Consider the following 121,896-nt stretch of genomic DNA (forward strand, 5'->3'; position numbering starts at 1 on the left):
GCCAGGCAGTTTCTCGATGTCGCTAATCAGTGGGGGATAGCTGACAAAATCAGCACTATTGGAACAGACAGAGCTCCTAATATGATGGCAGCAGGTAGGATACTGCCATTCGAGCATTTGCCCTGTGTTGCGCATGTTGTACAGAGAGCTATTGTAATGCCACTTCGGGAAGGTGGTGGTTTTGATGGTGCACTGGCCAAGTGTTGTAAAGTTGTCGGACATTTCAAACACAGTCCGGCCAACTCGGATGAGCTAAATGTCCTGCAAGCCTCCCTTGGACAAGTTCAGGAGTCACTCGTGCAAGATGTTCCAACACGGTGGAATTCCACCCTTGAGATGATCAAGCGTGTGAGGTGCAGCACTGCACACAACGCTCTCAGCAGAAGCACAATCTGTCCCTCCCAACAAATGCTGAATATGAGAAGTTGGCAAATCTAGAGAAACTGCTGGAGCCATGCAGGTATGGTCTACAAAGATAGTGTGTTAATGAATTGGCATACAAGTTCTTTTGAAGGTCACTTTAAGAAGTGACCTCTATTTAAGAAACATGTGCCCTTAAATGTAAATTGATTGAAACTTTATGAATCATAAGTGAATCAGTCATGAATTATTTATTGGTCTCTCTCTCTCTTTCTCTCTCTCTCTCTCGGGTTTCCGTTTGTGTGCGAGTGTGAGTGTGCATGGAGAGCTAGCGTCTCTTTTTTGTTTGATAATTACATGGTTGTGGGAATCTTGTATTTTCTATCTACACGCATGTAAAAGGTAAGAAATCATTTATTGATTATTTTTTTCTAGATACGTTAAGAATTTAATGACAGTGGTATTGACTGAAAATTTCGCGGGCAAATGGCGTCCGTAGTGATGCCGCCGCTGTCCATTGGACACGGGGTTTGGTTTATTACGTAACCCGGGGTTACAATGGAAGAGGCTTTGCTTGCGGTAGGTGAACAGGTTGGTTATGATAACATAGCTTATGCATCTAGAATGAATAAAGCTACTGTTGTTTTTTGAAAGAAGAGGCTTTTGTCTACACTCTGATTGAGAATGGGGTGTTCATCAATAATATGTTAGTTCAAGTATCACCGTTATCGGTGCCTTCAACTAGAGTGGTTATTTCAGGAGTTCCACCGTTTATTCCAAATGAATTGATTGAACAGGAATTGCGTAGGTTTGGTAAATTTGCAAGTGGTATTAAAACGGTTGGATGTAAAGATGCTCGTTTAAAACATGTAATCTCGCTAAGGAGGCAAGTGTTCATGTTTTTGGAATCTCAGACACAGTCATTGGATGTTTCTTTTAAGATCAAGCACGGAGGGGTATATTATACGGTGTATGCCAGCTCGGGGACTATGAAGTGTTTTGACTGCGGAGATGTGGGGCATAAACGTCTTTTTTGTCCCCATAGGGAGCAAGTAGAGCGTGTGGAAAGATCTGATGAAAAAATGATTGAAGGAGATAGAGAAGATGATGTAGCATTAGGCAGTAGTTGTACTACACAGAACGAACAGGCATCTAATATGGCTAATGAGTTGGAAGTTCACAACGCTAGCAGTGAAAATAATGTTGTTGAACATTCAGAGCAGATGACTTTGGTGGATGATAAGGTGAGCACAAAAAGTGCTGAAAAAAAAAGGAGCAAGAAGGAATGTTACTGATGATGTAGGTGAAGTTGTGCCAGACATGCAGGAGACTGTGGTTGTTAACGAAAGGAAAGACATATAAAACAATGCCGATCGATATTCGAAATAATGCAGAAAGTGATGCAGATGATTTGGAACAGATTGAGTCAGGTGGAGAAGGGTCTGAAGGGGTAGGTAGGTCGAGAGAGCTTTATTTATTAGAGGAGATTGATAATTTCCTTGATGAAACTTTTGGACAGTCTGTGAAGGTTGAAGATTACTTTGATGACATAAAAAAATTCATCAGGTCGGTTGCGTTTTTACAAAAAACTGTTAGTCTTGATTTGCTAGATGATAAGAAACGTTTCAGATTGAGAAAACATGTTACGAATTTAAACAAAGTCTCAAATTTAAATAGAACTCGAAAATGTAAAAGGGTCCTTGCAAAATATAAGTGATGTCTGTCTTTAGCGTGTCACATGGTTGGATATACTTTTGTTTCTGTCTGTTCCTTTCTCTTATAATATTGATGGGTAGTTCGAGAATTGGCTCTTTAAATATTAATGGAGGGAGGGATAAGCAGAAAAGAGAAATGGTAAAGCAAATAGTAAATATTAATAAACTTGATGTAATATTTCTTCAGGAGACACATAGCACTGCGAAAGATGAAGTTGAATGGGGTATAAATTGGGGAGGTCAAGTATTTTTAAGTCTTGGGAGTAATGTTAGTGGAGGTGTGGCTGTGCTTTTCACTAAAAGTTTAAAAGTAAATATTTTGAATTGTCTTACAATTGTTAATGGTCGAGGTTTAATGGTTAAAGCTGAAATAGAAGGTTTAAGTTATTTGTTTATTAATGTTTATTCATCTAATATGGGGACTGAAAGAGTGGAATTTTTAAAAGTATCAAAGAAAGTTTAGAGCAACGTGTTTGTGACTACATGATTTTAGGTGGAGATTGGAATTGCACTGTCGATTTTAATAATGATAGACTTAGTGAAGAGCCTCATTTACAATCTAGTAAAAGCTTAAAAAAATTATTGTTTCAGTTTGATTTAGAAGATGCATGGAGAATTAAATTTCCTAAAGACAAGCAGTATACATGGGTGAAGGTAGTAAATGGGAAGGTGAGTGCAGCTAGGCTTGACAGATTTTATGTGTCACAAGGGCTTAAACATAAACTAATTGATAGCTCTATTAGACCAGTGGGCTTTACAGATCATCATCTTGTTACTGTGACTTTTTTGTTAAAGCAAGAAGTTAAAAGATCTCAGTGGCATTTTAATAATAAGTTACTTAAAGATGATTTTTTTTGTGAAGGTTTTAAGATTGTTTGGGATAAATGGAAAGAAAGAAAGAAAGAAAGAGTGCTTTTAAATCTTTAAATCAGTTGTGGGAGATTGGGAAAGCTCAAATTAGAGTTTTTTGCCAACAGTATACCTCTTTTTCATCAGTTTTGTTAAAACAAGCTATAGAAGTGGTTGAAGTGGAAATAACAAGAATTGAAAACAAGTTTTTAAATGATGAAGAGACTGGGCACAATAATGAAGAGCTGCACACAAAAAGACTGGAGTTAAGCTCTCTGTTACAGGAAAGAGTGAAAGGAGCTCTTGTGAGGTCACGATATATGCAACTAAAAGATATGGATGCTTCAAGTACTTTCTTCTTCAATTTGGAGAAAAAGTCAGCGAGAGATCAGTATATGACATGTCTTAAATGTCCAGATGGATCTTTAACAACAGATGGTGAGAAGATGAGAAGTTGTGCCATAGACTTTTATACCAAGCTATATGAAAAAGACAAATGCAATGAGCAGTGCGTTCTGGAACTTTTAGAAGATCTCCCTCAACTTACTACTACAGAACAAGTTGAACGGGATACAGAATTGAGTTATGAAGAACTTACTCTTGCTGTTAATCAGCTGGTTTCTGGACGTGCCCCGGGAATAGATGGATTGTCTATTGACTTTTTAAACATTTTCAGGAGTACATCGGACCTGAATTGTATGAGGTTTTAAAGAGCTCTTATGAAGAAAATGCACTACCTTCCTCATGCAGAAAAGCTATTTTGACATTGTTGCCTAAAAAAGGAGATTTAACCGAAGTAAAGAATTGGAGACCTGTTGCTCTGTTATGTACAGATTATAAAGTGCTTTCAAAGGCCTTGTCTAATAGGTTAAAACCCTTTATAGGTTTAACTGTACACATGGACTAAACTTATTGTATCCCAGATCGGACTATAACAGATAACATGTTTTTAATGAGAGATGTGATGGATGTATGTAAAGTTTATAATCAGAGGGTTGGAATTTTATCATTAGATCAGGAGAAAGCCTTTGATAGGATAGATCATGAATTTTTGTTTTCTGTTCTTAAGGCTTTCGGTTTTGGAGAGAAGTTTACAACATGGCTGAGTCTTCTTTATAATAATGCTTCTTGTATGGTTAAGATAGGAGGGGGCATTAGTCGGCCTATAACAATAAGAAGGGTAATAAGACAAGGCTGTCCTATTTCTGGACAACTTTATTCTTTATGTATTGAACCTCTTCTATGTTATGTAAGACAGCATTTGGCTGGTTTTAGTTTATCATCTTCTGTAAATGAATCACCTTTAGATGTTTCTGCTTATGCTGACGACATTAATATATTTATCACAAATGACAATGATGGATTTGAAACTGTTAAAGCTTTAAATGTGTATGAAAAAGCCTCTTCATCAAAGGTTAATTGGGATAAAAGTGAAGCTTTAATAATAGGTCAATGGAGAGAGGAAAATATTCCAAAGTTACCAAGTGGGTTGAAGTGGGGGAAAATGGAATTAAAATCTTGGGGGTTTTTCTAGGCACAGAACAATTTCAAGAAAAAAATTGGGAAGGGATAATGGAGAAGGTATCTGTGAAATTTGCCAAATGGAAATGGTTGATCCCTCAGATGTCATATCGTGGACGGGTTTTAGTGGCAAACAATTTGGTTGCTTCTATGCTTTGGCATAAAGTTATGGTTTTAAATCCACCTAAGTGGTTGATTGAAAAGGTGCAGAAAGAAATTTTGGATTTTTTTGGTCAGGGTATCATTGGATTAGAGCTGCTGTACTCTATATTCCTCTCTGTGAGGGAGGTCAAGGTCTTGTTGACTTAACTTCTAGAATAGCAGCTTTTAGATTAAAAACTGCACAAAGATTTTTATATGGAAATGGTTTGAGATGGCATGAAACTGCGAAATTGCTTTTACAGAAGGCAGGAAAGTTGGGGTATGATAAACAACTTTTTTTGCTGAACCCTGAAAAGGTACATATTTAAGATCTAACATTTATGATTCAGTATTGCAGGCGTGGCAAGTTTTAAAAGTGTCAAGAGATCCTACATTTTTTTCAGGAATGTGTGTCTTTGAGGAGCCACTTTTTTATAATGATTTCTTGAGTGTAAATTCTTTAAATTCTGATAGTATTCGTGTGGCATTGAGAGAGGCAAGCTGTACAAAGTTGGGCCATTTACTAAAAGCTATGCAGTCTTCTATAACTGTTCTGAGCCAATTGGTGAAAATAAGATCAGAAAGACTAATGAAAAGAGTTGTTGTAGAAGTGTATGAATCCTTTACAAACTCAATAAGGGATTTTATTAAGGATAATGATCTGATTAATCAGTGGGAAGATGGATGTGAATATGTTTTTCCGGTTTTAGATATTTCGGAGACTGTGAAAGATTGGACTTTTTCAGAAAATGATTTTCTGTTACATGTGGATGTGTCTTTTGTTTCTTTTGAAGAGTTGGGCAAGAAAGAAGCATACATGATATCAGTGAAAGTAATTCATAGTAAATATCTTAAGAGGATGAAGGAATCAAAATGGTATGGTCTATTTAGTCAGGAAATTTCTGTAAAAGGAAGATGGAGATCTTTGTATAAAATGCCAATAGATAAACGGACGGGGGATCTTCAGTGGAGAATAATTCACGGGGCTATAGCGACTAATAAACATGTTGCACATTTTAATCCCAATCAAGAAATAGAATGCTTTTTTTGTAATCAGACAGAAACATTGATGCATTTGTTCTGTGGATGTAATAGATTGAAAGTGTTATTTGATCTTTTGGAACTTTGGGTCATGAAATGGGGAGAATGTTTTTCATTTCCTTTGTTCATTTTTGGTCCGAAATATTCTGTCAAGAAAAAACAAAAACATGTTTTGTTGAACTTTGTTTTTGGAGTGGCTGAACTGTCTATATGGATTTCAAGGAAAAACAAAATTCAGAAAAATGGATCAAAAGATGTTTTTAAAGTTTATATGGGAATGTTAGAAGCTCGACTAAAAATTGAGGATGCATTTTATAAATTAACAAATCATTTTAAATCTTTTGTGGATAAATGGTCTGTTGAAAGTGTTCTGTGTATTGTGGAGAGTGATGGAGAGTTGGTTTTGTCTTTTTAATGTTTTGAATACTGTTTAAAGTTTGAGGATGTTGAAAAAGTGTTAACTTTTTTTGGAATAAAAGTATGTTATCTCTCTCTCTCTCTCTCTCTCTCTCTCTCTCTTTCTCAGACAAACATGCTCTTTCACTCACGCACACATACAGTTCATGGTCACAAAAGTACACATGTACATGCTCTCTCTCTCTCTCTCACTCACACACACACACACACACACACACACACACAGTCTTATACACAATCACACACACACACCTGTACACACTCTCACTCACACACTCACTCTTGTACATGCTCTCTCTCACACACAGTCTTACACATGCTCTCTCTCTTACACACATATACATGCTCTCACACACATATTGTACAAACACACACACACACACACACTTGACCACACAATCACTCACATACTCTTGTACATGCTCTCTCATACACACAGACATTCTTTCTCTCATAGACACACACGTACATGCTCTATCTCTCTCTCTATCTCTCTCACACACACAAGCATGTGATCTCTCTCACACACAGTCTTATACATGCTCTACCTCCTAGATAAACATGTACATGCTCTCACTCACACACATATTGTACACAAACTTGTTGCATACACACACACACACACACACTTGCACACTCTCACTCACACACATATTGTACACACACTTGTTGCGTACACACTCTCACTAACACACTCACTCTTGTACATGCTCTCTCACACACACCTACATTCTATCTCTCTGTCTCAAATGTACTGTTTTCACACACAGATGTGCCAGTGTTAATGATACTTCTTTCTATAATTTTACGTGCTCATTAGGCTTAGGATAGGTGGTTGCATTGTGATTATTTGGTCATGAAGGTATTAATTGTTTTAAATAGTTTTTCAGCTAATAATGTTCGTGATGTCATACATCGCTACAAAAGGCTTTTGAAGCTGACAAGACGTGGAGCAACCATGACCAGAGCATTCCAGAGAGAAGGTGTTTCTCAAAATGCAGTGGCCCAGCTCGCTCCAGCTGCAGAGCTGTACTTTGCTAACAGGGAGCAATTTAACAGCATCAGCTTCACACCAGGAAAATGAACAGAGTTCGCTCAAAAGTGTAGAGAGCTCATTGTTGGAGATGTTCACATAAAAGTCCTATCAATGAAAAGGAAGGGTTCACTTTTGCCTTTTGCCTCACTATTTGCTATGTCGCTTATTGTTAAGGCCATGTTTATTGTATGTTTCTTTGTTCAATAATGTTTCTGTTTACTGTTAAAATGTAGAAGCAAAAAAGTAGAGCACAATAAGCTCAGCTTATAATGCCAAAAATATATATTATATTGAGATCAGATGCAAAAACCTTTAAATGCAATCTAAATTCATTAAATTTCTTTCCCTTTTTTAATCCTGGGTCGCCACAGCAGAATGAACTGCCAACTTATTCAGCACATGTTTTACACAGCAGATGCCCTTTCAGCTGCAACCCATTACTGGGAAACATCCATACACACTCATTCTCACTACGGACAATTTGAGCTTACTCATTTCACCTGTACCACATGTCTTTGGACTTGTGGGGGAAACTGGAGCACTCAAAGGAAGCCCACACCAACATGGTATGCCACAGAAATGCCACCTGACCCAGCCGAGGTTCAAACCATCAACCTTCTTGCTGTGAGGCAAACGTGTTACCCACTGCGCCACCATGTCACCTCGTCATCTAAATTGTATTTCTAAAATTAGTTATTTTTCAGCCGACTATGTTAAAGACAATTAAAAAATCAATTCTTTGCCACAAAATAGTTAAATTACTGAACTGAGCCTGAAAAAATTATAAATTTTAGAAAAAAAAATTATATAGCGGCTGCATGGTGGTGCAGTGGGTAGCACGTTCGCCTCACAGGAAGAAGGTCACTGGTTTGAGCCTCGGCTGGGTCAGTTGGTGTTTCTGTGTGGAGTTTGCATGTTCTCCCGGTGTTCGCGTTGGTTTCCTCTGGGTGCTCTGGTTCCCCCCACAAGTCCAAAAACATGTGGTAGAGGTGAATTGGGTTGGCTAAATTGTCCTTAGTTCATGTGTGTGAATGATTGTGTATGGATGTTTCCCAGTGATGGGTTGCAGCTGTAAGGGCATCCGTTGCATAAAAACATATGCTGGATAAGTTGGCGGTTCATTCCGGTGTGGATGTAACAACAATTGTTCTTAATGTTGTATATAGTAATAAACACGTACATACACTTGTCAATTTGTATATTTGCACTCACTACTTCCTATTTTTTTTTTTTTTAAATATACTTATCATCTGTTTTTTGTCCTGTCTCTGTAATTCTGTTGCACTGTAGAAGCTCTGTCACGAAAACAAATTCCTCGTATGTGTGAACATACCTGGCAATAAAGCTCTTTCTAATTGTCCTGAACCAAATGTTTTCTTCAGCTTAATTACCTGGGCTGTTAATTTTTTTATTTTATTTTTGTTTTGACAGCAATAAATTAAAAGCAGTTGTTTTTGTCTTCAAATACTTCAGTGTCACTACTACCTGTCTGTTGACTATCTGCTGAACATTTACAGACTAGTAGCCATGCTGTCTGTGATGTTGGCTCTTTACTGTCATTCAACAGCATTTCTTAGGTTTTCACTTCATTTTGATGGGCCCAGTGTGACAACAGATGAGCTGATAAATGTACCTTAAAGGGCACCTATGGTAAAAAATCTACTTTTCAAGCTGTTTGGACAGACATATGTGCATGTATGGTGTGTAGACCATCATATTGGGGTGATATAAGCACACCCAGTGCTTTTTTTTTTCAATTTAACAACATAAAAACGGTGGACCAATTGGAGCAGTTTTCAAACCGACCGCAACTTTACGTAGGAGTGCGGTCCCCCCGCCCACCAATATTAATTGACAGGCACGTCATCATATCCTCAGTTTGTTAATTCACGTCCGCCATTTTCAGCGTGAGTCTAAGCGATATAATTAAAGTAAGACGCTAGCTCTATTTTTAGATGCAAGGCTCATTGGGCTCAACACAAGAGCAATATTCTCCACATTATCGCTCTAATCGGAATTATTGGTTGTATCTTTAGGTAGGTTTGCAAACATGTGTACTTCTCATTGAGTCTACCTTATACTTCAGTCGTTTGCATTTCTCGCGATCCCAGAAGCTCCCTGTGATCTTAACTAGCATGCGTTTTAGAATTCTAAACATATGTTTCTATCAGGGTACACTCAAGTCGACGGCTGGGCGCCTCCGACCGCTGCAGACTTGAATTGCCGTTGTGTGTACCCTGATAGAAACCTATGTTTAGAATTTAAAAATGCGTGGCGCGATGATTCGGGACGCTTTATGTTTCTGCCGCTCCACAGAGAGTGTCTGGTGTGCCGTGTCACGGCTTCGAGCCGCGCATCCAGTGCCTCAGTAAAAGTTAATTCAGTGTGCGTGGTTATTAGTTCCTGTGTACAAGCTCGGCACTTGAAACTAGCACACAGTTGGCTGTAAAACTGTACAAAGACACATATGATTTTGTACTCTCTGCTTGGTCTGTGTCCGAGTCGTACATGTACGACTGATTGCTGAACCTCTCACTCCTGCTCCTTCTCTGTCTGCCTGTCAGACTCTGTTGCAAACGCAGAGCTCATGGCCGCGCCCCTTGTTATGTTGGCGGGAAGCCGAAACTAATTTACATGTGAAGCAACACACCCATAAATCAGCGAACTGTGGACACGCCCTCAACATGACTCTTTTTAACACATTATAATAAAAAAATCTGAATTGTGTTTTAAACTGAACCTAAACTGGCACACTCATAAATCATAAAAAAAGAGGTAAACTATGTGCCCTTTAAAGTAAAATAACTGTCTACTGAAAGTTAGGTTAAATGCAACAAATAGTTAATTGAACACTCTTAGATTGTACCTAACCCTAATTTTATATTTGATTAAAGTTCATGTCTCGCGTAGCTACTTATAGGCATCTGAATGTTTACTCAAAGTCTATTCATAAGCTGGATAATAAATACATGCAGACAATAACAACAAACATCTTGGTGGTCAATGTTCTGAAAACTTGTTGAGGATTTGTTGCATATCTACTAATACATTGTTGAACATCTAGAACCTAATTTGGTAACACGTAACTTACCAAGTTTATTAAATGTTGAGGATTTGTTGCATATCTACTGATACACTGTTGAACATCTAGAACCTAAATGTTGAGGATTTGTTGCATATGTACTAATAAACTGTTGAACATCTGTTGAAGATTTGTTGCATATCTACTGATACACTGTTGAACATCTAGAACCTAAATTGGTAACACTTATCTTACCGAAAGTTTAATAAATGTTTACATGCTGTAGACATTGTATTGATTGCCTAAGAACATTTAAAGACAATCTACAGATACTATCCAGATGAAAGTAAACAGATAAGAACTTAAAAAGTAACTTACGGTCAGCAGACTATTTAAAGGGGGACCATCAAAATAAAGTGTTACCCGGCTCCTTTTCGTTGGCATCTTGCTGAAGGCATAAAAAAAATCGATGACAAATGATTGGCGAAATGGCCCAGTGGCCAAGGGATAAGGCATCAACCTCCGGGGCTTGGGATTGTTGGTTCAAGTCCCATCTGGGTTGTCTTTGAAGGTCTCACTTCAATTTGGGAGCAATGTTTGGTGGATGAAACACGGTAGCTGTGAAAACCTTCTTGAGATGTGTTTGCATGTCATTAACTTCCTGCATTGCCATGCATATTGCCTGTTATGACTAAAAGGGTACCTAACGCGAAAGGCCATTTTGAATCCTGCATGGTGCCTACAGAGAAGAGACTGTGTACAAAGACAAAAATGGTGCTTACATATAAAGCTGGTGGGTTGTTCAAGATCCATAAACAACTTCCTGAGCCATACATCAGATTTGACAAAGGTTAGTGTTGACCCAGTGGCCTAATGGATAAGGCATCAGCCTTTGAAGTTGGCGATTGTGGGTTGAAGTCTTATCTGGGTTGGTTTATATTTAAGTTGTGTGAAACAATTCCGACTGGTCTTCTCAAAACTTAGGCTTGATGATCTGAGGACAATAGTTAGCTTCGAATTCTCAGACTTGCTGCACACTTCAAATAAGATTCATCCAATCTTGCTTGAATCTCACTGTCACGTTACAAACCTAAATGGTTCCGCTAAGCTTTGGTAATGGAGATCTTGACTTCAAGTACCCCGTGGCTTTCAACTAATGCTTTCAAGCAATGCTTGTGCCGTGGCCACCTCAGGCCATTTATGCCCCAACTGTGCAGCGTTCAATGTTGCCCACATTCAGCAGAAAAAGTCAACGGGCTGCCACTATGTGTAGTCGTGGCCGAGAGGTTAAGGCGATGGGCTTGAAATCCATTGGAGTCTCCCCGTGCAGGTTCGAACCCTGCCGACTACAGAACAGCCAGCTGCTTTTGCTGGGTTCAAGTCCCTGTTCGGGCGAAGGCCTGTCTGTTTGTCAGAGACCTCGTTGTTCTTTTCATATCACTTGGTGGCTGTCCATTGTGGTGTGGCCTGCGAGAGCACGTTGCTCTGAATTCAGATCATCAGCTTGTGTGAAAAGAGTGCCCATGAAGTTAGCTGAGTGTGTTAGATTAGAGAGCTATGCTGTCCCTGCTTCCCAGAGATTGTACGGAAAAGTTGCACAAGAGCTAGTGCACCTTCCTCTACCCCTGTTGACCCTGTGCTTGGTCGCCACCTCAGCAGGAGAGAGAAAGCAGACGCCTGTAGTCGTGGCCGAGTGGTTAAGGCGATGGTCTAGAAATCCATTGGGGTTTTCCTGCGCAGGTTTGAATCCTGCCGACTACGTTGTTTTGCAAGTCCACTTATGTTGTTGTTCTCTTTTCTTTCAAGCCTTCTATACGTAATTGCAATTCTCCTCTGCATCTCACAAACAAGCCCCTGTCACTTAGTGACCAGGCAGCTGTGGGTGAGCGACAGTGGTTTGCCGCGACCGTACACTGATCCATACTCTGTGTTGTGGCCAGAGAAATCCCAGTTTGAATCCCGGTCACAAACCAGTGTCCCTTAGTGTCCAGGCAGCTGCAGAGCTTATCGGTGAGCGAGCGGTGTGCCGTGATCGTATAGTGGTCAGTACTCTGCGTTGTGGCTGCAGCAACCCTGGTTCGAATCCAGGTCACCACAGTGTGTTCCTGTTAACTGCGAGCAATGCTTGTGCCGCCTTTTACAACCTCAGGCCATTTATGCCCCTACTGTGCTGCGTTCAATGTTGCCCACATTCAGCAGAAAAAGTCAACGGGCTGTCGCTATGCGTAGTCGTGGCCGAGAGGTTAAGGCGATGGACTTGAAATCCATTGGGGTCTCCCCGCGCAGGTTCGAACCCTGCCGACTACGGAACAGCCAGCTGCTTTTGCTTTTTCTCTTTGTGAGAGGAACTGTGGCTTTTGCGACGTTTGGTTGCGGGCCTGCGTGTTTAATCCCATATTGAATAATTCAAGTCCAGCGACTAGTCGCAATTTAGCTTTTTTTTGTAGTCCCTACACTCTGATGTTGCCTAGAGAAACGTTCAATAAATCGACAGCAACATCTTGTACGGCTCATCAAGATTGGGATTTGATAGTTTTTTTTCCAAGTCGCCCAGTCTTTTTTGGCTGTCCCTTTGTGGCACATTTTCCCCACTCCATCTGCTTCTGGGGAGTTGCTTTATGCACAGCTCTTTTCAAGACTGATGCTAGCACAGTTCCAAAAGGCCCAGGCGAAATGTGCTTTTGGCCATGCTTTTGGACCATGGCTTTGGTAACACCTAATGACTTCAAGGTCTTTCACGGTGCAGCTCAGCAGTGGCATGGCACAGCTCTGAAACGCCGTTTCCTGGAGGACGACTGCATCTGTTTTTTTTAAGAGGACGCAGGTCTGTGCTGTGATGAGAAAGTGTTGTCAGCCGGCAAGGGGCTTGCAGAGGGCCAACTCCGCAAACAGGTGCTTCCGCAGACAGGAGCCCGGATAGCTCAGTCGGTAGAGCATCAGACTTTTAATCTGAGGGTCCAGGGTTCAAGTCCCTGTTTGGGCGAAGGCCTGTCTGTTTGTCAGAGACCTTGTTGTTCTTTTCATATCACTTGGTGGCTGTCCATTGTGGTGTGGCCTGCGAGAGCACGTTGCTCTGAATTCAGATCATCAGCTTGTGTAAAAAGAGTGCCCATGAAGTTAGCTGAGTGTGTTAGATTAGAGAGCTATGCTGTCCCTGCTTCCCAGAGATTGTACGGAAAAGTTGCACAAGAGCTAGTGCACCTTCCTCTACCCCTGTTGACCCTGTGCTTGGTCGCCACCTCAGCAGGAGAGAGAAAGCAGACGCCTGTAGTCGTGGCCGAGTGGTTAAGGCGATGGACTAGAAATCCATTGGGGTTTCCCCGCGCAGGTTCGAATCCTGCCGACTACGTTGTTTTGCACGTCCACTTATGTTGTTGTTCTCTTTTCTTTCAAGCCTTCTATACGTAATTGCAATTCTCCTCTGCATCTCACAAACAAGCCCCTGTCACTTAGTGACCAGGCAGCTGTGGGTGAGCGACAGTGGTTTGCCGCGACCGTACAGTGATCCGTACTCTGTGTTGTGGCCAGAGAAATCCCAGTTTGAATCCCGGTCACAAACCAGTGTCCCTTAGTGTCCAGGCAGCTGCAGAGCTTATCGGTGAGCGAGCGGTGTGCCGTGATCGTATAGTGGTCAGTACTCTGCGTTGTGGCCGCAGCAACCCCGGTTCGAATCCAGGTCACCACAGCGTGTTCCTGTTAACTGCGAGCAATGCTTGTGCCGCTTTTTACAACCTCAGGCCATTTATGCCCCAACTGTGCTGCGTTCAATGTTGCCCACATTCAGCAGAAAAAGTCAATGGGCTGCTGCCATGCGTAGTCGTGGCCGAGAGGTTAAGGCGATGGACTTGAAATCCATTGGGGTCTCCCCGCGCAGGTTCGAACCCTGCCGACTACGGAACAGCCAGCTGCTTTTGCTTTTTCTCTTTGTGAGAGGAACTGTAGCTTTTGCGACGTTTGGTTGCGTGTTTAATCCCATATTGAATAATTCAAGTCCAGCGACTAGTCGCAATTTAGCTTTTTTTTGTAGTCCCTACACTCTGATGTTGCCTAGAGAAACGTTCAATAAATCGACAGCAACATCTTGTACGGCTCATCAAGATTGGGATTTGATAGTTTTTTTCCAAGTCGCCCAGTCCTTTTTGGCTGTCCCTTTGTGGCACATTTTCCCCACTCCATCTGCTTCTGGAGAGTTGCTTTATGCACAGCTCTTTTCAAGACTGATGCTAGCACAGTTCCAAAAGGCCCAGGCGAAATGTGCTTTTGGCCATACTTTTGGACCATGGCTTTGGTAACAACTAATGACTTCAAGGTCTTTCACGGTGCAGCTCAGCAGTGGCATGGCACAGCTCTGAAACGCCGTTTCCTGGAGCACGACTGCATCTGTTTTTTTTAAGAGGACGCAGGTCTGTGCTGTGATGAGAAAGTGTTGTCTGGAGGTTATTGATTTGTCCAAAAATAATTACTTATACATTGTTTCATTTTTACTTAAAGAAAAGTATACACTACTTATGTGAATCTGGGAGAAGAGAATTGTGGGTAATCTGGTAAAGGGGGCGGAGTCACAACGCTGAACGGCAGAGAAAAGGGTTGAGATTGGGATGTATTTATTGGGCTGTACAGGGATTGGGGTAAGGTAATGAAGAATGCAAGGGCACTGAAACCATATTTTGACAGAAATCCAAGGTCAGCTATGCTGCCGTTTTTAGACTCAGGCATTCTGTCTAGTTTCTCTCCAACAAAACCAGAAGAAACTTGTTGCAGTTAATGTTGAACAATAAAGCCTGGTTTATACTTCTGTGTCAAGTGATCAGCGTGATCCACGGCGCAAGCCTTGCGCGTAGCCGTGCAACTTATACTTCTGCGCACTGTTTCTGTTGCTCTTCAATACACTTCCGAAACGCTAACTGGCAGTAGGTTTTTATGTTTCCCTGTGTTGAGTTTCTTCGCTGGTGTTTTGTTTTTTTCTAAACGCTTCCTTAATGTGCAAGTGGCTCAAATTCGCTCATTTTGAGGCAGGGACCAGTGGACGTGCAACAACTTAAATGAAAAGGTTAACACAAAACAACAGTCTCCATCCGGAGCTCCTTCATGGGACTCCACACTTGTAAACACCCGCTGCTTCACGCTCGAGCGGCTCTCACCTCCGCCCACACTCGTCAGCGCTACCAAGCCGACCAATCTTAGAGCTTGCACTTGCGCTGTGCTTACACGTGACGAGGTGGCCGAATGCTTAGGTTAGTATGTTGTACTCTGCAAGTTCTGGTTTAAATCCCATCCTCATAGTTTCACTGTTTTGAGAGAGGCAACTGCTTCTGTCTAAGGTTTCTTACTTGCACCTCTCAGCGTCTTAAAGGATGTTTATGGCAAAACTGTATGTAATATTTAGCGAAAATAGCTGCAAAAACATACGTATTTGCCATAGTCCAGCCTCCATTAGGAGAGCACCTATGTGCGCGGCGAGGTGGCTGAGTGGTTAAGGCGATGGACTGCTAATCCGTCGTGCTTTGCATGTGTGAGTCGAATTCCAGCCTGGTCATTCGTTTAAGAGAGCCTGGTGTTTACGTGGAAGGTAACTTACATGCACCCTCTTCGTGCTTCGAAGCATGTTATGGCAAAATTGAGTGTCATCTTACCGAAAACAGTTGCAAAAACATACATGACCACATATGTGCCCCAGTCCAGCCTCCATCAGCAAAGTGGCAGCATATGTGACGAGGTGGCCGAGTGGTTAAGGCCATGGACTGCTAATCCATTGTGCTCTGCACGCGTGGGTTCGAATCCCATCCTCGTCGCTCAAATGCACTGGCATTTGAGAGATCCCGGTGATTCAGTGGATGGTGTATTACTCGCACCCTCTTAGCGTTTTGAAGGATGTTGCTGCAAAATTTAATGTCATCTGTATCGAAAGTAGCTGCAAATACATACATATATGCCAAAGTCCAGCCCCCATCAGGAAAGCAGCTACATGCATGACGAGGTGGCCGAGTGGTTAAGGCGATGGACTGCTAATCCATTGTGCTCTGCACGCATGGGTTCGAATCCCATCCTCGTCGTTCATTTTATGAGAGCCCGGTGCTTCCGGGAAGTTATCTTACTCACACCATCTTCGTGCTTCGAAGCATGTTATGGCAAAATTGAAAGTCATCTTACCGAACATAATTGCAGAAACATACAGAATTGCAGAAACAAATATGTGCCGCAGTCCAGCCTCCATCAAAGAAGTAGGCGCATACGTGATGAGGAGGCCGAGTAGTTAGGGTGATGCACTTCTAATCCATTGTGCACTGCCTGTGTGGGTTTGAATCCCATCCTCGTTGACCATTTGCTATGGTGTTTGAGAGAGCCCCGTGCTTCCGTGGAAGGTGTTTTACTCGCACCCTCTTAGCGTTTTGAAGGATGTTATGGTAGAAGTTAATCCAGCCTCCAGCAGGGATGGACCGCTAATCCACTGTGCTCTGCCTGTGTGGGTTCGAATCCCACTCTCGTCATTCAATTGCTTTAGTATTTTAGAGAGCCTGGTGCTTCCATGGAAGGTTTCTTACACGCACTCTGAAGAATGTTATGGTACAGGTTAATCCAGCCTGTAGCATGTTTAGGAGCTCAACGAAAGTTGCAACATGTTAAAGAAACAGGAGCACAGCTATCCTTTTCAACAGAACATTAAGCCTACTAAGAGGCTGACAAAAATTGCCAGGGCTGACTGTATTACAAGTCATCCCAGCGAGGTATTGGGTAAAGTTTTCAACCAGCAATGATCACGCCTCGGATAGACCTCATAGGCTACGATATTGCCTCTGCGAAAGAATAGCTATAACAGCTACGAACTCTTCTGTGTACCAATCTGGACATGCAACGACAAGTTGGCATCAAACTTTAAACTGCCAGCAATCAGCCCTCTGGCACCAATGAGTGCATGCTGTGTCTGCAGAACAGGTTATTGATTTGTCCAAAAATAATTACTTATACATTGTTTCATTTTTACTTAAAGAAAAGTATACACTACTTATGTGAATCTGGGAGAAGAGAATTGTGGGTAATCTGGTAAAGGGGGCGGAGTCACAACGCTGAACGGCAGAGAAAAGGGTTGAGATTGGGATGTATTTATTGGGCTGTACAGGGATTGGGGTAAGGTAATGAAGAATGCAAGGGCACTGAAACCATATTTTGACAGAAATCCAAGGTCAGCTATGCTGCCGTTTTTAGACTCAGGCATTCTGTCTAGTTTCTCTCCAACAAAACCAGAAGAAACTTGTTGCAGTTAATGTTGAACAATAAAGCCTGGTTTATACTTCTGTGTCAAGTGATCAGCGTGAACCACGGCGCAAGCCTTGCGCGTAGCCGTGCAACTTATACTTCTGCGCACTGTTTCTGTTGCTCTTCAATACACTTCCGAAACGCTAACTGGCAGTAGGTTTTTATGTTTCTCTGTGTTGAGTTTCTTCGCTGGTGTTTTGTTTTTTTCTAAACGCTTCCTTAATGTGCAAGTGGCTCAAATTCGCTCATTTTGAGGCAGGGACCAGTGGACGTGCAACAACTTTAATGAAAAGGTTAACACAAAACAACAGTCTCCATCCGGAGCTCCTTCATGGGACTCCACACTTGTAAACACCCGCTGCTTCACGCTCGAGCGGCTCTCACCTCCGCCCACACTCGTCAGCGCTACCAAGCCGACCAATCTCAGAGCTTGCACTTGCGCTGTGCTTACACGTGACGAGGTGGCCGAATGCTTAGGTTAGTATGTTGTACTCTGCAAGTTCTGGTTTAAATCCCATCCTCATAGTTTCACTGTTTTGAGAGAGGCAACTGCTTCTGTCTAAGGTTTCTTACTTGCACCTCTCAGCGTCTTAAAGGATGTTTATGGCAAAACTGTATGTAATATTTAGCGAAAATAGCTGCAAAAACATACGTATTTGCCATAGTCCAGCCTCCATTAGGAGAGCACCTATGTGCGCGGCGAGATGGCTGAGTGGTTAAGGCGATGGACTGCTAATCCGTCGTGCTTTGCATGTGTGAGTCGAATTCCAGCCTGGTCATTCGTTTAAGAGAGCCTGGTGTTTACGTGGAAGGTAACTTACATGCACCCTCTTCGTGCTTCGAAGCATGTTATGGCAAAATTGAGTGTCATCTTACCGAAAACAGTTGCAAAAACATACATGACCACATATGTGCCCCAGTCCAGCCTCCATCAGCAAAGTGGCAGCATATGTGACGAGGTGGCCGAGTGGTTAAGGCGATGGACTGCTAATCCATTGTGCTCTGCACGCGTGGGTTCGAATCCCATCCTCGTCGCTCAAATGCACTGGCATTTGAGAGATCCCGGTGATTCAGTGGAAGGTGTATTACTCGCACCCTCTTAGCGTTTTGAAGGATGTTGCTGCAAAATTTAATGTCATCTGTATCGAAAGTAGCTGCAAATACATACATATATGCCAAAGTCCAGCCCCCATCAGGAAAGCGGCTACATGCATGACGAGGTGGCCGAGTGGTTAAGGCGATGGACTGCTAATCCATTGTGCTCTGCACGCATGGGTTCGAATCCCATCCTCGTCGTTCATTTTATGAGAGCCCGGTGCTTCCGTGAAGTTATCTTACTCACACCATCTTCGTGCTTCGAAGCATGTTATGGCAAAATTGAAAGTCATCTTACCGAACATAATTGCAGAAACATACAGAATTGCAGAAACAAATATGTGCCGCAGTCCAGCCTCCATCAAAGAAGTAGGCGCATACGTGATGAGGTAGCCGAGTAGTTAGGGTGATGCACTTCTAATCCATTGTGCACTGCCTGTGTGGGTTTGAATCCCATCCTCGTTGACCATTTGCTATGGTGTTTGAGAGAGCCCCGTGCTTCCGTGGAAGGTGTTTTACTCGCACCCTCTTAGCGTTTTGAAGGATGTTATGGTAGAAGTTAATCCAGCCTCCAGCAGGGATGGACCGCTAATCCACTGTGCTCTGCCTGTGTGGGTTCGAATCCCACTCTCGTCGTTCAATTGCTTTAGTATTTTAGAGAGCCTGGTGCTTCCATGGAAGGTTTCTTACACGCACTCTGAAGAATGTTATGGTACAGGTTAATCCAGCCTGCAGCATGTTTAGGAGCTCAACGAAAGTTGCAACATGTTAAAGAAACATGAGCACAGCTATCCTTTTCAACAGAACATTAAGCCTACTAAGAGGCTGACAAAAATTGCCAGAGCTGACTGTATTTCAAGTCATCCCAGCGAGGTATTGGGTAAAGTTTTCAACCAGCAATGATCACGCCTCGGATAGACCTCATAGGCTACGATATTGCCTCTGCGAAAGAATAGCTATAACAGCTACGAACTCTTCTGTGTACCAATCTGGACATGCAACGACAAGGTGGCATCAAACTTTAAACTGCCAGCAATCAGCCCTCTGGCACCAATGAGTGCATGCTGTGTCTGCAGAACAGGTTATTGATTTGTCCAAAAATAATTACTTATACATTGTTTCATTTTTACTTAAAGAAAAGTATACACTACTTATGTGAATCTGGGAGAAGAGAATTGTGGGTAATCTGGTAAAGGGGGCGGAGTCACAACGCTGAACGGCAGAGAAAAGGGTTGAGATTGGGATGTATTTATTGGGCTGTACAGGGATTGGGGTAAGGTAATGAAGAATGCAAGGGCACTGAAACCATATTTTGACAGAAATCCAAGGTCAGCTATGCTGCCGTTTTTAGACTCAGGCATTCTGTCTAGTTTCTCTCCAACAAAACCAGAAGAAACTTGTTGCAGTTAATGTTGAACAATAAAGCCTGGTTTATACTTCTGTGTCAAGTGATCAGCGTGATCCACGGCGCAAGCCTTGCGCGTAGCCGTGCAACTTATACTTCTGCGCACTGTTTCTGTTGCTCTTCAATACACTTCCGAAACGCTAACTGGCAGTAGGTTTTTATGTTTCTCTGTGTTGAGTTTCTTCGCTGGTGTTTTGTTTTTTTCTGAACGCTTCCTTAATGTGCAAGTGGCTCAAATTCGCTCATTTTGAGGCAGGGACCAGTGGACGTGCAACAACTTTAATGAAAAGGTTAACACAAAACAACAGTCTCCATCCGGAGCTCCTTCATGGGACTCCACACTTGTAAACACCCGCTGCTTCACGCTCGAGCGGCTCTCACCTCCGCCCACACTCGTCAGCGCTACCAAGCCGACCAATCTCAGAGCTTGCACTTGCGCTGTGCTTACACGTGACGAGGTGGCCGAATGCTTAGGTTAGTATGTTGTACTCTGCAAGTTCTGGTTTAAATCCCATCCTCATAGTTTCACTGTTTTGAGAGAGGCAACTGCTTCTGTCTAAGGTTTCTTACTTGCACCTCTCAGCGTCTTAAAGGATGTTTATGGCAAAACTGTATGTAATATTTAGCGAAAATAGCTGCAAAAACATACGTATTTGCCATAGTCCAGCCTCCATTAGGAGAGCACCTATGTGCGCGGCGAGGTGGCTGAGTGGTCAAGGCGATGAACTGCTAATCCGTCGTGCTTTGCATGTGTGAGTCGAATTCCAGCCTGGTCATTCGTTTAAGATAGCCTGGTGTTTACGTGGAAGGTAACTTACATGCACCCTCTTCGTGCTTCGAAGCATGTTATGGCAAAATTGAGTGTCATCTTACCGAAAACAGTTGCAAAAACATACATGACCACATATGTGCCCCAGTCCAGCCTCCATCAGGAAAGTGGCAGCATATGTGGCCGAGTGGTTAAGGCGATGGACTGCTAATCCATTGTGCTCTGCACGCGTGGGTTCGAATCCCATCCTCGTCGCTCAAATGCACTGGCATTTGAGAGATCCCGGCGATTCAGTGGAAGGTGTATTACTCGCACCCTCTTAGCGTTTTGAAGGATGTTGCTGCAAAATTTAATGTCATCTGTATCGAAAGTAGCTGCAAATACATACATATATGCCAAAGTCCAGCCCCCATCAGGAAAGCGGCTACATGCATGTTGAGGTGGCCGAGTGGTTAAGGTGATGGACTGCTAATCCATTGTGCTCTGCACGCATGGGTTCGAATCCCATCCTCGTCGTTCATTTTATGAGAGCCCGGTGCTTCCGGGAAGTTATCTTACTCACACCATCTTCGTGCTTCGAAGCATGTTATGGCAAAATTGAAAGTCATCTTACCGAACATAATTGCAGAAACATACAGAATTGCAGAAACAAATATGTGCCGCAGTCCAGCCTCCATCAAAGAAGTAGGCGCATACGTGATGAGGAGGCCGAGTAGTTAGGGTGATGCACTTCTAATCCATTGTGCACTGCCTGTGTGGGTTTGAATCCCATCCTCGTTGACCATTTGCTATGGTGTTTGAGAGAGCCCCGTGCTTCCGTGGAAGGTGTTTTACTCGCACCCTCTTAGCGTTTTGAAGGATGTTATGGTAGAAGTTAATCCAGCCTCCAGCAGGGATGGACCGCTAATCCACTGTGCTCTGCCTGTGTGGGTTCGAATCCCACTCTCGTCGTTCAATTGCTTTAGTATTTTAGAGAGCCTGGTGCTTCCATGGAAGGTTTCTTACACGCACTCTGAAGAATGTTATGGTACAGGTTAATCCAGCCTGCAGCATGTTTAGGAGCTCAACAAAAATTGCAACATGTTAAAGAAACAGGAGCACAGGTATCCTTTTCAACAGAACATTAAGCCTACTAAGAGGCTGACAAAAATTGCCAGAGCTGACTGTATTACAAGTCATCCCAGCGAGGTATTGGGTAAAGTTTTCAACCAGCAATGATCACGCCTCGGATAGACCTCATAGGCTACGATATTGCCTCTGCGAAAGAATAGCTATAACAGCTACGAACTCTTCTGTGTACCAATCTGGACATGCAACGACAAGGTGGCATCAAACTTTAAACTGCCAGCAATCAGCCCTCTGGCACCAATGAGTGCATGCTGTGTCTGCAGAACAGGTTATTGATTTGTCCAAAAATAATTACTTATACATTGTTTCATTTTTACTTAAAGAAAAGTATACACTACTTATGTGAATCTGGGAGAAGAGAATTGTGGGTAATCTGGTAAAGGGGGCGGAGTCACAACGCTGAACGGCAGAGAAAAGGGTTGAGATTGGGATGTATTTATTGGGCTGTACAGGGATTGGGGTAAGGTAATGAAGAATGCAAGGGCACTGAAACCATATTTTGACAGAAATCCAAGGTCAGCTATGCTGCCGTTTTTAGACTCAGGCATTCTGTCTAGTTTCTCTCCAACAAAACCAGAAGAAACTTGTTGCAGTTAATGTTGAACAATAAAGCCTGGTTTATACTTCTGTGTCAAGTGATCAGCGTGATCCACGGCGCAAGCCTTGCGCGTAGCCGTGCAACTTATACTTCTGCGCACTGTTTCTGTTGCTCTTCAATACACTTCCGAAACGCTAACTGGCAGTAGGTTTTTATGTTTCCCTGTGTTGAGTTTCTTCGCTGGTGTTTTGTTTTTTTCTAAACGCTTCCTTAATGTGCAAGTGGCTCAAATTCGCTCATTTTGAGGCAGGGACCAGTGGACGTGCAACAACTTTAATGAAAAGGTTAACACAAAACAACAGTCTCCATCCGGAGCTCCTTCATGGGACTCCACACTTGTAAACACCCGCTGCTTCACGCTCGAGCGGCTCTCACCTCCGCCCACACTCGTCAGCGCTACCAAGCCGACCAATCTCAGAGCTTGCACTTGCGCTGTGCTTACACGTGACGAGGTGGCCGAATGCTTAGGTTAGTATGTTGTACTCTGCAAGTTCTGGTTTAAATCCCATCCTCATAGTTTCACTGTTTTGAGAGAGGCAACTGCTTCTGTCTAAGGTTTCTTACTTGCACCTCTCAGCGTCTTAAAGGATGTTTATGGCAAAACTGTATGTAATATTTAGCGAAAATAGCTGCAAAAACATACGTATTTGCCATAGTCCAGCCTCCATTAGGAGAGCACCTATGTGCGCGGCGAGGTGGCTGAGTGGTTAAGGCGATGGACTGCTAATCCGTCGTGCTTTGCATGTGTGAGTCGAATTCCAGCCTGGTCATTCGTTTAAGAGAGCCTGGTGTTTACGTGGAAGGTAACTTACATGCACCCTCTTCGTGCTTCGAAGCATGTTATGGCAAAATTGAGTGTCATCTTACCGAAAACAGTTGCAAAAACATACATGACCACATATGTGCCCCAGTCCAGCCTCCATCAGCAAAGTGGCAGCATATGTGACGAGGTGGCCGAGTGGTTAAGGCGATGGACTGCTAATCCATTGTGCTCTGCACGCGTGGGTTCGAATCCCATCCTCGTCGCTCAAATGCACTGGTATTTGAGAGATCCCGGTGATTCAGTGGAAGGTGTATTACTCACACCCTCTGAGCGTTTTGAAGGATGTTGCTGCAAAATTTAATGTCATCTGTATCGAAAGTAGCTGCAAATACATACATATATGCCAAAGTCCAGCCCCCATCAGGAAAGTGGCTACATGCATGACGAGGTGGCCGAGTGGTTAAGGCGATGGACTGCTAATCCATTGTGCTCTGCACGCATGGGTTCGAATCCCATCCTCGTCGTTCATTTTATGAGAGCCCGGTGCTTCCGGGAAGTTATCTTACTCACACCATCTTTGTGCTTCGAAGCATGTTATGGCAAAATTGAAAGTCATCTTACCGAACATAATTGCAGAAACATACAGAATTGCAGAAACAAATATGTGCCGCAGTCCAGCCTCCATCAAAGAAGTAGGCGCATACGTGATGAGGTAGCCGAGTAGTTAGGGTGATGCACTTCTAATCCATTGTGCACTGCCTGTGTGGGTTTGAATCCCATCCTCGTTGACCATTTGCTATGGTGTTTGAGAGAGCCCCGTGCTTCCGTGGAAGGTGTTTTACTCGCACCCTCTTAGCGTTTTGAAGGATGTTATGGTAGAAGTTAATCCAGCCTCCAGCAGGGATGGACCGCTAATCCACTGTGCTCTGCCTGTGTGGGTTCGAATCCCACTCTCGTCGTTCAATTGCTTTAGTATTTTAGAGAGCCTGGTGCTTCCATGGAAGGTTTCTTACACGCACTCTGAAGAATGTTATGGTACAGGTTAATCCAGCCTGCAGCATGTTTAGGAGCTCAACGAAAGTTGCAACATGTTAAAGAAACATGAGCACAGCTATCCTTTTCAACAGAACATTAAGCCTACTAAGAGGCTGACAAAAATTGCCAGAGCTGACTGTATTTCAAGTCATCCCAGCGAGGTATTGGGTAAAGTTTTCAACCAGCAATGATCACGCCTCGGATAGACCTCATAGGCTACGATATTGCCTCTGCGAAAGAATAGCTATAACAGCTACGAACTCTTCTGTGTACCAATCTGGACATGCAACGACAAGGTGGCATCAAACTTTAAACTGCCAGCAATCAGCCCTCTGGCACCAATGAGTGCATGCTGTGTCTGCAGAACAGGTTATTGATTTGTCCAAAAATAATTACTTATACATTGTTTCATTTTTACTTAAAGAAAAGTATACACTACTTATGTGAATCTGGGAGAAGAGAATTGTGGGTAATCTGGTAAAGGGGGCGGAGTCACAACGCTGAACGGCAGAGAAAAGGGTTGAGATTGGGATGTATTTATTGGGCTGTACAGGGATTGGGGTAAGGTAATGAAGAATGCAAGGGCACTGAAACCATATTTTGACAGAAATCCAAGGTCAGCTATGCTGCCGTTTTTAGACTCAGGCATTCTGTCTAGTTTCTCTCCAACAAAACCAGAAGAAACTTGTTGCAGTTAATGTTGAACAATAAAGCCTGGTTTATACTTCTGTGTCAAGTGATCAGCGTGATCCACGGCGCAAGCCTTGCGCGTAGCCGTGCAACTTATACTTCTGCGCACTGTTTCTGTTGCTCTTCAATACACTTCCGAAACGCTAACTGGCAGTAGGTTTTTATGTTTCTCTGTGTTGAGTTTCTTCGCTGGTGTTTTGTTTTTTTCTAAACGCTTCCTTAATGTGCAATTGGCTCAAATTCGCTCATTTTGAGGCAGGGACCAGTGGACGTGCAACAACTTTAATGAAAAGGTTAACACAAAACAACAGTCTCCATCCGGAGCTCCTTCATGGGACTCCACACTTGTAAACACCCGCTGCTTTACGCTCGAGCGGCTCTCACCTCCGCCCACACTCGTCAGCGCTACCAAGCCGACCAATCTCAGAGCTTGCACTTGCGCTGTGCTTACACGTGACGAGGTGGCCGAATGCTTAGGTTAGTATGTTGTACTCTGCAAGTTCTGGTTTAAATCCCATCCTCATAGTTTCACTGTTTTGAGAGAGGCAACTGCTTCTGTCTAAGGTTTCTTACTTGCACCTCTCAGCGTCTTAAAGGATGTTTATGGCAAAACTGTATGTAATATTTAGCGAAAATAGCTGCAAAAACATACGTATTTGCCATAGTCCAGCCTCCATTAGGAGAGCACCTATGTGCGCGGCGAGGTGGCTGAGTGGTCAAGGCGATGGACTGCTAATCCGTCATGCTTTGCATGTGTGAGTCGAATTCCAGCCTGGTCATTCGTTTAAGATAGCCTGGTGTTTACGTGGAAGGTAACTTACATGCACCCTCTTCGTGCTTCGAAGCATGTTATGGCAAAATTGAGTGTCATCTTACCGAAAACAGTTGCAAAAACATACATGACCACATATGTGCCCCAGTCCAGCCTCCATCAGGAAAGTGACAGCATATGTGGCCGAGTGGTTAAGGCGATGGACTGCTAATCCATTGTGCTCTGCACGCGTGGGTTCGAATCCCATCCTCGTCGCTCAAATGCACTGGCATTTGAGAGATCCCGGCGATTCAGTGGAAGGTGTATTACTCGCACCCTCTTAGCGTTTTGAAGGATGTTGCTGCAAAATTTAATGTCATCTGTATCGAAAGTAGCTGCAAATACATACATATATGCCAAAGTCCAGCCCCCATCAGGAAAGCGGCTACATGCATGACGAGGTGGCCGAGTGGTTAAGGCGATGGACTGCTAATCCATTGTGCTCTGCACGCATGGGTTCGAATCCCATCCTCGTCGTTCATTTTATGAGAGCCCGGTGCTTCCGGGAAGTTATCTTACTCACACCATCTTCGTGCTTCGAAGCATGTTATGGCAAAATTGAAAGTCATCTTACCGAACATAATTGCAGAAACATACAGAATTGCAGAAACAAATATGTGCCGCAGTCCAGCCTCCATCAAAGAAGTAGGCGCATACGTGATGAGGAGGCCGAGTAGTTAGGGTGATGCACTTCTAATCCATTGTGCACTGCCTGTGTGGGTTTGAATCCCATCCTCGTTGACCATTTGCTATGGTGTTTGAGAGAGCCCCGTGCTTCCGTGGAAGGTGTTTTACTCGCACCCTCTTAGCGTTTTGAAGGATGTTATGGTAGAAGTTAATCCAGCCTCCAGCAGGGATGGACCGCTAATCCACTGTGCTCTGCCTGTGTGGGTTCGAATCCCACTCTCGTCGTTCAATTGCTTTAGTATTTTAGAGAGCCTGGTGCTTCCATGGAAGGTTTCTTACACGCACTCTGAAGAATGTTATGGTACAGGTTAATCCAGCCTGTAGCATGTTTAGGAGCTCAACGAAAGTTGCAACATGTTAAAAAACAGGAGCACAGCTATCCTTTTCAACAGAATATTAAGCCTACTAAGAGGCTGACAAAAATTGCCAGAGCTGACTGTATTACAAGTCATCCCAGCGAGGTATTGAGTAAAGTTTTCAACCAGCAATGATCACGCCTCGGATAGACCTCATAGGCTACGATATTGCCTCTGCGAAAGAATAGCTATAACAGCTACGAACTCTTCTGTGTACCAATCTGGACATGCAACGACAAGGTGGCATCAAACTTTAAACTGCCAGCAATCAGCCCTCTGGCACCAATGAGTGCATGCTGTGTCTGCAGAACAGGTTATTGATTTGTCCAAAAATAATTACTTATACATTGTTTCATTTTTACTTAAAGAAAAGTATACACTACTTATGTGAATCTGGGAGAAGAGAGTTGTGGGTAATCTGGTAAAGGGGGCGGAGTCACAACGCTGAACGGCAGAGAAAAGGGTTGAGATTGGGATGTATTTATTGGGCTGTACAGGGATTGGGGTAAGGTAATGAAGAATGCAAGGGCACTGAAACCATATTTTGACAGAAATCCAAGGTCAGCTATGCTGCCGTTTTTAGACTCAGGCATTCTGTCTAGTTTCTCTCCAACAAAACCAGAAGAAACTTGTTGCAGTTAATGTTGAACAATAAAGCCTGGTTTATACTTCTGTGTCAAGTGATCAGCGTGATCCACGGCGCAAGCCTTGCGCGTAGCCGTGCAACTTATACTTCTGCGCACTGTTTCTGTTGCTCTTCAATACACTTCCGAAACGCTAACTGGCAGTAGGTGTTTATGTTTCTCTGTGTTGAGTTTCTTCGCTGGTGTTTTGTTTTTTTCTGAACGCTTCCTTAATGTGCAAGTGGCTCAAATTCGCTCATTTTGAGGCAGGAACCAGTGGACGTGCAACAACTTTAATGAAAAGGTTAACACAAAACAATCACTTCATGGGACTCCACACTTGTAAACACCTGCTGCTTCACGCTCGAGCGGCTCTCACCTCCGCCCACACTCGTCAGCGCTACCAAGCCGACCAATCTCAGAGCTTGCGCTATGCGTACGCGTTACATTTTTTGAGAGGTGCGCGTCAATGTCGCCCACGGCCACAGCGAAGTGCTATGCAACCACGTGTAGGCTGCGCCGTAGCATACGCGTGCGCTTGACGCAGAGGTACAAATCAGCCTTAACTCTGGGGCACTGATCAAAGCTACTGATAAAGCTCCTTATGACAACCTTTATCTTCATCTTTTCTGTAAGAACATCCATTCGAGTCCCAAAAGTTAACCCTTTCTCTAGCACAACGCTGTGCTTACACAGCAAATGTTGAAGTGTTAATTTCACTCTCAAAGTGTGAAAATTAACACTTCTTTAGTGTTTATATAGGTCCACACTGAATTGAGTTAAATTTACACTTGAAAAAGAGTACATTTTTTTACACTTGCATAGTGTTAAAAAAGCACTGCTAGTGTTAACTTTAACTCTGTGTTTTCCACTCCCTTTCCCTATTTGCATAAAGTAAATGTTAAAACTACACTCACAGCGTTAATAGCTTAACACTAAGAGTGTTCTTCTTAACACTAATAATATAGTGCTCATACATACCTAGGTTGATATTTAAATGTATTTTTAGTTATATAGATTGTTCACTGCATTACAGGACAGTTTGCATTGATCATTTAAAAAAAATTGTCAGAACAGTGTACCAGTTTAAACTTTTATTTTTAACAATGCATCCTAAACGCACAGTTAAACCAATATAAAATGTACAGCATTTTCAGTGTCAAAAATGGTAAGTGTCTTAATGAGGTGTGCTTGCTTGCCAGCTTTGACAACAGACACACTTTATTGTAAAAGAAACATTTAGTGTAAAAGCTTTGCATGCAGTTCCTTTACCCTGGGTGACTCACTGGTAGGCCACATCGATATTGTAGACCGTAGTTTGGAGAAAGGTAAATATGATGACAAGTGCTTCCTCGTACGTCAAGTTGAACACATAGTCTTTAAAGAGTTCATCAACAGCACTCAAGGAGCTGCACATAGGATGAGATGTTTGTCCATAACCACATAGAAATAGTCGATCCTCCCCTTGATCCTTCCTGATCCTAGTAGATATGGCTGGTGGCCCTTCCTCTCACTGAGATGGCCTTCAATGCTGGTGCAAGACTGCAAAAAACAGCCAAAAACATGTACTTAAATGCAAGAAACCAGTTAGGAAACTTATAATTTTATTAATGAAAACACTAAAAATAACAAAACCACCTTTACCCAAAGTGCAAAAATTAAATGTGTTCATGTCATTCATTGTGTAGTGTGACGGAAAATAATTACAACAAAAATGTTTATATATTTTTTTTATAAACCCTCAGTTTATCCAAGATGTAATGTACATTCTTCAACAGCATTCAACTAAATGTATTGACTTTTTAAAAAGTTTCAACAGGTACATTTTACAGCATCGCATTATGGTTACCAACCTTAAAGAGCCCATATTATACATGAAATAGGGTCATATGTAGGTTGTAACGGTCTCCAACAACAGTCTAATATGCATGCAAGGTCAAAAAACACTTTCATGGTCTTATAATCTGCATTTATTTTTACCTAATTATCCCAGCGACTCCCATATGAATCGTTCAGCGATTCATTTGTTCCCAACCCCCTCCTCAGCGCGAAGCTAATCTGTGCTGATTGGACCAATAACAGCCTGCTGCGATTGGTCGACAGTGACAGGCTTCAGCGCGAGAGTGAGTGAAATGCCCAGCTGCTAATCAATATAAAAGTAGTCACAGTGCATACACGCTTCATAGTGTAAGGCTTTTTTCACACACAGACACAACCCTCCTCAGAAGAACTGGGGAGATCGACGCGAGTCTCCTAGCCGTCACACACTCTACCTGCTCTTTTTCTCTCTCTCTCACACACACACACGCACGTGCACGCACATTATGCTCCTCAGAAGAACTAGGGAGAGCGACACGCGTCTCCTGTCTCCTAGCCGTCACACACTCGACCTGCTCTTTTTCTCACACACACACAAACACAAACACACACACATCACGCTCCTCCTCAGAACTAGGGAGATCGACACGAGTCTCCTGTCTCCTAGCTTACGATGCCCATAGCAACGACAAACGGCAGTGGAACGCGAGCTCACAAAAGCATTTAACGTTAAATCCGTAAACAAAGCGGAACGCGTCGCGTTTTCAACGTGGCTTACATGTGATAAGAGAATATAAAGAGCAACCGCGTGTACTGTATCAGGTTAACAAGTAACAAAACACAATAAATACATAATTTGCAAGCTAGAGTAAAGGAGGCAACAATTTTAATCGCACTTACTTACACTAGTGAATGAACCTCAACCACTGACTCTTCACAGTTTCATCTTTGGGTAGAGACTGTCAGTATTATCCATCTGAGCACAGCGTAACTTCATTTGACCGGCGGCGTCTGTGTGTGTGTGAATCTCCCGGGTTTGCGCGCGTAACTACTGGCGAGGCTTGTGTTTCGTAGCCGCGTCATCGCGAAACACCTAATGACTCGTTATCAAGACGACTCGTTTGAAGCACTATGAGTCGACTCTTTTATAGATGAATCAATAATTTTAAACACTGTACACTTACAGATTTAAGCCGGATATTTCACTTCACTTAGAGCTGTGTGACACACTACATGGAAGGGCATTTTCAAAAACCCATAATATGGGCTCTTTAAAATAACCCACATTGGTTTATAATAGGTAAGGCAACATTACACACTATGGACCATTTATTAAGCATTAGCAATAGTGAATTTATTATTTGTTAAGCATTAACTCAACCCTAATAGACATTAGTAAGCGGTTTATAAATACAGCTACATATGCTATATTCTTGACTTATAACCACGTGTGTAGTGTGCCTAATGATTGTGTTTTCATACTTTCTTAATAATTCATTTTACATTACTAATATCAGTATTGCATTATTAACAAACAAGTTATTTAAAAATAGCTTTTTTAGATCATTCAAAATGCATAATTATATGATTAATAAACTAATTTGTATGTTAATAATTGCTTTATTAACTCAACTTCATCCAGTTTTGTGACCTTCTAAAGTTAATAAAACACTTATTAACATACAAAATAACTATTACTATATGACTAAGTAATAAGATATGTAAATGTAAATTAAAAAAACAAATGTCTTAATCTTGATCTTAAAACAAACACCAACTATTCTTAAGTAACTGGTTTGTAGATAATGCAATACGTCATTTAGGCAAGGCAAGGCAAGTTTATTTATATAGCACATTTCATACACAGTGGCAATTCAAAGTGCTTTACATAAACAGGAATAAAAGAAACAATTATAAGAGAAATAAAAACAAACATAAAAATGGTAAGAATAAAAATAAAATAAAATAAAAGCTGATAAAATGTGTTATAAAAGAATGAAAAAGAAGAGAAAAACATAGTAGTTCGATCTGTCGGACGTAGCACAGTGCTCATTCAGTAAAGGCACAGCTAAACAGATGTGTTTTCAGTCTTGATTTGAATGTGCCTAATGTTGGAGCACATCTGATCATTTCTGGAAGCTGATTCCAGCAACGAGGGGCGTAGTAGCTGAAAGCCGATTCACCCTGCTTTGACTGAACTCTTGGGATTTCTAATCTATTTGATCCTAAAGATCTGAGTGATCTGTTAGGTTTGTATTCAGTGAGCATATCTATAATGTATTGAGGTCCTAGGCCATTTAGTGATTTATAGACCAGTAATAATACTTTAAAATCTATTCTAAATGTGACTGGGAGCCAGTGTAAAGACCTGAGGACAGGTGTGATGTGCTCTGATTTCCTGGTTCTGGTCAGAATTCTGGCCGCAGCATTCTGGATGAGCTGCAACTGACTGACTGTCTTTTTGGGAAGGCCAGTGAGGAGGCCATTACAGTAATCCACCCTGCTGCTGATAAAAGCATGAACAAGTTTCTCTAAGTCTTCACTGGAAACAAAGCATCTAACTCTTGCAATGTTTTTGAGATGATAGTATGCTGATTTACTAACTGCTTTGATATGACTATTGAAACTCAGATCTGACTCCAGAGTCACACCAAGATTCTTGACCTTATTTTTTGTTGTTTGACCCTTAGAGCCAAGGTACGCATTCACCTTGAGAACCTCATCTCTGTTCCCAAACGCAATGACTTCAGTTTTCTCTTTGTTTAACTGAAGAAAGTTTTGGCACATCCAATTGTTAATTTCATCAATGCATTGGCAGAGGGTGTCAATGGGGCTGTAGTCATTAGGCAGTAAGGCTAGGTAGATCTGAGTGTCATCAGCATAGCTGTGGCAGGAGATTTGGTTCTTTCTCATTATTTGGCTCAGAGGGAGCATATAAAGGTTGAACAGGAGTGGTGCCAGAATCGAGCCTTGTGGGACTCCACATGTCATGGGTGTCCACCCTGACCTATGGTCACCTATACTGACATAGTATCCTCTCCCTTCAAGGTAAGATCTGAACCATTTGAGGACCGTCCCAGACAGCCCAACCCAGTTTTCCAGCCTATCCAGAAGTATGCTGTGATCGACAGTGTCAAATGCGGCACTGAGATCAAGCAGTACCAGCACTGTTAGTTTGCCTGAATCTGTATTTAGGCGGATGTCATTGATTATCTTTATAAGGGCGCTCTCTGTACTGTGATGTGGTCTGAAACCAGATTGAAAATTGTCCAAACACCTCTTGTAGTTTAGGAACTTGTTAACCTGGTTAAAAACAACTTTTTCAATGATTTTGCCAATGAAAGGGAGATTTGAGATGGGCCTGTAATTGCTCAATATGGTGTTATCCAGGTTGCTCTTCTTCAAGAGGGGTTTAACAACTGCAGTTTTAAGTGAGTTAGGAAAAATCCCAGAGAGAAGTGAAGCATTTACCACTTTTAGAAGATCCATTTCTAAGCAGGTAAATACCGTTTTAAAGAATGATGTGGGGAGCGTGTCGAGACTGCAGGTTGATGTTTTCATAATTTGCACGATCTCTTCTAAGATTTTACCATTAATTGCCATGAAATCGGACATAATGTCTGATTTCTTAAGTTGTGGTTGAGCTAGTCTGACGTCGACACAATTTGGCTGATTGGATGAGCTGATTGCCTTTCTGATATTATTGATCTTGTCAGTAAAGAAATGAGCAAACTCATTACATTTGCTTTCAGAGAGTAGCTCACTGGGAATCCGACTGGGGGGGGTTGTGAGTTTCTCTATCGTTGCAAAGAGTTTACGAGCATTGTTTACATTGCTGTTTACATTTAGTATAAAAACAATCATTATGCACATTATACATGCTGTATTGATAAACTGCTTACTAACATCCATTAACATAGAGTTAATGCTTAACAATTTATGAATTCATTATTTGCTAATGCTTAATAATACTTAATAAATTAATAATAGTGGGGTTATTAATACATTTACATCATAAATCAATTAACTTCATTTTTTTGTTGTTGTTTTTTAATGTCCATGATTTTTTCTGTAATGTAGCGTCCAGCCTTTACAAATCTGGCCTGCAGCTCTGGCTCCTCCACATTCCCTTTCACCAGCCATTCCTTGAAGCAGGCTAAAACAGACATGTACAGATAAGCAGTGATGTTACTGTCCTACAAGAACAAAGACACATTTATTACTTCATAGCTCAGTACTTGGCATTTTACAATAAACTTGTGGCTTCTGCTACCTTTCAGTGTGTGTAGTTTCTGTGGGGTTAAAGGCCTCTTTGTAGTTTTAGTGGTGGGGCATTCCTTCCCTGTGAGACTTCTCTCCGCCAGAGTCTTCGTGCCCCAGAATGCCACAGCCAATTCTTTCACAAATAAAGAATCCCTGGTGTTTTTTTTTGATTGCTGTCCAGGTGTCACTGCGGATTTGGATGTCTCCAAGTTTCACCAATTGAATCTGACAGAATTAGTATAATAAAAAAAAAAAAAATAAAATTGTACATATGCACATAAAAGTCTGTGCAGTAGGGGATTATAATATTAATACATGTGCAAAGATGATGAGTGAAATGTTGTACCTCATCTTCTTTTCTGGGTAGTGATGGCTGCTCACAGTCAGCCTCTGCAACTATATAAAAAATTATGTAAATATACTTGAAATACATATAACTTTCAGATATCTTTGAGTAACATTTTTGTTGCACATACTTTGTAAGGTGCTTTTTGGTTTTTGTTGCTGAGGGTCTGTGTAAATTAGAAAAGGAAATCCATCACAAATGACAGTAGATGTAAAACACAGAAAACTAAATATTCTTTGTAAACCCTCAACAGTTACAGCAGAAACACACTTAAGAAGCATCATGATCAGATGCTCAAACCATGGGTTCTGTCTGGCAGGAACCAGGTATTTTTTGAACAGGCTTGGGTAATGATGTACACTGCAAGGTAATGTTATGGAGATGTTGGCTTTGCTTATCTCAGTCTTTGTTTATTGAAGTGAAGTGAAGTATGGTTGAAATTGGTCCTCTGCATTTGACCCATCCAAGTGCACAGACACGAGTGAGCAGTGAGAACATGCAGTGTGGGCAGCTTTTGCTTCTAGGGCCCGAGGGGGTGGTGCCAATTAGGGGTTCGGTGCCTTGCTCAGGGGCACCTCAGCTGGGCATCAAAGATGGAGAGATTCATTCACTCCCCCATCTTCATTTCCTGTTGGGACAGAGAATTTTACCAGCAACCTTTGGATCCAACTTAGAAACCATTATGCCACAGTTGCGTCAATGAAGAACCTGAACAGAAACAAAGGCTACGTTTACACTGCCAGGCTTAGTGCTCAAATCTGATTTTTATCTCAGATCTGATTTTTTTTTTGCATGGCTGTTCACAGATCATGGTCCTAAATTGACCCGTACGCGCAAAAGTACGGACAGCGCTTAATGTCTAATTATACACACGTGATACTGGATGAAGTAAGCACGTTGTCAGATCATGCTTATATAATTATTGCCCTTTTCACAGACAACCGTGGTGTCTTTCATAAATTGTAATGATTGTTCTGCTACTACTAATGTGTATTTTGGCATTTGAAATCTAAAATAAGTCACTTGTGATCAGAGCCAGACTTAAGTAAAAGTACAAGTACACTATCAAGAAGTGACTTGAGTAGAAGTTGAAGTGCTCTTTAAGCACCATACTTAAGTGGAAGTACTAAAGTATTCAACATTTTCTGTACTTAAGTATTGCAAGTAGTTTATTTCAAAATGTACTACTCAAGTACTGAAAGTAAAAGTACAAGTATTGTGTAATGTAGTTATTACAGAAAGCAGTCAAAAGACATCATATTGTTTTGTTTATTTTAAATATCTTTTTTGGGGCACGTGATTAAGCAGAACGAAAAGAAACATGACTTACAATACTGTTTTTCTCTCACGCTTGAACCACAGATCTGACAGATTATAACAGCTTTAACACACACCTTTCAAAGTTGTCACAAAAACACTCTGTAATCCACTAAAACGCTATTGAAACCCATTTTCGGAGCGCAAATTACCGGTTGTAAACGCTGTAAACGGAAGTTCTAAACATTTTACCGGAAGACGCTGGTCGCTATGGCGCCCTCCATGCAGCAGCCAAGAAAAAGGTCTATAATTGTATCGAGTAGGGGTGTGAATTTACACTGGTTTTACGGTTTAGTTTGGCTACAATTATCATGCCATCGATTCAGTTCCATTCGATATCTAAACATTGATGATGATTTCCATACATAATTAGATTTTTTCTTCACAACACAAGAATTTTTTTAATTAAAATCTATAAATATATTAATATTTAGATATTATCCCTTTAACTGCCTGCTCGACCAAATGGTTGACCATATTTTGACCATATCTTATTGAGAGGAGTACCTGACTTAACTAAACCTGATTGAGCCATCTCTACCACTTGGTTGAAGTATGTTATGCCAAAAAAATCCACTAGTTGTCTCTAACTCAATCAAAAGCACTCGTCACAACATTGCTTCTACATTAAAATCAAAAACAAGGAAATCAGTCCTGACATCATGTCAACTGTTTTTGGTAAAAATTTGCAAGGTAAGCATATTAATTTTTGACATATTACCCTCTAAGAGCCCTAACTTTACAAAGTTATGTTACTTGGTGCCATGAAAAATATTCAGTGTGTTTGTATTAATGTTTCAAAAACATGCTCGACCAAATGGTTGATTTGTCACTTTATAGTAAAGGTAGAAAAGCAAAACTAATGATTTCATATCATGCATTTCTGCAGTCTGAATGGACTGTTTGCTGAGAAATATCAACTTTTGATCATTCACAGAATAAATATGACACAGCTTGTTATTTATTCATGAATATAGATCATTTCTTAAGTATATACATTTTTCGACACTTTTAGGATATTTTTGGAGTAAATATAATGAATATTTAGAACTTATGTGTGGAAATCACAACTTTCAAAGATGATTACCTCTTAAATGGCAAATACTTGTGTACCAGCATTAGCACAATTGTAAGAAATTGATATTTGACTGTTTGTTTGTAGATATTTGATGGATGTCAATAGTTTCTATAGTACAAGAACTCACATCGTCAGACCCTTTTACCAGAAAATCCCTTCACTCATGAGATAATTCAGCATGTTTACTCACATGCATACTCTCTCTCTCTCTCTCCCACACACACACGCGCACACACCTAAATGTTCACTCTCTCCCTACACTCTCACACACAGTTCTCTCTATCTCTCTCTCTCACACACACACTACAGACTATTTAGCCTACCTAATTCACCTGTACCACATGTCTTTGGGGAAAACCGAAGCACCCGGAGAAAACCCACGCAAACGCAGGGAGAACATGCAAGCTCCACAAAGAAACACCAACTGACCAAGCCAAGGCTCAAACCAGCAACCCAGCGAACTTCTTGCTGTGAGGTGACAGCACTACCTACTGCGCCACTGCGTCCCTTGTTTCATCAGCATTTTAATTTAATATATTTATAATGTGATGTATATTGTTTACTGAATTGTTTATTATATTGTAATTTTACATGTTCATATTAAAATCATTATACTTTAATATATAGGTCTTCAAAAAAAAACATCTAATACTATAGTGATCTAAAAAATAATTATTGACAGAATCAAAAATATCCACGTTTACGTGTCTACGTTTGTTTTGTCTGATTTTGTCTAGTTTTGTCTGATTTTGTTTAGTTTTGTCCGATTTTGTCTACTTTTGTATAGTTTTGTTTAGTTTTGTCTAATTTCGTTTTGTCTGATTTTGTCTACTTTTGTCTAGTTTTTTTGTCTGATTTGTCTAGTTTTGTTTAGTTTTGTCACATTTTGTTTAGTTTTGTCTGATTTTGTCTATTTTTGTTTAGTTTTGTTTTGTCTAGGTTTGTTTAGTTTTGTACGATTTTGTCTACTTTTGTCTAGTTTTGTTTAGTTTTGTCTAATTTCTTTTTGTCTGATTTGTCTACTTTTGTCTAGTTTTGTCAGATTTTGTCTATATTTGTCTAGTTTTGTTTTGTCTAGTTTTGTTGGTCTGATTTTGTCTACTTTTGTCTAGTTTTGTTTTGTCAGATTTTGTCTAGATTTGTTTTGTCTGATTTTGTCTACTTTTGTCTAGTTTAGTTTTGTCTGATTTTGTCTAATTTTGTCTTTTTGTTTAGTTTTGTCTGATTTTGTCTATTTTTGTTTAGTTTTGTCTAGTTTTGTCAGATTTTGTCTACTTTTGTCTAGTTTTGTCTAATTTTGGTTTGTCTGATTTTGTCTACTTTTGTCTGATTTTGTCTACTTTTGTCTAGTTTTGTTTAGTTTTGTCTAATTTCGTTTTGTCTGATATTGTTTACTTTTGTTTTGTCAGATTTTGTTTACTTTTATTTTGTCTGATTTTGTCTAGATGCATTTTGTCTGATTTTGTCTACTTTTTTCTAGTTTTGTTTTGTCGGATTTTATCTACTTTTGTTCTGTCTGATTTTGTCTACTTTTGTCTAGTTTTGTTTAGTTTTGTCTCATTTTGTTTAGTTTTGTCTGATTTTGTCTATTTTTGTTTAGTTTTGTCCGATTTTGTCAACTTTTGTATAGTTTTGTTTAGTTTTGTCTAATTTCGTTTTGTCTGATTTTGTCTACTTTTGTCTAGTTTTGTTTAGTTTTGTTTGTCTGATTTTGTCTACTTTTGTCAGATTTTGTTTACTTCTATTTTGTCTGATTTCGTCTAGATGCATTTTGTCTGATTTTGTCTACTTTTTTCTAGTTTTTTGTCTGATTTTGTCTACTTTTGTCTAGTTTTGTTTAGTTTTATCACATTTTGTTTAGTTTTGTCTGATTTTGTCTATTTTTGTTTAGTTTTGTCTAGTTTTGTTTTGTCTAGGTTTGTTTAGTTTTGTCCGATTTTGTCTACTTTTATCTAGTTTTATTTAGTTTTGTCTAATTTCTTTTTGTCTGATTTTGTCTACTTTTTTCTAGTTTTGTCAGATTTTGTCTATATTTGTCTACTTTTGTTTTGTCTAGTTTTGTTTGTCTGATTTTTTCTACTTTTGTCTAGTTTTGTTTTGTCAGATTTTGTCTAGATTTGTTTTGTCTGATTTTGTCTACTTTTGTCTAGTTTAGTTTTGTCTGATTTTGTCTAGTTTTGTTTAGTTTTGTCTCATTTTGTTTAGTTTTGTCTCATTTTGTTTAGTTTTGCCTGATTTTGTCTATTTTTGTTTAGTTTTGTCTAGTTTTGTCAGATTTTGTCTACTTTTGTTTAATTTTGTTTTGTCTGATTTCGTCTACTTTTGTCTGATTTTGTCTACTTTTGTCTAGTTTTGTTTTGTCTAGTTTTGTTTGTCTGACTTTGTCTACTTTTGTCTAGTTTTATTTGTCTGATTTTGTCTACTTTTGTCTACTTTTGTTTTGTCAGATTTTGTTTACTTTAATTTTGTCTGATTTTGTCTATATGCATTTTGTCTGATTTTGTCTACTTTTTTCTAGTTTTGTTTTGTCTGATTTCATCTACTTTTGTTTTGTCTGATTTTGTCTACTTTTGTTTAGTTTTGTCTCATTTTGTTTAGTTTGTCTGATTTTGTCTATTTTTGTTTAGTTTTGTCTAGTTTTGTTTTGTCTAGGTTTGTTTAGTTTTGTCCAATCTTGTCTACTTTTGTCTAGTTTTGTCAGATTTTGTCTATATTTGTCTAGTTTTGTTTTGTCTAGTTTTGTTTTGTCAGATTTTGTCTACTTTTGTTTTGTCTGATTTTGTCTAGATTCGTTTTGTCTGATTTTGTCTACTTTAGTTTAATTTTGTCTGATCTTGTCTAGTTTTGTCTCATTTTGTTTAGTTTTGTCCGATTTTGTCTACTTTTGTTTAGTTTTGTCTAATTTCGTTTTGTCTGATTTTATCTACTTTTGTCTACTTTTGTTTTGTCTAGTTTTGTTTGTCTGATTTTGTCTAGTTTTGTCTAGTTTAGTTTTGTCTGATTTTGTCTATTTTTGTTTAGTTTTGTCTAGGTTTGTTTAGTTTTGTCCGATTTTGTTTACTTTTGTCTAGTTTTGTTTAGTTTTGTCTAATTTCTTTTTGTCTGATTTTGTCTACTTTTGTCTAGTTCTGTCAGATTTTGTCTATATTTGTCTAGTTTTGTTTTGTCTAGTTTTGTTTGTCTGATTTTGTCTGCTTTTGTCTAGTTTTGTTTTGTCAGATTTTGTCTACTTTTGTTTTGTCTGATTTTGTCTAGATTCGTTTTGTCTAATTTTGTCTGATTTTGTCTAGTTTTGTTTAGTTTTGTCTCATTTTGTTTAGTTTTGTCCGATTTTGTCTACTTTTGTTTAGTTTGTCTAATTTCGTTTTGTCTGATTTTATCTACTTTTGTCTGATTTTGTCTACTTTGTCTAGTTTTGTTTTGTCTAGTTTTGTTTGTCTGATTTTGTCTACTTTTGTCTAGTTTTGTTTGTCTGATTTTGTCTACTTTTGTTTTGTCAGATTTTGTTTACTTTTATTTTGTCTGATTTTGTCTAGATACATTTTGTCTAATTTTGTCTACTTTTGTTTTGTCTGATTTTGTCTAGATTTGTTTAGTTTTGTCTCATTTTGTTTAGTTTTGTCTGATTTTGTCTATTTTTGTTTAGTTTTGTCTAGTTTTGTCTAGGTTTGTTTAGTTTTGCCCGATTTTGTCTACTTTTGTCTAGTTTTGTTTAGTTTTGTCTAATTTCTTTTTGTCTGATTTTGTCTATTTTTGTCTAGTTTTGTTTTGTTAGATTTTGTCTACTTTTGTTTTGTCTGATTTTGTCTACTTTTGTCTAGTTTTGTTTTGTCAGATTTTGTCTACTTTTGTTTTGTCTGATTTTGTCTAGATTCGTTTTGTCTGATTTTGTCTACTTTTTTCTAGTTTTTTTGTCTGATTTTGTCTACTTTTGTCTAGTTTTGTTTAGTTTTGTCACATTTTGTTTAGTTTTGTCTGACTTTGTCTATTTTTGTTTAGTTTTGTCTAGTTTTGTTTTGTCTAGGTTTGTTTAGTTTTGTCCGATTTTGTCTAGTTTTGTCTATTTTCTTTTTGTCTGATTTTGTCTACTTTTGTCTAGTTTTGTCAGATTTTGTCTATATTTGTCTAGTTTTGTTTTGTCTAGTTTTGTTGGTCTGATTTTGTCTACTTTTGTCTAGTTTTGTTTTGTCAGATTTTGTCTAGATTCGTTTTGTCTGATTTTGTCTACTTTTGTCTAGTTTAGTTTTGTCTGATTTTGTCTAATTTTGTCTTTTTGTTTAGTTTTGTCTAGTTTTTTCCGATTTTGTCTACTTTTGTCTAGTTTTGTCTAATTTTGTTTTGTCTGATTTTGTCTACTTTTGTCTACTTTTGTCTACTTTTGTCTAGTTTTGTTTAGTTTTGTCTAATTTCGTTTTGTCTGATTTTGTCTACTTTTGTTTTGTCAGATTTTGTTTACTTTTATTTTGTCTGATTTTGTCTAGATGCATTTTGTCTGATTTTGTCTACTTTTTTCTAGTTTTGTTTTGTCGGATTTTATCTACTTTTGTTTTGTCTGATTTTGTCTACTTTTGTCTAGTTTTGTTTAGTTTTGTCTCATTTTGTTTAGTTTTGTCTGATTTTGTCTATTTTTGTATAGTTTTGTTTAGTTTTGTCTAATTTCGTTTTGTCTGATTTTGTCTACTTTTGTCTAGTTTTGTTTAGTTTTGTTTGTCTGATTTTGTCTACTTTTGTCAGATTTTGTTTACTTCTATTTTGTCTGATTTCGTCTAGATGCATTTTGTCTGATTTTGTCTACTTTTTTCTAGTTTTTTTGTCTGATTTTGTCTACTTTTTTCTAGTTTTGTCAGATTTTGTCTATATTTGTCTAGTTTTTGTTTTGTCCTAGTTTTGTTGGTCTGGTTTTGTCTACTTTTGTCTAGTTTGTTTTGTCAGATTTTGTCTAGATTTGTTTTGTCTGATTTTGTCTACTTTTGTCTAGTTTAGTTTTGTCTGATTTTGTCTAGTTTTGTCTCATTTTGTTTAGTTTTGTCTCATTTTGTTTAGTTTTGCCTGATTTTGTCTATTTTTGTTTAGTTTTGTCTAGTTTTGTCAGATTTTGTCTACTTTTGTCTAGTTTTGTTTAATTTTGTTTTGTCTGATTTCGTCTACTTTTGTCTGATTTTGTCTACTTTTGTCTAGTTTTGTTTTGTCTAGTTTTGTTTGTCTGACTTTGTCTACTTTTGTCTAGTTTTATTTGTCTGATTTTGTCTACTTTTGTTTTGTCAGATTTTGTTTACTTTAATTTTGTCTGATTTTGTCTAGATGCATTTTGTCTGATTTTGTCTACTTTTTTCTAGTTTTGTTTTGTCTGATTTCATCTACTTTTGTCTACTTTTGTTTTGTCTGATTTTGTCTACTTTTGTTTAGTTTTGTCTCATTTTGTTTAGTTTGTCAGATTTTGTCTATTTTTGTTTAGTTTTGTCTAGTTTTGTTTTGTCTAGGTTTGTTTAGTTTTGTCCAATTTTGTCTAGTTTTGTTTAGTTTTGTCTGATTTTGTCTACTTTTGTCAGATTTTGTCTATATTTGTCTAGTTTTGTTTTGTCTAGTTTTGTTTGTCTGATTTTGTCTGCTTTTGTCTAGTTTTGTTTTGTCAGATTTTGTCTACTTTTGTTTTGTCTGATTTTGTCTAGATTCGTTTTGTCTGATTTTGTCTACTTTAGTTTAATTTTGTCTGATCTTGTCTAGTTTTGTCTCATTTTGTTTAGTTTTGTCCGATTTTGTCTACTTTTGTTTAGTTTTGTCTAATTTCGTTTTGTCTGATTTTATCTACTTTTGTCAGATTTTGTCTACTTTTGTTTTGTCTAGTTTTGTTTGTCTGATTTTGTCTACTTTTGTCTAGTTTTGTTTTGTCAGATTTTGTTTACTTTTATTTTGTCTGATTTTGTCTATATACATTTTGTCTAATTTTGTCTACTTTTGTTTTGTCTGATTTTGTCTAGTTTTGTTTAGTTTTGTCTGATTTTGTCTATTTTTGTTTAGTTTTGTCTAGTTTTGTTTAGTTTTGTCTAATTTCTTTTTGTCTGATTTTGTCTACTTTTGTCTAGTTTTGTCAGATTTTGTCTATATTCGTCTAGTCTTGTTTTGTCTAGTTTTGTTGGTCTGATTTTGTCTACTTTTGTCTAGTTTTGTTTTGTCAGATTTTGTCTAGATTCGTTTTGTCTGATTTTTTGTACTTTTGTCTAGTTTAGTTTTGTCTGATTTTGTCTAATTTTGTCTTTTTGTTTAGTTTTGTCTGATTTTGTCTATTTTTGTTTAGTTTTGTCAAATTTTGTTTTGTCTGATTTTGTCTACTTTTGTCTAGTTTTGTTTAGTTTTGTCTAATTTCGTTTTGTCTGATTTTGTCTACTTTTGTCTAGTTTTGTTTGTCTGATTTTGTCTACTTTTGTTTTGTCAGATTTTGTTTACTTTTATTTTGTCTGATTTTGTCTAGATGCATTTCGTCTGGTTTTGTCTACTTTTTTCTAGTTTTGTTTTGTCGGATTTTATCTACTTTTGTTTTGTCTGATTTTGTCTACTTTTGTCTAGTTTTGTTTAGTTTTGTCTCATTTTGTTTAGTTTTGTCTGATTTTGTCTATTTTTGTTTAGTTTTGTCCGATTTTGTCTACTTTTGTATAGTTTTGTTTAGTTTTGTCACATTTTGTTTTGTTTTGTCTGATTTTGTCTATTTTTGTTTAGTTTTGTCTAGTTTTGTTTTGTCTAGTTTTGTCTGATTTTGTCTACTTTTGTCTAGTTTTGTCCGATTTTGTCTACTTTTGTCTAGTTTTGTTTTGTCAGATTTTGTCTAGATTTGTTTTGTCTGATTTTATCTACTTTAGTTTTGTCTGATTTTGTCTAGTTTTGTCTCATTTAGTTTAGTTTTGTCTGATTTTGTCTATTTTTGTTTAATTTTGTTTTGTCTGATTTCGTCTACTTTTGTCTGATTTTGTCTACTTTTGTTTAGTTTTGTCTAGTTTTGTTTTGTCTAGGTTTGTTTAGTTTTGTCCAATTTTGTCTACTTTTGTCTAGTTTTGTTTTGTCTAGTTTAGTTTTGTCTGATTTTGTCTACTTTTGTCTAGTTTTGTTTTGTCTAGTTTTGTTTTGTCTAGTTTTGTTTGGTTTTGTTTCGTTTTGTTTAGTTTTGTCTAGTTTTGTTTAGTTTTGTCAAGTTTTGTTTTGTCTAGGTTTGTTTAGTTATGTCTAGATTTGTCTGATTTTGTCTACTTTTATTTTGTCTGATTTTGTCTACTTTTGTCAACCTTAGCAACCAAATAGCAACACCTTAGCAACCACTTAGCAACACCTTAGCAACTGCCTAGACACCACCTAGCAACACCTTAGCAACCACCTAGCAACCGCTTAGCAACACCTTAGCAACCGCCTAGCAACCACATAGCAACACCTCAGCAACCGCATAGCAACACCTTAGCAACCGCCTAGCAACACCTTAGCAACCACTTAGCAACACCTTAGCAACACCTTAGCAACCATATAGCAACACCTTAGCAACCACCTAGCAACACCATAGCAACCACATAGCAACACCTTAACAACCGCATGGCAACCACCTGGCAACCACTTAGCAACTGCCTAGCAACCACATAGCAACACCTTAGCAACACCTAAGCAACCACATAGCAACACCTTAGCAACCATATAGCAACACCTTAGCAACCGCATAGCAACCACCTAGCAACACCTTAGCAACTGCCTAGCAACCACATAGCAACACCTTAGCAACCACATAGCAACACCTTAGCAACCGCCTAGCAACACCTTAGCAACCACTTAGCAACCACATAGCAACACCTTAGCAACCATATAGCAACACCTTAGCAACCATATAGCAACACCTTAGCAACCACCTAGCAACACCATAGCAACCACATGGCAACACCTTAGCAACCGCATAGCAACACCTTAGCAACCACCTAGCAACACCTTAGCAACCACATAGCAACACCTTAGCAACCACATAGCAACACCTTAGCAACCATATAGCAACACCTTAGCAACCACATAGCAACACCATAGCAACCATATAGCAACACCTTAGCAACCGCATAGCAACCACCTAGCAACCACTTAGCAACACCTTAGCAACCACATAGCAACACCTTAGCAACCATATAGCAACACCTTAGCAACCACTTAGCAACCACCTAGCAACACCTTAGCAACCACATAGCAACACCTTAGCAACCACATAGCAACACCTTAGCAACCATATAACAACACCTTAGCAACCACATAGCAACACCTTAGCAACCATATAGCAACACCTTAGCAACCACATAGCAACACCTTAGCAACCATATAGCAACACCTTAGCAACCACCTAGCAACACCTTAGCAACCACATAGCAACACCTTAGCAACCACATAGCAACCCCTTAGCAACCACCTAGCAACACCTTAGCAACCACCTAGCAACACCTTAGCAACCACTTAGCAACACCTTAGCAACCGCCTAGCAACCACCTAGCAACACCTTAGCAACCGCCTAGCAACACCTTAGCAACCACCTTAGCAACCACCTAGCAACACCTTAGCAACACCTTAGCAACCGCCTAGCAACCACCTAGCAACACCTTAGCAACCGCCTAGCAACACCTTAGCAACCACCTAGCAACACCTTAGCAACCGCATAGCAACCACTTAGCAACACCTTAGCAACCGCCTAGCAACCACATAGCAACACCTTAGCAACCACATAACAACACCTTAGCAACCGCATAGCAACCACCTAGCAACCACTTAGCAACCGCATAGCAACCACCTAGCAACACCATAGCAACCGCATAGCAACCACCTAGCAACCGCCTAGCAACACTTTAGCAACTTCCTAGCAACCACATAGCAACACCTTAGCAACCACATAGCAACACCTTAGCAACCATATAGCAACACCTTAGCAACCGCCTAGCAACACCTTAGCAACCATATAGCAACACCTTAGCAACCACATAGCAACACCTTAGCAACCATATAGCAACACCTTAGCAACCACCTAGCAACACCTTAGCAACCACATAGCAACCACTTAACAACACCTTAGCAACCGCCTAGCAACCACCTAGCAACACCTTATCAACCGCCTAGCAACACTTTAGCAACCACCTAGCAACACCATAGCAACCGCATAGCAACCACCTAGCAACCGCCTAGCAACGCCTTAGCAACTTCCTAGCAACCACATAGCAACACCTTAGCAACCACATAGCAACACCTTAGCAACCATCTAGCAACACCTTAGCAACACCTTAGCAACCGCCTAGCAACCACCTTAGCAACCGCATAGCAACCACCTAGCAACACCTTAGCAACCGCCTCGCAACCACCTAGCAACCACTTAGCAACACCTTAGCAACCGCCTAGCAACCACCTAGCAACACCTTAGCAACCGCCTAGCAACCACCTAGCAACACCTTAGCAACCGCATAGCAACCACCTAGCAACACCTTAGCAACCGCATAGCAACCTCCTAGCAACACCTTAGCATCCGCCTAGCAACCACTTAGCAACACCTTAGCAAAAGCCTAGCAACCACCTAGCAACACCTTGGCATCCACCTAGCAACACCTTATAAACCGCCTAGCAACCACCTAGCAACACCGTAGCAACCACCTAGCAACCGCCTAGCAACACCTTAGCAACCATCTAGCAACACCTTAGCAACCGCATAGCAACCACTTAGCAACACCTTAGCAACCGCCTAGCAACTCCTTAGCAACCACCTAGCAACACCTTAGCAACTGCCTAGCAACCACCTAGCAACCACTTAGCAACCGCCTAGCAACATATATATATATATATATATATATATATATATATATATATATATATATATATATATATACACACACACACACACACACACACACACACACACAATGGTTTCAGTTAAAAATCTGAGGTCATGGCTTACTTTTCATCTGTGACGAAACTTGCTTTCATCAATGTGCGCAATTTTGTGGACATCTTGGACAGAGTTGCACTACTATTTGAGATGCCATCTAACATCATATCCACTTGTCGCATGTGGAGACGTTGTGAAAATCTAAATAATGCAATGTTGTATTACTGTAAAAACACAGAATGGAAAAAAATGTCTGCAGAATACTAGAGGACGGGCTACTAGAGATCACAGAGAATATAAACTTGCCTGTGAATATACTTCATCCAACTGAAAAGGCTTGCATGGGAATGGGAAAATATGGACTTTGTCCTTACACTTTTCCTAATTCGTCCACATGACTTCTTGCACTGCCTGCAAATGAGTAGTACAGTTCTTCATCAAAAATGTATTACCTTTGGCAATGCAAACAAATAAATAATTAAATAAATAAATATACAAATTACAATAATCTCAGTCTCATTTATAGTCATTTTATTTTAACCCTCTACTGCAAGGGTGGTCAAACTCAGTCCTGGAGGGCCGGTGTCCTGCACAGTTTTGCTCCAACACTAATCAAAGACACCTGAACATGCTAATTAGTGTCTTCAAGATCACTAGAAATCTATAAGCAGGTGTGTTTGATTAGTGTTGGAGCTAAACTGTGCAGGACATTGGCCCTCCAGGACTGAGTTTGCCCACCCCTGCTCTACTGTATGGTGTTAACATATGGCAACATGATGTTTATGTTAATTTCCCTGCCACTGTTTCTTTAAGACCAACATTATTATTATTATTATTATTATTATTATTATTATTATTATTATTTGTTGTAAAGAGAAGACCTAAGTGTAGCCAATGATGTGCTTTGGTTAAGTCACATGACATGCAGTGTTTTTCTGTGGCGTGATTTCTGACAGCCTGGCGTTTATTGTGAGTAGTTGCTAAATGCAAATGTAAACGTCAATAAAAACAAAGAATCAAATGATGTCAGATCCACAAAATAACTGAAACATCACCTCCAGTACGTCATGATGACATATTCACAACTCAAATTTATTTGAATCAAATTTAGTTTTTTTCTAAATCCATCAAATGTCTGAGTTACCAAATGGCAACACTGTGCAATACTGGAACGTGCAATATTGCAATGGGTTAGCCAGCTGGCAAGGTCAGCTGTGAACTATTAAGTTGTAACAATAACAACATGAATGCTAGTAATATAATGCTGATTAGTCATGTGTTAATGGCATTTGCATTATGGATAAAATCTAGTTTTAATGGCAATACTACTTTTGAATAGATATGAATACAGGGAACAGTGTATTAGCAAACACCACCATGTTTTATGGTAAGTGAAAGAATAAAAGGACAGAACTGGCTCTTCCTGCAGATGAAAGTGAGGATGAGATGGGTTTTAGTGACCATGAGAATGATGCAGACTGGACATCTGATAGAGACAGTTCAGGTAAGTTAGCTCAGAGGCAGATAAGACAGGTGTAGTATAGTACATAGTAGAACATATAAATATAGTTAGCTAGTAGCATCTGGATATACCAGACTTGTTATTTATTTGTTATAATATAAAAGGGCACCTATGGTAAAAAAATCTACTTTTCAAGCTTTTTGGACAGACATGTGTGCATGTATGGTGTATAGACCTTCATATTGGGGTGATATAAGCACACCCAGTGCTGTTTTTTAATTTAACAACATAAAAAACTGTGGACCAATTGGAGCGGTTTTCAGATCGACAGCAACTTTACGTAGGAGTGCGGTCCCCCCGCCCACCAATATTGATTGACAGGCGCGTCATCATATCCTCAGTTTGTTGATTCACGTCCGCCATTTTCAGCGTGAGTCGAAGCGATATCACTAAAGGAACACCCTAGCTCTATTTTTAGATGCAAGGCTCATTGGGCTCAACACAAGAGCAATATTCTCCACATTATCGCTCTAATCGGAATTATTGGTTGTATCTTTAGGTAGGTTTGCAAACATGTGTACTTCTCATTGAGTCTACCTTATACTTCAGTCGTTTGCATTTCTCGCTATCCCAGAAGCTCCCTGTGATCTTAACCAGCATGCGTTTTAGAATTCTAAACATCGGTTTCTATCAGGGTACACTCGACGGCTGGGCGCCTCGGACCGCTGCAGACTTGAATTGCCGTTGTGTGTACCCTGATAGAAACCTATGTTTAGAATTAAAAAATGCATGGCGCGATGATTCGGGACACTTCATGTTTCTGCCGCGCCACAGAGAGTGTCTGGTGTGCCGTGTCGTGGCTTCGAGCGGCGCATCCGGTGCCTCAGTCAAAGTTAATTCAGTGTGCGTGGTTATTAGTTTCTGTGTACAAGCTCGGCACTTGAAACTAGCACACAGTTGGCTGTAAAACTGTACAAAGACACATATGATTTTGTACTCTCTGCTTGGTCTGTGTTCGAGTCGTACATGTACGACTGATTGCTGAACCTCTCACTCCTGCTCCTTCTCTGTCTGCCTGTCAGACTGTTGCAAACGCAGAGCGGGTGAGCTCATGGCCCCGCCCCTTGTTACGTTGGTGGGAAGCCGAAACTAATTTACATGTGAAGCAACACACCCATAAATCAGCGAACTGTGGACACGCCCCCAACATGACACTTTTTAACACAAGTGTTAAAAAACTGAACCTAAACTGGCACACTCAGAAGAACCATAATATTATTATTAAATCATAAAAAAAGAGGTAAACTATGTGCCCTTTAAAGTAAAATAACTGTCTACTGAAAGTTAGGTTAAATGCAACAAATAGTTAATTGAACACTCTTAGATTGTACCTAACCCTAATTTTATATTTGATTAAAGTTCATGTTAAAATATCTTGCGTTGCTACTTATAGGCATCTGAATGTTTACTCAAAGTCTATTCATAAACAGGATAACAACTACATGCAGACAATAACAACAAACATCTTGGTGGTCAATGTTCTGAAAACTTGTTGAGGATTTGTTGCATATCTACTGATACACTGTTGAACATCTAGAACCTAAATTGGTGACACTTATCTTACCGAAAGTTTAATAAATGTTTACATGCTGTAGACATTGTATTGATTGCCTAAGAACATTTAAAAGACAATCTACAGATACTACCCAGATGAAAGTAAACAGATAAGAACTTGAAAAGTAACTTATGGTCAGCAGACTATCTAAAGGGGGACCATTAAAATAAAGTGTTACCCGGCTCCTTTTCGTTGACATCTTGTTGAAGGCATACAAAAAATCTATGACAAATGATTGGCGAAAAGGCCCAGTGGCGTGGATGAAACACGGTAGCTGTGAAAACCTTCTTGAGATGTGTTTGCATGTCATTAACTTCCTGCATTGCCATGCATATTACCTGTTATGACTAAAAGGGTAACGAGATACCTAACGCGAAAGGCCATTTTGAATCCTGCATGGTGCCTACAGAGAAGAGACTGTGTACAAAGCAAAAAAATGGTGCTTACATATAAAGCTGGTGGGTTGTTCAAGATCCATAAACAAATCTAACAACCGAATCATTGCTCCTCCTTTTTTTGTCTGTATAATTGTACATGTTAGACTGATTTAGATCAGAAGTCCACTAAATGTTCATTAACTAATGTCAAAGCAAAAGCTGCTACAATTAACATAGAAACACCATAGATAGCACAGCTCCGCCTCTTTTTCGATGACAGGTGTAGGGCTCATCCGGGACTTGAACCCGCGACCTCTCGCCCCTTAGCGAGAATCATACCCCTACACCAACGAGCCCTGTAAAAGTAATCTGCAGTGCCACAAAAAATTCTGTGAGACCGATCCACTCTACGCTTTGTTCATGTTGTTTTTGTTCCGTGTGTCAGCAACTCCCTGGAGGCATATTACAGTTCACAGGCAGTAAAAACAGCCCAGTGGCCTATGGGATAGGGCACCAGCCTTCGAAGCTGGGGATTGTGGGTTTTAAATTACCAACTGGGTTGTCTTTGATGCAGTTCCTTTTAAGTTGACTGTGCAAGACAATCCAGTGTTAACTTTAAAAAGCTAGGTTCATACCCTTAGGTCAAAAAGACATGACAGTGGAAAACTCCTCAGAGAAGCTGTTTTGTCATTAGGTGTACACACCAGATCGTCTGAATGCAATATGGCATAGGGATCCTAAAGTACTGTTTTCTGAGTTACAAGAACTTCCTGAGCCATACATCAGATATGTCAAAGTTAGTGTTGACCCAGTGGCCTAATGGATAAGGCATCAGCCTTCGAAGCTGGGGATTGTGGGTTCAAGTCCCATCTGGGTTGTCTTTGTTGGGTGAAACAATTCTGACTGGTCTTCTCAAAACTTAGATGTGATGATCTGAGGACAATAGTTAGCTTCAAATTCTCAGACTTGCTGCACACTTCAAATAAGATTCATCCAAACTTGCTTGAATCTCACCGTCACGTTACAAAGCTAAAAGGTTCTGCTAAGCTTTGGTAATGGAGATCTTGACTTCAAGTACCCCGTGGCTTTCAACTAATGGTCTCATGTTAGGTGGATGATGATGAAATGCAAACAAGAAAATAGCTGCAGAAAGGTTGTGATTGCAAGTTAATGAGAGTGGCCTTGTCTGGAATTTGAAACTCAAGACCAGTCACACCATACGCGACAACCATACCCCAGGACCAATGAGACCCGAATGTGGATGATTGCACAAAGAAAATGTTGGTCCATTAGTTGCACACATCTTATTTGACGGAATGCAAACTGGCATCGAGATCCTAAAGTGCAGTTTTCCATGCGTTGGCATCTTGTTGAAGGCATACAAAAAAAAATCCATGACAAATGATTGGCGAAATGGCCCAGTGGCCTAATGGATAAGGCATCAGCCTCCGGGGCTTGGGATTGTTGGTTCAAGTCCCATCTGGGTTGTCTTTGAAGGTCTCACTTCAATTTGGGAGCAATGTTTGGTGGATGAAACACGGTAGCTGTGAAAACCTTCTTGAGATGTGTTTGCATGTCATTACCTTCCTGCATTGCCATGCATATTACCTGTTATGACTAAAAGGGTATCGAGATACCTAACACGAAAGGCCATTTTGAATCCTGCATGGTGCCTACAGAGAAGAGACTGTGTACAAACACAAAAATGGTGCTTACATATAAAGCTGGTGGGTTGTTCAAGATCCATAAACAAATCTAACAACCGAATCATTGCTGCTCCTTTTTTTGTCTGTATAATTGTACATGTTAGACTGATTTAGATCAGAAGTCCACTAAATGTTCATTAACTAATGTCAAAGCAAAAGCTGCTACAATTAACATAGAAACACCATGGATAGCACAGCTCCGCCTCTTTTTCGATGACAGGTGTAAGGCTCGTCCGGGATTTGAACCCTGGACCTCTCGCACCCAAAGCGAAAATCATACCCCTAGACCAACGAGCACTGTAGAAGCAGTCTGCAGTGCCACAAAAAATTCTGTGAGACCGATCCACTCTACTCTTTGTTCATGTTGTTTTTGTTCCGTGTGTCAGCAACTCCCTGGAGGCATATTACAGTTCACAGGCAGTATAAAACAGCCCAGTGGCCTAATGGATAGGGCACCAGCCTTCGAAGCTGGGGATTGTGGGTTTAAAGTACCAACTGGGTTGTCTTTGATGCAGTTCCTTTTAAGTTGACTGTGCAAGACAATCCAGTGTTACCTTTAAAAAGCTAGGTTCATACCCTTAGGTCAAAAAGACATGACAATGGAAAACTCCTCAGAGGAGCTGTTTTGTCATTAGGTGTACACACCAGATCGTCTGAATGCAATATGGCATAGGAATCCTAAAGTACTGTTTTCTGAGTTACAAGAACTTCCTGAGCCATACATCAGATATGTCAAAGGCTAGTGTTGACCCAGTGGCCTAATGGATAAGGCATCAGCCTTCGAAGCTGGGGATTGTGGGTTCAAGTCCCATCTGGGTTCTCTTTGTTGGGTTAAATTTAAGTTGTTTGAAACAATTCCGACTTGTTTTCTCAAAACTTAGGCGTGATGATCTGAGGACAATAGTTAGCTTCGAATTCTCAGACTTGCTGCACACTTCAAATAAGATTCATCCAATCTTGCTTGAATCTCACTGTCACGTTACAAAGCTAAAAGGTTCTGCTGAGCTTTGGTAATGGAGATCTTGACTTCAAGTACCCCGTGGCTTTCATGGTGCCTACAGAGAAGAGACTGTGTACAAAGATAGCTCAGTTCCACCTCTTTTTCGACGACAGGCGTAGGGCTCGTCCAGGATTTGAACCCGGGACCTCTCGCACCCTAAGCGAGAATCATACCCCTAGACCAACGAGCCCTGTAAAAGCAATCTGCAGTACCACAAAAAATTCTGTGAGACCGATCCACTCTACTCTTTGTTCATGTTGTTTTTGTTACGTGTGTCAGCAACTCCCTGGAGGCATATTACAGTTCACAGGCAATAAAAACAGCCCAGTGGCCTAATGGATAGGGCACCAGCCTTCGAAGCTGGGGATTGTGGGTTTAAAGTACCAACTGGGTTGTCTTTGATGCAGTTCCTTTTAAGTTGACTGTGCAAGACAATCCAGTGTTACCTTTAAAAAGCTAGGTTCATACCCTTAGGTCAAAAAGACATGACAATGGAAAACTCCTCAGAGAAGCTGTTTTGTCATTAGGTGTACACACCAGATCGTCTGAATGCAATATGGCATAGGGATCCTAAAGTACTGTTTTCTGAGTTACAAGAACTTCCTGAGCCATACATCAGATATGTCAAAGGCTAGTGTTGACCCAGTGGCCTAATGGATAAGGCGTCAGCCTTTGAAGCTGGGGATTGTGGGTTCAAGTCCCATCTGGGTTGTCTTTGTTGGGTTAACTTTAAGTTGTTTGAAACAATTCCGACTTGTTTTCTCAAAACTTAGGTGTGATGATCTGAGGACAATAGTTAGCTTCGTGTTCTCAGACTTGCTGCACACTTCAAATAAGATTCATCCAATCTTGATTGAATCTCACTGTCACGTTACAAAGCTAAAAGGTTCTGCTGAGCTTTGGTAATGGAGATCTTGACTTCAAGTACCCCGTGGCTTTCAACTAATGGTCTCATGTTAGGTGGATGATGATGAAATGCAAACAAGAAAATAGCTGCAGAAAGGTTGTGATTGCAAGTTAATGAGAGTGGCCTTGTCTGGAATTTGAAACTCAAGACCAGTCACACCATACGCGACAACCATACCCCAGGACCAATGAGACCCGAATGTGGATGATTGCACAAAGAAAATGTTGGTCCATTAGTTGCACACATCTTATTTGACGGAATGCAAACTGGCATCGAGATCCTAAAGTGCAGTTTTCCATGCGTTGGCATCTTGTTGAAGGCATACAAAAAATCCATGACAAATGATTGGCGAAATGGCCCAGTGGCCTAATGGATAAGGCATCAGCCTCCGGAGCTTGGGATTGTTGGTTCAAGTCCCATCTGGGTTGTCTTTGAAGGTCTCACTTCAATTTGGGAGCAATGTTTGGTGGATGAAACACGGTAGCTGTGAAAACCTTCTTGAGATGTGTTTGCATGTCATTACCTTCCTGCATTGCCATGCATATTACCTGTTATGACTAAAAGGGTAACGAGATACCTAACGCGAAAGGCCATTTTGAATCCTGCATGGTGCCTACAGAGAAGAGACTGTGTACAAAGACAAAAATGGTGCTTACATATAAAGTTGGTGGGTTGTTCAAGATCCATAAACAAATCTAACAATCGAATCATTGCTGCTCCTTTTCTTGTCTGTATAATTGTACATGTTAGACTGATTTAGATCAGAAGTCCACTAAATGTTCATTAACTAATGTCAAAGCAAAAGCTGCTACAATTAACATAGAATCACCATGGATAGCACAGCACTGCTGCTTTTTTTATGACATTCAAAGGGCTCGTCCGGGATTTGAACCCGGGACCTCTCACACCCAAAGCGAGAATCATACCCCTAGACCAACGAGCCCTGTAGAAGCAGTCTGCAGTGCCACAAAAAATTCTGTGAGACCGATCCACTCTACTCTTCGTTCATGTTATTTTTGTTCCGTGTGTCAGCAACTCCCTGGAGGCATATTACCGCTCACAGGCAGTATAAAACAGCCCAGTGGCCTAATGGATAAGGCACCAGCCTTCGAAGCTGGGGATTGTGGGTTTAAAGTACCAACTGGGTTGTCTTTGATACAGTTCCTTTTAAGTTGATTGTGCAAGACAATCCAGTGTTACCTTTAAAAAGCTAGGTTCATACCCTTAGGTCAAAAAGACATGACAATGGAAAACTCCTCAGAGGAGCTGTTTTGTCATTAGGTGTACACTCCAGATCGTCTGAATGCAATATGGCATAGGGATCCTAAAGTACTGTTTTCTGAGTTACAAGAACTTCCTGAGCCATACATCAGATATGACAAAAGCTAGTGTTGACCCAGTGGCCTGATGGATAAGGCATCAGCCTTCGAAGCTGGGGATTGTGGGTTCAAGTCCCATCTGGGTTGTCTTTGTTGGGTTACATTTAAGTTGTGTGAAACAATTCCGACTGGTCTTCTCAAAACTTAGGCGTGATGATCTGAGGATAATAGTTAGCTTCGAATTCTCAGACTTGCTGCACACTTCAAATAAGATTCATCCAATCTTGCTTGAATCTCACTGTCACGTTACAAAGCTAAAAGGTTCTGTTGAGCTTTGGTAATGGAGATCTTGACTTCAAGTACCCCGTGGCTTTCAACTAATGGTCTCATGTTAGGTGGATAATGATGAAATGCAAACAAGAAAATAGCGGCAGAAAGGTTGTGATTGCAAGTTAATGAGAGTGGCCTTGTCTGGAATTTGAAACTCAAGACCAGTCAAACCATACGCGAGAACCATACCCCAGGACCAATGAGACCCGAATGTGGATGATTGCACAAAGAAAATGTTTGTCCATTAGTTTCACACATCTTATTTGACGGAATGCAAACTGGCATCGAGATCCTAAAGTGCAGTTATCTATGCGTTGGCATCTTGTTGAAGGCATACAAAAAATCCATGACAAATGATTGGCGAAATGCCCAGTGGCCTAATGGATAAGGCATCAGCCACCGGGGCTTGGGATTGTTGGTTCAAGTCCCATCTGGGTTGTCTTTGAAGGTCTCACTTCAATTTGGGAGCAATGTTTGGTGGATGAAACACGGTAGCTGTGAAAACCTTCTTGAGATGTGTTTGCATGTCATTACCTTCCTGCATTGCCATGCATATTACCTGGTATGACTAAAAGGGTAACGAGATACCTAACGCGAAAGGCCATTTTGAATCCTGCATGGTGCCTACAGAGAAGAGACTGTGTACAAAGACAAAAATGGTGCTTACATATAAAGCTGGTGGGTTGTTCAAGATCCATAAACAAATCTAACAACCGAATCATTGCTCCTCCTTTTTTTGTCTGTATAATTGTACATGTTAGACTGATTTAGATCAGAAGTCCACTAAATGTTCATTAACTAATGTCAAAGCAAAAGCTGCTACAATTAACATAGAAACACCATGGATAGCACAGCACTGCTGCTTTTTTTATGACATTCACAGGGCTCGTCCGGGATTTGAACCCGGGACCTCTCGCACCCAAAGCGAGAATCATACCCCTAGACCAACGAGCCCTGTAGAAGGAGTCTGCAGTGCCACAAAAAATTCTGTGAGACCGATCCACTCTACTCTTTGTTCATGTTGTTTTTGTTCCGTGTGTCAGCAACTCCCTTGAGGCATATTACAGTTCACAGGCAGTATAAAACAGCCCAGTGGCCTAATGGATAGGGCACCAGCCTTCGAAGCTGGGGATTGTGGGTTTAAAGTACCAACTGGGTTGTCTTTGATGCAGTTCCTTTTAAGTTGACTGTGCAAGACAATCCAGTGTTACCTTTAAAAAGCTAGGTTCATACCCCTAGGTCAAACAGACATGACAATGGAAAACTCCTCAGAGAAGCTGTTTTGTCATTAGGTGTACACACCAGATCGTCTGAATGCAATATGGCATAGGGATCCTAAAGTACTGTTTTCTGAGTTACAAGAACTTCCTGAGCCATACATCAGATATGTCAAAGGCTAGTGTTGACCCAGTGGCCTAATGGATAAGGCATCAGCCTTCGAAGCTGGGGATTGTGGGTTCAAGTCCCATCTGGGTTGTTTTTGTTGTGTTAAATTTAAGTTGTTTGAAACAATTCCGACTTGTTTTCTCAAAACTTAGGCGTGATGATCTGAGGACAATAGTTAGCTTCGAATTCTCAGACTTGCTGCACACTTCAAATAAGATTCATCCAATCTTGCTTGAATCTCATTGTCACGTTACAAAGCTAAAAGGTTCTGCTGAGCTTTGGTAATGGAGATCTTGACTTCAAGTACCCTGTGGCTTTCAACTAATGGTCTCATGTTAGGTGGATGATGATGAAATGCAAACAAGAAAATAGCTGCAGAAAGGTTGTGATTGCAAGTTAATGAGAGTGGCCTTGTCTGGAATTTGAAACTCAAGACCAGTCACACCATACGCGAGAACCATACCCCAGGACCAATGAGACCCGAATGTGGATGATTGCACAAAGAAAATGTTTGTCCATTAGTTGCACACATCTTATTTGACGGAATGCAAACTGGCATCGAGATCCTTAAGTGCAGTTTTCCATGCGTTGGCATCTTGTTGAAGGCATACAAAAAAATCCATGACAAATGATTGGCGAAATGGCCCAGTGGCCTAATGGATAAGGCATCAGCCTCCGGGGCTTTGGATTGTTGGTTCAAGTCCCATCTGGGTTGTCTTTGAAGGTCTCACTTCAATTTGGGAGCAATGTTTGGTGGAAGAAACACGGTAGCTGTGAAAACCTTCTTGAGATGTGTTTGCATGCCATTACCTTCCTGCATTGCCATGCATATTACCTGTTATGACTAAAAGGGTAACGAGATACCTAACGCGAAAGGCCATTTTGAATCCTGCATGGTGCCTACAGAGAAGAGACTGTGTACAAAGACAAAAATGGTGCTTACATATAAAGCTGGTGGGTTGTTCAAGATCCATAAACAAATCTAACAACCGAATCATTGCTCCTCCTTTTTTTGTCTGTATAATTGTACATGTTAGACTGATTTAGATCAGAAGTCCACTAAATGTTCATTAACTAATGTCAAAGCAAAAGCTGCTACAATTAACATAGAAACACCATAGATAGCTCAGTTCCACCTCTTTTTCGATGACAGGCGTAGGGCTCGTCCGGGATTTGAACCAAGGACCTCTCGCACACTAAGCGAGAATCATACCCCTAGACCAACGAGCCCTTTAAAAGCAATCTGCAGTACCACAAAAAATTCTGTGAGACCGATCCACTCTACTCTTTGTTCATGTTGTTTTTGTTACGTGTGTCAGCAACTCCCTGGAGGCATATTACAGTTCACAGGCAATAAAAACAGCCCAGTGGCCTAATGGATAGGGCACCAGCCTTCGAAGCTGGGGATTGTGGGTTTAAAGTACCAACTGGGTTGTCTTTGATGCAGTTCCTTTTAAGTTGACTGTGCAAGACAATCCAGTGTTACCTTTAAAAAGCTAGGTTCATACCCCTAGGTCAAACAGACATGACAATGGAAAACTCCTCAGAGAAGCTGTTTTGTCATTAGGTGTACACACCAGATCGTCTGAATGCAATATGGCATAGGGATCCTAAAGTACTGTTTTCTGAGTTACAAGAACTTCCTGAGCCATACATCAGATATGTCAAAGGTTAGTGTTGACCCAGTGGCCTAATGGATAAGGCACCAGCCTTCGAAGCTGGATATTGTGGGTTCAAGTCCCATCTGGGTTGTCTTTGTTGGGTTAAATTTAAGTTGTTTGAAACAATTGCGACTGGTCTTCTCAAAACTTAGGCGTGATGATCTGAGGACAATAGTTAGCTTCGAATTCTCAGACTTGCTGCACACTTCAAATAAGATTCATCCAATCTTGCTTGAATCTCACTGTCACGTTACAAACCTAAATGGTTCCGCTTAGCTTTGGTAATGAAGATCTTGACTTCAAGTACCCCGTGTCTTTCAAGCAATGCTTGTGCAGCTTTTTACAACCTCAGGCCATTTATGCCCCAACTGTGCTGCGTTCAATGTTGCCCACATTCAGCAGAAAAAGTCAACGAGCTGCCACCATGTGTAGTCGTGGCCGAGAGGTTAAGGCGATGGACTTGAAATCCATTGGGGTCTCCCCGCGCAGGTTCGAACCCTGCCGACTACGGAACAGCCAGCTGCTTTTGCTTTTTCTCTCTGTGAGAGGAACTGTGGCTTTTGCGACGTTTGGTTGCGGGCCTGCGTGTTTAATCCCATATTGAATAATTCAAGTCCAGCGCTAGTCGCAATTTAGCTTTTTTTGTAGTCCCTACACTCTGATGTTGTCTAGAGAAACGTTCAATAAATCGACAGCAACATCTTGTACGGCTCATCAAGATTGGGATTTGATAGTTTTTTTTCCAAGTCGCCCAGTCCTTTTTGGCTGTCCCTTTGTGGCACATTTTCCCCACTCCATCTGCTTCTGGAGAGTTGCTTTATGCACAGCTCTTTTCAAGACTGATGCTAGCACAGTTCCAAAAGGCCCAGGCGAAATGTGCTTTTGGCCATGCTTTTGGACCATGGCTTTGGTAACACCTAATGACTTCAAGGTCTTTCACGGTGCAGCTCAGCAGTGGCATGGCACAGCTCTGAAACGCCGTTTCCTGGAGGATGCCTGCATCTGTTTTTTTTAAGAGGACGCAGGTCTGTGCTGTGATGAGAAAGTGTTGTTAGCCGGCAAGGGGCTTGCAGAGGTCCAACTCCGCAAACAGGTGCCTCAGCAGACAGGAGCCCGCATAGCTCAGTCGGTAGAGCATCAGACTTTTAATCTGATGGTCCAGGGTTCAAGTGTCTGTTCGGGCGAAGGCCTGTCTGTTTGTCAGAGACCACGTTGTTCTTTTCATATCACTTGGTGGCTGTCCATTGTGGTGTGGCCTGCGAGAGCACGTTGCTCTGAATTCAGATCATCAGCTTGTGTGGAAAGAGTGCCCATGAAGTTAGCTGAGTTTGTTAGATTAGAGAGCTATGCTGTCCCTGCTTCCCAGAGATTGTACGGAAAAGTTGCACTAGAGCTAGTGCACCTTCCTCTACCCCTGTTGACCCTGTGCTTGGTTGCCACCTCAGCAGGAGAGAGAAAGCAGACGTCTGTAGTCGTGGCCGAGTGGTTAAGGCGATGGACTAGAAATCCATTGGGGTTTCCCCGCGCAGGTTCGAATCCTGCCGACTACGTTGTTTTGCACGTCCACTTATGTTGTTGTTCTCTTTTCTTTCAAGCCTCCTATACGTAATTGGAATCCTCCTCTGCAACTCACAAACAAGCCCCTGTCACTTAGTGACCAGGCAGCTGTGGGTGAGCGACAGTGGTTTGCCGCGACCGTACAGTCATCCGTACTCTGTGTTGTGGCCAGAGAAATCCCAGATTGAATCTGAGGGTCCAGGGTTCAAGTCCCTGTTCGGGCGAAGGCCTGTCTGTTTGTCAGAGACCTCGTTGTTCTTTTCATATCACTTGGTGGCTGTCCATTGTGGTGTGGCCTGCGAGAGCACGTTGCTCTGAATTCAGATCATCAGCTTGTGTGGAAAGAGTGCCCATGAAGTTAGCTGAGTTTGTTAGATTAGAGAGCTATGCTGTCCCTGCTTCCCAGAGATTGTACGGAAAAGTTGCACTAGAGCTAGTGCACCTTCCTCTACCCCTGTTGACCCTGAGCTTGGTTGCCACCTCAGCAGGAGAGAGAAAGCAGACGTCTGTAGTCGTGGCTGAGTGGTTAAGGCGATGGACTAGAAATCCATTGGGGTTTCCCCGCGCAGGTTCGAATCCTGCCGACTACGTTGTTTTGCACGTCCACTTATGTTGTTGTTCTCTTTTCTTTCAAGCCTCCTATACGTAATTGGAATCCTCCTCTGCAACTCACAAACAAGCCCCTGTCACTTAGTGACCAGGCAGCTGTGGGTGAGCGACAGTGGTTTGCCGCGACCGTACAGTCATCCGTACTCTGTGTTGTGGCCAGAGAAATCCCAGTTTGAATCACGGTCACAAACCAGTGTCCCTTAGTGTCCAGGCAGCTGCAGAGCTTATCGGTGAGCGAGCGGTGTGCCGTGATCGTATAGTGGTCAGTACTCTGTGTTGTGGCCGCAGCAACCCCGGTTCGAATCCGGGTCACGGCAGCGTGTTCCTGTTAACTGCGAGCAATGCTTGTGCTGCTTTTTACAACCTCAGGCCATTTATGCCCCAACTGTGCTGCGTTCAATGTTGCCCACATTCAGCAGAAAAAGTCAACGAGCTGCCACCATGCGTAGTCGTGGCCGAGAGGTTAAGGCGATGGACTTGAAATCCATTGGGGTCTCCCCGCGCAGGTTCGAACCCTGCCGACTACGGAACAGCCAGCTGCTTTTGCTTTTTCTCTCTGTGAGAGGAACTGTGGCTTTTGCGACGTTTGGTTGCGGGCCTGCGTGTTTAATCCCATATTGAATAATTCAAGTCCAGCGACTAGTCGCAATTTAGCTTTTTTTGTAGTCCCTACACTCTGATGTTGCCTAGAGAAACGTTCAATAAATCGACAGCAACATCTTGTACGGCTCATCAAGATTGGGATTTGATAGTTTGTTTTCCAAGTCGCCCAGTCCGTTTTGGCTGTCCCTTTGTGGCACATTTTCCCCACTCCATCTGCTTCTGGAGAGTTGCTTTATGCACAGCTCTTTTCAAGACTGATGCTAGCACAGTTCCAAAAGGCCCAGGCGAAATGTGCTTTTGGCCATGCTTTTGGACCATGGCTTTGGTAACACCTAATGACTTCAAGGTCTTTCACGGTGCAGCTCAGCAGTGGCATGGCACAGCTCTGAAACGCCGTTTCCTGGAGGACGCCTGCATCTGTTTTTTTTAAGAGGACGCAGGTCTGTGCTGTGATGAGAAAGTGTTGTTAGCCGGCAAGGGGCTTGCAGAGGTCCAACTCCGCAAACAGGTGCCTCAGCAGACAGGAGCCCGGATAGCTCAGTTGGTAGAGCATCAGACTTTTAATCTGAGGGTCCAGGGTTCAAGTCCCTGTTCGGGCGAAGGCCTGTCTGTTTGTCAGAGACCTCGTTGTTCTTTTCATATCACTTGGTGGCTGTCCATTGTGGTGTGCCCTGCGAGAGCACGTTGCTCTGAATTCAGATCATCAGCTTGTGTGGAAAGAGTGCCCATGAAGTTAGCTGAGTTTGTTAGATTAGAGAGCTATGCTGTCCCTGCTTCCCAGAGATTGTACGGAAAAGTTGCACTAGAGCTAGTGCACCTTCCTCTACCCCTGTTGACCCTGTGCTTGGTTGCCACCTCAGCAGGAGAGAGAAAGCAGACGTCTGTAGTCGTGGCCGAGTGGTTAAGGCGATGGACTAGAAATCCATTGGGGTTTGCAGAGGTCCAACTCCGCAAACAGGTGCCTCAGCAGACAGGAGCCCGGATAGCTCAGTCGGTAGAGCATCAGACTTTTAATCTGAGGGTCCAGGGTTCAAGTCCCTGTTCGGGCGAAGGCCTGTCTGTTTGTCAGAGACCTCGTTGTTCTTTTCATATCACTTGGTGGCTGTCCATTGTGGTGTGGCCTGCGAGAGCACGTTGCTCTGAATTCAGATCATCAGCTTGTGTGGAAAGAGTGCCCATGAAGTTAGCTGAGTTTGTTAGATTAGAGAGCTATGCTGTCCCTGCTTCCCAGAGATTGTACGGAAAAGTTGCGCTAGTGCACCTTCCTCTACCCCTGTTGACCCTGTGCTTGGTTGCCACCTCAGCAGGAGAGAGAAAGCAGACATCTGTAGTCGTTGCCAAGTGGTTAAGGCGATGAACTAGAAATCCATAGGGGTTTCTCCGCGCAGGTTCGAATCCTGCCGACTACGTTGTTTTGCACGTCCACTTATGTTGTTGTTCTCTTTTCTTTCAAGCCTCCTATACGTAATTGGAATCCTCCTCTGCAACTCACAAACAAGCCCCTGTCACTTAGTGACCAGGCAGCTGTGGGTGAGCGACAGTGGTTTGCCGCGACCGTACAGTCATTATAGTGGAACTTTTATTATGTAATCACTATATAATCTGCCACTATTAAAATATAGATTACTATTAAAATATACTGTTAAAACTTATAGAAAGACCTATATTCAAGTGATGCAGAAGAGACATACAAACATGCAGGGCCTTATAATTGAGGGCCTTACAATTGAAGCACAGCAGGTCATGCGCCAAAGTGAGAACATTATGACAGAGCGTATGCAATACATTTAGACAATGTATATGTTGAACAAGACAAAAACAACCCTCGTCAAAATAGCATACATAAGGAGAATCATTTAGAAAATATGGAAACATCATGATCATATGCAAACACATGATTGTAAGCACATGCTATGTGACCTTTAAGATATGTAAAAACAGAAAAACATACAGCCATTAATTAAAAAGCTAGGATGCTATTGGAGCCGGGAATAGGGTGATGTTAAATCATATCTCATGATACCTATGGATAAGAAACTGTATATAAACTGTGGGTTTTTGGACATTGAGGGGGAGAGAGCTCGATCGACCATCTCTGCTGTAACAATAAACTGCTTCAACTTGAGAACTTCGAAGACCTCAGCCTCTTTTTTGAAACCTAGAAGATGTTTGTCGAGATCCAGCGCAACTTTCCACTACATAATTTGGCGCCCAACGTGGGGCTGGACTGAGGATAGTCGAAGGAAGGTGTCAATGGGCCGATCCTTGGCAGACACTCACGCAGAGACCAAATAGCGCGCAGATTAAAAAAGGTGAGCAGATTTTTGCTTTATTTTGGTTCTCTGATGAGTGTGCTGTGGGGTGGATCGGACACCTGAACTTGACTTTTGAAATACCTCACCATTAAAAAGAACCTATGAATTGACTAAATTTATTCAAAAGAATTATAAAGTAAATGATAAAGTGATAAAAGAATAGTGAAATGAACTATTTATAAGAAAAAGAGGTCTTCCAGGTTGTCAAGGTATGTGCTTGTACTAACAAATGGCTGTAAATTGTGCACTAACAATGGCTTTGTATTATATACTAACGAATGGCTGTAAATTATATGCGTATGAAAGAGAGGTACATGCATGGATTGCTACGCGAGAGGCGGGAGCAAGGCGCGCGAGGTAGCACTGGAAATGATCGCTTGCTTTAGGTGTGATTAGAGCAAAGGAGCGCTCTGCGTCTCTGTACTCGCCTGTGGATTGAGTAAGACTCTCCCGATAGAGGCAGGGAAATTGGGAGGAGGCCTTTAATCTGATCCCAAAAGCACCTACAGGGAGGGCTGGATCTCAGTGGATGACCTGTGTTAGTCTATATGTTGTGTTTTTATATATGTATGTGGTCTGGACCGAAGAGAATGGGGAATGTTTTGGAAAAGATAATTAGATTGAATGAGAATGAGAATAAGAATGCAAATGCTGAGACATTTATGAATGAGGATGCATATGGTAAGAGATCTAGAAGGTTAAAGCATGAGTAGGGTGTGTGTTTAAGGATGATGATAGCTAGAGAGAAATTACTGAGGTGTAGTGTGAGAGAAAGTGAGTATTTTAAGAGATCAAAATACAGATAAAATATTAATTGATTAGAGAATGAATAAAAATTGCACATGCTGTGCTGGAGGGACAAAGCAAGCAAAGTGGCCACAACAATTAAGAAAAGCAGTTTTGCATGTAAAAAAGTTTGTTTTGTCTCCCAGGACCTGCTTGTGATGATAAAGACATTTTAACTGTTCCTCCAAAAGAAATAAAAGAAATAAAAGTAATAAAGGGAGGTTTAGATTCCAGATAAAAAAAAAAGAATAGTTTGCATGCAAATGATCTGTGTTTGCTCGTTAAGAGGCCTTGATAGCGACAGACGTTAACTAGTAACTGTTACTCAGATTTATGAAGTTGTTTAACAATATAGGATATACATAGAACAGATTTAGATTTCAAGAGTGAGTTCTGAATGTGTGGGGACAGTTAAGAGATTAAAAGCAGATTGGATTATAATGACGTGCGCAAGGAAATTCCTATGGTTATTGCTTTAGTGTTGTGTGTGTCTGTGTCTGTGTGAATGGTTGTGTGAAATTCCAAATTGGTGGACAGGCAGAGCCCCCTTTCTGCACAGTCTCTTAAGTGGAGCATGGCAGAGATGGACGCTCTCTGTGTTACACTGAGAGGAATGAATGACTGAATGAGCCCTGTAGATAAAGGGACAAATGTTGAGTGAATGAGTCCTCTAAATTTGAGTGACTAGAATGTGAGAGTGTGGTTAAGTATTTGTGTTTAGTGTTTGTGATAAAGAGTGAGATAAAAGAATCATCATTGTAGATTATAATATAAAGATGGACTGTGAAATATTGTGTAATAAAGAAAATATAGAAGAGACTGATGCAGTTTAGGGAAGATATTATAATATTTAGGAAATAAATGAATTCAGTTCAGATAGAAAAATATAAAGAGAAATATATTAAATTAAGGAGAAGTATATAACATAGGTTGACATTTGTGCATACAAAGAGATCATAATATAAATTCTTAGAATTTAATTTAGTGAATAATAGTGTCTGATTTAATATTAATGAGGTGTAAAGAGTATAGGATATGGTAAAGTAAATACAATTTGGAAAATAAAAAATGTGTTATATAAAAGAATAAAGTAATAAGCTAAACATTTGGGAACAGAGAGGAATAATACTTAGAATTTAGAAAAAAAATGAATATTTAAGATATAAATAATTTATAATTAAATACTCAACAAAGAGAGAACAGAAAAGGAAAATAATGGCAAAGAGGAGGAACATTTGATGTAAGCAGTGTGTGAGTAAATACAAACTCTGAAAAATAATAATTATAAATGAAAAGAATAAGACAAAAGATAAAAAGTAAAATGATGAGTGTGAAAAAAGAGTAAGAAATATGTACTGTAAACTTGAAACAGGTATAGAAAATGCTAGAGAAATTAAAACAATGTAAAGAAAGACCAACTAGTGAGAAAACACTAGAATAAATTAGGAGAAAAATAAATAAGTTAAGCACAAGCTGAAGCTAAAGAAATGGAATTAGAAGAAAATTAACAAAATAGAAAATTAATACAAAATACAAATGATTTAGTAATAAATATTTAAAAAATCAGCTGTTGGGCAGCAAAGAGAAGAACATAGATGAGAGGAGTCTTTATTTGATAAAGGAAACATGGGAAAGTGGAAAAATGTTTAGATAATAACTAAGCAAATGTATATATTAAATTAAGGGGCACAGATATGGACTTTGAAGGGTCCTTGTCTTTTCGCCTGCCGGACATTCCTGAAGGCACTGGGAAATAGAATAAGGTGTTTGGAGAAACACAAGGAGCAAATTGTTGACTGTGGACTCTTATTACATGAACTAAAGCAGTGAGTCAGGCACTGCATACAGAGAACTACTGAGACTTGACCCATCCACATATGTTCAAGAGACACTTAAAGAAGGAGAAACAAGAGACTGATAAACTGATCAAAAAAGCTAAGCTTTCCAGCAACATCAGCTGGGTGAAAGAGAAGCCATCACCAAGAAGAAGGAGGAATGCGCTACACTTTAAATCCTTAAAAATGCAGGAAATGTGGGGATTCCTGAATACAACAATGCAAAGTCTGCACCATCTATGGAACAGTTGCCTCGGGGTGCGAGGGAGAGAGATTGGCTGTGGCCTAGCAAACTCTCTCTTAAAAGCCCAGTAGAACTATGATGCAAATCAAGTACATTGCAAATTAAAACAAAAGTGGACCCTTTCTTGAATCAAATTAGACTCCTATCAAATTAGTCAGGAAGGAAGATATTATATAAATTAGGACTTCACATTTATTAAAAGCAATTTGAATTAAATAAGGATTACAAAATAAAAAGATAATATCTATTAATTATAACCGATAAAAGATGAAAGTAAGACAATTGATAATGGGGAAAATAGATTGAGTTAAACATTTCTGAAGCAGGGCTAGTAAAAAGCAGAATTTGTCTATACAGATGTATGATCCTGAAAGAGATTTAGACTTAGAAAATTAATTAATACCAGGAAGAAATTAAAGGAAAAAAAGAACAGCACATTAGAATAAGTCAACAGTGAGAAGCTCTAAGTGTAATAAAATATGATTTTGGGAAAAAAAGGGGTTTAATATAATAAGATTTTGTTTCATACAAAGCCATATAACTGAAAAATTGGGAAGTAAATTTGGGGACTAATGACTAAAGCAAAACAGACCAGATAGATTCAGTGATTTTACAAAAAATTACATAAACGCTGTGGACCCAATCAGTAAGATGGACTTGCCTTAAGAAGTAAATATCAAGAGAAAGAGAAACAATAATGAATACAACATCTGAATGAACAAATAGCTCAGAAGGTAAATGATTTAAACAAGTGCAGTGTTAAATACTTAAAGAAGTATTATCATTGCTGGACTTGAATTTAGAATTAGAAAATGAACCAGTATAGTGAGGATTAAAATTAAACCAGATGCACATCTGGAGAGAAAAGAAGAAAAATGCTGAAATGATTATAAAAACAATATTGGAGTTTTATTGAGAGTAGGATTATTAACACCTAGTGATTATAATATGAAATAAATCATTGGATATTTTCGATTTAAAATATATTTCAAGTCAGGCATGACTGTGTATGTAACTAATAAGATCTGAATTTAATTTGAATTAATTTTTTTAATTATGCTGCATTAAAGCCGGTAAAAAGCAGATGCTATAAGAACAATCAATGAGAGAAAATCTTTCAGCTGAGGTTCCTACATTTTATGAACAAATGTTCCTCCTGATGTCAAATATTGTTAAGTAATTCATTTCTGTTCAGCTTATTTTAGGTAATTAGCAGAGGAGGGTGAGTACCAATTAGTATTTACATTTGCTGGTGAAAATTATACATACAACGAAGTGCCTGAAGATCTTATGATGAATAGTAGTTTGTTACACTATGTAGCTGATTTAATTATCTCCATATAGACTTAGCTCAGTTAAAATGCAGAAAACATGATGACTTTTAGGGAGGATTTTAGCATTGATGGAACAAAGAAATTTACAAAAAAACAGCACTGGAGAAAATTTATGAAACAGGAAAGACTGCAAAAATACAGTTCTGAATTAACAGGAAAAACAGATACAATAAAGGCATTTGAGGTGATGAAAGATAAATTCGTCTGTCATTGAAGAAAACACTGTAACAGATTTGAAAGTAAATAAGCGACAGGATGTGAGGTAGTAAGTCACCTATAGTGCTTATAGAGCTACAATCTCAATTAAAGAACATTGTTAAAATTAAACAACAAACAGATCTCTGTGAACAATCTAGCATGAAAGGGAGGAAAAGACATAGTCTATAGCAGTGGTTCCCAACCTTTTTCCTTGGGGCCCCCCCCATGTACATATACAAACATTTGAGCCCCCCCACCATATAAACACACACACGCACACACATATATACTATATATATTTATATATATATATACACACACTGTATGAGTGTGTTTGTGTATTATTAATATATATGTTTAGAAAATATTAATTAACATTTATTACAATTAAGTTTAATTAAATTTTTACATGAATACACAGGAATTTACATTTTTAAACAAATAAATGTTTTTTATTCCATCTGTGTATGAACATACACTTTATGTATAACACTTAATGTTATAATAAACATGAACATTACAATAACTGTGCTTTTACTTTCAAGTTAGTACAGATGTACTGTCAATTTTATTATGGTTTTTACAAGGCTAACACAAAGCTAATGTCCACCTTGGGCTTGCATGCCTTTGACTAGTGATGGAATGTCAGGTGTAATGCCAGTGATAGCCAGTCTAAAATCGCTGTGCACCTCCAGTCTGTTGCGGGACTTTGTTTTTATAGCCACAAGAGTACTGAAGGCTGTCTCAGAGAGGTAGGTGGTACTGAAAGGAAGAATGATTTTTGTAATTGCATAGTTTGCAAGTTTAGGTGCGACAACAGGTCCCCTTACTATCCAAAGTCTTTTGAATCCATTCTGCTGGAAGTACTTTTTTGAAAGTGAATCAGCTTGAAGTTCAGCGAGCTCATCTTCACAGCCAAGGTATTCCACATCTTCAAGTCTGGATGTAAAGGGATCCATAACCCACAGATCCTTGGATAATTTCTCAACATCCGCGAAACGGGACTTTAATTCCGCCTGTAGTGACGTCATGTGATGGCAAAACTCCATGCGCAAAGATGCGCCCATGGTATCGCCAGAGTATTGAAGCAGCAGTGGGAAGTGTTGTAAATGCCCCTGTGACATTTTTCCAGCTCTGTACTCCAGTTTGCGCATAAAAGCATCGACTGCTTCTTTGCATTCTAAGATAGTTGACTCCGAGCCCTGCAGTCTTTTGTTGGTCTCATTATAAAGAGTGAATATGTCAGCAAGGTATGCCGTTTTAATCCAGAACACATCTGACAGCTGTTCCAACTGTGTGTAGTTTTGACTTTGCAGAAATTCCAAAATTTTATCTCGCAGTTCTAGAAAGCGCACGAGCACTCTGCCGCGCGAGAGCCAGCGCACCTCCGTGTGTAGCAGGAGAGTTTGGTGCGCTTCATCCTCACACAGTTGCGCAAATAATCTCTGGTTGGTAGGACGAGCTTTAATGAAGTTTACGACTTTTACAACTATTGCCAGTGTGTCACTAAGGTCTCTGGACAGTTTTTTACTGGCGAGTGCTTGGCGATGGATCATACAGTGGAAGATGACACAGTGCGGGCTCTTTTCCATCAAACGGCTGTTAAACCCCTTATTTCTACCCATCATCGCGGCAGCACCATCCGTGCAGCAAGCGACGAGATTTGCATAGGGCAGATTGTAGGATGTGAGGTAAAAATCGACAGCCATAAAAATATCTTGACCTGTAGTTGTTGTGGGTAAATTGGTAGACATGAGTATGTCCCGTTTCAACTCCTCTCCGTCAACATACTGTACATACACGATAAGCACAGACTCTCCGGCCACTGTGGTCGTTTCATCCAGCTGTATAGCAAACTGGACTTCTCTAAGTTTTTCGTGCAACTGATTTTTGCAGTTTTCTGCCATTTTATCAATCCTGTCTTTCACAGTGTTGTTAGAAAGAGGGACAGTTTTAACTTTTTCAGCTGCTTGCGGGCCACACATTTCCTCCACTATTTTAATGCAGGCGGGTTTGATTAGCTCCTCTCCAATATTATGCGGCTTTTTTGCCTTGGCAATCAACAGCGAACAGTCAAACGAAGCCTTAGTGGCCTTCTGTAAATCACTACCTGCTCTTTCGAATGCTTTTCTGATGTCTGTCGATCTTTTTGACAGAGCCATCTCTTTTTTTCTCTCGAAGAATTCCTGATCTTTACTTATTGTCTCTGGATGCTTCGTTTCCTGGTGTCTTTTCATTTTGCTTGGTTTCATGCTGTCGTTTGCCAGTTTTTCACCACAAATGACACATTCTGGACGAAACGTGTCTTGGCCTTCAATAAAACCAAAATTTAGGTAGGTTTTGTCATACTGTCTAATCTTTTTCTTCGCCTCTGAAGAATCACTGCATTTACGTTTCTCTGCCATTTTTGTTTTGATTTTGCCTTTATGACACGTTGACAAGCACGTTGCGCGTGTGAGCACAATTTAAATAATTATTTATACAATATATTTTTTTACTATTATGTTGGAATTTTAAGCATATGTTTTTAGTTTTTTGGTACTTAAAAATACATATATATTAGTGGAGCATTTTTAAGCCTTTTTCTACCTCAACATTTATCCTCTCCCGCGCCCCCCTTGTGAACTCTGGCGCCCCCCTTAGGGGGGCGCGGACCCCAGGTTGGGAACCACTGGTCTATAGCCTATACATAAAGGAATAATTGCACCAACAGCATTTCTAAGTACAGTATACTTATTGCAGATGCACATGATTTTGATCAAAGGTAAAGTATTAGGAAAAATTAAACAGCAAGGAGATTGGTCTCCTTATTAAATGCAGTGATTAGTGAGTTTTGCCCATGTTACATCTGTGCTAAATATAATGTGAGGAAAGGGACAGCAACCAGTACCTTAAGTGACATTCAAGCATTTAGTAATGAGGGTTTTGAGGTTATACTAAAATGACTACAAGGCAAGAAATACATGTTTGTACTACTTAACAGGTGAGGATTAAAAACAGGTTGTGGTGATTAATTATATTTCTAATAAGAAAACTATGATTTCTACATCTGAAATACCATCAGAAAAAAAAGTTCAAATAATGGATGTGCATTAATAAAGTATTTAGAGTAATTAAAGTAAATTAAAAATAGCTAAATAAGTGATTAAATGAATAAGCAAACAAATAAATAAAAATGTTAAAGAAGTACTGTTAATTAAGAATAAATCAAAGGCTAGAGTGAAATTATCATGCACAATCACAAGGACTGGTCAAAAGCTACAAGAAGATCCATTAGGGCCAAAGCTCTTTTTAAAAATATGTGAAAATGCTAAACTTGATTAAGTTTGGATTATTAAACTAGACTGATGTGTAAACAGATGCTTTAATGAGCTTTTACATGTACACTAACAGAAACAGGAACTTAACACTGCATGGAACGCTAATGTCCTGTCTAATACATTGGCAAATAAGAATTTTGTCTTATAAGAAAACTAACTGCCATGTATGAAGCTATTCATTCACAGGAACAGAACAGTGAACGACAGAAGGAAGATGTTCCTGCTGCTGCTGATGATGATGCAAATGAAAGCCTAGAGGTAACTTCTCCAAAGGTAAAGGATTATCCCAGTCTGATGGAGTCAGACAAGAGTATCCAACAATTGACTTCTTAATTTTCTTGGAAAGGGGTGAATATCCCACAACAAAATGAAGGTAAAGAACAATCGTCTGAAGAAAAATATTGTACAAAATTCAGTATACTGTACTGTGACTGCCCATTTTGCCAGGCCCAATGTCTTGATATTATAGGAAGCACCAAATTTACATTAGAGAACAATGGTAGGTTGAAAAAAGAAAGCAAAGAAATGAACATTAAAGTTCAAGCAACAACAAGAGAGATTCCCACAAATATGCAATAAGAAATTAGAATATGAATGTTATAACCAAACAAGTGGATCGACAAATGTGAGAAAATTTAAAAGGAAATTGTGCAATAATTTGCCATTTGACTGACAAATGTGGGGAAAAGAAAATGTTTATATGCAAACCTTCCAAATGGCTACAGCTACAATAAAGAATATAATGTTGCCAGTTTCAGAAAAAGGCGATAGGACGGCTAACAGCACACTTGGTAATTGCACTGGACAAAATGTCCAATTGCCAAGATGATTTCCCTTAATACAACAATATGAACAAATAGCAGACTACTACTGGATCTATGGAAGGGGAATATTACACCCCAACATTCTATTGAAATGGAAAGGGATTTGTACTAGAGTTAAACTAATACAGGAAGTGATAATAACTGATTGAGTTGAAGAGCAAAATGACATACAAAGACAGCAGAATTGGAAGCATCGAGTTAAGAGACAATATACACCTGACTCAGAAGTTCACATTGGCCAACCTAGTGTAATACCAGATGAGTTTAAAACTAGAGATATAGCAAAAGAAGGACTTGACTCTATAATAGTGTGGATAATTGCAATGACAATTTTTACAGTGGATTAACTACATTTATTACAACCAACAAAGATTTATAAAGTACACAAATGATGACGTTAAAGTATTAGGAGAATAATTGGCCCTAACAAATAAAATGGCTTGGTAAATCACTGCACCCTTTGCTGCTCCTATATTCCAAATAATACTGCCACAAGTGGATCTTTCACTAAAGTCCTGCGAAAATTGGAAAATCTGAGGAAAGAAGTAAAAGAGAATGCTGGAGAGGATAAGAACTTTAGTGACTAGTTTGCCTCCATATATGGATCATTAGGACAATAGTTGCGATTGGACAATAATTAAGATTGGAATATTCAAAAGAATTGCTATATTTGTTTTTATTCTATTTTCTTGTGTTATCCCTCTTCTCAGATTTATAGCTAAAGCTGCTGCCAAACAGATGGTCAATGTACGAGTTAATAGAACTGTGCATGACTGCAGAGACCATGTCTATGAAGTTCTTGGGCCAGATTTGGAACATTTGGATGAGTTTTGAGAACAATTACTACCCTAAATTTCTTTCATCTTTAATGTCTTAAAAATAATAATAATATAATTCTTTAGCTTTTTACTATGTCATAAAGGCTTTAAATCCCAAAGAGAATGGTTTTAAGCAAGGCATCATCCTAATACAGGAAAATGCAAATAGAATGGACTGAACTGAAAGATTGTGTAATCATTTTAAGACCCGTTTACTAGTATAAAATTCTGTGTATATAGGAGTTCATCAAAGCTGCCGGAGCTGATATTAGATGTACACGAGGAAAGAGGGAAGATGACTATGGGTCAAGGGACACTCCAGAATCCAGCAACAAAGGAGAAGAAGAGCAGAATCTACTGGAGGTTTAAAACCCCACTGTCTGCTCCAACACCAGACAGTACTCAGAAGTACCTCTGGCGACGTGGGATGAAACATCAGATATAGTTCTTTTACAGGCGCTATGAATGTTCTGCAAATATTGAGATTTTCTCTTGTGTGTTGATTAATCAAGTATATATGTTATATAACCACTGCTGTGAGCAAAGCTGACAAAGCATATGTTTTAACATGACTAATAATTGTTGAGTGTTGAACTCCCCAAGAAAGTATTTAGTTAGGGAGAGTGGGATCTTTTACTCCTTCTAAAGCCAAAAGTGGAGGGAGATGTTTGGTTCCGTTTCTCCTCTGAAGTGCGGCGCAAGGATGCTGACAATTGATAAGGATGTAGATGGGCAATTTTTTGGTTGCACAAGAACGTAAAAAACTGAGCGAAATGTTAGATTCTTAAGTTGCACTTCAGCGAGGGATTTAGGAAAGGGACTTTTTTGATAAAGTCCCTGAGGGGGGATTTATAGTGGAACTTTTATTATGTAATCACTATATAATCTGCCACTATTAAAATATATATTACTATTAAAATACACTGTTAAAACTTATAGAAATACCTATATTCAAGTAATGCAGAAGAGACATACAAACATGCAGGGCCTTATAATTGAGGGCCTTACAATTGAAGCACAGCATGTCATGCGCCAAAGTGAGAACATTATGACAGAGCGTATGCAATACATTTAGACAATGTATATGTTGAACAAGACAAAAACAACCCTCGCCAAAATAGCATACATAAGGAGAATAATTTAGAAAATATGAAAACAACATGATCATATGCAAACACATGATTGTAAGCACATGCTATATGACCTTTAAGATATGTAAAAACAGAAAAACATACAGCCATTAATTAAAAAGCTAGGATGCTATTGGAGCCGGTAATAGGGTGATGTTAAATCATATCTCATGATACCTATGGATAAGAAACTGTATATAAACTGTGGGTTTTTGGACATTGAGTGGGAGAGAGCTCGATTGACCATCTCTGCTGTAACAATAAACTGCTTCAACTTGAGAACTTCGAAGACCTCAGCCTCTTTTTTGAAACCTAGAAGATGTTTTTCGAGATCCAGCGCAACTTTCCACTACAGTTTGAGCCCCACGTTGGGTGTTTGTGTTACCTTTCTCTCTCTCTTTTCGGCAGCTATCATTTGGGTTCATCCAGCAGACCAAGTGAGACAAAGTTCAGCGTTTCTACTACAGGTGATTAGGTGTCTGAGTCTCTGTGGTGCAATCGGTTAGCGCGTTCAGCTGTTAACTGAAAGGTTGGTGGTTCGAGCCCACCCAGGGACGAACCAAGGCTTGTGCTGCCTTGCAACTGCTAACACGTGCACCCGGCAATGATCCTGGGCCACGTGCTGTCTGGCGTTACAAGATGACATCAGGATTTAACAGAAGTTTGTTGTCCAGTGCCTGTATTGGCCAATTTTTTTTTATTCCAGTTGACTTAAAAACACCATTAAACTTTACACAGGTAGGGAAGGTATTGATCAAAACAGTGACTTTCTCTTGAATGAGCATCTCACAAGCCCTGTCTGGCGTTACAAGATGACATCAGGATTAAGCAGAAGTTTGTTGTCCAGTGCCTCTATTGGCCAAGTTACTTATTCCAGTTGATTTAAAATCAGCATCAAACTTTACACAGGTAGGGAAGGTATTGATAAAAACAGTGACTTTCTCTCGAAGGAGCATCTCACAAGCCCGCCTAGCTCAGTTGTTAGTGCATGAGACTCTTAATCTCAGGGTTGTGGGTTCAAGCCCCATGTTGGGCGTTTCTGTTACCTTTCTCTGTCTCTTTTCGGCAGCTTTCATTTGCATTCTTCGAGCATACCTATTGAGACAAAGTTCAGCATTTCTACTACAGTTGGACTGCTCTCTAAGCCTCTGTGGTGCAATCAGTTAGCGCGTTCGGCTGATAACCGAAAGGTTGGTGATTCGAGCCCACCCAGGGACGATCGAAGGCTTTTGCTGCCTTGCAACTGCTAACACGTGCACCAGGCAATGATCCTGGGCCACGTGCTGTCTGGCGTAACAAGATGACATCAGGATTTAGCAGAAGTTTGTTGTCCAGTGCCTGGGTCGGCCAAGTTACTTATTCCAGTTAATTTAAAATAAGCATCAAACTTTACACAGGTAGGGAAGGTGTTGATCAAAACAGTGGCTAGAATGAGTGTCTCACAAGCCCGGTTAGCTCAGTCGGGAGAGCATGAGACACTTAATCTCAGTGATGTGGGTTCGAGCCTCACGTTGGGTGTTTCTGTTACCTTTCTCTGTCTCTTTTCGGCAGCTTTCATTTGGCTTCATCCAGCAGACTAAGTGAGACAAAGTTCAGCATTTCTACTACAGTTGGTTTGGTGTCTAAGTCTGTGTGGTGCAATCGGTTAACGCGTTCGGCTGTTAACCGAAAGGTTGGTGGTTCGAGCCCACCCAGGGACGAACGAAGGCTTTTGCTGCCTTGCAACTGCTAACTCGTGCACCGGGCAATGATCCTGGGCCACGTGCTGTCTGGCGTTACAAGATGACATCAGGATTTAGCAGAAGTTTGTTGTCCAGTGCCTGGATTGGCCAAGTTACTTATGCCAGTTTACTTAGAATGAATGTATCAGAAGCCCGGCTAGCTCAGTCGGTAGAGGATGAGACTCTTAATCTCAGGGTCGTGGGTTCAAACCCGACGTTGGGCGTTTCTGTTACTTTTCTCACTCTCTCTTTTCGGCAGCTTTCATTTGGATTCTTCGAGCATCCCTATTGAGACAAAGTTCAGCATTTCTACTACAGTTGCAACGCTCTCTAAGTCTCTGTGGCGCAATCGGTTAGCGAGTTCAGCTGTTAACTGAAAGGTTTTTGCTTTGAGCCCACCCAGGGACGAACCAAGGCTTTTGCTGCCTTGCAACTGCTAACACGTGCACCAGGCAATGATCCTGGGCCACGTGCTGTCTGGCGTTACAAGATGACATCAGGATTTAGCAGAAGTTTGTTGTCCAGTACCTGTATTGGCCAATTTTTTTATTCCAGTTGACTTAGAAAGAATGTATCAGAAGCCCGGCTAGCTCAGTCGGTAGAGCATGAGACTCTTAATCTCAGGGTCGTGGGTTTGAGCCCCACATTGGGTGTTTCTGTTACTTTTCTCCCTCTCTCTTTTCGGCAGCTTTCATTTGGATTCTTCGAGCATACCTATTGAGACAAAGTTCATCATTTCTACTACAGTTGCAATGCTCTCTAAGTCTATACTCTCTAAGATCCTGGGAAACAAAGAAGTTTGTTGTCTAGTGCCTGGATCGGCCAAGTTACTTATAACAGTTTACTTAGAATTACTGTATCAGAAGCCCGGCTAGCTCAGTCGGTAGAGCATGAGACTCTTAATCTCAGGGTCGTGGGTTCGAGCCCCACGTTTGGCGTATCTGTTACTTTTCTCTCTCTCTCTTTTCGGCAGCTTTAATTTGGATTCTTCGAGCATACCTATTGAGACAAAGTTCAGCATTTCTACTACAGTTGCAATGCTCTCTAAGTCTCTGTGGCGCAATTGGTTAGCGAGTTCAGCTGTTAACTGAAAGGTTGTTGCTTTGAGCCCACCCAGGGACGAACCAAGGCTTTTGCTGCCTTACAACTGCTAACACGTGTGCCAGGCAATGATCCTGGGCCACGTGCTGTCTGGCGTTACAAGATGACATCAGGATTTAGCAGAAGTTTGTTGTCCAGTGCCTAGGTCGGCCAAGGTACTTGTTCCAAATGACTTAAAATCAGCATCAAACTTTACACAGGTAGTGAAGGTATTGATCAAAACAGTGCCTAGAATGAGTGTCTCACAAGCCCGGCTAGCTCAGGTGGGAGAGCATGAGACACTTAATCTCAGTGACGTGGGTTTGAGCCCCACGTTGGGTGTTTCTGTTACATTTCTCTCTCTCTTTTCGGCAGCTTTCATTTGGAGTCATCTAGCAGACCAAGTGAGACAAAGTTCAGCGTTTCTACTACAGTTGGTTTGATGTCTGAGTCTCTGTGGCGCAATCGGTTAGCGCGTTCGGCTGTTAACCGAAAGGTTGGTGGTTCGAGCCCACCCAGGGACGAACCAAGGCTTTTGCTGCCTTGCAACTGCTAACACGTGTGCCGGGCAATGATCCTGGGCCACGTGCTGTCTGGCGTTACAAGATGACGTCAGGATTTAGCAGAAGTTTGTTGTCTAGTGCCTGGATCGGCCAAGTTACTTATGCCAGTTTACTCAGAATTAATGTATCAGAAGCCCGGCTAGCTCAGTTGGTAGAGCATGAGACTCTTAATCTCAGGGTCGTGGGTTCGAGCCCCATGTTGGGCGTTTCTGTTACTTTTCTCTCTCTCTCTTTTTGGCAGCTTTCATTTGGATTCATCTAGCAGACCAAGTGAGACAAAGTTCAGCATTTCTACTACAGTTGGTATGGTTAGTCTGAGTCTCTGTGGCGCAATCGGTTAGCGCGTTCGGCTGTTAAGCAAAAGGTTGTTGCTTTGAGCCCATCCAGGGACGAACGAAGGCTTTTGGTGTCTTGCAACTGCTAACACGTGCACCGGGCAATGATCCTGGGCCACGTGCTGTCTGGCGTTACAAGATGACATCAGGATTTAGCAGAAGTTTGTTGTCCAGTACCTCTATTGGCCAAGTTACTTATTCCAGTTCATTTAAAATCAGCATCAAACTTTACACAAGTAGGGAAGGTATTGATCAAAACAGTGACTAGAATGAGTGTCTCACAAGCCCGACATTTCTACCACAGTTGGTTTTGTGTCTAAGTCTCTGTGGCGCAATCGGTTAGCGCTTTCGGCTGTTAACTAAAAGGTTGGTGGTTCGACACCACCCAGGGACGAACGAAGGCTTTTGCTGCCTTGCAACTGCTAACACGTGCCCCGGGCAATGATCCTGGGCCACGTGCTGTCTGGCGTTACAAGATGACATCAGGATTTAGCAGAAGTTTGTTGTCTAGTGCCTGGATCGGCCAAGTTACTTATGCCAGTTTACTTAGAATTAATGTATCAAAAGACCGGCTAGCTCTGTCGGTAGAGCATGAGACTCTTAATCTCAGGGTCATGGGTTTCAGCCCCACGTTGGGCGTATCTGTTACTTTTCTCCCTCTCTCTTTTCGGCAGCTTTCATTTGGATTCTTCGAGCATACCTATTGAGACAAAGTTCATCATTTCTACTACAGTTGCAATGCTCTCTAAGTCTCTGTAGCGCAATCGGTTAGCGAGTTCAGCTGTTAACTGAAAGGTTGTTGCTTTGAGCCCACCCAGGGACGAACCAAAGCTTTTGCTGCCTTGCAACTGCTAACACGTGTGCCGGGCAATGATCCTGGGCCACGTGCTGTCTGGCGTTACAAGATGACATCAGGATTTAGCAGAAGTTTGTTGTCCATTGCCTAGGTCGGCCAAGGTACTTGTTCCAGTTGACTTAAAATCAGCATCAAACTTTACACAGGTAGTGAAGGTATTGATCAAAACAGTGCCTAGAATGAGTGTCTCACAAGCCCGGCTAGCTCAGGTGGGAGAGCATGAGACACTTAATCTCAGTGACGTGGGTTTGAGCCCCACGTTGGGTGTTTCTGTTACCTTTCTCTCTCTCTTTTCGGCAGGTTTCATTTGGTTTCATCCAGCAGACCAAGTGAGACAAAGTTCAGCATTTCTACCACAGTTGGTATGGTTAGTCTGAGTCTCTGTGTCACAATCGGTTAGCGCGTTCGGCTGTTAACCGAAAGGTTGTTGCTTTGAGCCCATCTAGGGACGAACGAAGGCTTTTGCTGCCTTGCAACTGCTAACACGTGCACCGGGCAATGATCCTAGGCCACGTGCTGTCTGGCGTTACAAGATTACATCAGGATTTAGCAGAAGTTTGTTGTCTAGTGCCTAGGTCGGCCAAGTTACTTGTTCCAGTTGACTTAAAATCAGCATCAAACTTTACACAGGTAGTGAAGGTATTGATCAAAACAGTGCCTAGAATGAGTGTCTCACAAGCCCGGCTAGCTCAGGTGGGAGAGCATGAGACACTTAATCTCAGTGACGTGAGTTTGAGCCCCACGTTGGGTGTTTCTGTTACCTTTCTCTCTCTCTTTTTGGCAGCTTTCATTTGGGTTCATCCAGCAGACCAAGTGAGACAAAGTTCAGCATTTCTACCACAGTTGGTATGGTTAGTCTGAGTCTCTGTGTTACAATCGGTTAGCGCGTTCGGCTGTTAACCGGAAGGTTGTTGCTTTGAGCCCATCCAGGGACGAACGAAGGCTTTTGCTGCCTTGCAACTGCTAACACGTGCGCCAGGCAATGATCCTGGGCCACGTGCTGTCTGGCGTTACAAGATGACATCAGGATTTAGCAGAAGTTTGTTGTCTAGTGCCTGGATCGGCCAAGTTACTTATCCCAGTTTACTTAGAATGAATGTATCAGAAGCCTGGCTAGCTCAGTCGGTAGAGCATGAGACTCTTAATCTCAGGGTCGTGGGTTCGAGCCCCATGTTGGGCGTTTCTGTAACTTTTCTCTCTCTCTCTTTTTTAGGGCAGCTTTCATTTGGATTCTTCGAGCATACCTATTGAGACAAAGTTCAGCATTTCTACTACAGTTGCAATGCTCTCTAAGTCTCTGTGGCGCAATCGGTTAGCGAGTTCAGCTGTTAACTGAAAGGTTGTTGCTTTGAGCCCACCCAGGGACGAACCAAGGCTTTTGCTGCCTTGCAACTGCTAACACGTGTGCCAGGCAATGATCCTGGGCCACGTGGTGTCTGGCGTTACAAGATGACATCAGGATTTAGCAGAAGTTTGTTGTCTAGTGCCTAGGTCGGCCAAGTTACTTGTTCCAGTTGACTTAAAATCAGCATCAAACTTTACACAGGTAGTGAAGGTATTGATTCATTCTATTGCCTAGAATGAATGTTTCACAAGCCTGGCTAGCTCAGGTGGGAGAGCATGAGACACTTAATCTCAGTGACGTGGGTTTGAGCCCCACGTTGGGTGTTTCTGTTACCTTTCTGTCTCTCTTTTCGGCAGCTTTCATTTGGCTTCATCTAGCAGACCAAGTGAGACAAAGTTCAGTGTTTCTACTACAGTTGGTTTGGTGTCTGAGTCTCTGTGGTGCAATCGGTTAGCGTGTTAGGCTGTTAACCGAAAGGTTGGTGGTTTGAGCCCACCCAGGGACAAACCAAGGCTTTTGCTGCCTTGCAACTGCTAACACGTGTGCCGGGCAATGATCCTGGGCCACGTGCTGTCTGGCGTTACAAGATGACATCAGGATTTAACAGAAGTTTGTTGTCTTGTGCCTAGGTCGGCCAAGTTACTTGTTCCAGTTGACTTAAAATCAGCTTCAAACTTTACACAGGTAGTGAAGGTATTGATCAAAACAGTGCCTAGAATGAGTGTCTCACAAGCCCGGCTAGCTCAGGTGGGAGAGCATGAGACACTTTATCTAAGTGACGTGGGTTTGAGCCCCACGTTGGGTGTTTCTGTTACCTTTCTCTCTCTCTTTTTGGCAGCTTTCATTTGGGTTCATCCAGCAGACCAAGTTAGACAAAGTTCAGCATTTCTACCACAGTTGGTATGGTTAGTCTGAGTCTCTGTGTCACAATCGGTTAGCGCGTTCAGCTGTTAACCAAAAGGTTGTTGCTTTGAGCCCATCCAGGGACGAACGAAGGCTTTTGCTGCCTTGCAACTGCTAACACGTGCACCGGGCAATGATCCTGGGCCACGTGCTGTCTGGCGTTACAAGATGACATCAGGATTTAGCAGAAGTTTGTTGTCCAGTGCCTGGATCGGCCAAGTTACTTATGCCAGTTTACTTAGAATGAATGTATCAGAAGCCCGGCTAGCTCAGTCGGTAGAGCATGAGACTCATAATCTCAGGGTCGTGAGTTTGAGCCCCACGTTGGGCGTTTCTGTTACTTTTCTCTCTCTCTCTTTTCGGCAGCTTTCATTTGGAATCTTCGAGCATACCTATTGAGACAAAGTTCAGTATTTCTACTACAGTGGCAATGCTCTCTAAGTCTCTGTGGCGCAATCGGTTAGCGAGTTCAGCTGTTAACTGAAAGGTTGTTGCTTTGAGCCCACCCAGGGACGAACCAAGGCTTTTGCTGCCTTGCAACTGCTAACACGTGTGCCAGGCAATGATCCTGGGCCACGTGCTGTCTGGCGTTACAAGATGACATCAGGATTTAGCAGAAGTTTGTTGTCCAGTGCCTAGGTCGGCCAAGGTACTTGTTCCAGTTGACTTAAAATCAGCATCAAACTTTACACAGGTAGTGAAGGTATTGATCAAAACAGTGCCTAGAATGAGTGTCTCCCAAGCCCGGCTAGCTCAGGTGGGAGAGCATGAGACACTTAATCTCAGTGACGTGGGTTTGAGCCCCACGTTGGGTGTTTCTGTTACCTTTCTCTCTCTCTTTTCGGCAGCTTTCATTTGGATTCATCTAGCAGACCAAGTGAGACAAAGTTCAGCGTTTCTACTACAGTTGGTTTGGTGTCTGAGTCTCTGTGGCGCAATCGGTTAGCGCGTTCGGCTGTTAACCGAAAGGTTGGTGGTTCGAGCCCATCCAGGGACGAACCAAGGCTTTTGCTGCCTTGCAACTGCTAACACGTGTGCCGGGCAATGATCCTGGGCCACGTGCTGTCTGGCGTTACAAGATGACATCAGGATTTAGCAGAAGTTTGTTGTCCAGTGCCTAGGTCGGCCAAGGTACTTGTTCCAGTTGACTTAAAATCAGCATCAAACTTTACACAGGTAGTGAAGGTATTGATTCATTCTATTGCCTAGAATGAATGTTTCACAAGCCTGGCTAGCTCAGGTGGGAGAGCATGAGACACTTAATCTCAGTGACGTGGGTTTGAGCCCCACGTTGGGCGTTTCTGTTACTTTTCTCTCTCTCTCTTTTCGGCAGCTTTCATTTGGAATCTTCGAGCATACCTATTGAGACAAAGTTCAGTATTTCTACTACAGTGGCAATGCTCTCTAAGTCTCTGTGGCGCAATCGGTTAGCGAGTTCAGCTGTTAACTGAAAGGTTGTTGCTTTGAGCCCACCCAGGGACGAACCAAGGCTTTTGCTGCCTTGCAACTGCTAACACGTGTGCCGGGCAATGATCCTGGGCCACGTGCTGTCTGGCGTTACAAGATGACATCAGGATTTAACAGAAGTTTGTTGTCTTGTGCCTAGGTCGGCCAAGTTACTTGTTCCAGTTGACTTAAAATCAGCTTCAAACTTTACACAGGTAGTGAAGGTATTGATCAAAACAGTGCCTAGAATGAGTGTCTCACAAGCCCGGCTAGCTCAGGTGGGAGAGCATGAGACACTTAATCTCAGTGACGTGGGTTTGAGCCCCACGTTGGGTGTTTATGTTACCTTTCTCTCTCTCTTTTCGGCAGCTTTCATTTGGCTTCATCTAGCAGACCAAGTGAGACAAAGTTCAGTGTTTCTACTACAGTTGGTTAGGTGTCTGAGTCTCTGTGGCGCAATCGGTTAGCGCGTTCAGCTGTTAACCGAAAGGTTGGTGGTTCGAGCCCACCCAGGGACGAACCAAGGCTTTTGCTGCCTTGCAACTGCTAACACGTGTGCCGGGCAATGATCCTGGGCCACGTGCTGTCTGGCGTTACAAGATGACATCAGGATTTAACAGAAGTTTGTTGTCTAGTGCCTAGGTCGGCCAAGTTACTTGTTCCAGTTGACTTAAAATCAGCATCAAACTTTACACAGGTAGTGAAGGTATTGATCAAAACAGTGCCTAGAATGAGTGTCTCACAAGCCCGGCTAGCTCAGGTGGGAGAGCATGAGACACTTTATCTAAGTGATGTGGGTTTGAGCCCCACGTTGGGTGTTTCTGTTACCTTTCTCTCTCTCTTTTTGGCAGCTTTCATTTGGGTTCATCCAGCAGACCAAGTTAGACAAAGTTCAGCATTTCTACCACAGTTGGTATGGTTAGTCTGAGTCTCTGTGTCACAATCGGTTAGCGCGTTCAGCTGTTAACCAAAAGGTTGTTGCTTTGAGCCCATCCAGGGACGAACGAAGGCTTTTGCTGCCTTGCAACTGCTAACACGTGCACCGGGCAATGATCCTGGGCCACGTGCTGTCTGGCGTTACAAGATGACATCAGGATTTAGCAGAAGTTTGTTGTCCAGTGCCTGGATCGGCCAAGTTACTTATGCCAGTTTACTTAGAATGAATGTATCAGAAGCCCGGCTAGCTCAGTCGGTAGAGCATGAGACTCATAATCTCAGGGTCGTGAGTTTGAGCCCCACGTTGGGCGTTTCTGTTACTTTTCTCTGTCTCTCTTTTCGGCAGCTTTCATTTGGAATCTTCGAGCATACCTATTGAGACAAAGTTCAGTATTTCTACTACAGTGGCAATGCTCTCTAAGTCTCTGTGGCGCAATCGGTTAGCGAGTTCAGCTGTTAACTGAAAGGTTGTTGCTTTGAGCCCACCCAGGGACGAACCAAGGCTTTTGCTGCCTTGCAACTGCTAACACGTGTGCCAGGCAATGATCCTGGGCCACGTGCTGTCTGGCGTTACAAGATGACATCAGGATTTAGCAGAAGTTTGTTGTCCAGTGCCTAGGTCGGCCAAGGTACTTGTTCCAGTTGACTTAAAATCAGCATCAAACTTTACACAGGTAGTGAAGGTATTGATCAAAACAGTGCCTAGAATGAGTGTCTCATAAGCCCGGCTAGCTCAGGTGGGAGAGCATGAGACACTTAATCTCAGTGACGTGGGTTTGAGCCCCACGTTGGGTGTTTCTGTTACCTTTCTCTCTCTCTTTTTGGCAGCTTTCATTTGGTTTCATCCAGCAGACCAAGTGAGACAAAGTTCAGCATTTCTACCACAGTTGATATGGTTAGTCTGAGTCTCTGTGTCACAATCGGTTAGCGCGTTCGGCTGTTAACCGAAAGGTTGTTGCTTTGAGCCCATCCAGGGACGAACGAAGGCTTTTGCTGCCTTGCAACTGCTAACACGTGCACCGGGCAATGATCCTGGGCCACGTGCTGTCTGGCGTTACAAGATGACATCAGGATTTAGCAGAAGTTTGTTGTCCAGTGCCTGGATCGGCCAAGTTACTTATGCCAGTTTACTTAGAATGAATGTATCAGAAGCCCGGCTAGCTCAGTCGATAGAGCATGAGACTCTTAATCTCAGGGTCGTGAGTTCGAGCCCCACGTTGGGCGTTTCTGTTACTTCTCTCTCTCTCTCTTTTCGGCAGCTTTCATTTGGATTCTTCGAGCATACCTATTGAGACAAAGGTCAGCATTTCTACTACAGTTGCAATGCTCTCTAAGTCTCTGTGGCGCAATCGGTTAGCGAGTTCAGCTGTTAACTGAAAGGTTGTTGCTTTGAGCCCACCCAGGGACGAACCAAGGCTTTTGCTGCCTTGCAACTGCTAACACGTGCGCCAGGCAATGATCCTGGGCCACGTGCTGTCTGGCGTTACAAGATGACATACGCCTGTCTGGCGTTCCAGTTGACTTAAAATCAGCATCAAACTTTACACAGGTAGTGAAGGTATAGATCAAAACAGTGCCTAGAATGAGTGACTCACAAGCCCGGCTAGCTCAGGTGGGAGAGCATGAGACACTTAATCTCAGTGACGTGGGTTTGAGCCCCACGTTGGGTGTTTCTGTTACCTTTCTCTCTCTCTTTTTGGCAGCTTTCATTTGGGTTCATCCAGCAGACCAAGTGAGACAAAGTTCAGCATTTCTACCACAGTTGGTATGGTTAGTCTGAGTCTCTGTGTCACAATCGGTTAGCGCGTTCGGCTGTTAACCGAAAGGTTGTTGCTTTGAGCCCATCCAGGGACGAACGAAGGCTTTTGCTGCCTTGCAACTGCTAACACGTGCGCCGGGCAATGATCCTGGGCCACGTGCTGTCTGGCGTTACAAGATGACATCAGGATTTAGCAGAAGTTTGTTGTCCAGTGCCTAGATCGACCAAGTTACTTATTCCAGTTGATTTAAAATAAACATCAAACTTTACACAGGTAGGGAAGGTATTGATCAAAACAGTGGCTAGAATAAGTGTCTCACAAGCCCGGCTAGCTCAGTCGAGAGAGCATGAGACACTTAATCTCAGTGACGTGGGTTCGAGCCTCACGTTGGGTGTTTCTATAACCTTTCTCTCTCTCTTTTCGGCAGCTTTCATTTGGCTTCATCCAGCAGACTAAGTGAGACAAAGTTCAGCATTTCTACTACAGTTGGTTTGTTGTCTAAGTCTCTGTTGCGAAATCGGTTAGCGCGTTCAGCTGTTAACCGAAAGGTTGGTGGTTCGAGCCCACCCAGGGACGAACGAAGGCTTTTGCTGCTGAAGGATAGCATTTTTTATTGTTAGGCTTTGTTAACATTTGCTAATAAATACAGACATAAAGGGTCTTTTTTTTGAGGAATTAACTGCTATATTATTGCTGAAGGTTGCTGAGAACAGTACATTCTGTTATTGGGTATGGGTGTATAAAAGTGCAGATAGCTTTGGGGATGACAGAATGTATGAGCTGTGTGTTTCTTGCTCTGAAACATCTGCAAGGTCAACTGTCAAGAGAAGATACACAGTTACCAGAAAGAGGAATGTCTGGTTGCTGAATGGTCAAACTGTCAAGGCTTGGGATTAGATAATGTGCAAAAGACATAAAAGCATGAAGGAGAGCCTAAAAAAAATCAGAGCTGAACTGAGGTTACATCTCTCCTGCGCAGAACTTGTACTCTCTAACTTCTTGCATTCAAAATAAAACTTCTTAATTTTCAACTCAGATCTCCGTCAATTTTTGAGCATGCAATGGACTATTTGAGTCCTACAATTGATGACCCGACAACGTGATTGACTGGAGACTCAAACAGATGGACGTTTATTTCTGATGCCAAATCCAGAGGCGCCTCTCTAAAAGAAAGGTAAGCAGAAACCTTTTTCTAAAATTCTGCTATTGAACATTCTAAATAAGTGGCTTTTGGCATTGGTAAATACGTTGATGCATGCAGGAGGTTACAGACTACATATAAAAATTAAAAAATAAAAAGAGAAGAATGAATTGTGATAAGTTGTGATAGAGAAAGTTAGGGTGAATCGTTAGGATTTACGGAGAAGTCCTGTTCCCTAAATAGGCAATTAGAGTGAATCGTTAGGATTTACGGAGAAGTCCTGTTCCCTAAATAGGCACTTAGGGTGAATCTTTAGATTTACGGAGAAGTCCTGTTGCCTAAATAGGCAAATAAATTGGAAATTGCCTGTCTTGACGAAGTCATTCATATTTCCAATTATCAGGGTAAATACATCGGTATTTAACAGGGTAAAAGTACATCGGTACTTAAGAATACATCGGTATTTAGAAGTCCTTTTTCCCTGAGAGAGGCAGACCCTTGAAGATCCCTCTTATCCTGACGAGGATCTGATATCTTCAAGTAAATTTCTCAAGGATAGCATGTTTAGTGAATTGAGAAATAGTGAGAGTGTAGGGATAAAATAAGACAATAAACGAAATGGAAGGGGAATTCAATAGAGAATGTGAGGAATATGATTCCTCTTTTAAGACAACAATGGAATAAAATGGTAGATATCTTATTGGCACAAACTGATAAAAAAAGATAGGAAAAAACAGATAAAAGAACATTGAGAATGTACGCGCGAAATTATTGAACATTATGGTACTGATTGTATGGACAAAAAGGGATCTCTGTTTCAGAAAGTGGGAATAAAAGAGAAAAGTGCACAGAAAGCTGTTTTAAGACAGAGAAAAGAGGAAGTAGGGCTGTTGCACAAGCGAGCCCATGCAAAGAAAGAAAAACAGTTAGATGCAATTTAAGATGGTCTAGAGTCACACTTGCAGCAACTGTGCTAAAACCAAAGAAAAGGGAAGTGAACAGTAAGGACGCTGAAACCAAACTGAGTAAGAGATAGGAAGTTGAGGCTGAGGCGAAGACTGATCAGATAGCGACGCCCACTGCCCCCACCATACAGAGACTACTAAGATCACTTACCCCCAAAAAACCCAACTATAAGCCAGCAGCCGAAGCAGTTAGTGGTCAATAGAGAACATGAAATTTAAACATTGGGATGGTAAAAAAGGAGCAGCATACATAAATAAATACTTTCAAAGACTGAGAAAAGGCATGCGATGAAAACCAAATGTCTAACTCTGTTACTAATAGAATTTTCAGGGCAGTAGTGTTACAAGGAGCTCCTGCTGGTGTGACCCAGCCCATGGAACAGTCTCTTGAGGTACCAGGCAGTGATGATACTAAATGGGAAAGGTATGCAGTACATTTCATAGACGAAGCAGTAGAGAGAGCGGACAAAGAAGGAAGTGAGTTGTTAAAGCTGAAAAAAAAGAATTTTGAAACTGTAGCTTGAGAAAAGGAAGTTAGCTAAAAACAGACGCCTAAGCAACAGATTAGCAGTTGCTAGAGAGACCCTGAATGACTCCCCACTTCCTGAAACAGACAACCTAATCACAGTATTTACAGATAGTAGCTGCCACAGAGCAGATGATAGAACTCTGAAAGCAGGCTTTGCTGTGGTTAAATTACAGAATGATCAATTGGTCACCATACAATCTGGAGTCCCTAATTGGCAAACAATCTGCACAAAAGGCAGAACTATTGGCCCTAATCAATGCATTGAGACACTCAAAAGGACAGGCTGTCAACATCTACTCTGATTCTGCATATGCAGTGTCCACGGCCCACGTGGAGCTGCCTGTGTGGATCAGATGTGGATTCACAACCTCTTCCGGCCGGCCTATTACTCATGAGAAAGAAGCAAGAGAGCTCTCTGAAGCCATAATGTTGCCAGACAAAGTGGCTATTATCAAGTGCACTGGTCATTCCCAAGGAACTGACCTAATATCAAAAGGCAATGAAGCAGCAGACTTGGCGGCAAAACGTGCCTCAGGCTACCTACAGTGTCAGTTTGTGGTCACATCTGAGCCAGACGTGACATCCCTCCTAGCAGAATTCTCAAGAGAATTCTTATCTGAGCAGCAAGACATGGCTGCTCCTGAAGAAAAGTCTGTGTGGAAAAACAAAGGGGCAATCAGACATGATGATGGCCTTTGGACAGCACCTGATGGTAGAGCTTTGCTCCCAGCGTCACTAGTCCCAAGCGTGTTGAAAGAAGCCCACACACATGCACACTGTGGTGATAAGCAAATGTCGCGAGCATTACAATCATGGTGGCATCCTTTTATGCCACACCTAATTTCTGGATACATAAAGACATGTGACATCTGTCAGACGCACAATGTCAAACCAACTATGAAACCATCTCAGGGATCGTTGCCATTGGCAAATGGCCCTGGGGATGCAGTTATAATTGATTTCACTGACATAATTGAAAAGGTAAATAGTAAACGATACTTGCTTGTTAAGATTGATGCATATACTGGATGGCCAGAGGCCTTCCCGGTGGGCAAGGAAGACAGCACTGCTGTCATTAAATGTCTGATAAACCATTACATCCCACGTCATGGTTTTCCAAGCCGAGTCAGATCTGACAACGGCTCACACTTTAAAAATGAACATCTGGCTGATGTGGAAAAGGCATTGGGTTTAGTACACCATTTCGGGGCAGTCTATCACCCACAGTCACAAGGTAAGGTTGAGCGGTTGAATCTAACATTGAAAAACAAATTGGCTAAAATCTGTGCACAGACTAAATTGACATGGTTGGCTGCTCTTCCACTGGCTTTGATGTCAGTAAGGAGCTCTGTGAGTAGGGCAACAGGATACACGCCCTTTGAACTGTTGACTGGTCGCCAATTTCCTGGCCCACTGACCCCACTACAATTGCAACCAGTACAACCGTTATCACACAAAATTTACTTTGACAAATTGACTGCTCTAATTGAATCTTTTGACAAAATGTTACCAACTGATTTTAGGGGACACGAATATCCAGCACCCCTACCTGACCGAACTTGGGACTGGGTGAGATTGAGAATCTACAGGCGTAAATGGAAAGAGCCTCGCTGGTCTGCTCCAATTAAGGTAATTGCACGCACCTCTCACTGTGTTCGTCTTGCAGGAAAAGGTGACACTTGGTACCATCTGAGCCAGTGCTGTCCGGCAGACCCGCCGTCCAGATCATTGAACGACACCAGAGTGGACCTTGCTTCGCAGGTCCAAGAGAGGGAGGATACCACAGGAGGTGCAGGAGGGAGTGAGGGTACCACAAAAGGAGGTGACACACAAACACATACACACGATAAAAATTTTCATCCATCACAAAGTAACCTACAAACTTTGCAGGTGGTCCACAAAACTGGGGATTTATTCACAGCCCCTAAAGGAGAAGCTGTAGCCCATTGTGTCAGTGCAGACTGTGCATTTGGAGCGGGCATAGCGAAAAAATTCAGAGAAAGATATTGTGTTGACAAGGTAAAGGCCCAGAAAAAAAAAGAAAGGTGACTGTGCTATAACTCACAAGGCAAACAGAATAGTTTTCCACCTGATCACAAAAACACTTGCTAGAGACCTACCCACATATGAGGACTTTGAGAGCAGTCTAATCTGCATGAGAACGTGGTGTGACAAATTACACATCACCAGATTGTCAATACCCCGGCTGGGGTGTGGTTTGGACAAGTTGGAATTCTATAGAGTTCTCCACATTATTGAAAAGACATTTAAAGGCCAAAATATAACCATTTCAGTTTATACATTAGAATAAGTTTACTGTGCTTGCTATTTTTTATTGTAGCTTTGATATGATATATTATTTGCTGTTAACACAATAACGCTGTGAAAAATAAGATAAAGGGAGGATCAGAATTGAATAATAAGGAAAACCAGCATCAATAAAACATGAGGGTCAAGTTGTGGGAAAACTTGAAGCTACTGGGGGCAATAGGGATAGTAGCACTGATAATAGTGGGGACAATTCTGGGAGTAGAAAAAGTCAGAACAGGAATGAAACCGTAACTGTAAAACCAACCAGAGTAAAAAGATCCCTAGGGGAAGAAAACAGGTGTTCCAAGTATTATGGAGGGCTGTCCATAGAATATGTAAAGGGAGAGACGACATCTTACACATTTGATCTATGTCAGGTAATTGACTGTGGGGGACACAATAGTTCGTGGCGAGGATATGACGTATATGTTTGTTTAGTTAAAACTATGAATGCATGGTGTAACACGATGGGTAAAGCGGATAATAAGTGGTGTAGAGGGTGGGATCAAGTAGTGGGGTACACAGGGAAATGGACGCCGAACCCAACATGGTTAGGGAATTTAAAAAAACGAGTGGAGAAAACTGAAAATACAAAGGGATTACAGTCCTACCCAGAACCCTATTACTATGTCCATAGGGGAGTGGACAGGATACCCTTAGATGAGACCCTTTATGCTGGGAAAAACAATCCGCCTAAGTTTCTCCATATACTATTAGGAGTTGAGATATCAGGAACTGACCCCCTGGGAATCATAGAAGTTGAGTTTTTAGATAAGGTCAATGTAATAAATAGAAACAAGACAACGACTATAGGACCCCAATCAGAGATCATAGTAGAGAAATAGAGGTCAAAGGGTTGTAATAGAAATGGATTACACCAAATTAACTCCTGAAGATATTTTAGATATCACGGGATAAGGGAAAACTACGGAAGGTATATGTGCAATGGTTAGGTTGGCAGCACCAGTAACACTGATTGGCAAGAGACGAGAGGGAAGGGGTGAAAGTATAGCTGGGAGAAGAAAAAGGGACGCAACGTTTGACTTAACCACAAATTCCTCAACCTATATAGATTCAATAGGGGTCACGAGAGGAGTCCCTGATCAATACAAAACTAGTAGACCAAATTGCTGCCGGGTTCGAGAATATCCCAATAATTTCAGCCCTATTCCCTGTCACCCCAAGTAAAAATGTGGATAGAATAAATTATGTGCATTACAATGTGATGAGATTGGCAAATTTAACAAGAGACGCCGTAGAAGGATTATCAGAACAATTGGCTCCAACTTCATTAATGGCAATACAAAACAGAATAGCATTAGATATGCTACTGGCTGAATAAGGTGGAACTTTTTTTTTTTTGAAGATTTTTGCTGTACTTTGATTACCAATAATACCGCCCCAGACGGACGAGGGCTTTAGAGGGGTTAAAAACCCTTTCTAAAACAATGGCAGAACACTCTGGTATAAATAACCCATTTGATGATTGGCTGACCAGTGTGTTTGGAAAATATAAAACCATGTTTACATCAATTTTGATCTCTATAGCTACATTTGTGGCCATAATAGTGACCTGTGGATGCTGTTGCATCCCGTGTTTGAGAAATTTGCTTTTTGAAAATATGTTAAGATTTAAATTTTGATTACTGAAATGTTTGTAGTCTAGATAATTTCAGTGTGATTGACTCAGCTGACATGTTGTGGTTGCCCAAACGTCAATTAGGGGACCGACTGGGTGACTTTCCCCACAGGGGTTTTCGGCCCAGTCCAGCCTGAGCACACTGGTTTATAGGGAATTTATAGGGAATGATTGTGTTTATTGCTTTTATTTTTCCTAATGGTCTGATATGATGTTTCCGGTGAACATGTGGTGGCTGCCCATAAGCCAACTAGGGGGCCGCTTGGGTGTCTTTCCTCACAGAGGTTTTCGACCCAAGCTCATCTGGACATATTGGACCAAGACTTCTGAGATTTTTTTTTAAGTGTTTATTAAGTGGTGTGACCTCTTTTCAGAGGCCAAGAGAGGGATTGAAGGATAAGCATTTTTTTAAGCTTTGTTAGTAAGTACGTAGTATATATAGACATGAAGGCTTTTGCTTTAAAGAGTTAACTGCTATATTATGAGCACAAAGAATAGAGAAATGTTACGGGATGTTAGCGCATCCTGTTTTTGGGTGGGGGTAATGGAGAGTGACAAGATGTATAAGCTGTGTGTACGTGCTCTGAAACATCTGCCTTAAAATGTGAACTGTTAAGAGAAGATACACAGATACCAGAAAGAGGAATATCTGGTTGTTGAATGGTCAACTTCTTAAAGACAAGACCATATAAGGCTAATAAGAGTTTAGGGTAAGAGTGTGTGTGAGAGACAGTATAAAAAGCATGAAAGACAGTGTCATGAGAGGGGCTGATACATTAGTAAATCCCTCCTGCGCAGAAATTGTACTCTCTAACTTCTTGCATTCGAAATAAAACTTGTTAATTTTCAATTCAGATCTCCGTCAATTTTTGAACATGCAATGGACCATTTGAGTCCAACAGCGCGCAAACTGACTGCCCTGGGGGCCCTCCATTTTCAAAGACGTATGACAGAGAGCGAGGCTCCAGCGGCTGTCCCGTATGGAAGGATGGAAGGAGTCGTTTCAATGGTTAAGTCTCCATTTATTGCCACAACAACAGAAAGACCTTCTGCAGTCGTCATTGATCTTTTTGTCTCCTATATGACATTGAGTCCAAACTACACCTACAACAACCATAAACCCAACCTCACAGTAACCTGTTGTGTTTTAGCAACATCTACACCAACCACAAGTCCAAACCCCACCTCACGGTAAACTTTTGTGTACCGTAAAGGTCTGCGCCGACCACAACCCTAAACCTTGCCTACTTGCGAGGCACAGCCATGGAGCCCGGGTAGCTCAGTCGGTAGAGCATCAGACTTTTAATCTGAGGGTCCAGGGTTCAAGTCCCTGCTTGGGCGTGTAAGGCTCTTCTTGTGGCTCCACAGTTTTTGCCAGTGAGCTATCGCTTGCTGAAAGTTTCATCTGGATGCACAACACGTGTACTAGGCATGAGGACATGGAGAGCACAGGCAGTCTTGTAGTTGCGGCCGAGTGGTTAAGATGATGCATTCGAAATCCGTTGGGGTCTTCTCGCGCTGGTTCGAGTCCTGCAGACCACGTGCTCGTCCTCTTCCTTTTTAAACTTGCAACAGTCATCAAATGTTTGCAATTCCAGCGTTACTTGGGAAAAGCGTTGTGGTGGTAGGAGGAGAAAAACAACAGCGTGCGCTCACTGAACCGAAAGGGGCAAATCAGAGGGAGGAACATGTCGCACAGGGACCACGACGGCTGTCCGGTAACTCGCCGTGATCGGATTGTGGTCAGTACTCTGCATTGAAGCCGCAGCAACCCCGCTTCGAATCAGGGTCACGGCAGGATTCCTTACGGTGACATTGGCATCACGCCCCCCTCTTGCCACCTGTTTTGTACAGCCCACTTTTCAGTGCACGCTGCTACTGTGACACGTCACAAGTGCTTAAATCTAAGCTAATCCCCCAGTGATCCCGGATAACTCAGACGGTAGAGCGTCAGACTTTTCATCTGACGTTCCTGGGTTCAAGTCCCTGTTTGGGCGTGTAAGCCAACTTTTGTAGAGCGTGGAGGATTCGGATTTCTACCTTCCTATCCATCTCAGCATGAATCAACCTTTATCCTTTCCTCATCATCTTGTTTCTCATTATTTTTATATAATTATTTGATTATCTGAATGAGTAATTAACTTTGAATTGATTTTAACTAATGAATAAGTTAACACATTGCTTAATATGAGAACGTTCAGTGCGTTTGCCTGTCTCTTTATAACTTTTTCAGGAGCCACCAAACTAAGTCAGAGGTCACGGAGGCCTTGAGTGGAGCTGAGGGCTGAGGACCGGAAGCAACTGTCTCCGTTGTTATTTCTAAGAGTTAATACTATCTAAAATGTCTTAAAGGATCTTGCTGTTTTTACGGTTAATTCTTTTAAGGTGATTCTACTTTTTATTCAAGATAGACTTTGTGTAGTAAGGATATAACTGCCTGAATGTAGATTATACCAGTTTTTAACCAGTTTTGATAAAGACGGCTGAGACTACACTCAGCCTCGGATAAGAAACAGATTATTCTTTAAGTGTCTGTGTTCTATTTGATTGTGGATCCGTTTCATAGGTCTGGAGTCAGCTCTGAACAGTCTAGTGGATGTCTGACGTTTATGTTTGAGATACTGTTCAGAATTGTATGCACGCACCCTACGTGGACATTTTCCTAGTCTATCTGTGTTTTATCCAATCAGGTTAGAACACCTATATGCGTGACGCAGTTAATGACCTTATGTGAGAGTAAAATTGTTATTGATTTGTGATTGTAAGCAGAGCGGCCTAGGAAGTCATGGCGAGTGTTGAAGCTGGCTTCTGCTGATGTAACTGCAAACTATCTTCAGTAACCTTTATTTATTTATATAAATCTCTGACTCAGGCTCTTCTTCGTCTGACAGACTGGTCATTCTTTGGGTTAAACTGCATACCATCCCTATAAGCGACATCTATTGCTGGTGAGCTCTTGCTTGCTCTACATGTCATCGGGCAGCACGACCAATGCACCAGGCAAGAGCACAATGGAATGGTCAAGCTTCGTAGTCGTGGCCGAGTGGTTAAGGCGATGGACTAGAAATCCTTTGGGGTCTCCCCGCGCAGGTTCAAATCCTGCCGACTACGTCCAGGCTGCGCGCAGGATTTAGTTTGCGACTTTCCTTGATTGTTTGCAACCCCAATGTTTCTGGGGAAAAGGGATGTGCTGGTAGGCAAAAGCAACAAAAATAAAACCGCAGCGCGCACAAACTGACTGCCCTGGGGGCCCTCCATTTTCAAAGACGTATGACAGAGAGTGAGGCTTCAGCGGCTGTCCCGTAGCTCGCCGTGATCGTATAGTGGTTAGTACTCTGCGTTGTGGCCGCAGCAACCCCGGTTCGAATCCGGGTCACGGCATGCTTTTCAAGGTGGCATTGACGTTGCACTCTGTGATGCCATCCGTAATCTCCAGCCTCCTTTTAGTGCAGGCTGTGCTAATGGCACGTCCTGAATGTTTACGTTTCCTAAAGTGTGGAAGACTAGGGATTCGATATGAGCAGCGGGTCCTTTGATGCCAGCATGCTGTGTAGGTAAGCATTGATCAAGTCACGCTTCTAAGGCATGGAAGGAATCGTTTCAATGGTTAAGTCTCCATTTATTGCCACAACAACAGAAAGACCTTCTGCAGTTGTCATTGATCTTTTTGTCTCCTATATGACATTGAGTCCAAACTACTGTGTTTTACTGACGTCTACACCTACAACAACCATAAACCCAACCTCACAGTAACCTGTTGTGTTTTAGCAACATCTACACCAACCACAAGTCCAAACCCCACCTCACGGTAAACTTTTGTGTACCGTAAAGGTCTGCGCCGACCACAACCCTAAACCTTGCCTACTTGCGAGGCACAGCCATGGAGCCCGGGTAGCTCAGTCGGTAGAGCATCAGACTTTTAATCTGAGGGTCCAGGGTTCAAGTCCCTGCTTGGGCGTGTAAGGCTCTTCTTGTGGAGCCACAGTTTTTGCCAGTGAGCTATCGCTTGCTGAAAGTTTCATCTGGATGCACAACACGTGTACTAGGCATGAGGACATGGAGAGCACAGGCAGTCTTGTAGTTGCGGCCGAGTGGTTAAGATGATGCATTCGAAATCTGTTGGGGTCTTCTCGCGCTGGTTCGAGTCCTGCAGACCACGTGCTCGTCCTCTTCCTTTTTAAACTTGCAACAGTCATCAAATGTTTGCAATTCCAGCGTTACTTGGGAAAAGCGTCGTGGTGGTAGGAGGAGAAAAACAACAGCGTGCGCTCACTGAACCGAAAGGGGCAAATCAGAGGGAGGAACATGTCGCACAGGGACCACGACGGCTGTCCGGTAACTCGCCGTGATCGGATTGTGGTCAGTACTCTGCATTGTAGCCGCAGCAACCCTGCTTCGAATCAGGGTCACGGCAGGATTCCTTACGGTGACATTGGCATCACGCCCCCCTCTTGCCACCTGTTTTGTACAGCCCACTTTTCAGTGCACGCTGCTACTGTGACACGTCACAAGTGCTTAAATCTAAGCTAATCCCCCAGTGATCCCGGATAACTCAGACGGTAGAGCGTCAGACTTTTCATCTGACGTTCCTGGGTTCAAGTCCCTGTTTGGGCGTGTAAGCCAACTTTTGTAGAGCGTGGAGGATTCGGATTTCTACCTTCCTATCCATCTCAGCATGAATCAACCTTTATCCTTTCCTCATCATCTTGTTTCTCATTATTTTTATATAATTATTTGATTATCTGAATGAGTAATTAACTTTGAATTGATTTTAACTAATGAATAAGTTAACACATTGCTTAATATGAGAACGTTCAGTGCGTTTGCCTGTCTCTTTATAACTTTTTCAGGAGCCACCAAACTAAGTCAGAGGTCACGGAGGCCTTGAGTGGAGCTGAGGGCTGAGGACCGGAAGCAACTGTCTCCGTTGTTATTTCTAAGAGTTAATACTATCTAAAATGTCTTAAAGGATCTTGCTGTTTTTACGGTTAATTCTTTTAAGGTGATTCTACTTTTTATTCAAGATAGACTTTGTGTAGTAAGGATATAACTGCCTGAATGTAGATTATACCAGTTTTTAACCAGTTTTGATAAAGACGGCTGAGACTACACTCAGCCTCGGATAAGAAACAGATTATTCTTTAAGTGTCTGTGTTCTATTTGATTGTGGATCCGTTTCATAGGTCTGGAGTCAGCTCTGAACAGTCTAGTGGATGTCTGACGTTTATGTTTGAGATACTGTTCAGAATTGTATGCACGCACCCTACGTGGACATTTTCCTAGTCTATCTGTGTTTTATCCAATCAGGTTAGAACACCTATATGCGTGACGCAGTTAATGACCTTATGTGAGAGTAAAATTGTTATTGATTTGTGATTGTAAGCAGAGCGGCCTAGGAAGTCATGGCGAGTGTTGAAGCTGGCTTCTGCTGATGTAACTGCAAACTATCTTCAGTAACCTTTATTTATTTATATAAATCTCTGACTCCGGCTCTTCTTCGTCTGACAGACTGGTCATTCTTTGGGTTAAACTGCATACCATCCCTATAAGCGACATCTATTGCTGGTGAGCTCTTGCTTGCTCTACATGTCATCGGGCAGCACGACCAATGCACCAGGCAAGAGCACAATGGAATGGTCAAGCTTCGTAGTCGTGGCCGAGTGGTTAAGGCGATGGACTAGAAATCCATTGGGGTCTCCCCGTGCAGGTTCGAATCCTGCCGACTACGTCCAGGCTGCGCGCAGGATTTAGTTTGCGACTTTCCTTGATTGTTTGCAACCCCAATGTTTCTGGGGAAAAGGGATGTGCTGGTAGGCAAAAGCAACAAAAATAAAACCGCAACGGGCACAAACTGACTGCCCTGGGGGCCCTCCATTTTCAAAGACGTATGACAGAGAGCGAGGCTCCAGCGGCTGTCCCGTAGCTCGCTGTGATCGTATAGTGGTTAGTACTCTGCGTTGTGGCCGCAGCAACCCCGGTTCGAATCCGGGTCACGGCATGCTTTTCAAGGTGGCATTGACGTGGCACTCTGTGATGCCATCCGTAATCTCCAGCCTCCTTTTAGTGCAGGCTGTGCTAATGGCACGTCCTGAATGTTTACGTTTCCTAAAGTGTGGAAGACTAGGGATTCGATATGAGCAGCGGGTCCTTTGATGCCAGCATGCTGTGTAGGTAAGCATTGATCAAGTCACGCTTCTAAGGCATGGAAGGAATCGTTTCAATGGTTAAGTCTCCATTTATTGCCACAACAACAGAAAGACCTTCTGCAGTTGTCATTGATCTTTTTGTCTCCTATATGACATTGAGTCCAAACTACTGTGTTTTACTGACGTCTACACCTACAACAACCATAAACCCAACCTCACAGTAACCTGTTGTGTTTTAGCAACATCTACACCAACCACAAGTCCAAACCCCACCTCACGGTAAACTTTTGTGTACCGTAAAGGTCTGCGCCGACCACAACCCTAAACCTTGCCTACTTGCGAGGCACAGCCATGGAGCCCGGGTAGCTCAGTCGGTAGAGCATCAGACTTTTAATCTGAGGGTCCAGGGTTCAAGTCCCTGCTTGGGCGTGTAAGGCTCTTCTTGTGGCTCCACAGTTTTTGCCAGTGAGCTATCGCTTGCTGAAAGTTTCATCTGGATGCACAACACGTGTACTAGGCATGAGGACATGGAGAGCACAGGCAGTCTTGTAGTTGCGGCCGAGTGGTTAAGATGATGCATTCGAAATCCGTTGGGGTCTTCTCGCGCTGGTTCGAGTCCTGCAGACCACGTGCTCGTCCTCTTCCTTTTTAAACTTGCAACAGTCATCAAATGTTTGCAATTCCAGCGTTACTTGGGAAAAGCGTCGTGGTGGTAGGAGGAGAAAAACAACAGCGTGCGCTCACTGAACCGAAAGGGGCAAATCAGAGGGAGGAACATGTCGCACAGGGACCACGACGGCTGTCCGGTAACACGCCGTGATCGGATTGTGGTCAGTACTCTGCATTGTAGCCGCAGCAACCCCGCTTCGAATCAGGGTCACGGCAGGATTCCTTACGGTGACATTGGCATCACGCCCCCCTCTTGCCACCTGTTTTGTACAGCCCACTTTTCAGTGCACGCTGCTACTGTGACACGTCACAAGTGCTTAAATCTAAGCTAATCCCCCAGTGATCCCGGATAACTCAGACGGTAGAGCGTCAGACTTTTCATCTGACGTTCCTGGGTTCAAGTCCCTGTTTGGGCGTGTAAGCCAACTTTTGTAGAGCGTGGAGGATTCGGATTTCTACCTTCCTATCCATCTCAGCATGAATCAACCTTTATCCTTTCCTCATCATCTTGTTTCTCATTATTTTTATATAATTATTTGATTATCTGAATGAGTAATTAACTTTGAATTGATTTTAACTAATGAATAAGTTAACACATTGCTTAATATGAGAACGTTCAGTGCGTTTGCCTGTCTCTTTATAACTTTTTCAGGAGCCACCAAACTAAGTCAGAGGTCACGGAGGCCTTGAGTGGAGCTGAGGGCTGAGGACCGGAAGCAACTGTCTCCGTTGTTATTTCTAAGAGTTAATACTATCTAAAATGTCTTAAAGGATCTTGCTGTTTTTACGGTTAATTCTTTTAAGGTGATTCTACTTTTTATTCAAGATAGACTTTGTGTAGTAAGGATATAACTGCCTGAATGTAGATTATACCAGTTTTTAACCAGTTTTGATAAAGACGGCTGAGACTACACTCAGCCTCGGATAAGAAACAGATTATTCTTTAAGTGTCTGTGTTCTATTTGATTGTGGATCCGTTTCATAGGTCTGGAGTCAGCTCTGAACAGTCTAGTGGATGTCTGACGTTTATGTTTGAGATACTGTTCAGAATTGTATGCACGCACCCTACGTGGACATTTTCCTAGTCTATCTGTGTTTTATCCAATCAGGTTAGAACACCTATATGCGTGACGCAGTTAATGACCTTATGTGAGAGTAAAATTGTTATTGATTTGTGATTGTAAGCAGAGCGGCCTAGGAAGTCATGGCGAGTGTTGAAGCTGGCTTCTGCTGATGTAACTGCAAACTATCTTCAGTAACCTTTATTTATTTATATAAATCTCTGACTCCGGCTCTTCTTCGTCTGACAGACTGGTCATTCTTTGGGTTAAACTGCATACCATCCCTATAAGCGACATCTATTGCTGGTGAGCTCTTGCTTGCTCTACATGTCATCGGGCAGCACGACCAATGCACCAGGCAAGAGCACAATGGAATGGTCAAGCTTCGTAGTCGTGGCCGAGTGGTTAAGGCGATGGACTAGAAATCCATTGGGGTCTCCCCGTGCAGGTTCGAATCCTGCCGACTACGTCCAGGCTGCGCGCAGGATTTAGTTTGCGACTTTCCTTGATTGTTTGCAACCCCAATGTTTCTGGGGAAAAGGGATGTGCTGGTAGGCAAAAGCAACAAAAATAAAACCGCAACGGGCACAAACTGACTGCCCTGGGGGCCCTCCATTTTCAAAGACGTATGACAGAGAGCGAGGCTCCAGCGGCTGTCCCGTAGCTCGCTGTGATCGTATAGTGGTTAGTACTCTGCGTTGTGGCCGCAGCAACCCCGGTTCGAATCCGGGTCACGGCATGCTTTTCAAGGTGGCATTGACGTGGCACTCTGTGATGCCATCCGTAATCTCCAGCCTCCTTTTAGTGCAGGCTGTGCTAATGGCACGTCCTGAATGTTTACGTTTCCTAAAGTGTGGAAGACTAGGGATTCGATATGAGCAGCGGGTCCTTTGATGCCAGCATGCTGTGTAGGTAAGCATTGATCAAGTCACGCTTCTAAGGCATGGAAGGAATCGTTTCAATGGTTAAGTCTCCATTTATTGCCACAACAACAGAAAGACCTTCTGCAGTTGTCATTGATCTTTTTGTCTCCTATATGACATTGAGTCCAAACTACTGTGTTTTACTGACGTCTACACCTACAACAACCATAAACCCAACCTCACAGTAACCTGTTGTGTTTTAGCAACATCTACACCAACCACAAGTCCAAACCCCACCTCACGGTAAACTTTTGTGTACCGTAAAGGTCTGCGCCGACCACAACCCTAAACCTTGCCTACTTGCGAGGCACAGCCATGGAGCCCGGGTAGCTCAGTCGGTTTTTGCTAGGCAGTTGCTATGGTGTTGCTAAGTGGTTGCTAAGGTGTTGGTAGGTGGTTGCTATGTGGTTGTTAAGTTGTTGCTAGGTGGTTGCTAGGCGGTTGTTAAGGTGTTGCTATGCAGTTGCTAAGAGGTTGCTAGGCGGTTGCTAAGGTGTTGCTAGGCGGTTGCTAAGGTGTTGCTATGTGGTTGCTAGGTGGTTGCTAAGGTGTTGCTAAGTGGTTGCTAGGTAGTTGCTAAGGTGTTGCTAAGTGGTTGCTAAGGTGTTGCTATGCGGTTGCTAAGGTGTTGCTAGGTGGTTGCTATGCAGTTGCTAAGGTGTTGCTAGGCGGTTCCTAAGGTGTTGCTAAGTGGTTGCTAAGGTGTTGCTGGGTGGTTGCTAAGGTGTTGCTAGGCGGTTGCTAAGGTGTTGCTAAGTGGTTGCTAAGGTGTTGCTAGGTGGTTGCTATGGTGTTGCTAGGCGGTTGCTAAGGTGTTGCTAGGTGGTTGCTATGCAGTTGCTAAGAGGTTGCTAGGCGGTTGCTAAGGTGTTGCTAGGTGGTTGCTATGCAGTTGCTAAGGTGTTGCTAGGTGGTTGCTAGGCGGTTGCTAAGGTGTTGCTAGGCGGTTGCTAAGGGGTTGCTAAGGTGTTGCTAGGTGGTTGCTATGCGGTTGCAATGGTGTTGCTAAGTGGTTGCTAAGGTGTTGCTATGTGGTTGCTAAGGTGTTGCTAGGTGGTTGCTAAGGTGTTGCTATGCGGTTGCTAAGGTGTTGCTAGGTGGTTGCTAAGGTGTTGCTAGGTGGTTGCTAAGGTGTTGCTAAGTGGTTGCTAGGTGGTTGCTAAGGTGTTGCTAGGTGGTTGCTAAGGTGTTGCTAGGTGGTTGCTATGCGGTTGCTAGGTGGTTGCTAAGGTGTTGCTAGGTGGTTGCTATGCGGTTGCTAGGTGGTTGCTAAGGTGTTGCTAGGTGGTTGCTATGCGGTTGCTATGGTGTTGCTAGGCGGTTGCTAAGGTGGTTGCTAAGGTGTTGCTAGGTGGTTGCTATGCAGTTGCTAAGAGGTTGCTAGGCGGTTGCTAGGTGGTTGCTATGCAGTTGCTAAGGTGTTGCTAGGTGGTTGCTAAGGTGGTTGCTAGGCGGTTGCTAAGGTGTTGCTAGGCGGTTGCTAAGTGGTTGCTAAGGTGTTGCTAGGTGGTTGCTATGGTGTTGCTAGGCGGTTGCTAAGGTGTTGCGAGGTGGTTGCTATGCAGTTGCTAAGAGGTTGCTAGGCGGTTGCTAAGGTGTTGCTAGGTGGTTGATATGCAGTTGCTAAGGTGTTGCTAGGTGGTTGCTAAGGTGGTTGCTGGGCGGTTGCTAAGGTGTTGCTAGGCGGTTGCTATGCAGTTACTACGGTGTTGCTAGGCGGTTGCTAAGGTGTTGCTAGGTGGTTGCTATGCAGTTGCTAAGGTGTTGCTATGTGGTTGCTAAGGTGTTGTTAGGTGGTTGCTAAGGTGGTTGCTAAGGTGTTGCTAGGTGGTTGCTATGCAGTTGCTAAGGTGTTGCTAGGTGGTTGCTAAGGTGTTGCTAGGTGGTTGCTAGGTGGTTGGTAAGATGTCGCTATGTGGTTGCTAAGGCGTTGCTAGGTAGTTGCTAAGGTGTTGCTAGGCGGTTGCTAAGGTGTTGCTCGGCGGTTGCTATGTGGTTGCTAAGGCGTTGCTAGGCGGTTGCTTAGGTGTTGCTAGGTGGTTGCTAGACGGTTGCTAATGTGTCGCTAGGCGGTTGCCTACAAGAAATTGTGCCCAGGAGCCTCTGAATTATTAATCCGGGCCTGGTGATGGGAAATTCAGATTTTTAAAGCAGATGTTAGGACTCAACATTATGTAGTTTGGCTGCAGTAATTAATTGAGTTAATCACACTATTTGTATAGCATAAAAAGCCTAAATAAAATCTGAAATTAAGAGTGAGGAGATTAACTATCATATCAAAGCCACTCTTGCCATCTTTTGTTTCTTGATTAATATATTATGCGTGAAAATTGAATAATGTGTAAAAGAGACCACTGGAGCTTCAGCAATCAATGACAATTTAACAGGTTTAAATACACCAGTCACAATGAGAATGTGTGAACTAAGGCAGAACTTGCAATCACACAGACATCAACAATTAGAGTTTGAATCTCAATAATGGTGACAAACAAAACTAAAAATCAAATAAAAACCAAACCCAGAACAATACAAAACAATCTACTGAAATATTACACCCAAAAACAAAATAAAATAAAGGCAAAGAAAGAAATGTTAAGAGCATAAAGCTGCATAATTTATTCATGCTGCAATGCATGCTGGGAGTCTTGTGTTATGTTGATACCCAGCATGCATTGCTGAATGACTGAATTATGCAGCTTTTTTTTAAGCAACCATGGTTGAGGTTCATATCCTGATTTTTTGATGTCTGTGTGTCTTAAATGAGTTTTCAATGTCTTCTGCATAAAATTCTAAATATTAATTCCTTTGTAATTATTTGTTGACCCTTCTGGAAGCTGTATTACTGTCCCAAATAACATTGCATAAATTAATTAAATTAGTTTGAAATTTGTTTGTGACTTCTGAAACCAACTTTGCATTAAGTACACAAATGTTTTCATCACTTTTCTTGCTATAACTGATGAGTTACAGAAACCCAGTTATAACAGCCAGAGTAAAGTTTCAAGAGCTCAAGTAAAGCAGCCTCTAATCTCCATGATGGTGAGGTCAATTGAAACATTTTCAATAAAAATATAAACCTCTGTTAATTATCAAATATTCTTGCAGATATGAGAGAATTGAAGTCAAACTGTAATCAGTGAAGCTGCTAATGCTGTTATTTAATGGAGTTGTTTAATCCTCTGTTGTAATTCAGGTGGTTTGGTGTGAGGCTGTGTCTGTAGTTTTATTTCTGGTTGTGTCCATCAGTGATTGTGCATGTTAGCTGCAGGTGTTCATCAATTCACTTATTTGTGGTCATTCACTCTGTCTAATGGACTAAACTAATCGACTAATATAGGGACTAGTGAATGAGGGTGTGTGGTGAGATTTCAGACACTGATTAGTTTCTCGAAAACAAAGGTTAGATCTGTTACAGTTATTTTCTGTATGTTGTACTGAAATGAGCTGTTAGTCATTTAACAGGTTTTCACTGTAGATTGTACAGACTTTTACTGTTAAAATCACAGACGTTTCTTACAGTGTAGACTATATATGTTATCCACAGTAATGCACTTATATTCATGTTCTTTCTTTATATACTAGCTTGCAAGTGCTGCAACAGTTGAGGAGGCCAGGGAGGCAGTGACTGAGGCAGCAGAAGAGCTATCGATGATGGGAGCTCTGTGTTATGTAAAATCCATGGCACACAGAGATGAAGTTGTGGAAGCGGTTGTAGAGTTTTATACTGAAGGCCGAATTCATGCTGCACTCCAACAGTAAGTACACAAAAACGATGTGGTTAATATATGTTTAGTTCACATTAACAAAGACTAAGTATTGCTTAACAAATGTTCATTATTAATGTATGTTAACTAATGTATTGACTAATACAACTTTGTACTGTAAGTGTTACCAAAAAGGTTATACAAGTATTGTTCAGTCTTAGTTCAGGTTAGTTCATGTTATATTTTAAATCTTGTCAAGAAGGGTCAATTTTGCAAAAAGATCCAGTAAATGGTTCTGCATCCAGTCAATCCTTTGCAACATTTAACACTCCAACTTTTACTTTAGGTTCAAAGAAGGTCTAAATGCCATTGGCCTTCTAAATGAAATGAGAGCCCACCAAGGTGTCTTTGAGGACATATTCCTCAAAAGCACCAAACAACTGACTGCAGGGGACATAGCAGACGTGTTTGAGCCTGATTTCACATCGCCAAGAGGCTCCCACAAACAGAGACAGGAATCCAGGTCGTTGGCATTCTGGAGGGACTGGCTGCTGGAGGTCGAGGGTGAGTTTTAAACTACAAAAAGTCCTTGTGTGATTTTTGTATTCCCCCTTTACACTCACAGGCTGTGCAATTAATCGAAAACTCAATTTCGATTTTGGCTTCTAACGATTATGAACAAACAATAATCGAGATGAAATGATTATTGCATCATATACTGCCCCCTTTCTAGTTATACACATTTGTTGCTCTGCAAAGCTCAGTTCCATGTGAATATGACTAAAAGCATGTACTGTAATGTAACGTTTGCAGCACGGTATGTAAATCATTCATGGATGTATGTTCAAATCATTCATGTTTTTAAAAGCGCGAAAGAGCGCATGCTGTGTGTGTGCTCAGCTTCAGAGATGAGCAGATCACACTCGTCTAAAGTCATCTTAATGTGAGTGCTTTAATGGTCAAATACATGCACATTTGTGTCAAAACGTGGTGTTTAGTGATTATTCATATTAACCCTCAATTGTGTAATAAACAAACGAGCTGAGAATGAAAAGACATGTGAAAGTGATACCATTAATCAGAACCGCACTGCTCTTAAAGTGACAGCGCGCAATATTCCTGCTGCCGCCTGTTTTTATCATTAAAGAGCCCATATTATGGGTTTTCGAAAATGCTCTTCCATATAGTGTGTCACACAGCACTAAGTGAAGTGAAATGTCCAGCTAAGACTTAAATCTGTAAGTGTACAGTGTTTAAAACTGTTGATTCATCTATAAAAGAGTCGACTCATAGTGCTTCAAACGAGTCGTCTTGATAACGAGTCATTAGGTGTTTCGTGATGACGCAGCTAAGAAACACAAGTAGTTGCGCGCGCAAACCCGGGAGATTTGAAACCTGCGGCCCCGCCCACTAACAGAAAAAAAGTCACACACACACACAGAGACACACACAGACACCGGTCGAATGAAGTCACGCTGTAGAGATGGATATTATTGACAGTCTCCCCACAGTTTTGTTACTTGTAACTGCGTGTACTGTATCTGGTTAACTCTTTATATTCTCATGTCGCGTGTAAAGCCACGTTGAAAACGCGACGCGTGCCGCTTTGTTTACGGATCGTCAGCTGTTTGCACCCAGCAAGCTGAACTGGCGCTCTAGGCATGTGTGTTTTGTTCTCTGGGGAGGTAGTGTAATGTGTGTGCGTAGCACCGGAGCCAGCTGAACTGCCACTCTAGGCGTATGGCGTCCGGAATGGGTCAATAACCTGACGCTGCAACGTGCACTCGTCTCACCGAACGTCTCACTGAACGTCTTAAAAAAATATTTTTTTTGCTATTAAATCCACGCAATTTAAGACGCAGACGTGACGTTGACGTCACGTAGACGTCACGTAAATCACGTGTGGCAGTGAAGTGTCAAGCCAGACGTTACGCGTGATTCACGTGTAGCAGTGAAGTTATATATTTATTTTTTCTCTAACACGTATCATAACACGCTGCTCACACGGCTCAGTGCAGTGTGTGAGCCAGTGCACAATTTTCTTGCCCTTCATACATTCCTCTCAATGGACGTGACATCAGCGTCTGACTTGTTACATGACGTCTGTGTCTACCTTTTTTTGTTTAAATATATATTTTTGAGCAGTTTTTAGTGCGGCTGTTAGCTTTTTGCCGGCTAACTTATACAATATACAATAATGTTCTGCAAATTAAACATAAATATATTAATATATAATAATATTTGTTTTCAAGATAGCATAAAAACGGTTAAAAAAATGTATAAGATAAATAACAAATTTCTCCGGAAGTAAAGTTTAGGTTGTTTATTAGTATAATCATGTCATTTAGTTTTATAAAATCCTTTTAAAATTCGTTTTACATTTGAGTCTTATTGTGTTTTATTTTTTTACATGTTTAATGTAGCCTACAGCATATCAGTGATGACCAACTCATCCATCGCAATCGCCTGTTAGATCTGATACTTTTGCTGTAAACATATTAGAAAAATAGAAAATTACGTTAACCATTATTGTGTTATTTTGAAAGCACCTGTCTTCATTTTACGTTTAAAACGTTATAGGATTCTTTGAAGAAAAAAACAACTTTTTTTATTCTTTTTTTTTCTTTCTTTTTAGAAAGAAAATTAATATTTTATTCAGCAATAATGTTATGTTGATAGTATTTATTTTTTTGATAATAATTTGCCAGGATTCAAATCAATCAATCAATCCTGTAAAAATATCATTGAAAAACTTATTTAATAGCACAACGTTAATCCATTGAATTATCAGGCGACATAAAAATGTTAAAATTAAACTTTGCATCACATAAATAAACAAAGTATATTAAACTAGAAAATAATTATTTTAAATTGTAATAATATTTTCTATTAACCAAACATTATACATTATTAATTCATGACATTATAAGTACATAGATTGCTATAGAAACAGTGTTCTATGAGCACATATGACTGCACATAAGTACTGACTGTTCCAATCTAAAAAAAAAAAATGTGATCATGATCGGAGCAGTCATAAACAAAATTTGTTACATAATAAATGCCTACTGAAGTGGTTATGGTTTTTTGTAAGAATATCCATATTTAAAATTAAATGAAAACCTGAATAATCTTTTTATTTTTATCTTTTTTTTCTCAGAGGGAGCATCGTCACCACTTTCTTTAAGCCAGGTTTTAGCATTTGCTTCAGGTTCAACCTCCATTCCAAGGCTGGGTTTCCCTGTTGAACCAGCACTTGAGTTCCTGCATCAACAGGATAATGAGCATGCCAAAATTTACCCTGAAGCAAATACATGTACTATTGTTTTGAGGCTGCCAATGCATCGATTGTTTGAGGACTTTGAAATTTACATGAAAGAGGGCATTTTGCAGGCCCCCACATTTGGGGTAATGTAGTTCAGTTAATGGCAACCCCATTGTATATTGTTCCTTTTTGTGTCTAGTGTTCTTTGCAACACCATTGTATATTGTTCTTTTTTGTGTCTAGTGTTCTTTGCAACACCATTGTATATTGTTCTTTTTTGTGTCTAGTGTTCTTTGCAACACCATTGTATATTGTTCCTTTTTGTGTCTAGTGTTCTTTGCAACACCATTGTATATTGTTCTTTTTTGTGTCTAGTGTTCTTTGCAACACCATTGTATATTGTTCTTTTTTGTTTCTAGTGTTCTTTGTCATGCAAAAACATTTTTTTGTGTAGTAATTGTGGTAAATAAAATACTCTGTTCATAGCACCTGTCATGGATTGGTCAGGCTCTCACGACCCCCACTCACGAAGATCACCATCACCTGACTTCTAATGAGCACACAGCTGCATCACATTCACGAGCACCAGATAAAAGCACAGCACTCCAGTCGCTCATTGTCCGGGTTCGTCTCGACGAAAGCGGACAACTGAGCGACCACTCAGCGTAGTCATCCTCAGCTAAAACAAACGATTTACTTACCTGTTCTCTTTGTATTCCTCCTAGTCTTCCTGGTCCTCCCGAATCGTCCTGTCTTCCAGTCCTTCCAAGTCTGTGTCATCCTCTGTCAGCTGTATCTGGTGTGTGCTGTCCATCCTCGTGTATTCCTGTTACCCAGCCACGGAGGAAAAGACCCCAACATCATTCCTGATCCTCCTGGCTATCCTTCATGTGCTCCTTGTTGTCATTTAATAAACACCCTAACGTTTCCTTACCTCTGTCTCCTGTCCGCTTCATAACAGAAGCCCGGACCTATAACGACGACAACATGAGCACCCCCGATCACTTACAAGAGCTGGTGGACCAGTTGAAGCGGATTCTACAGCCACCAGCTCCACTTTCCAACGCACCACCAGCACCGAGCACTTCCGCCTCCACAGTTTCTTCTTCGGCCCTTCCTTCCAGTCCCATGGCCCGACCAGCGCCCTACTCAGGCGGAGCGGGGGAGTGCAATGGTTTTCTGTTACAATGTTCCCTCATATTCGAAATGCAACCTTCTCTATATCCCACAGATAAGTCGAAGATCGCCTACATCGTATCTCTACTCTCTGGACCTGCACTTAAATGGGCTGAGACGATCTGGAACCAAGCCGGGCCGGTCATGAATTCCATCACTACCTTCACGGAGTATTTCAAAGAGGTGTTTGGACGTTCTGATGGGGAAGTAGCCGCTGGAGAGCAGCTGTATCATCTAAAGCAAGGTACTCTATCTACACAGGAATATGCTCTCCGGTTTCGCACTCTAGCAGCTGCAAGTGGATGGAATGAGAGATCGTTGTTGACCACGTACCGGCTCGGCTTGGAACCCACTCTCCGAATCCAACTGGCCACATTAGATGATACAATGGGTCTGGAGAGATTCATCCAACATTCTCTCCGATGTTCCGATCGTCTCCGTTCCTATCAACAGGACACCATCACCCCCTCGTCTGCACTCCTCCAATCGCCTGAGTCAACAGCCTCTCCAGAACCAGAACCCATGATAATAGAGTCTGGAAGACTGACATCAGCGGAACGACAGAGGAGGCTGACCCGGGGTCTGTGTCTATACTGCGGTGTCAGTGGACACACCCGTATGGAGTGTCCCCTTCGTCCCATTCGGACTTCAGTGAGTGTATTCAGTACGAATATTGAACAATGTAAACCACTTACTACCACCGTACAAATAACTACTGCCTCTATTTCTCTCCTTGTCACAGCCCTCATCGACTCCGGGTCAGCAGGGAACTTCATCTCCCAATCCCTCTGTCGTCAACTCCACCTCCGTACTGAGGCGTCCTCGCACATATACCAGATACAACCGATAACCCAGTGCACTCGATCTTCGACCCGTATCCATCGACAATGCGAAGACATCCTTCTTCAAGTGGGGTTGTTACATCAAGAGAGGATTCAATTTCTGGTTCTGGAGGGTGCAAATATGGACATCATTCTAGGGCGCCCGTGGCTGGTGAAGCACGATCCCATCATCTCTTGGGGCACAGGAGAGATAAAGAAATGGGGATCTGGATGTACACCTGCCTGTTTTCCAAATCTCCCTCTTCAAGGTCGGAACCCCATTTCTTTGTTTGCAACATCGGTCGAGAGCCCTCCTGAGAAGCAGTCTATCCACATTCCTAAGGAGTACAGCTCCTTTCAAGATGTCTTCTGCCCCAAGAGAGCTTCCCAGCTACCGCCGCATCGGCCATGGGACTGCGCGATCGACCTAGTTCCAGATGCCCAGTTGCCAAGAGGTAGGATCTACCCGCTCTCGCTTCCAGAGAATCAGGCAATGGAAGATTACATAAGGGAGGCTCTGAGTCAGGGGTACATACGTCACTCAAAATCACCAGCCGCCTCAAGCTTCTTCTTTGTGGCCAAGAAGGACGGAGGGCTGCGTCCATGCATCGACTACAGGGTCCTAAATAACGGTACAGTAAAATACCGATATCCCCTTCCTCTGGTACCAGCCGCTTTGGAACAGCTCCGAGAAGCTAAAGTCTTCACTAAATTGGACCTCCGCAGCGCGTATAATCTGATAAGAATACGTGAGGGGGACCAATGGAAGACAGCATTCGTGACCCCTACTGGCCACTATGAATATGAGGTCATGCCTTACGGTCTGGTCAATGCCCCCTCCGTATTCCAAAACTTCATTCATGAAGTCCTCCGGGAGTTTCTTCACCACTGTGTAATAGTGTACATAGATGACATCCTCATTTACTCCCGGAGTGAGGCCGAACATCGCCAACACGTTGCGGAGGTCCTACACACATTGAGAGAACATCACCTCTACCTCAAAGCGGAGAAATGCTCATTCCACCAGAAGTCGATTCATTTCTTGGGATACATCATTGACCAAACCGGTATACGTATGGATGGGAAGAAAATTGAGGCTGTTCTATCCTGGTCAGAACCCACTTCCATTAAGGAGCTCCAGAGGTTTCTTGGGTTTGCTAACTTTTATAGACGGTTTATCAAGGACTACAGCAGGATTACATCACCTCTCACTAATCTCCTCAAGGGTAAACCCAAAGGACTGGAGTGGACCAAAGAAGCAGCCGCAGCCTTCCGCCTTCTTAAGAAGGAGTTCACAAGGGCCCCACTCCTGACTCATCCTGACCCAAATCTTCCTTTCGTGGTGGAAGTGGACGCATCCACCACCGGCGTCGGGGCAGTATTATCTCAACATCATGATACACCGCCCCGACTGCATCCCTGTGCCTATTTCTCTCGGAAGTTGAGCCCGGCGGAGCAGAATTACAGCATAGGAGACAGGGAGCTTCTAGCAATCAAGCTAGCCTTGGAGGAGTGGCGTCACTGGTTGGAGGGAGCCAAACATCCGTTCCAGGTGATCACAGATCACAAAAACCTCCAATACATCAAAGAGGCCAAGAGACTATGTCCACGTCAAGCCAGATGGTCACTTTTCTTCTCACGTTTTGATTTCTCCATTTCCTATCGTCCAGGACCCAAGAATCTAAGAGCAGACGCTCTCTCTCGTTTACACGAGCATCACGATCATGAAGAACTCCCAACGAAGATTCTTCCCGAACACATCTCCATTTGTCCGATCACCTGGAACGCTCCTCCAGTCGTTGCCACTCCGGAAGCCCCTGCTCCGCCGGGATGCCCTCCTCATCGGCAGTTCATACCACCTGAACACCGGGTAGATCTGATCCACTCCTTACATACCTCGCTAGGCACTGGACATCCAGGGATCAACAATACTCTCTCGCTAGTATCCCAACGATTCTGGTGGCCAAACATGGCAAGGGATGTGAGGCAATATGTTCAGGGCTGTAAGGACTGTGCCCAATCCAAGAGCCCACGTCATCTACCCGCTGGAAAGCTCCATCCCTTGCCGATTCCGAACCGTCCCTGGTCACACCTAGGAGTGGACTTTATCACTGACCTCCCTTCGTCAGAAGGTAATACCTGTATTCTAGTCATAGTAGATAGATTCTCAAAGTTTGTCAAACTAATCCCTCTGAAAGGTCTTCCCACAGCCTTTGAAACTGCCGACAATATCTTTAATCAAGTCTTCAGGTCATTTGGTATTCCAGAAGATATTGTGTCGGACAGAGGTCCACAGTTCATCTCACGTCTATGGAAAGCCTTCTTCAAGCTCCTAGGTGTGGCCGTCAGCCTCTCTTCTGGATATCATCCCCAAACCAACGGGCAGACAGAGAGGAAGATTCAGGAGGTGGGACGGTTCCTGAGGACCTTCTGCAGTGGTCACCAGAACTCCTGGAACCAGTATTTGGGCTGGGCAGAATATGCCCAAAATTCACTGCGGCAACCCTCCACCGGACTCACGCCATTCCAGTGCGTCCTGGGCTTCCAACCACCGCTCTTTCCCTGGGATGGCGAACCATCTGATGTCCCCGCAGTGGATCACTGGTTCCGGGAGAGCGAGAGAGTCTGGGACGAGGCTCATCAACATCTGCAGAGGGCAGTCCGTCGAAGCAAGGTAACCGCCGATAGGAGAAGGTCTGAAGAACCCAGATACACACCCGGACAAAAGGTGTGGCTATCCACCCGGGACATACGCATGCGACTGCCCTCTCGCAAGTTAAGTCCCCGATTTGTTGGTCCCTTCACCATCGTGGAACAGGTTAACCCCGTCACCTACAAACTACAATTACCCTCTCACTACCGTATTCACCCTACATTCCACGTATCACTCCTGAAACCCTATCACGATCCTGTTCTTCCCTCCACAGAGCCTGACCACGAAGAGGAACCCCCTCCTCCACTGCTCCTAGAAGAAGGAGCCGTCTACGCAGTGAAGGAGATCTTGCGTTCCCGACGTCGTGGTGGCCAGTTGGAGTACCTGGTGGACTGGGAAGGGTACGGCCCCGAAGAAAGGACATGGGTTCCCAGAGCTGATATTCTCGATCCTAGTCTCATGGTGGAGTTTCATGAGAGCCACCCTGAGTTCCCAGCGCCTAGAGGCAGAGGGAGACCACCACGGCGTCGGAGGTGTCGGCCCTCAGGAGCGGGCCCTGGGGAGGGGGGGTACTGTCATGGATTGGTCAGGCTCTCACGACCCCCACTCACGAAGATCACCATCACCTGACTTCTAATGAGCACACAGCTGCATCACATTCACGAGCACCAGATAAAAGCACAGCACTCCAGTCGCTCATTGTCCGGGCTCGTCTCGACGAAAGCGGACAACTGAGCGACCACTCAGCGTAGTCATCCTCAGCTAAAACAAACGATTTACTTACCTGTTCTCTTTGTATTCCTCCTAGTCTTCCTGGTCCTCCCGAATCGTCCTGTCTTCCAGTCCTTCCAAGTCTGTGTCATCCTCTGTCAGCTGTATCTGGTGTGTGCTGTCCATCCTCGTGTATTCCTGTTACCCAGCCACGGAGGAAAAGACCCCAACATCATTCCTGATCCTCCTGGCTATCCTTCATGTGCTCCTTGTTGTCATTTAATAAACACCCTAACGTTTCCTTACCTCTGTCTCCTGTCCGCTTCATAACAGCACCTGCTGTTTTTGTGTACACTAAAAAATTAAATTTTGTGTTTAAGCACTCAAAAACAGTCAATTTGTGATTATAAAATTTAAATAATTAATATACATATAGTCCAGTCTTGTTCAATGACTGTCATAGTTTACATCAGGTAATACTGATAAAGTACATTGTTATATTGGTGACATGAAATTTCTACCAACATTTTCAGCACATTAAAAAATGTATTTGAAACATTAATCTCAAAATTTTTTGCAGTGTAAATTATTTAATTTGACTCATAAAAGCCCTACAGTGACATATTAAAATTTAATGTATTTAACAAATATAAGACATGAAGATTTAAAATATTCCACACACTTAAGGTTAAAATGGTAAAGGCAAAAAATAGAGATGGAGTAAATATTCCAAATATGCAGACTGAAGAATGTGTAAGAATATTGATACAAAAAATGAAATAAAGGGCTTAAGGAAAAAGCTGTCTTCTACCTGTTTATCTTTAGGTAGACCTTCCTTATCATCAAGGTTGAACTAGGAAATCTTGGGCTTAAAAAGGTTGGTGACTACTGGGTTACACTGTTCAACAAATAATTACACTTTTTGAGCAACATGACACAAGCAATTGATAATGTAGGAAAAGGACAATTACATAATTTTATAAATTTGCCTAACCATTTGCTACAGGGGTGTTGCTAGGGTCGAAAGGGATAAGGGGCTTAGCCCCTAAAAAGTATCCCCTAACCACACAAAAAAGACGTTCTAATTCACCCCACTAATATACCCTCACTTACATAAGGTGATCTACTGTAATGTTAATAATAAGATTATAAATGGTTTAATAATAAATAAAGGGTTTTTGAGTTGACAGTTTAACAATCAATTGTGAAGCTTTGTGACTTGTAACACCAAAAAGGAAAAAAACATTGATAAATGAACCCACTTTTCATTTACTAGTCTGTTATAAGCCATATCACACCACTTAAGTTTTTTTGAAAATGTCATTTTCTGCATGTCTTCAAAACTGAAAATATGATTTATTTTCTAGAGTGAGTTGTTATGCAATGTGATACAAAGCTACAAACATGTTGGACAGAGTGATTACCTTAGGTGTGTTGTCAAGATACTGGAATATTTTAATTCAATACCATGCAAAATATTGATATTCAATAGGCTGCTCTTTTTGATATAATAACAACTTTATAAAAAATAGTACAAAAAAATTACAATAAAGATCTATATGCTAAAAATATGTTTACTACAAATTACTTTAGAGGGATTTTTTTTTTCAGTTTTCCTCAAAATGGTTGATGTGGGCATTGTAGCACTTTAAATACATGTAATGCCCGTTTCATTCATACTTGAGCAGAAATTATATATGCCTCACAAAGAAGATGAACAGTCCAGGAAATCCCTAATATGGATGAAGGCATCAGCTATTGCTGTAGTTGAATAAAAATAAGATCTGAATAAACATGACAAAACTTTGATCATTTACACGACTGCGACAATGAATGTTTTATACAGAATTATTATCCCCCTTTGAATTTTCTTTTCTTTTTTAAATATTTCCCAAATTATGTTTAACAGAGCAAGGAAATTTCCACAGTATGTCTGATAATATTTTTTTCTTCTGGAGAAAGTCTCATTTGTTTTATTTCAGCTAGAATAAAAGCAATTTTGCATTTTTAAAAAAACATTTTTAAGTCAAAATGATTAGCCCCTTCAAGCTATTTTTTTTCCGATAGTCTACAAAACAAACCATCACTATTCAATAACTTGCCTACCTACCCTGCATTTAAAGCCTGTAAATGTCACTTTAAGCTGTATAGTCTTAAAAATGTCTAGTCAAATATGATTTACAGTTATAATGGTAAAGATAAAATGATTCAGTTATTAGAAATTAGTTATTGAAACCATTATGTTTAGAAATGTGTTGAAAAAAATCTCCGTTAAACAGAAATTAGGGGAAAAAATTAGGGGTAAGGGGGGGGGGGGGTATTTTAATAAGATTTTAAGGGTATTTTAATTTTAGGTATTTTAATAAGAAAGTCGATTTATAATCCCCTGCTAACTGACATAGCATGTTACAGTAGAATGTAGCTATAAAAATAATAAGCTAGATCCATTAATTCACTGTGATTTAATTACAGAAACAGAAGTGACTGGCCATATCATATCTCGATAACTATGCCTAGATATCTACTTCATATCTAGAAAGCTAGTACAATTTAGATTTTACTGACTAATTCGCATGTATTTACATTGGTATGATCGATTACAGTTATTTTATTTCAACAAAACTACACACATTTTATACTGTAGAAACAAATATTAAGCTTCATCAGTAGTTAGAACTATTCACTTTCGCAAAAGAGAAAACAATATTATTACCTCATCAACTTTAGCTCCTTAAAACAATGAATAAATGAAGGGCAGTAGCGGAGTTTTTTAAAACCATGTGACAACAGTGCCACTCCCACCTGCCGGTAGAAACAGGTACTGCTGAACAGCTGACGATTTAATTACCCGACACAAACGCGGAATGTTTGTGATGTATGTGGTAATTTTCAGTAACGTTACTTAGATAAAATAAATGTGATACAACATATTTAAGTGCAACACATTCCAAAAGATCAGGGGCCTTTGTCAGTACATCAGGGGCGGATTTTCTGCTTTTCCTGCAGGTGCTAAACACACTTGATATGTGATGATATGGGAGAATTAAGAGAAACCTTGACTCTAAAATGTCGATTCCCTTCCATGTTTTCTGTACCTGTTAATACAAAGTTTGTATGTACCTGCAAAAACATTTAGGCTATAAAAGTACAAAATAATAATAATAATAATAATAATTATAAAGTGAGCATGCTCTTGACTTTTGAGGTGTAATTTTGTCACCTGTCAGTCAAAACTTGACAAACTGTACAACTACATAAAATTAAAACTGTACGAATATTGTTTATGTTATTTAAATTGACATTTAATTATGGCATACCAAAATGTTTATATCATTTTTATAAATATTTATAAATATATACTAGTTGAAATAAAAAGCTGTGAATAAAAATGGTAAAAATAACTCAATTGCAAATTAAACATAACTGAGGATTTAAATGAAAACAATAATAGAGAACTAATAGGTAAAATAAAGCTGGAATAAGCAGCGGAACAGTAAAGTGGCAGACGACACGCAGACGTCACGTTCTCAGGCAGCTGAACAGAATGTGGCAGACGCAGATGGAGAGCGATGGAGAGCGCGGCCTGGCACCCGCGTCTGCGGCGCTTCACTCACCTGTGTTCCTTCATAAAAAGAACCCATATAGGAGCACAAAGCCAGGACCCAAGAATTTCACCATTTATATATCTGCTAGTAAATAGAAAGCTATAAAGCCTTTGTCTGGCAGCCGAACATTGCAAAAATCGTGGACACATGTCCTATATGACAAATTCTGTCGACATAATCCCTGCTGCACCTTGGTTTTTACTTATCAGCACTCAAAATTGAGTCATAGTCGTAAATATAGGTGTCCTTATATGACGATGAAGGCTTCCTGTTCATTTAAAACATGTAATGCACATTTCATTTTTCGAATCGCAAAGAAGCCACATGATGAAAAACATATTCCAGTTCTTGTCACCAGAATTGGTACTGTTACTCATTTAAAAGGGGAGAAGAGATCTCACCAGGCCAGTTACACAAAGAGAGGCAAGATAGCAAAAGAGGTGAGGAAAGGAGTAAGTAATATTTATTACCAAAACCTGAGTAAAACACCAGTTCCCGAGTTGATGGCCGGGAACATCACAAGAAGTCTAACTAAAAATGTTATCAAAGTCATCTCTTGTGAAATAAATAAAAGTCAAAGACTTCATGATGATGTCATGCTGGAACTGATGCTAATACAGAAAGTAATAAAGGAAACGGATTTGTCATATTGTTACTTTCCAGGGTATGTACAACACCTTCAAGTGGATCTCTTTGGGGTGCATCTTTATACAGAAACAGGAATTGCCATTCTTATTCAGCATCTCAGAAAAGGTCAAGTGACTTTACATTTGGATGCAACTGGGGGTGTGGTAAGTCGCATTCCAAATCAGCAAAAAAGAGTGCTGTATTACAGCATCTGCTTACCAGGACATGGCAAGGACAAGCCTCCTCTTCCGGTTTCTGAGATGGTCACTAATGATCACTCAGTACCTAACATTGGATTTTGGTTGCATCAAACGATTGCAAAGGTACAAAAACATACGGTGTACTGTGTCAACCAGGTTGAGGTGGATTACAGCTGGGCACTGATCCAAGGGGTTTTGTTGTCATTTAATAAGCTTGACATAAACACTTACCTGGCTGATAGTTACAATTGGATTAAAGGAAATCCAACCATATAAGATTTCCATAAAATCACAAAAATTCATCTTTGCTCGGCACACATAATAAAAACGGTCCATGGAGCTATTGGCCGAAAAACGTCAGACAAAGGCTTGAAGGAGTTTGCCACACACTGTGTGGCAAAATTAATTAACTCCACAAGTTTGGAAAAAGGATTGGAAATTTCCAAAATATGTGCAACCTCTTTTGGCCAATTTCAAAAACCAAAATGGTCAGCCAGAGTCTTCACAAACTTCGTGACTACATCTGTGGGGTTAACATTCCTGAGGAAATTTTCAGTGAGATTACAGTGGATGACTACATTCCTCCAGATGCAACTCCAGATGCAAACACAATATTGGCCAGGTCGCCTTATACAAAGGAATTTGCCAATGTTCTGAAGGCTGTCAAGTCTACAGTAAAAGTAGAGGAGGAAACAAACACAAACAAATATCACTGCCCAGAGATACTGAAAATTCTGATGAACAACTACATGGCAATTTTTCCTCTTTGGTCAGGAATTTTACTGGGTGACTTTAGAAAATACCCTAACAGAATCAGTCAAAGATAAAAGCCAACAGAAAGAGCATGACACTAATTGTCATGCAGAAAACTGGTTTTGTATTGTGAAAGATAAGATTCTTCAAAAAAAACCCTCCACCATCGTCCGGGTACATTTATTCAAAAAATGTACACAACAATGCAGGGCAGATATAAAGAGCATGTTCTGCAACACAATCTACCGGACAGATTTCTGCTGAAGCGTTTCAGTTCGAAAAAGCACAGCCTCGAGGACTGTGAAGAGCAGTGGGCTAAGAAAAGTGTGCGTGACAGAAAGGAAACGAAAACAAAGTACTTCCATACCCCTCAAGTCATGCCTAGTCCCAAAGAAAAAGTGAGTATTGCGTCCATTGTGAAAGTATTCTTACAGAATAAATGTGATTTTAAAAATGTAACAAAGATAATATAAGACAGCTTCATATACTTAATATTTTAAACAGCTTCATATACTTAATTTCTGCTTGTCATTGTAGACATCAAAAGCTTCCATTGTGCAGACCAAGTCAAAAAAAAGAGAAAGGGGCATTGGCATAGTACAGACCACTTTTCAACTTGGGCAAGTTGAAACTGAGACAAATTTTATGGTATGATTGTATGACAGTATAAACAACCTCTGCATTACTCAGTTGTTTCATTGATTTAAATGCTGGTTCACTCTGGTTGTCATTGCAGCGAGCAAAAGCTTTTGCTGGTCAGCAAAAATCCATAACGGATCCTATCAAAGAAGCATCAAAGCCCTCCCAGGTGAGAGTGATTCAAAGATGATGACGTTATGGTAAACAAAGACTATTACTCTTTGTGTCACAATGATATGTAAATGCTGATTACTTGTTTGTTTATTTAGCCACCAAAAGGTTTAGCTAGACAGCTCAAGTTCAGAAAAAAAGATAAGGAGATTGTCACAGTGGCCAGATGTCACATTGCAAATAAAGACACAGTGAAGGTTAGTAATCTCAAATGACAATAATGATAATAATAAACAATAATAGTATATACTTACATACTGTACAACATTTTGTTCTTTTAAAAATGTTAAGGACAGTTACAGATAACAATGTTTAAAAAAATTAAACTGGCAATTAGTTTGTTAAATGCAGGACAAAATACATCAATTTCTGATTGGTACTTACTTCATTATAATTTTTTTTAAAGATGCTCTGGAAATCAAAAGATGCTGAGGTTGTGGTCGCTGTAATCCAGTCAGTTAACAAACGTGTCAGGTACACCTTACGTCTAAGAGACTTCAAAACCCTGGAACCAAATAAATGGTTAATTGGAGAGGTAATCATGCATTTTATCACTATTTATTTAAAATATTTTTATTAGAAATGTGGAGAGTGCAAGGCTGAAGCTAAAGGTCACATGGAATCCATAGAATATTTTTTAATTTATCTTCAAACGACATTTTATAAAAAATGACAAAATTGTAAAAAATAATAATAATAATGAAAATGAATTATGTACATGTTAAACGTAAAACACTTAAACAAACCATTCAGCATGTGAACAAAAATTTTATGATTATGCCTTTTTGTCAACAACTGAATTATATATATATATATATATATATATATATATATATATATATATATATATATATATATATATATATATAAATAATGACTTCAATAAATGAGAATAACCACCTAGATGTATATTATCCTTTATGGTTACTTTCTACAAAATCTAAAAAATTTGATCTGTGATTATAAGAGTTTATCAACTACCCTACAGAAACAAAAAGGCTGAATGCAGCCAGCCTACAACCTGTATTTTTTTCAGTCACAATGCTGTGTCAAACATTGTAATACAACCAAGCATACAGATATGTGGATATATATAAACATTTAAAAGCAGTCAAGATGATTAGTACCCAGATGAGTCAGTGTTATAAATTTAATCTGTTGTTATAAGGGAATAAAATGTCATAAAAAATCATTAAATGTTGTAATTGACTAATCAGCATCCAGAGAACTGTGTATTAATTGTTAATTTAAATAATTTAATTACTTTATGACTAATTAAACTAATGAATTGTCACGGATTGGCCAGGCTCTTCCACCAACATCACACATCGAGCACCTTCACCTGAGTATTAACCACGCACAGCTGCACCCAATCACTCCCATTAAGCACATATAAGCACACACCTCACTTCACTCATTGTCCGGTCTCGTTCCTACGAAGCGGACTCTGAGTGAACCACTTCCTAGGTTTCACTCCCCTGCGATCTCAGCATATATACTTACCTGTACTCTGTTTTCATTCCAGTCTGTCCAGTGTTCCAGTTGTCCTGTCAACGTTGTGTGTCTCGTCAGTCTGTCTTCCCCGCAAGTCCTCTGGTGTGTGCATTCGGTCATCCTTCTGTATCTGTCATCCCACCTGGCAAAGAGAATCATCAGTTCATCCAAACTCCATTTCAACTCTCAATCATTATCCACATTGCTCTGCTGTTGTAATAAATCTCATTTATACTTACTCCCCTTGTTTGTCCGTCTGCTTCCGTAACAGAAGACCGGACCTACAACTACCAACAACATGAGCACTCACGATCCCCTTCAGGAGTTGGTGGATTCATTGAAGAGAGTGCTACTACCATCTGCTCCACTTCCCGAAGCACCACCAGCACCGAGCACTTCTTCACCGTCCACCCACTCATCCAGTCCCATGGCTCGACCAGCGCCCTACTCTGGCGGGGCGGAGGAGTGCAATGGATTTCTCCTACAATGTTCTCTGGTATTCACTATGCAACCCGAGTTATACCCTACAGATCGGTCCAAAATCGCTTTCATCATCTCCCTTCTCTCTGGGTCGGCTCTTCGGTGGGCTGAAACCATCTGGCAACAGTCTGGGCCGGTAACAAATTCCATTCAGTCATTCACCCAGTATTTCAAGGAGGTTTTTGGTCGCGCGGATGCTGAAGTAGCAGCTGGAGAACAGTTATACCATCTCAAACAGAGAGCCATGTCCACTCACGATTATGCTCTCAGGTTCCGAACTCTGGCTGCTGCTAGCGGATGGAATGAGCGATCTCTCCTCACAACCTACCGGCTCGGACTAGAGCCCAGCCTCCGGTTACAGCTGGCCGCCCTCGACGACACGATGGGATTGGAGAAGTTCATCCAACACTCTCTGCGCTGTTCCGATCGTCTGAGGGTCTACCAGCATGATCCTCCACCAGTATCACAAGCACTCCTCCGTTCGCCAGAACCAGCCGTCCCTCCAGAACCAGAACCCATGATCATAGAATCTGGTAGACTCACGATCACCGAGCGACAGAGGAGGCTGACCCGGGGTCTGTGCATGTACTGTGGTGCCAAAGGACATGTCAGGCTGGACTGTCCCATTCGTCCAGCACGCTCTGTGGTGAGTTTGTTCAGTTCTCCCATTGAAAAGATGCATCCTCTCACCACTAATGTCCAGTTAACTACCCCTTCTGTCTCAGTTTCAGTCACAGCCCTCATCGACTCCGTGTCAGCAGGAAATTTCATCTCGCACGCCCTCTGTCGCCGACTCCAGCTTAACACCGAAGCCTCGACGCACGTCTACCAGATTCAGCCCATAACCAACGATATCCATTCTCAGGCACGTATCCATCGAAAATGTGAACCCGTCAATCTCCAAGTAGGACTGCTCCACAAGTAGGAGATTCAATTTCTGGTTCTGGAGGGTGCATCGATGGATATCATCTTAGGGCGCCCGTGGCTGGTGAAGCACGATCCCATCCTCTCTTGGGGCACAGGAGAAATTAAGAGATGGGGAGAAGAATGCAGATCCAGCTGTTTTCCCGATCTACCCTTAGCAATTCAAAGACCCCTTACCGTTTACGTTACGTCTGTCGAAAGTCCAGTCGAGAAAATATCCATGCAGATCTTGAAGAGCTACTCCTCATACGAGGATGTATTTTGCCCCAAGAGAGCTTCCCAGCTACCTCCACATCAGCCATGGGACTGCGCCATAGACCTGCTTCCAGATGCTCCTATGCCCAGAGGTAGGATCTACCCGTTGTCCCTTCCGGAGACCAAGGCAATGGAGGAGTACATCCATGAGGCTCTGAGTCAGGGGTATATCCGTCCATCCACGTCACCTGCTGCCTCAAGTTTCTTCTTCGTGGCTAAGAAGGATGGAGGGCTGCGGCCATGTATCGACTACAGAACCCTAAATCAAGGTACAGTCAAATTCTGCTATCCCCTTCCTCTCGTCCCGGCAGCCCTGGAACAACTCAGAACCGCCAAAATTTTCACCAAATTGGACCTCCGCAGCGCCTATAACCTGGTGAGAATACGTGAGGGGGACGAGTGGAAGACTGGGTTTGTGACCCCTACTGGACACTACGAGTACCTGGTCATGCCCTATGGTCTGGTCAACGCCCCCTCCGTATTCCAAAACTTCATCCACGAAGTCCTCCGGGAGTTCCTCCATCTCTTCGTCATTGTATACATAGATGATATCCTGATTTACTCCCGGAGTGAGGCCGAACATCGCCACCACGTTGCGGAGGTCCTGAAAACCCTCAGGAAACACCGCCTGTACCTCAAGGCTGAAAAATGCTCCTTCCATTCACCATCTGTTCAGTTCTTGGGGTACCTCATCGATCAAAGAGGGGTTCGTATGGACGAGGGGAAGGTCACTTCCGTCATC

At 41.6% G+C, this 121,896-nt stretch overlaps 52 non-coding genes across 52 annotated transcripts; 42 read left to right on the top strand and 10 right to left on the bottom strand.

Moving 5' to 3' along the window:
* The first annotated feature begins 12,327 nt into the window (after window positions 1-12,327).
* On the top strand, window positions 12,328-12,409 carry trnas-uga (transfer RNA serine (anticodon UGA)). Its single transcript has one exon. It is a non-coding gene; the product is annotated as a tRNA-Ser (tRNA).
* Window positions 12,410-13,012: 603 nt separating this feature from the next.
* trnak-uuu (transfer RNA lysine (anticodon UUU)) lies at window positions 13,013-13,085 on the top strand. The gene has a single exon. It is a non-coding gene; the product is annotated as a tRNA-Lys (tRNA).
* A 284-nt stretch (window positions 13,086-13,369) lies between these two features.
* trnas-aga (transfer RNA serine (anticodon AGA)) lies at window positions 13,370-13,451 on the top strand. Its single transcript has one exon. It is a non-coding gene; the product is annotated as a tRNA-Ser (tRNA).
* A 464-nt stretch (window positions 13,452-13,915) lies between these two features.
* trnas-uga (transfer RNA serine (anticodon UGA)) lies at window positions 13,916-13,997 on the top strand. Its single transcript has one exon. It is a non-coding gene; the product is annotated as a tRNA-Ser (tRNA).
* Window positions 13,998-15,812: 1,815 nt separating this feature from the next.
* trnas-gcu (transfer RNA serine (anticodon GCU)) lies at window positions 15,813-15,894 on the top strand. Its single transcript has one exon. It is a non-coding gene; the product is annotated as a tRNA-Ser (tRNA).
* Window positions 15,895-16,073: 179 nt separating this feature from the next.
* Window positions 16,074-16,155, top strand: trnas-gcu (transfer RNA serine (anticodon GCU)). Its single transcript has one exon. It is a non-coding gene; the product is annotated as a tRNA-Ser (tRNA).
* A 612-nt stretch (window positions 16,156-16,767) lies between these two features.
* Window positions 16,768-16,908, bottom strand: LOC130224144 (U4 spliceosomal RNA). The gene has a single exon (XR_008837219.1). It is a non-coding gene; the product is annotated as a U4 spliceosomal RNA (small nuclear RNA).
* Window positions 16,909-18,309: 1,401 nt separating this feature from the next.
* trnas-gcu (transfer RNA serine (anticodon GCU)) lies at window positions 18,310-18,391 on the top strand. The gene has a single exon. It is a non-coding gene; the product is annotated as a tRNA-Ser (tRNA).
* A 179-nt stretch (window positions 18,392-18,570) lies between these two features.
* trnas-gcu (transfer RNA serine (anticodon GCU)) lies at window positions 18,571-18,652 on the top strand. The gene has a single exon. It is a non-coding gene; the product is annotated as a tRNA-Ser (tRNA).
* Window positions 18,653-19,264: 612 nt separating this feature from the next.
* On the bottom strand, window positions 19,265-19,405 carry LOC130224183 (U4 spliceosomal RNA). Its single transcript, XR_008837253.1, has one exon. It is a non-coding gene; the product is annotated as a U4 spliceosomal RNA (small nuclear RNA).
* A 1,654-nt stretch (window positions 19,406-21,059) lies between these two features.
* On the top strand, window positions 21,060-21,141 carry trnas-gcu (transfer RNA serine (anticodon GCU)). Its single transcript has one exon. It is a non-coding gene; the product is annotated as a tRNA-Ser (tRNA).
* A 612-nt stretch (window positions 21,142-21,753) lies between these two features.
* Window positions 21,754-21,894, bottom strand: LOC130224171 (U4 spliceosomal RNA). The gene has a single exon (XR_008837243.1). It is a non-coding gene; the product is annotated as a U4 spliceosomal RNA (small nuclear RNA).
* A 1,401-nt stretch (window positions 21,895-23,295) lies between these two features.
* On the top strand, window positions 23,296-23,377 carry trnas-gcu (transfer RNA serine (anticodon GCU)). Its single transcript has one exon. It is a non-coding gene; the product is annotated as a tRNA-Ser (tRNA).
* A 179-nt stretch (window positions 23,378-23,556) lies between these two features.
* trnas-gcu (transfer RNA serine (anticodon GCU)) lies at window positions 23,557-23,638 on the top strand. The gene has a single exon. It is a non-coding gene; the product is annotated as a tRNA-Ser (tRNA).
* Window positions 23,639-24,250: 612 nt separating this feature from the next.
* On the bottom strand, window positions 24,251-24,391 carry LOC130224184 (U4 spliceosomal RNA). The gene has a single exon (XR_008837254.1). It is a non-coding gene; the product is annotated as a U4 spliceosomal RNA (small nuclear RNA).
* Window positions 24,392-26,045: 1,654 nt separating this feature from the next.
* On the top strand, window positions 26,046-26,127 carry trnas-gcu (transfer RNA serine (anticodon GCU)). The gene has a single exon. It is a non-coding gene; the product is annotated as a tRNA-Ser (tRNA).
* A 611-nt stretch (window positions 26,128-26,738) lies between these two features.
* Window positions 26,739-26,879, bottom strand: LOC130224201 (U4 spliceosomal RNA). Its single transcript, XR_008837270.1, has one exon. It is a non-coding gene; the product is annotated as a U4 spliceosomal RNA (small nuclear RNA).
* A 23,392-nt stretch (window positions 26,880-50,271) lies between these two features.
* trnar-ucg (transfer RNA arginine (anticodon UCG)) lies at window positions 50,272-50,344 on the top strand. The gene has a single exon. It is a non-coding gene; the product is annotated as a tRNA-Arg (tRNA).
* A 1,053-nt stretch (window positions 50,345-51,397) lies between these two features.
* Window positions 51,398-51,469, bottom strand: trnap-ugg (transfer RNA proline (anticodon UGG)). Its single transcript has one exon. It is a non-coding gene; the product is annotated as a tRNA-Pro (tRNA).
* Window positions 51,470-51,919: 450 nt separating this feature from the next.
* On the top strand, window positions 51,920-51,992 carry trnar-ucg (transfer RNA arginine (anticodon UCG)). The gene has a single exon. It is a non-coding gene; the product is annotated as a tRNA-Arg (tRNA).
* Window positions 51,993-52,290: 298 nt separating this feature from the next.
* Window positions 52,291-52,362, bottom strand: trnap-agg (transfer RNA proline (anticodon AGG)). Its single transcript has one exon. It is a non-coding gene; the product is annotated as a tRNA-Pro (tRNA).
* Window positions 52,363-52,811: 449 nt separating this feature from the next.
* Window positions 52,812-52,884, top strand: trnaq-uug (transfer RNA glutamine (anticodon UUG)). The gene has a single exon. It is a non-coding gene; the product is annotated as a tRNA-Gln (tRNA).
* A 1,066-nt stretch (window positions 52,885-53,950) lies between these two features.
* On the bottom strand, window positions 53,951-54,022 carry trnap-ugg (transfer RNA proline (anticodon UGG)). The gene has a single exon. It is a non-coding gene; the product is annotated as a tRNA-Pro (tRNA).
* A 1,588-nt stretch (window positions 54,023-55,610) lies between these two features.
* On the bottom strand, window positions 55,611-55,682 carry trnap-ugg (transfer RNA proline (anticodon UGG)). The gene has a single exon. It is a non-coding gene; the product is annotated as a tRNA-Pro (tRNA).
* A 450-nt stretch (window positions 55,683-56,132) lies between these two features.
* trnar-ucg (transfer RNA arginine (anticodon UCG)) lies at window positions 56,133-56,205 on the top strand. Its single transcript has one exon. It is a non-coding gene; the product is annotated as a tRNA-Arg (tRNA).
* Window positions 56,206-57,272: 1,067 nt separating this feature from the next.
* Window positions 57,273-57,344, bottom strand: trnat-agu (transfer RNA threonine (anticodon AGU)). Its single transcript has one exon. It is a non-coding gene; the product is annotated as a tRNA-Thr (tRNA).
* A 449-nt stretch (window positions 57,345-57,793) lies between these two features.
* On the top strand, window positions 57,794-57,866 carry trnar-ucg (transfer RNA arginine (anticodon UCG)). Its single transcript has one exon. It is a non-coding gene; the product is annotated as a tRNA-Arg (tRNA).
* Window positions 57,867-58,203: 337 nt separating this feature from the next.
* Window positions 58,204-58,285, top strand: trnas-uga (transfer RNA serine (anticodon UGA)). The gene has a single exon. It is a non-coding gene; the product is annotated as a tRNA-Ser (tRNA).
* A 958-nt stretch (window positions 58,286-59,243) lies between these two features.
* Window positions 59,244-59,325, top strand: trnas-aga (transfer RNA serine (anticodon AGA)). The gene has a single exon. It is a non-coding gene; the product is annotated as a tRNA-Ser (tRNA).
* A 515-nt stretch (window positions 59,326-59,840) lies between these two features.
* On the top strand, window positions 59,841-59,922 carry trnas-aga (transfer RNA serine (anticodon AGA)). The gene has a single exon. It is a non-coding gene; the product is annotated as a tRNA-Ser (tRNA).
* A 264-nt stretch (window positions 59,923-60,186) lies between these two features.
* On the top strand, window positions 60,187-60,258 carry trnah-gug (transfer RNA histidin (anticodon GUG)). Its single transcript has one exon. It is a non-coding gene; the product is annotated as a tRNA-His (tRNA).
* A 128-nt stretch (window positions 60,259-60,386) lies between these two features.
* Window positions 60,387-60,468, top strand: trnas-uga (transfer RNA serine (anticodon UGA)). The gene has a single exon. It is a non-coding gene; the product is annotated as a tRNA-Ser (tRNA).
* A 602-nt stretch (window positions 60,469-61,070) lies between these two features.
* On the top strand, window positions 61,071-61,143 carry trnak-uuu (transfer RNA lysine (anticodon UUU)). Its single transcript has one exon. It is a non-coding gene; the product is annotated as a tRNA-Lys (tRNA).
* A 377-nt stretch (window positions 61,144-61,520) lies between these two features.
* Window positions 61,521-61,593, top strand: trnak-uuu (transfer RNA lysine (anticodon UUU)). Its single transcript has one exon. It is a non-coding gene; the product is annotated as a tRNA-Lys (tRNA).
* Window positions 61,594-74,492: 12,899 nt separating this feature from the next.
* On the top strand, window positions 74,493-74,566 carry trnai-gau (transfer RNA isoleucine (anticodon GAU)). The gene has a single exon. It is a non-coding gene; the product is annotated as a tRNA-Ile (tRNA).
* A 1,368-nt stretch (window positions 74,567-75,934) lies between these two features.
* On the top strand, window positions 75,935-76,007 carry trnak-cuu (transfer RNA lysine (anticodon CUU)). Its single transcript has one exon. It is a non-coding gene; the product is annotated as a tRNA-Lys (tRNA).
* A 592-nt stretch (window positions 76,008-76,599) lies between these two features.
* On the top strand, window positions 76,600-76,673 carry trnan-guu (transfer RNA asparagine (anticodon GUU)). The gene has a single exon. It is a non-coding gene; the product is annotated as a tRNA-Asn (tRNA).
* A 172-nt stretch (window positions 76,674-76,845) lies between these two features.
* trnak-cuu (transfer RNA lysine (anticodon CUU)) lies at window positions 76,846-76,918 on the top strand. Its single transcript has one exon. It is a non-coding gene; the product is annotated as a tRNA-Lys (tRNA).
* Window positions 76,919-79,010: 2,092 nt separating this feature from the next.
* On the top strand, window positions 79,011-79,083 carry trnak-cuu (transfer RNA lysine (anticodon CUU)). Its single transcript has one exon. It is a non-coding gene; the product is annotated as a tRNA-Lys (tRNA).
* A 1,326-nt stretch (window positions 79,084-80,409) lies between these two features.
* trnam-cau (transfer RNA methionine (anticodon CAU)) lies at window positions 80,410-80,482 on the top strand. Its single transcript has one exon. It is a non-coding gene; the product is annotated as a tRNA-Met (tRNA).
* A 592-nt stretch (window positions 80,483-81,074) lies between these two features.
* Window positions 81,075-81,148, top strand: trnan-guu (transfer RNA asparagine (anticodon GUU)). Its single transcript has one exon. It is a non-coding gene; the product is annotated as a tRNA-Asn (tRNA).
* Window positions 81,149-82,041: 893 nt separating this feature from the next.
* trnan-guu (transfer RNA asparagine (anticodon GUU)) lies at window positions 82,042-82,115 on the top strand. The gene has a single exon. It is a non-coding gene; the product is annotated as a tRNA-Asn (tRNA).
* Window positions 82,116-82,771: 656 nt separating this feature from the next.
* Window positions 82,772-82,844, top strand: trnam-cau (transfer RNA methionine (anticodon CAU)). The gene has a single exon. It is a non-coding gene; the product is annotated as a tRNA-Met (tRNA).
* Window positions 82,845-92,145: 9,301 nt separating this feature from the next.
* On the top strand, window positions 92,146-92,218 carry trnak-uuu (transfer RNA lysine (anticodon UUU)). Its single transcript has one exon. It is a non-coding gene; the product is annotated as a tRNA-Lys (tRNA).
* A 1,688-nt stretch (window positions 92,219-93,906) lies between these two features.
* On the top strand, window positions 93,907-93,988 carry trnas-aga (transfer RNA serine (anticodon AGA)). Its single transcript has one exon. It is a non-coding gene; the product is annotated as a tRNA-Ser (tRNA).
* A 198-nt stretch (window positions 93,989-94,186) lies between these two features.
* On the top strand, window positions 94,187-94,258 carry trnah-gug (transfer RNA histidin (anticodon GUG)). The gene has a single exon. It is a non-coding gene; the product is annotated as a tRNA-His (tRNA).
* A 504-nt stretch (window positions 94,259-94,762) lies between these two features.
* On the top strand, window positions 94,763-94,835 carry trnak-uuu (transfer RNA lysine (anticodon UUU)). The gene has a single exon. It is a non-coding gene; the product is annotated as a tRNA-Lys (tRNA).
* Window positions 94,836-96,523: 1,688 nt separating this feature from the next.
* trnas-aga (transfer RNA serine (anticodon AGA)) lies at window positions 96,524-96,605 on the top strand. Its single transcript has one exon. It is a non-coding gene; the product is annotated as a tRNA-Ser (tRNA).
* Window positions 96,606-96,803: 198 nt separating this feature from the next.
* Window positions 96,804-96,875, top strand: trnah-gug (transfer RNA histidin (anticodon GUG)). Its single transcript has one exon. It is a non-coding gene; the product is annotated as a tRNA-His (tRNA).
* Window positions 96,876-97,379: 504 nt separating this feature from the next.
* trnak-uuu (transfer RNA lysine (anticodon UUU)) lies at window positions 97,380-97,452 on the top strand. The gene has a single exon. It is a non-coding gene; the product is annotated as a tRNA-Lys (tRNA).
* Window positions 97,453-99,140: 1,688 nt separating this feature from the next.
* trnas-aga (transfer RNA serine (anticodon AGA)) lies at window positions 99,141-99,222 on the top strand. Its single transcript has one exon. It is a non-coding gene; the product is annotated as a tRNA-Ser (tRNA).
* A 198-nt stretch (window positions 99,223-99,420) lies between these two features.
* trnah-gug (transfer RNA histidin (anticodon GUG)) lies at window positions 99,421-99,492 on the top strand. Its single transcript has one exon. It is a non-coding gene; the product is annotated as a tRNA-His (tRNA).
* The last annotated feature ends 22,404 nt before the right edge of the window (window positions 99,493-121,896 follow it).

This window comes from Danio aesculapii, chromosome 4 (assembly GCF_903798145.1).
Source record: "Danio aesculapii chromosome 4, fDanAes4.1, whole genome shotgun sequence".
Classification (NCBI taxonomy): Eukaryota; Metazoa; Chordata; class Actinopteri; order Cypriniformes; family Danionidae; genus Danio; species Danio aesculapii.